The sequence below is a fragment of the Quercus robur genome, chromosome 9, assembly GCF_932294415.1.
Source record: "Quercus robur chromosome 9, dhQueRobu3.1, whole genome shotgun sequence".
Classification (NCBI taxonomy): Eukaryota; Viridiplantae; Streptophyta; class Magnoliopsida; order Fagales; family Fagaceae; genus Quercus; species Quercus robur.
The window spans coordinates 28,568,109-28,710,093 of NC_065542.1; the positions used below are offsets into that span (position 1 = coordinate 28,568,109).

Here is a 141,985-nt window from a genome sequence, read left to right on the forward strand (position 1 = left end):
GAAGTTGTATAGGTTGGCCACTAAGAAGCTCAGTGGTGTGGAGCTTGAACGAGAAGAAATCTTTACAAAGTTTGATGAAGTCAATCAAACCATTGGAGTACTGAGATTTAAGAATAATTTCTTGGCTGAGAGGACCAAGAAGCTTGAAGCAGAGCTATTTCAAGTTAGAGCTCAGTTGGAGAGGACTTCAAGTGCAAAGCTTGATGAGATACTCAATATTCAGAAATTTGCTTTTGATCAAACCAGTTTAGGGTACGATTTCTCTTCTCCTAATATTGCTTCTTCTAGCACTATTGTTTTTGTTTCTCTTGCTAATAATGTTGAATCTGAGAACATTGATGTCAAAACTATTTTAGCTAGTGAGAACATAAATAAGGGTAAATCTATCTTAGGAGCATCCCCTAAGCTGGATAAGAAAGAGACTAAAAACCCTAGGGATAAGAAAGAGACTAAAAACCCTAGGGCTAAGAAGGAAAATACTCAAAAGCCTAAACAAAAGAAGCAGCATCTCTGTCATCACTGTGGAGCAGCTGGACATACTCGACCTAATTGCTATAAGTGGTTAGCCACTTAACAGAGTAACAGTATGATCTCATCGAGGAACCAAAATCAATTCCCATCCTCTTTTGCTCCTTTTGGAGATCTTCTTAAAGTCCTCATGTTCCTTTCGAACTTGAATGGTTTCAACTCTTCCCCTTCACCGTCGGTTCAAGGGTTTGCACAAAGAAAAGGTTTCTCTAAGGTGTGGAAGGAAAAATCCTCCAAGTGATTTAGTCACATTTTCTCTCTCTTCCCCTTCTTGTTTTTAATTTTGCATTACTTGTGTGATTTGCTTTCTTCTTTCTGAGTCAGTCTAGTTGTATGCATTGCCTTGTTCAACATGTTTTTGTTTATTCATTTTCAATTTTACTTTATTTTGTTTTTCATATAAAAAAAATTGAAAAAAAATAGAAAAATACAAAAATAGTGTGTGTTTTGTGTATATTGGTACTTGTGTACCTTGGATGGCCATTGAAACAAAGTTTTCTAAACTTTGTATCTTTTGTAGCTGAGATGAACATCTCTATGCACAACTAAGCAAGTGAGTTTTGTGACTCGTGTTTGTGATAAGTAAGATTAAGTAATCTCTTGTACTTAACACTTGTATCACTTTTTTTGACCGGTAGGACTAAAAAATCTTAAGAGAAAGGCATAAATAACCATCTCACCACTGTTGCCCGCCAATCATGAGATGACATCTATATGTTTCGGCATAGCAAAAGTGCAATGTCAAAAAGTTTAACATAATTGGGTATTTCTTTTCTATCTCTTATATGCCCATGCATGATATGCTTAAAAATAAAATATACAAAGAAAAATAAAAAGCAAAAAGAATCAAAATGCTTTATATATGATTGCAAGCATGTCTTCTAGGAGATGTTGGAGTTATAGGATGTACCTCGAAGGTGATAGTTCCCATCAAGTAGTTATGATTATGTGTGAGTTAAAAAAATTTTCTCATATCTCAAGTCGTCATAACATGTAGACACTAATGCAATCTTGCGATGTTTTTCACACACAACATGCAATATTCTTTTCTCATTTCTAAATGCACAAAAGAGATTTAATTTCTTTTCTTTTCTTTCTCATTTCCTTTCTATTATTCTTTTTTTTTCCTCTTCTCTTCCCTCATTTGTAGCCAAACAAAGCATTAGGTGAAAACATTTGACGCTTTGTTTTGTTGTTTCCTATGTAAGTTCTATATAATAGTAGCTACGGAAGAGAATTTATTAGGTAGTTCGAGAGGGAGTATACTCCCAAATTAACCAATACTAAACCACTGCGGAATGTAAAAGGCATCCTATATCCAATGAAAGTATTGTATCTAATATAGCAAGAAGTGTGTGATAATTCAATAAGTGTTGTTTCTATGAAAAGTAATATTTAACAAGTGTAAGGGAAATAGCAAGAGAGAAACAATGAGTGGTGTGTGTAACAAAATGTGTGTAATATATTAAGCATCAATAAAAGCTTCTATTTTATTGATAACTCATTTGTGTATTTTATTTGAGTGTGGTGAGATTTATCACAAAGTACTTAACAAAATATTTCTCTTTTGAGTGTCAAATTTATTTTGACAAAGCTTCCGCTACGGCAAATCCCATCCCATAGAGTATGTTTGGTTGGAGGCGAAATAAGAAGGATGTAAAAAAAAAAAAAAAAAAAAAAGGGAAGAAAAGTGGAGAGATAATGCTTTTAGTGGGTTGAAAGTTCAAAAATGTGTACAAAACACCTTTGAACGTTTAGACCCCCAAATTACAACTTAACCAATTTAAGCAATATGTCAAACAACTAGTGTGCGGAAACTTAACACATGCTATAATACGAAATTGGTTAAAAACTATCTAAGCCATAACAAAATAAAACCACAGCAGATAATAAAAAGGTAAAGATAGAGAGGAAGGAAGATGCAAACACAAAGACAACACGCGATGTGTTATCGAAGAGGAAACCGAAGTCCTCGGCGAAAAACCTCTCCGCCGCCCTCCAAGCGGTAAGCAATCCACTAGAAAATACAGTTGGGATACAAGGACAGCAATAGACCCTCCAAGCCTAATTTACCCAGTGCACCTAAGCCCTCCAAGCTTCTTGCTCCAACGAGGTTGCGCCGAACCTTTTTCTTTTCTAGCTTCCCGGATTCCGCTACTAGACCGTAGCATCAACCAATGAAGATTGGTTCCTTCCTAACTGCTTCCCAAAAATCCAAACAGCTGACTCACAGTGATGATGATGGTGAGAACCAGGTTTGGTATAATGCCTCTCAAGGATTTGACAATGGAGAGGAAGAGAGTTGAGGAATTTGAAGAGACTCTAAGGTAGAGATTGTGGGTGATACAATCTGGTTTTTCTTTAGGGTTTCTCTCTTAAAATTCTCTCTGGAAGCTCTCTTTCAATCGTGGGTAAAAGGGGTATTTATACTGGAGTTGGAGAGGAATGTGAAACGTCAGGTTTTACAAAACAGGGGTGGCTCGCGGCTTGACTAAGTCGCGAGATCCAGTCGCGAGTTAACCGTATGGCCAGTTGTCCTGTTTTGTCCTGTAGTGCTCCAGCTAGCATGACTGTTCATCTTCCAGCATGCTTGGCACGTGTGCTGCTTCTGGCGGCTTGTAGCCGCGAGTCACCCGCGAGTCCCAGCCGCGAGTCTCTGTTTTCTTGCACACTCTTGAGCAAACTTCACTCTATCTCACTCACTACCCTTACAACAAACCCACCTAAATACAGGGTTACTAAATGCTGAATTACAAGCAAATTTGGCACGGAATAAAGCCAATTAGATGGTTGAATAAATTCAACCTTACAATCTCCCCCTTTGGCTATTCCGTGACAAAACCCTAAAACAGACTCTAGACTTAACATGTGAGTTGGGAACAGTTGAACAAAACTCACTCACACCTAACTCTAGAAACTGTGAAGCACTTGAATCATATGAACATAATACTCCTGAAACACAACAATACACCATGATCATTGTAAGCAGAAAATTATAAATGCATATGAAACAGGCAATATGTGATCAAGCAAAGATGGAGTTTAAGAAGCAAACCATGGCTTGATCAACCAAGTGAACACCACAAGGTAGTGATCACAGTGCTCATTCACACTTGGAATGAACACAAGGACATACAAGTTAACAAGCACAAGGCAAGACACTTGTATGCTCAACACTCAACCAATGCATAACACACAAGGCATATGCATCTAGGAACATTCCTACAAGGGCACAAGAGTGACAGTACATAAACCAAAATGCAGAACATTTAGATTAAAGTACTGATTTTAACATAGCATAAAGGCTGCATTAAGCAAGGTACATACCATAAAGCCTACAAACTATGCATAAAACATTAACCCTAAAAGCTTAAAAAAGCACATGGGTACAAACTCAAAAACATCCTGAATAACATCATCAAAATATATTAAAGATTAAACCAAGAGTATAAGTAAAGAGTTAGTAACAACTATACACCAAAAACACAGTGTATCAAAACCATAAGTTTAGAGGTTAAGACTAAAAACAAAAGTATGACAAAAGTATGTGTGTACTCCCCCTATCACTATGCACACTTCCCTTTGAACTTTTCTCCCCCTTACTGAATGCTCTTCCCCTTTTTGTCACGAATAGTTAAAGGCTCTCGTCCAACTTTCGTTGAATATCATCTAGCTGATTCTCCATAGTCTCGAGACGCATTTGGACATGATTGTTTGTGGAGTAGAGAAGTGCCACAAGCTCATCAACGCGTGATATGACACACAATCAGTATTTTGAGACTAATAGAAGCTCCCAACAAATTAACACAATAGAACAAGCACATTCAGCACAGTAAAAACACACAATATCCAACGGAACATTTTGAAACAACACAACAGCTCAAAGTTCAGATAAAATGAAATAATCACTTAGCTAATGGGTGTTTGGTTAGAAGGGAGGGAAGAAAATAAATTGGTGGGGCCCGGGTGTTTTTTCCCTGAGCCCACCAAAATGGGAGAGAAAATGTTTGGGCAAAAACACCTTTGTGTTGTGCTAATGTGCTAGGTAAACTAGGTCTCTACTAACTTCTATTCACAATTTCTGCAATTTTTTTTTCCTGCAATTTTTGTAATTTTTTTGATACACATTTTGTCATTTTTTGTACTATGTCAACTGTTTCTCTTTCTTTTTCTTTTTTTAATAAAGAGAAGTACTACGTCCATAACATTTTTACAACAAATCATAGGTGGTTAGTTGTTATTAGTTCTAATTTGAACTTATCACTAAAATTACTTTTCTACCCTACTAATAATAACCCATAACAACCTGCCACATATGATTTGTTGTGAAAATGTTGTGGACATATCTTTTTTTTTTCTTTCTTTCTTTAGCTTTTTCAGTCCTTTTTTGCACTATTCATTTTGTCGGTGTTTTATTTTTTGTTCATCCATTTTTTTTCCTTTATTTGTTTATTTTTTTATCTATTACAGACTTTTTTTTAAAAAAAATTTATTAAGGACTTTTAAAAAAAAAAAAATTTTATTAAGGGCATGAAAGTAAATTTAAACAAAATATATTTTTCATCCTTTCACTTTTCTACTCTTAAACCAAACACCACGAGAGAAAACTAAAAACTTTTATATCCTCCCACTTTTTTATTCCTGCTGTAGCGCCATTTGATCCATGTCTATTGGGCCTCTTTTGGGCCTACTGTATAATCTTCTCTCAATTGGTTACAATATCCTAGTTTGGTCATTGGGTTTATACTTATGCTACTTTGGGCTCCTTTGGCCCATTTATTTTTCCTTTGGCATCCTCAGCCCATTTTCTAATTTTGCATTCTCATGGACTTTTACTAACTCTTTTGGGCTTCCCTGACCTAATTACCATATCCTTCATCCTTGGGGTTCATTGGCTTTCCATCAACCCCTTACTTTCTTAATTCATTACTTCAGGCCTGCTGTGATCCATTTTTACTCTTCTATATCACATAATGCGCATGGGTTTATTACTTCTTTCTCTGGGCTCCTTTGGGTCCATTTGCTTTTCTCAAGGCCCATTTGTTTTCTTTATGGGCCTATGACCCATTATTCCTGCCACTCAAGATTAATGGGCCTTCTCTCAATCCTGCTAACTCTTTCCTGCCCATAATGCTGGGCTTCTTCCTATTGTTGGGCATTTCCAAAATGAGCATCAACAATCATTACTTGAACAAAATAATTATAATAGATATGTGTGTGCAATTTTTATAATTGTTACTTTTTATGATGAACTCATTACTAACAAAGTTTTATAATAAATGTGCTATAATATATGTATAACAATTTTCAAAAAAAAAATTTACATAAAATATTACAATATTATCTGTGCATCACACGGGCAACTTACTAGTATATCTAATAGATGGTCTAATAATCCATTCAATCCACTTCAGTTTAATTCGGTCCACTTCAGTCCATTCGGTCAATTTCAGTCCACTTTTGTCCATTCGGTCTAATTTGGACTAATTGGGCCTTAATGTTGATTTTCTTTGTTGGTTGCCATTTTAGTTTTGGTACCAAAATTTCATTTTTCTCTCTTAATTTTTGGGTTGAAAAGTATTGAATTTTATTCTATTAGGGTCAAACTATTTAGTTTTGGGCCAAAAGATACAAATAAAATAGGTGTTAGAAATTAGAGACATGGGTCCTAAAAAAGTAATAAAAAAAAAATGATAAATATTCAAAAGATCACCTTAAAATTCAAGTTTCAATAATATAAGCATTATACTTATATTTGGAAAGAAAAAAAAACCTACAAGTCTAAACTTATATAATAATTGAAACTTAATATAACATGTTACATGTGTTTCATGGAATGAGGGTGTACATTTTTTTTATAAAGATTTTTGACTATATTCAAATTAATCAACCAATTATGGTATATTAAAAAAAAATTGTTTTGATAACATCTTCTCCATTTATATAAAATAATATTATAATTATGCAATTTAAATATTTTTATTAAAGTTACGTTTTTATTATATAATACTATGTATTGTTGTTAAATGCAAAATACATTTTATTTCTTATTACATAAAATTTATAAAAATAGAAAATACTTTTAAATAACACATTCACTATTTAACCAACAAATTTTACATTATATTCTTATAAAATAAATATATGCATGAGTTTGCCGTATACTTTAGAAAAGGAGCATATCACCTATAATTATTAGGAAAATGTTAAAGATATTATCATTTGACAATAAAAGACGAAAGCTCGGATTTGTGTGAAAACACAATAGCTTGTTTAGATTCCCAATTAAAAATTACGGCTAGATTACTTTTATTCTAACTTATCTAAGTGCGGAATAAGAGTAAATGAAATGCAATAAACCGATAACTACTCTAGTGCATAAACATGAATAACAAACAATAAAAGTAAAGCACAAGAGTAAGCGAAGAGAGATGCAGCCACAAGATAACACCAAGACGTGTTATCAAAGAGGGAATCGAAGAACTCAATGAAAAACCTCTCCGCCACCTTCCAAGCAGTAAATCGATTCACTAGAGAATAAAGTTGGAGTACACGAATAACAAAAGACCCTCCAAGCCTAGTGTACCCAATGTACTTAAGCCCTCCAAGCTCCTGCTACAAACGGACTTCTCAGAGTCATGTCTTTTCTAGCTTTCCGGATCCCGCAATACACTCGATTGTATTCACCAAGCCTCACCGGCTTCTTTTGGCAAATCTCCAAAACTTCCCAAGCTCCAAAACACTCTCTACACTCTGAATAGGTGTGGGTTGTATTTGGGTACAAATCTTCTTTCAATGGTATGATAATGGGAGAGGGAAGGAGAAGAGGCTAGAATTATTTCTCACTAGGGATGCGTAGCTCTCTCTCTAAAGGATGAGTGTGTGTGTTGTAGAAAACCTATCTAGGATTTTTTCTCTTTGAATGACCTCTCATACTTTTGTGGGTAATGAGGGTATCTATAGTATGGGTGAAGGGTAAAAAAGTCACACTTAAAATCCTCTTGGCAGAATGTTTCATGGGTATCTCGCGGGAAGGCCTTACTCATGAAATACTTGTGAAACTAACAGTCTGGCATGACTCTTCAGCTTCCAGTCAAGTGCTCCTCATGTGACTTTTAGTTGTCTTGATCAAATCTCTACCACTTAATACTAAACCCGTTACAAATAAATCCCACAAAAATAGAAGGAAATAAAATTAAAATAATTACAACACTTTTTGTCATGGAATAAAGCCAACATAAAACATAGTTGTAAATTACAACTTTACAATCTCCCCATTTGGCTATTCCCTGACAAAACACCCTATAACAAACTCTAGACTTAAATGTGAGTTTTAGAATAATGGAAAAACTCACTCACACCTAAATCTAAAACCTGTGATGAACTTGGAACATATATACCTGTAACCTGAAAGACTTGCACAAAACACATTAGACCCTTAAGGTAGATCAAGTGATAAAAGGACAAGTATAATATAACAAGTAAAATGTGATCAAGTAAACATGATATGAAACATATGAGCAACTTGATCAAACACATGACAATCATATGGAAATGACTACAATGATCATATAGCAAAGCAAATGATCATCCGAATATGCAACCAATAAAGCACAATGACAAAAGCATGTATGCATGTCCAAACTTAAGCATGATGCGATGAGAACAACAAAACATAGATACTAAACATAACTCAAAGCACCATAAAGCAACGCGAAAACAAGCATAAAGAAAAACAAAGCAAAACAAGGTTTTTCTAAAAAAAATGTCTTCTCCCCCTTGATATATGCATCTCTCCTATGGCTTTCTCCCCCTACGAATGTGCACGAGGTAGAATTTCTCCCCCTAAGAATGTGCACGAGTCATATAGAAATGACGAAACACACTGGTATATTCTCCCCATTTTTGTCACGTATAGGCAAATGAAGTAAGAGGAAGGAGGGAAAGAAAATAAGATATGAACAAGGGTAAAAGATGATGCATGAGGGGTGCAAGATGAATGAGAAAATGAAGCTCAAAGAAAGACAAAAACATTAAAAAAAAAATGCTACAAAGTATAAAGTAAACATGACACGCTAAGGATGATGGAACATGATATAGACCTAGGCATGACATAGACACAAGAACATGTTATATGTGCTAAACGGGTCTAAAAAGACTTAACTAGCATGAGTGAGTGCAAAACATGTCAAGTGTTAGAGTGTGTGCAGCAAAGGTACATCTAGTGTGCATGTGAGATGCATGACCAATGCATGAGCAAGCACTCACGGGGCAAAGTGTGTAAAACACACAACCAATGATCAAAATATGATAAACATGCATAATCATGAAAATTCCCAAAAATTGGTACTCATTGGAGTCCAAAACAATGAGAAAATGCTATTTGAGCATTTTATCAAACACTTAAGAGTGCACACACTATATATGTATGTTAAACAATGCATGAACATATGAAAATCTTGCCTAAATACATGTTATTTTTGCCATAAGGGGCCAACATTCAATGCAAATTATCATTTAAAACAAAACCCAATAAAAAAGATTGACAAAAATTAAGTTTTCCAACTCCCATTTGAGAAAATCCCAACTATGAACATAAAACCCCCAAAAACATAATCTAAGAATCAAAATTAATGAAAAGAGTTAAAGATTACCTTAGAGATGTTTATGGAATGTAAAACACTTGAAATTTGTTGGGTTTTGATGTTGAAGTATTAAAATAGGGATTTGGAAGAAGATAGGAGAAGTTTAAAATAAATGTCCCACGAAATGCCTTTTAAAGAGCTAATTTGGAAATTTTCGCTGGTAACTCGCGGGAAGACCTTACCTGCGAAACAGTCATGAAACTCTCTGTCCAAAATTGAAAAGCTTGAGATTTGGACCATTTGACTCGTGACTGAGCTTATACATGAAATAAGTCACGAAAACACCCAGCAAACATGTTTTTCACACAAAAACAACTTGAAAAACATTGAAAAACATGGGTGATACAAATCCCTTCCAAAAGCAAACAAAAAAAACAAAAATATTTTTGATTTGATCCATATAAGATTGAGTACACACACATCACATTTGAACATGAACAAACACACAAATGAAATAGGCATTCATTGAATATTAAACTTGTGTGTTGTGTGTATGTATCAAATGTGGAAAAGTCCTTAGTCTAGAGTGAAGTTTCAATGATCAATTCAATCAAGTCATACACAATTAGTATTAAGTCAAGCGGTCTATCTCAATTATAGAAATGAATATATATGACCTCCCAAAAGAAAATGATTACATATCTTGGAAGCTTTACTTTTGTCTTCTTTCAACTCACAACTTTTGATAATTTATGAACAAAATATCTCATTTTGGGATTGATACCTGAAATTTTTGATATTTCAATTTTGTGAGTAAGCCTTTGGCTTTTTTGGGCACCATACATTTCAATACAAGTCAATTTCCCTTTTTCCTAATTAAATACTAGTATGTGCGATGACTTTTACAGCTCATTATCTCTTTTCGAGATGTGACATTTGTTGAGCTATAGAGCAAAATAAATATAAAGGTGTGGGAAGATATATAGGCACAAGTCTATGCATGTATCAAAACCATTAAGACTATTGACTAATCATTCATGACAGGCTTCAAGATCGATTTACAACAGTCACACATAGATGTCTAGATTTTTCCCACAAAGATAGATGTGCATACATAACAAGCTAAGCTCATAAATGTACTATGCCATTAGTATGAAGGTACTAGGCCAAACTCACTTGTGATATGTGCTCAAACAAATACGATCAAACTTTTTGAATTTTTCACTTTTTATGTGTTTTTGGATTTTTACTCACTCAAAAACAAAAGTATAAAAGTAAGATCAAATGCAAACACAACAAAAATAAGGCGGAAATCACATTTTCGTCCCAACATTTTCAGGCGATTCCTACTTTGGACCCTAGATTTTATTTTTACAGCTTTTAGTCCCTTATTAGAAAAACACCATCCATTTTAGTCCTTTCCGTCAGTGCTCCAACGGCAAAATCCTAGGTGACAAATGGAAGTATTAAAATAATAATAAAATTTTTTTATTTTGGCATAAAAAAATGCCACGTCAGCAACTAAATTAAAAAAAAAAATTATTAATTTTAACTAAATAAAAAAATTAAAAACATAATTAATAACAAAAACAAGAACACAAACAACAAAATTTAAATTTAAGAACACAAAATTAAAAACCAAAATCACAAACCCAGAAAATAAGAATACAAAATTAAACTTCAGATCCACATTAGATTAAACATGAAAACAAAATTTAAAACCAAAAAAATTTGAACAAGAAATTGAAACCCAGCCATCAAGAAGAAGAAATCATGGAAGGTTTAATTCCATTTCTTCTCCAAGCCATCAAGAAGCCGAAGCCTCACAACAAATATTATAGAAGCGACTCATAAAACTCAAACTGTAGCTACCATTTGTTAAATGCAATAGAATCATTCAATGGGTCATCTTATAGGCTAACCCGGTCTGAATTTCAGCCACAAATACACCATAAACCCAAAGTCCCACAAACCCAAATCGAAATACAACATCAGAATACAATAGACACCATAAACCCACAAACCTAGATCAACATAGACCACAAACCCAAAAACCCAGATACACCATAAACCCATAAATCAACATACACCACAAACCCATAAATCAACCTACACCACTGAGTTGAGAGATAGAGAGAGGAAAGAGAGAGACTTACTGATCTGAGAGACAGAGACAACGATTTGTGAGAGAGAGAATCGAGAGATAGAGGGAGTTTGAGCCATTTGGGTCTGAGTTTAAGCGAATCGTAAGATAGAGAGAGTGGGCCAATCAGAGAAAGAAACGAAAGAACTACTGCTAGTTGTGGCGGCGGCGGCAGTGGCTATAAGCGGAGGAGGCAGCCATGGACTTAGAATAAGTTTCGAGAGTTTTGGAAAAGAGAAAGGAAGGTTTAAGAGTATTTTAGAAGGCAGGGAACCGGTTTAATTTTAACTCCGTTCATCTCTCCAATCCCAACTTTGATTTGAACTTCCGGGTTGGCCCTTTTGACTATAATAGACCTTCGATTGTAGTTTGAATCTTGTTTGAATTAATTAGTTGTGACTATAATAGACCTTCGTTGTTTGTTGGTTTCTTTTATATTTTATTTTAAATTTTTGGGTTTGGGTTTGTGTTCTTGTTATTCTTGTTCAAGACACACTTAGATTGCAATTCATGTGATTTTTGGGTTTTTAATTCTGTTTTTAATTTTTTTTATTTAGTTAAAATTAATAAATTAATTTTTTTTAATTTAAATGCTAATGTGGCATTTTTTAATGCCAAAATAAAAATTATTATTATTATTTTAATACTTCTGTTTGCCACCTAGGATTTTGTCGCTAAGACACTGATGGAAAGGACTAAAATGGATGACATTTTTCTAAATAGGGATTAAAAGTAGTAAAAATAAAATCTAGGGACCAAAGTGGGAATTGCCTGAAAATGGAGGAATGAAAATGTGATTTCTACCTAAAAACAATGCATATAAAGAGATGCATGATGCACAAATGCATGACAATGAAGCATGTAATGCATGAAGGATCCTACAAAGATCGAAAGAATTAGATCAAGGACCAAAAGAGCAAAAGCTCAACCATAGGAATCCTTCCTCATCCAACGTAATGATTTTTTAGAATGAGTGTCTCATAAGAAGTGAGATGAGGGTTGGAAGAATGAGAACCGGAGATGCATATAGACAAGGAGGTAAGAACATCAAAAACTTTCTTCAACAACTTACTATTTTCCCCAAAATCCGGTTTAGTTTACAAAGCACAACTTCTAAGAAGCTCAAGTTTCTCTTTTCTTTTGATTCTTTTAAGAGCTTAAAACTTAGAGCAATGAGGTCTTAGATGACCAAAGGCACCACAATGGTGACAAACAATGTATTTAGGTCCACTAGGTTTTTTGGGAAGGGATCTAGCAACAAGGTTTTGTTCTCTCTTCAACTTTGGACATTGAGGTCTTATATGACCAATCATACCACAATGGTGGCAAGTTGGAACAAACTCAGATCCATTAAAAATCTTAGATTGAGACCTAAACTGAGGCTTTGGCTTAAGAGCCTTTCTCTTCACCTTTTGATTTCTTTTGTGCGAAGGAATGTACACCGATTTGTCCTTTGAGGTAGAACACACAATAGGCATAAAATCGGGTACCACAACATGATTGCAACAAATATTTTCATCATTTTTAGCAATAAGTTCAGCAATCAAACACTTGGCATGCATCTTAAGAGATTCATTTTCACATTTAAGATCATCAACAAGTTTGTTAGACAAAACAAGTTTAGCATCCAAGTCCATATACAAACATTCAAACTCTTTCAACTTTTCACAAGAATTTTCAGCAAGTTTCTTATACTTTTCAACCAATTTATTGGATTAATTGAGCTTAGCAATCAAATCATCATTTTCACAATGAAACTTGCTCAAATTCCTATGAAACTTTTTAACCTCTTTCTTCAAGAATTTGATGTTAGGAATATCAACAACACCCAAAGATTCATGTAACATGGCATCACAATCATGAGGATAAACACTCGTAGAGGTATTTTCACAGACACGTGACGTGCTACAATCATCAACAACCAAAGAAGCATACAAATTTCTATCCATGGCAATAAAAACAAGGGGTCAAGGATTACACTTAGGTAATGAAAGCATGAATTTGTGTGAAAACATAAGAGTTTGTTTAGACCCTCAATTAAAAATTACGGCTAGATTGCTTTTACTCTAACTTATCTAAGTGCGGAATAAGAGTAAATGAAGCGCAATAAACCGATAACTACCCTAGTGCATAAACATGAATAACAAAAAATAAAAGTAAAGTACAAGAGTAAGGGAAGAGAGATGCAATCACAAGATAACATCAAGATGTGTTATCGAAGAGGAAACCGAAGAACTCGGCGAAAAACCTCTTCGTCATCCTCCAAGTGGTAAATCAATTCACTAGAGAATAGAGTTGAAGTACACGAATAACAAAAGACCCTTCAAGCCTAGTCTATCCAATGTACTTAAGCCCTCCAAGCTTCTGCTACCAATGGACTTCTCGGAGTCATGTCTTCTCTAGCTTTTCGGATCCCGTAATACGCCCGATTGCATTTGCCAAGCCTGACCGGCTTCTTTTGGCAAATCCCCAAAGCTTCCCAAGTTCCAAAATATTCTCTACACTCTGAATAGGTGTGGGTTGTATTTAGGTACAAATCTCCTTTCAATGGTATGATAATGGGACAGGAAAGGAGAAGAGGCTAGAATGATATTTCACTAAGAATGAGTAGCTCTCTCTCTAAAGGATGGGTGTGTGTGTTGTAGAAAACCTATCTGAGGTTTTTTTCTCTCTGAATGGCCTCTCATACTTTTGTGGGTAATGTGGGTATATATATAGTATAGGTGAACGGTAAGAAAGTCACACTTAAAATCCTCTAAGCAGAATGTTTCGCGGGTATCTCGCAGGAAGACCTTACTTGTGAAATACTTGCGAAACTGACAGTCTGACATGACTCTTCAGCCTCTAGTTATGTGCTCCTCATGTGACATTTAGTTGTCTTGATCAAATCTCTACCACTTAATACTAAATCCATTACAAATAAATCCCACAAAAATACAAGGAAATAAAATTAAAACAATTACAACACTTTTTGTCATGGAATAAAGCCAACATAAAATATAGTTGTAAATCACAACTTTATAGAAGACTTACAAACTATCATGACAAATGATGAGATTTACACATTATGAGAGGAAGGATGTATATATTTGATTTGTGATATAGTTATTTGCTAAAACAATGGTAACTTGGCCACACCTATCAATTTTACTATAGAAGACTTAAAAACTATCATGACAAATGGTGAGATCTACAAATTATATGAGAGAAAAAAATGTACATATTTAATATATGAAGTAATTATTGCTAAAACACTGATGAGTCGGCCCCATCATTGAACATAGCGCGGGCGCCGAGGGCTAAGGCTCTATTTGGTTGTGAGGATGAAAAAGTAGGAGGATAGAAAATTGGGAGGGGATGGAAAAGTGGGAGGGTAAAAAAGATTTTAGTTTCTCTAATTAGTGTTTTGTTGGGAGGGTGGAAAAGTGGAGGGATGAAATTTTTTTTTGTTTGGTTGTGAAGAAAAATGGGAGGATAGAAAATAGAATTTGCATAAATTTGCTCATTTACCCTTATTAAAAAATAATGCCCATTTTTATTAATAAAAAGGAAAACCACCAAAAAAAAAAAAAAAAAAGGCAATCACCCAAGTTTGTTATAGTATAAAAAACATGCCCAATTCAAAAGAAAGGGAAGTGGTATGCGTATCATCCCCAAGAAGAAGAAAAAAAGGTAAGAAACAACCAAAACATAAAAGGAGCAGTTCAGTAATTTGACTGCAATTACTCTTTTTCTCTTTATTTTCTCCCTAAATTGGGGAGATAGCATTTTGGTGGGCTTGGAGATAAAACACCTAGGCTCCACATTTTTTTTTTCCTTTCCTCCTTTCAACTGAATATCCACAAAATTTGTTCTCTCCCATTTTCTCTTTTTATTATTATTATTTTTTTATCCTTCCTAAAACCCACCCAACCAAAAGGGTAGGCCTCTTCTTTGTACTAGTAGGCTACTCTGCAAGTCAATTCAATAGATAAGACACAGTTATTAACTTATGCAGCATAACTAATTGCTAGCTTGGTCTGCAGACTCTGCACCAATGGTATCCGCTAGATTCAAAGAGTGCTTTGTTACAAAATCACGTTATTGGATAAAGATCAACTCTATTTATGACTTTAGAGAGATATTACGTCCACAACATTTTTACAACAAATTATAGGTTTTTAATTGTTATTAGTTCAAATTTGAAACTAACACTAAGATTACTTTTTTGCCCCAACAATAACAACCAGTAACAACGTGCCACTTAGGATTTGTTGTAAAAATATTGTGAAAATGTTATAGACATATCGTTTCTCATAAAAATTAGCAGGCTATGTGAATAAAATATTTATATTAACATGTTAAAGTCATGAGAAATGATATGTCCACAACATTTTCATAACATTTTTACAACAAATTCTAAATGATAATTTGTTACTAATTGTTATTATTGAGGCAAAAGAGTAATCATAGTGTTAATTTCAAATTTGAACCAATAACAACTAACCACATGTAATTTATTGTAAAAATATTGTAAAAATGTTATGGACGTAGTATCTCTCAATTTTTATTTTTAACTCGGCACATTTCATGTGGTGAATCTCAATCTAGATTCGAGCATTTTTAAAGTGGATATATATCTAAAATCGTGTATCATCATGAAATCTCTAACTACAATAGATTTCGAACATTTTTAAAGTGGATATTTAATAAAGTAGTATCACGTTTAAGCACACGTGGAGCCTAGTACAATTGAGGCCCAACTTGTTCCTTTTAATTGGTCAAACATAGGGCGCGCCCTACACATTTTGTCACCCTACATTCACATGTTACATGCTTATATAAAATATAGTGAACATGGTGATGTAGTGCATCTGCAGCAGTGTGTCGGTTAACTAGTGAGTATTAAATTATGCTAAAATATAAACCCCCAACCGAACCAAACTCACATATCAGTGCAGCCACAAAAATCCCAGCAATGGAGTTTTCTTCTTGGTTGGTTGTTTTAGCAATGGCATTGCTAGCTTCTCTACTCTTATTATTCTCTAAAAAATCCGATTTTCAATATCACAAGCGAAAATCTCCACCAGGTCCTACACCTTGGCCTATCATAGGAAATCTAGACCTTATTGGTCCACTTCCTCACCAATCCCTTCACAAATTGTCTCAAAAATATGGACCTATTATGCAACTCAAGTTTGGATCCTTTCCTGTTGTGGTTGCCTCATCAGCAGAAGTGGCAAAACAATTCCTAAAGACACATGACCATGTCTTTGCCTCTAGACCCCAAACTGCTGCTGGCAAGCATACTACTTACAACTATCTCAATATCACATGGGCACCTTATGGAGCATATTGGCGTCAAGGGCGTAAGATATACCTCTCCGAGCTCTTTAGCTCAAAACGACTCGTGTCCTATGAGTGTATTCGTGTTGAAGAAAGACGTGTTTTTATGTCACGCCTTTGCAGCATGTCAGGGAAGCCAATTTTGCTAAAAGTCCATCTTTCGCGTCTTACTTTAAGTATTATAAGCAGAATTGTATTAGGCAAGAAGTATTTTAGTGAGTCCAAAGATGAGACTTCAATAGTTACACTAGAAGAGTTCCAAGAAATATTAGATGAGCTGTTCTTGCTGAATGGGGTGTTAAATATAGGAGATTGGATACCATGGATCGATTTCTTGGACTTGCAAGGGTACATTAAGCGAATGAAGGCTTTAAAGAAAAAGCTCGATCGATTCCATGACCATGTGTTTGATGAACACAAGGCAAGGAGGGAAGGAGAGAAGGATTTTGTGCCCAAGGACATGGTGGATTTACTATTGCAGATGGCTGATGATCCTAATCTTGATGTTAAGCTCACCTATGAGAGCGTAAAAGGGTTTACTCAGGTAATACAATCACCTTTCTAGTTTAATATTCTTATTTTTGTCTTCATTTTTTTTTTTTTTTGGGGGGGGGGGGGGGGGGGGGGGGGTCTTCTTATTTTTGTCTTGATTGAACTTTTCTTTTTACCTTTTTGGAAAGGCATGCGAAAAAGCTTTCTAAATATGTCTTCTATCTATGTTTTGACCATGCAAGCACACATATATTATATAATTGGCGCAATCCAGGCAATCCACAACAAGGTTCCAGTGAAACAGATCTTACCTAAGATACTTGGTTTTAATTAAGTCATAAGATGTGTACATCTTATTTTCTACAACCTCTCTCTCTCATGTTTGTGTGTATAGGTTACACTTAAAAAGAGATTCAAAACAGTTTGGCCTTAGCTTTCAAGTTTTAGTTGCCCCTAGTCATTACCATCAATTCACAATCTTTTAATTTTGTGCATCAAATTCAGGACCTAATAGCTGGAGGCACAGATACCTCTGCAACAACTGTGGAATGGGCAATGTCTGAACTCTTAAAGCAACCACACCTCATCAAAAAGGCCACTGAGGAGCTTGATAGAGTAATTGGGAGAGACAGATGGGTGGAAGAGAGAGACATTCCACAACTTCCTTATATTAATGCAATTATGAAAGAGACAATGAGAAAGCACCCTGTGGCTGTATTGCTTGCACCACATTTAGCTCTTGAAGATTGCAATATAGCTGGTTATGAAATCCGCAAAGGTACTAGAATTTTCATAAACACATGGAGTATAGGGAGAAATCCTTCAATATGGGATGCACCTGAAGAGTTTTGCCCAGAGAGATTCTTAGGAAAGGATATTGATGTGAAGGGACAAAATTTTGAGCTATTGCCATTTGGTTCTGGGAGAAGAATGTGCCCTGGATACAGCCTTGGACTAAAGATGATTAGCTCTAGTTTGGCTAATTTGTTACATGGATTTAATTGGAAATTACCAGACAATATGAAAGTTGAAGATTTAGGCATGGATGAAGTTTATGGATTAGCAACACCTCGGAAATTTCCACTGATAGCAGTAGTGGAGCCTCGACTCCCACTTAATCTTTATTAGTAGTGAATTAATGTGTAATATTTTTTCTGTTGCCAGCTCTTTTGGTACGAAGGATTTCTAATCTATGTTGTTCGCCCATGGCTCTGCACAATGGTGTCATAGTCATCGTGTACCAATGCTTTATGTTAGTTGAAATAAAATCTAAAACAATAAGTTAGCTTTGAAGGGGCTTAGTGTCCATTTGGAATAACTTATTTAGTTGAAACTGAAAATTTTTCGTAAAAAATATAGAAAAAATGTTAAAAAATAAGTTGAATAGTATAGTGGGACCCATAAATAATATCATAAAGTGCAGTGTGATTCATGAATAATATCAAAAAGTACAATGAAACCTATAAATAGTAGTAAAAATAAGCTGAAAGTGAAGATAAGCTGAAAATTTTAACTCATCCTTAATGCACACTTTATTTTAAAATATGGTAAACAAAATAAGTTTTTTAACAAACAAAATTTTTTAGTGAATCAACACTACAAGGTTCATAATGTTTTGATTGCAAACCGTGAACAAATAAATGTATGTCTCGTGTTTCTTTCAGGTTCAATACTTAGTTTCATAACAACTCAAGAAAATAAATTTATGTATTCTCGACAGCTAGTTGATCGATCAAGATCCTCTGAGCAATTTGTATGGTTTAATTTGAGAATTGTGAGAAAAACATTTTTCAAAGCTTGGCCTCCTTAGAAAAAATTCTTGACCCTCACTAGATTTCTCAAAGCACACGCTCAAGATAATAGTCAAATACTTGAAGAATTCTCTCATTTCTTTAAAAAAATATAATAATAATAACAATAATAATGAAGTTATCAGGAATGCACAATCCTCACAAGGTAAAAAAAAAAAAAAAAAATCGTTGTAATTGACAAATAATATGAAAGAGTTTGATTGCACAAACTCAAGTAATTTTGACCTCAATTTTAAACGGCAAATGTTGATATAAGCTAATTGAGCAATTTAACGCCCAATTGTTTAAGTGATTAGCCAATTAACATTAGCATGCATGGATTAACATAAAATAGAGCAAATATTCAAAACACCCATAACACACCGAAGTGTTTACGAAGAGGAAAATCCGAGTGCTGGGTGGAAAAATCTCTCTTTGGTGTATCACTACCAAATGACCCACTAGAGAAAATAGTTGCAATACATTTTTCACACAAAGCCCTTGTACATGATTATTTTCCTAAACTATTCTTAAAATAATGTAATTGTTTTATAATAAAGTATAGTTTATACAATATACTAGATTTTCTAAATTATGCTATCTATATTTGTTATTTTAAAATGTTTTAAATTTTGTAAGTTTATTTTATTTTGTAAATAATGTAAATGTTCATCCTCTATACGTCTTGAATGGTCTAAAGAGAAAGCAAATATATGTAAAACCATCATATATATATATATATATTAGAAAAAATATACAAAATCTTTAATAAAACAAGGTAATGTAATTTTTTTTTTTTTTGAGTAGATATAAGGTAATGTAATTTCGTTAAGAACCTACCAACATTATGCTAAAAATGTGATATAATTGTCAATGAAGCAGTTTCTCTTTCTACGCAAATCTCTCCTCCCAATGCATCACCAAAGTTGATCGAATCAAGAACTTACCAACATTATGTTGAGAATATGACATAATTGTCAATGAAGCAATTTCTCTTTCTACACAAACTTATGCTCACAATGCATCATCGAAGTGGACTGAATAGATTGAAATGGACCGAGTGGACCAAAGTGGACAACATGGATCGAATGGACCAAGTTGGACTGAAATAGAATGAATGGCCCAAACTATACTAAACTAGATCGAATGAACTAAATTAGACCAAAATGATAAAAAAAACAAAAAAACAAATTGAATTGGACTGAATTGGACCAGAATAGACAGTTGTAAACTGAAATGCTACTTTGATGTGGTTCAACAGGAGAATAATAATAATAAATGCTATGTTTCAGCATTTAGATATTATATTTGATAATTTATGAGTATAAGGGTATTATAGTAAATTAGTAATTGTTCTAATTTTTATAACATAAGATGCATTTGTGGACCCCAGAAGAGACTCACTCCATTCATCTCCCTCTTTCTTTCCTTCCTCAACTGAACAAGAGAAACCTAATTTTTTTTTTCTCCTTATCTTTCCTTTCTCTCTCCCTTCCACTGATCCAAACACAGTGTTAAGTTTGCAACAGTTGTTAATTTCATCTTTCAATTTTGAAAATTTTTTTTTTTTGATAGGTTGAAATGGTTATTAGTATTAGGAATATCCCCTAAAGAAGCACAAGAAGCACCTAGGCTTGCTCCTTTTTCTCCTAATTTTTAATATTAAAAATGCTATTACTGGTTTTTTTAGTAAAATATAAAATATAAAATACTTTAATTCTTTTTCTTTTCTCTCCTTCACCGTTGGCCACACTAATCCCTTTGTCGCAACCAAAGCTCTTCTTATCTACTTGATCTCTATCGTACTCTCCCCTTTCTCCACCCAACCTGACTCTCATTCCTCATTTTCACCTATGAAACGGCTCATCAAAACTTGCTTTTTCATCCCCACTTTCACTCTAATCGGACAATACCTTGTAACATTAAAATAGAAACACTTATAAAGATTAGATTAGCTTCTCATTTATAATTTAGATGATTTGGTGAGTTGTTAATTTATGGTTAATAATTAAATATTTTGGTGTCATGTAGGATTGCAACCTCTTACCCCAATCTGTGATCCATATCAATTAACACCGTTTGATATTTCCAACTACGATATCAATGGTTCTAGTAGCCCCCTCTCCCAAGTTCCAACTATGGAATTATTAATAAATAAATAAATAAATAAAAACTCACAAAAGATTAATTGCAAGATCATATTGATCATTGAGATGAAAAATAAATATATCATGCCGAAGGGTCTGGAACAGAGAAGTTTTATCGAACAAACAGTGCTTGAGGAAAAGCACAATGCACTAAAGTTACTTTAAAAGAGTACATTTTAAGGCCCACTTGCATTGCAGAAATCTCCCAACTGGGCTCAACTTTATTATACACTATTCTGTTTCACCATGTTCAAGCCACACTGCCACACTATTAATTAATTACCATAAGCTGTTTTTTTTATAGCTGATTACCATAAGCCAAAGACTATATACATTGAAAGCATAACGCAACATCAGCTGCCAAACATCGGAATCAGACAAGCGCCATTTTTTTACATTCGCATCTTCTCCCCACCAGCTTAACATGAAAGAAAGAGGGGAACTAAAACATGGGCCATTCTGTTCAAAAGCAATTGCAGATAATACTGGCATTGCTCACAAAATGCAGTCCGTTCTTGCGGGCAATCTCCTGAAAAATTCATTAGTATTGAAGGAAACTTTTTACGAAACCTAGGATGCCTCAACAAATAGAATCCCGTGAGAAGGGCCACAACTTTGAATGGTGTAACATAAACAACAATGGCAGCTACCAGATGGATTATCATACATAGCACTTTCGCTCTTGGGTCTCGCCACATCAACAAAGATTGCAGCCTCTCCCCTTGACTAGCCACGTTGTCAACCACCGCTTGAATCTTCGCACCAATAGATCTCAAACGATCATATCTCATCCTTACGAGGTCGGAAGACCGGGAAGTTGGGAATGTATCAAATTCCTCATCAAGTTCATCAGGAAGGACAGAAACAGCATGAGAAAGGCTAACGTCTATGTGAGGAGGATGCCTTGGCCTGTGTCTATAATACCAAGCCCCAATCAAGAAAGGGCAGAGGAAAATGGCGAGTAAGATGAACTCTGGATAGATGACCAGTATTACATACAATATGTGAATCAATATGGTTGTGCTGTGGTTTTTCCAGTAGCAAACCTCATTATACCATTTCCGTAAGAAGAATAGCCCACCCAAAACGCCCATAACCCTGGAAAAGTTTAGTTCGCTCTTCCTCATACTCCACATATGGGAGTCCACATGCAATATATACTCCACCACCTCTTTCATCGGTGGTGGCTCAGTCAGGCTCAACCTCATTGATATCATTTGAGTTGCCAGGTGCCTCAAGTTATCAAGCTGATAAACGTTTAACGGATGAATATAGTGCATTTTTGGAAGAAGTGGCTGTGAGTACGTGTGCATCATATTAAGCAATGAGGAGCAAGTGAACCTCACAGCCAAATGAATTTCAGACATGAAAGCACTCTGATGTTCTGAAGTAAGCTGTGGCATTATCTTTTTCATTCTATTAGCCAAAACTTTAGCGAGAATTCTATATAAAACATTGCTTAAACTAATTAGCCTATATTTAGAAATGTATTTTGGGGACTTAACTTTAGGAATTAAAGTTACGAAAGAATGACCAAGGGAGGGAGGCAATGAACCTGAATTCAAGTACTCCAAAATGGCTTGAACAATGTCTTCCCCAAGCAAGGACCAATAGCTTTGGTAAAACAATGGTGGCATGCCATCAAGGCTCGCTGATTTGAGCGGTGCCATCTGTTTTAAAGCTTTCTCAATCTCCTCTGAAGTAAATTCAGCAATAAGCAATTCATTCATCTTAGTCGTTACTCGTTGCAAAATAGAGTCCAAAACTGCCTCAAAGCCACTCGGATTGCTTGAAGTAAACAACTGCTGGTAGAAATTCAAAACTATGGCAGAAATCCATGTGGGATGAGTGGTCCAACTACCCGAATCATCAAACAAACCATTGATATAGTTTTTCCTCCTCCGCTACGATGCCTTACTATGGAAGAATCATGTATTTTTGTCTCAATCTTTCAGCCACAAAACCTGAGATCTCTAAGCCCACATCTTTGCCTCCATATCCATTAATAAATTGATCTCCTTCTCAAGTTGCCTCATACGTTTAGAATCACCCCCTTTGATTGCTTACATCTCGGCTTGCACAAGGAGTCTTCGCTTTTTTTCTAACTCATGCCTAACATTGCCAAATTTTTTTCTAATCTAGCTTTCTAGTTCCTTCCAACACTTAACTACTTTTTTAATGATTCTAGTGCCCCATGGTTCAGCACTGTCTTCCCTCTAAACCGCTTCAATTGTTCTGCTACAACCTGCATCAGACATCCACATATGCTCAAAGCGAAATGGTTTTTTCATTTGACAATCCATACCTGCCTGTGCAATCAAAAGAGGTTTATGGTCTGAAGTGGTGACATCAAGGTTTTGTTGCAACTGCCCTATCAAGTCGTTCCCAAACTATATAACCAACAAAGTGTTTGTGCCAAGTATATTGAGTTCCAACAAAACCCAAGTCCATGAATCGGCATTCATCCAAAACATCTTGGAACGGCTGCATTTGGCTGTGAGGTTGAATCCTCCCTCCCCTTTTCTAATTTTTCTTCGTAATTTCATTAAAGTCACCTGCACATAAGCATGGTGCTGGACCCCTAGTTTTCAGGCTACGTAGTTTAGCCCAAGCTTCGTGTCTCTTCTACATATCCGACTCCCCATAAAAACCTGTAAACCTCTATTCATCCTCCTTGTTCTTGTTTATGGTAGTGTCAATGTGATACTTGGAAAAGGTTTCGACCTTAAGATCAAAGTCTGCTTTCCAAAAAATACTAATTCTAGCCTTACTTTGTCTGTCCATGTTTTGGCTAAAAACATAACAGAGGAAGCTTGTGCCTTCACCAATTCTGCAAGCTAATCTTCTATCTACTGGTTCCCAAGCCTGCGGCAATTCCAACATAAAAGACTCATTGCTTCTGGTAGGGCTAGGAACCAGCCTCCGCCAATATCTTATTGTTTTCATTGCCTATCTGAGAAACAAATATATATATATATATATATATATATATATATTTTGTAACTCAAAGTGACTAGTTGTGTGTTGGGTGGTTCTTTTTGTTCCCACGGCTTCCTCCATAACAACATCAGTTCCAACACATGATCTGGATATTCTTTTCTATGTGCCTTCATTGCTTCTAGGTACATTTAGTGCATCAGGTAACACTGATAGGGGCAGGCATGGTTGACAGGGAAGTGCATGTGCATGTGTTTGAATTCTGCCTTTTTCCACATCATTAATTGAGAGGGATTCCAAAATATTTTCCTTACCCGTGGCTTGGACATTTTTGGAGGATAATTCTGGTATGGGATCAAATATGCCAATATCTCGGTCTATCTCCTGTAATTTTTCCTCAAATAGCTCAGCATATAAATCATTTTGCTGCAATTTTGGGTTTTTGAAAATATCCTCAGCTGTCATCACCTGATTTATGGGAATTGAATTTAATTCCCTCGGATTCTGCTCTTGAAAATCTAGAATAATAACAACCTCTTCCATGGACTCTATATTTCCTTTCCTAGCCTTATGATCTCCGGTGAAGGTCCTGCTTTCCGAACCACCATTGGAGGTGGTTTGCTTGTCTTTGATTTAGAGGTAGTAGTTGTACTCTGACAACCACTTGGTCTGTTACTATAGAACCTAGGGACTATAATCATAGTTCGTCATGACGACATAAAAGGTGGTGCATGAATCCAAGGTCCAAATTGTTGTGCTTCAGTTGGTAGTGTACCTTCACTCTTTAACCATAGTTCATAGTCTCTGTCATCATGTGTCAAACTCCCACACCAATAACATAGATTAGAAAGTCTTTCATATTTAAAAGACACCTATAACTCCTTACCATTCTCCAAGGATATCACTCTACCTCTGCTCAAAGGCTGTGAGATATCAACCGTGACTTGAACTCTGAAAAACCATCACCCTCGACATCCATATCCTCAATTAGCTTGTTCACCATGCCAATAGCTCCATAAATCTTTTCTGCCATTGCTCTTGTTCTAAAACGCATGAGAATGTCGTGTACCTAGACCTAGAAGGTAACCATATTAAATTTCATATCCACAACATCAATATCTTTGTCATATCGTTGTAAAACCATGAGGTGCTTGTCAAAACTCCATGGTTCCACTGCAAGAACTTTCTCCATCTCAGTCTTGTTGTTAAAAGTGAATAACACCACATGGTCTCCCTCTTTTTGAACCTTGAAACCATTCCTCGCTCTCCAAATGGGTGAGAAAGTTTTGGCAATAGCATCAATGTTGAGTGCCCGTTTGGTCAAGAATTTGGCTACAAGAACATATTCAGTCTAAATGTTCAAAATGTGTGTAAAACACCCTTGAACGTTTAGACCCCCAAATTACAAATTACCAATTCAAGCTTATCAACAAACAATGTACGTGCGGAAAATGTAAATAAGCTAAAACAGAATTGATAACATAATTTAAACCAAATAAAATCACATTCACAGTAGAAATTAAATGGGAAAGATTAAGGAAAACGAGATGCAAATACAAGGACAACACAGCGATGTGTTATCGAAGAGGAAACAGAAATCTTTGGCGTAGAACCTCTTCGCCGCTCTCCAAGCGGTAAATAATCCACTAGAGAATCAAGTTGGGATACATGAATAATAGAAAACCCTCTAAGCCTAATCTGCCCAGTATACCTAAGCCCTCCAAGTTTCTACTCTAATGAGGTTACGCCGAACCTTTGTCTTCTCTAGCTTACTGGATTTCGCTATAGCCCATAGTATCAACTAATATCAATTGGTCCCTTCTAATTGCTTCCCAAGCACCAAAAAGCCTTCTCACAGATATGGATATGGTGAGAATAGGATTTGGCTAATGAACCTCTCAAAGATTGTAACAATGAAGAGGGTGAGAGTTGAGAAATTTGAAGAGTCACTATATAAAAATTGTGGACGAGTCAATTTTGTTTTTCTCTAGGGTTTCTCTCTCAAAATTCTTTCTGGAAACTCTCAATATTTCGAGGGTATAAGGGGTATTTATACTAGAGTGAGAAAGGAATGCGAAGAGTCAGTTTTTCCAAAATAGAGTGGACTGGCGACTTGGCCTCGTGACTTGACTGAGTCGCGAGTCCAAGCCACGAGCTAACTAAATGGCCAGTCTGGACTTTTTGTCCTATAGTGCTATAGTTAGTATGATGGTTCAGCTTCTCTGCATGCTTCACTTGTGTGTATCATCTGGTGGTTTGCTAGTCGCGAGCCACCTGCAAGATCCAGTCGAGAGTCCCTGCTTCAGTGCACATTCTTGAGTATTTCTTCACACACTCTCACACACTACCCTTATATGATTCCCACCTAAATACAGGGTTTCTAAGTGCTGAATTACAAGAAAATTGGCACGGAATAAAGCCAACACAATGGTTGATTAAATTCAACCTTACACAGTCATTGCCTCTTCTTCTGTGAGTAGGAGGTTTGACCCTTCAACATCAGATAGGGTTAACCAGCTCCATGATTTTGTAAGATCCTCCATACAAGGGAAATTAAAAAGAAGAAAATTGTTTCCGAATCCCCTAAAAACAGAAAAACCCATAAAACCTCGAAGGTAAACCTGTTACCTCGAGGTACGAAGACACCTTCGAAGAAAGGACAACTATTCTACGACCTAGGAGAAGGTTGGAGAACTAAGCCTTTCACTAGCGAGAAGAACAGGCACATATTGTAGTGTTTCTTCGCTGAGAAAACGCTGGAAGTATTGACAAAGCACAATTGGATTTTTTTTTTTTTTTTAATAAAAAAAAACTAGTGTTTGTTTTGATTGAAAATTTGAAAGTGGCTGCAAGGTTCATGAAAAGTAAGACTGCATTTTGCACATGTCTGTCTTTTTCTTTCTCTCATAAAAAAAACTTGATTAGTCACATTGGAGATAGGCCTACACGTGGGATCTACCATCAGTCTAGTAGAGTCTTCACCGACTCTAGACCATTAGGCCTGCAGTATAGTCTTTGTATTTTCTTCTCCCTGATTTCAATAATTGCAACATTGTGGAATATCTTTTACAGTGTGTTTGATAACACTAGAGGAGAGAGATAGAGAAGAGAAATCGTCTGAAAAGTGGTCATTTCTTCTATTTGGTTAGCATGGAAGAGAGCTACAAATTTGCAATCCACCCAATTTGGATGAATTTGAAAGGAGACAATAGTTTTTAAAAACTTGCGCCCACATAAATAATATAATATGCCTTGAAGTTATATATTTGCTCATAATTTTTATGCATGTTTCACATTTATATGGGCATAAAAGTGAAGAAATACATATTTTCTTTTCATGTACTTTCTTATTACAAGCCAAACAAATGAAAGAAAAATTCATTCCTCTCTTTTCTTTTCCCCTTCTCTCCTCATTTCCAAATGTATACAAGAGATTTAATTTCTTTTCTTTTCTTTTCTTTCTCATTTCCTTTCTATTATTCATTTTTTTTTCTCTTCTCTTCCCTCATTTGTAACCAAACAAAGTATTAGGTGGAAACATTTGATGTTTTGTTTTGTTGTCTCTTTTGTTCTATATAATACTAGCTTCGGAAGGAAATTTATTAGGTAGTTCGGAAGTATATTCTCTCCCTCTCAATAATAAATCACTGCGGAATGTATAAGGCATCCTATATCCAATAGAAGTATTGTATCTAATATAGCAAGAAGTGTGTGATAGTTCAATAAGTGTTGTTTCTACAAAAAGTAATATTCAACAAGTGTAAGGAAAATGGCAAGAGAGAAACAATGAGTGGTGTGTGTAACAAAATGAATGTAATATATTAAGCATCAATAAAAGCTTCTATTTTATTGATAATTTATTTGTGTATTTTATTTGAGTGTGGTGAGATTTATCACAAAGCACTTGACAAAATATTTATCTTTTGTGTGTCAAATTTAATTTGACAAAGCTTCCGCTGTAGCAAATTCCATCCTTTAGAGTATGTTTGGTTGGAGGTGAAATAGGAAGGATGAAAAAAAAGAGGGAGAGAAAAGTAGAGAGATAGTGTTTTTAGTGGGTGTTTGATTAGAAGGGAGAGAGGAAAATAAATTAGTGGGGCCCAGGTGTTTTCTCCCCAAATTGGGGAGAAAACAAGAGAGAAAATGTTTAGACAACATTACCTTTGTGTTGTGCTAACGTGCTGGGTAACCTGGGTCTCTACTGACTACTGTTCACAATTTTTGCAATTTTTTTTTTTCTTTCCTGCAATTTTTGCAATTTTTTTAATACACATTTTGTCATTTTTTGTACTGTGTCAACTATTTCTCTCTCTTTTTTTTTTTTAATAATAAATTTCCTTCTTTAGTTTTTTATCCTCTTCCTTATTTATTTATTTATTTTTATTAATCTCCTTTAGTTTTTTTGTCATTTTTTTAAATGTGCTACGTTCACAACATTTTTACAGCAAATCATAGGTGATTAGTTGTTATTAGTTTTAATTTGAATCTATCACTAAAATTACTTTTCTACCCTACTAATAATAACCAATAACAACCTGTCACATAAGATTTGTTGTGGAAATGTTATAAAAATGTTGTGAACATATCATATTTTTCTTTTCTTTTTTTCTTTCTTTAGCTTTTTTTGTTTTTTCCTGCACTTTTAATTTTTAGGTGTTTTTATTTTTTGTTCATTCATTTTCTTTTCCTTTATTTGTTACTTTTATTTTTATCTATTACGAACACTTTTTTTTTTTATCTATTAAGGGCATGAAAGTAAATTTATACAAACTATATTTTCTATCTCTCCACTTTTATACTCTCAAACCAGAGACTATGAGAAAAAACTAAAAATTTTTCTATCCTCCTACTTTTCTATTCTCTCCCAATTTTCTACCATCTTATTTTTTCACTCATCCAACCAAACGGCCCTTAAATGAGAGCAATCTTGGTCCTATTCTTTTCGATAAGACTCCATCTTGCTTTCACCCTCTTCTTCTTCTCCAATAATCTAGATTACTAACTCAAGATCTAAAGTAAAACACAAGCTTAGAGGAAGATATGGAGGTTGATCATTTCAGTCATGAGCATCCGTTGACCTTCATTGAAAATGAGAAACAAATTTCACGAAAGCACAGGAAGAAGAATATTTTATGCAAAGGGTGCCAGAAATTCTGCACTTTTCCACTCTACGCTTGCACCCAGACCCAGTGCTCGTTTTATCTGCACAAATCATGCGCCGAGCTCCCAACGGAGTTCCAAAATCCCTTTCACCCACATGGACCTCTCACGCTACGCTTCGATCCCAGTAAATCATTTCCCTGCAGGGCTTGTTTTAAAAGTTGCATTGGCTTCTACTTTCACTGCGAGGTACGCAAATTTGACCTGCATCTTGATTGTGCTTTTCTAATGACCACTGCAGAAGAAGAAGAACAACAGCAAGGCTGTAAGCAACTACAACACTGTATCCACTTGCATCCACTGGTACTTGTTGACAAGAAGGATGAGGTAGTTAATCAAATTAAATGCTTTATATGTGGGGAACATTGCTTCGCTGCTTGCTATGGCTGTGACCCTTGTGGTATCTCTCTTCACAAACCATGTGCTGAATTCCAGTACCCACAAGAAATCCAAAACTTCACTCACTCATGCCCTCTCACCCTCCAAACTCGAGTCCATCCCTTTCGCTGCCAAGCCTGTGACACTTGTATGATGGGCATTTCTTACCGCTGTGAGCAGTGCAGGTTTAATATTGATGTTGAATGCGCCTTATTAAGGAGCATAAAATCTGATGACGGAAAGCAAATTAAACATTTCAACCACAAGCATCCCTTGACTCTCATTGAGAAATTAGGGGATGGTGACCAAGTTCATTGCTTCGTGTGTGGACAAGGCTGCTTAGGAACAACCTACTACGTATGCAACAAATATGAAGGGGAATTTTCACTCCATGAATCCTGTGCTGGTTCTGCTCCGAGGATCTATGACTTTCCTCCACCCAGACCACCCTCTATCCCTGCTTCTTAGGCCAACCAATACAACCCCAGTCAAATTTCGATGCAATGCGTGCTGTGGCGATTGCTGTGACTTGACCTACCGATGTGAGCTCTGTGATTTTAACTTGCATAGGGAACGCACTGGACAAGTTCCCACCATAAAATATGAAAATCATAGACACCTTCTCTTACTGGGGCCGAAGATGGGGGCTGAAGTTAAGTGCAATGCCTGTGAAAGCACCTGTGATTCTTTAATATTCCGTTGCCCTCAGTGCGATTTCAATCTTGATGTTCAATGTGGTCCATTACCATTTACCATCAAACATAAATGTCATGTAGATTCTCTCACCCTTACAGATTCCCCTGTTGAAGACGATTCAGATGATGAACTCTACTGTGATGTTTGCGAGGAAAAAAGAAATCCACGATTTCCATTTTACTATTGTGCAGATTGTTAATTTGTAGCTGCGGTCTCATGTGTGATCTCTGAGGTATGCTCATCTTTTGCCCTTTACTCAGATTTTCTTTTGGGTTACAATCAGTGGGTTTGAAATATAAGAAAACATAAAAAAAATAAAGCAAATAACGGACAGCTACTTCGGAAGAATTAAATAGTGAATTTCATTTTTTTTTTTTTTTTTTACAAGTAACAAAGTGAATTTCATGTAAGCCTTGGATACCAATAGAGCAAAAGAAGCCGATTCTGCCATATTCCTCTGTCCACACTTTCAAAGGAAAACTTTACTCTCCCATCTGTAGCACTTGGTATCTTCTAAAATGGTCTGCACCTGCCTAGGAGATGACTTTTTCTCTTTCAAAGTGCCACTACTTCTTTGCTGCAGATAAAGACTAATTTCCTACTAAACATTTTGCTGGCAACTGCTAACGCAGCCTCCCTAATTGTTACACAGTTAGTAATTAATTGTTGGAATTGAAATTTAGAAATAGCAATAACAAAGAAGATACAGTTCGAAAATTTTGGAGTTGGTGTGGATCCTTAACAGACTAATCAAGATCAGCCAATTAAAACTTACACATACTACAAAAGTAAAAATAAAAAACTCCTCTCGATTCTTATCCCCTTTTTTTCCCTCAAAAGAAAGTTCTGCTACCTTTCCTTTCCCCAGCAGTGCCGTTCCTGATCAAACACCCAAGTAGCTGGCTAAGTTACTTAATGCAGGAGCACAAATTATTTTAGAGCTTATATTTTCATATTTTTTATATTTATCTCATTGGAGATTGGTATATTGTAGACTTTTATTTTTGAATTCAAATAGGAATTAGATTTAAGTTTTTAGATTAGCTTCAATTTTAGATAGGATTTTCTGTTATTTCTTAATCTCTATATAAGGATTCTAGATGGTTGTATTTTGGGAAGACAACTGGTTAATGAAATTTCAGATTGGAAATTTTCCAAATTGTTGGATGTTGATTCCTACCACCTTAGGTGTTGATGAATAAGATTAAGTTTTGTTGCTTGGTACTGATTCCAATTAACCCGTAGGTGCCAATTCTTAGGGTTATCTTTTATTATTATTTTTTTCCTCTTGATTGTCCTGCATCACTAAAGCTTTCTCTGAACAATTAATTTTCGCTTCAAAAGCTACATTGTACTGTACTTGTTTTTTTAGATTCATATTTAGATGCAAGACTGAGCATTATTCTTTATCCCCTTGATGCCAGTTTTATTACTGCATAGCCAAATAGCCCATTAGGACCTAAAGTCACAGAGAAATCCCTCAACTCTTGTTGCTCAAACTGATCATGAAGAAGCCATAAGGATTCCATCCTCTTGACCGACTTTGGAACTAAATCTTCTGTTCTGAGTCCCAATTCAGATTCAAACCAAATGGCCCTGTAGTAAATTACGGAAATAGAAAAGATGGTACTGAGTGCAAAAGATGGCACTGAATCTCCTCAGCTTCTTGAGATTAAGGACACTGAGTCAGTGCAACACATTATGTTGATTTCAGCCAACTCTGTTCTTAAAGGAACCGTATTATTATGAAGTGTCCATATGAATACAACTAATTTATAAGTTTTAGCTTTCATAGATTCCTCCAACCCTTTTCATTCAAAACATATCTCTAATTACCCTCATCCTAACGCCACTCAAGATTTAATAGTCAAAATAACCTGAACTTGAGTAGGACCACAGTAATTTAACAGAGTTTGCAAACTTGGAGATTGGAATAGGAAGACTAGAGTTGCCTTAGCAGGTCAGCACTCAGCTATCACTATAGAAGTAGATGGTATTGAAGCAAGTCTCTCTTAGGCCTTAGCAGAGCAACGTAAGAACTAGCATTTTTAAGCGATTTCATGGTGAATCAAAGAAAAAAAAAATTAAAATAAGCATTTTTAGTTTATAACATCCAACAAAATCACGATTCAAAGCTGCAAAAGAAAAATCATCACACATTCTAATTTTTTTTTCTCCCTAATATCCAAAACATCGAAAATGTATCTTAAAGATGCATAAATCAAAGAAACAAAGAGAAACAAATACCTTCTAGAATCAAAACCCAAAAAGAAATACATATAAAATAGTCTTATAAATCGTAACATAATGGATTTGAGGAAATTACCTTAAACTAATTTGGAGGTAAACTAGTGTCAATTTAGTTCTAATGTTTCAAATGAGTCAGTTTAGTCTCTAACCTTTTGGTGTTGAATCAAAATACACTAAACTATTTATTTTTTTCAAAGGTCAAGAGTATCTTCTCCGTCTCAAACAGGTGAATGCAAATATAATTAAATTCCAAAGCGTATAAAAATTTAAAGAAATAGCTCGAAATGCTCTTTAGATTCCAAATATAATTAAATTCAAACAAGTGAATGCAAGTATGCAACATTTTGCATTCACGTGTTTGAATTAAATTGGGTAATCTAAAGTAAAGTATTTAAATAATTATACTTAAGTTTTGCCTCTTATTTTATAATTAGTTACTAACTCTTGCAATATACCCAAAAAAAAAAAAAAAAGATTTTGTCCCTATTCTATTTTTGTCTAAGTATAAACTTCAATAATTATGTTAACTAGTCGTTAACCCGTGCGATACACGGAAAAGCTATTAAATATAATTTTTAAAATATTTTTGTTATTTTTTTTTTTTGCCATTGACAATTTTTTTTTTTTTTTTTAATTGTGGTAGTTTGAAAACTTATTTCAAATATTCATTTCATTATAGTTAGCTAAGATATTTTTCATAAATGCATGAAATGTTTATAAATAGGAGATGACATTAATGATATATTATACGTAGCAATTATGCAAGATACCATTCAAATATGAATATTTAAAAAATAAAAATTGTGATCAATTGAAACACAAAATATGGTTAAAGAAGTTTCGGTCACCACAATTGAATTTGATGAAAATTGAATCAAATTATCAATCACTCAAACTCCTCATTTGTACTCACCTGCTATACTTATTCTCCAAATTTGACATAAAAAAAGGGCAATAACCAAAGCCTATAACTAATGTCATGGCCTCTCTATATGCAAGTCTAGTATAATTGAGACAGTTTTTTCAAGACTCACCAATTGAAGAACTTACAAACTATTTTCAAGAACATGCATTAAATATGCAACAATTAGAGAGTTTCCTAAACCCTGAAACACTCACACCTATTGTGTTTTAAATAAAGCTCTTGTAATTCTAAAAGCAAAGCCAAAAAACAAAATGTAATTCATAACCTCCAACTCAAATATTCATTTTCCTTCAATTTCTAACTAATGTTATTTCTAAAAAAGTTGTAGCTGTTTGAATGAAGATCATATTAATTTTATAATTGTGAGCATTACACAAATTATGAGTAGCCAAAGAAAAAATCAATAATTCTACAAATTCCTTCAGTAAAATTCTACCAAACACAACACAAAAAATTCTACCAATTTTAATACAAATCAAACCTATATTCACATAGTCCATAGATTAAAGACTATCTAGCAAATATAAAACAAAAGAATCCATCTTAGTAAATCATGTCATAAATTCTACGGTTAATCTCACATGTCTTAATTTTCTTTGACAACTTAAACTGGAGTATATGTATTTATAGGGCATAGATATACTACCTAGTTCTGATTTAGTTCCAAAGGAAAAGAAGCAGATTGGAAAATAAAATTTAGTCCTAGCCCCTTTTCAATTTGTCTTAGACATTTTCTTAAACACTTTGAAGGTGATCCAAGGATAAGCTAAAATCTAAAACATACCAGCTATATCACAAGATCAAAGTGAATCCCCTATAGAGAAGAATTTTATGCCTCTAGCAAAATCAACTTTCATCAAACAACTATTGCTATACAAAAGTTCTACCAAATACTCTTTGCCCTCCCAATCACTTAAATCTTCCGTTACCTGTGATCACTAAAACCCTTTGCCCCTTTCACAAAACCTTTCACAGGTCTTTTCTTTTAATATGAGCTAAAAATAAGAATAATAGTGCAATTGTAACTAATATAATATATATAAAACAAAAAAGTTCAATGTAACAACAATGCTTAGCAGAAGCAACGGCTTAAGGAAAACGGTAGAAAATGGTTTATTGATAATAAAATGTCTTACAAAGTATTTCCCACATCTTTTCTGATTCAATGCAGTACGCATATGTTGCCACACCTCTCATCTGTTTTGCTAAAAGTTCTCATGAATGTGTTCAAAGCAAATTGGTTTTCTCTTTTCTGCGTGTTTTTCATAGATGTAATCAGGTTTTCAAAACTTGTGCGTACCGGCAAGAAGGATTCTGCAACATTAACGGTTGCTCTGATTAGAAGAATCTTAGGCAAGCAAGGAGACTAATCCAGTGAAAGAGAATCTTTAGTTTTGGATGGCTATGCGTATGTAGGTTTTCAGTTTATGAATTCATATATGAAAGTTCATAGTCGGGTTTGGGTTCTCAAAACTTTGCGTGTGTTTAGTTTAAAAAATAAATAAATTAAAATGAGGTTTAAAATTGTGGAAGCAGTAAATCCTATGTGGCAAGTTCTAAAGAAGTCAACAAAAAATCAAAGATTCGGTTTTAGTGTATATATATATATATATAGATTATTAATAGATATTTATCATATTTGTGTTTATCTATAGATCTATATTTATACCATTTAAAGAAAATAAATATGAGAAGATTCTAATATAATGTTTAAATATATAATAGAATTTAAAATTAATTGAAAGAGATAAATTAGAATTATTATGTGCAAAATTTTGGAGTTTCAAAAGCTTATATATAAGTTCAACGAAAACCGCATTGTCAGGGCTGTGTTTCCATAATTCCATTTCGACATAGTACGAGTCTAATTTTTACCATTGCTGAGACATTCGTTTGGCCATGTCAGGTTATGCTATGGCTCAAAGGAGAAAATGGGGATGTGGAGTTGAGGTCACCTGAAGGAAAATTTGGTGGAAAGGTGATCATCGAAATAACAGAGGCAATGAAGATGTGCAAAAAAGAAGCAGAAGAAGCAACCAAAATACTTAATGATCCAGAAGCAGAGGAAATGCAGGCTCTGCATGATCTACTAACTTTGGATCGATTATTAAAATATGAAAATGTGTCGCGTCATCTGGAAGTAGGATATGGAATCAGAAGACAAATTAAGCCACAAATAGGGGGAACGGGTGTTTTAACCTGGAATGATATATTATCTTCTTTCAGTGAAGATGAGAAAAAGGAATTGAAGGAAGTTCTAATGACAGAAGATGTACAGGAAGAAAGTATCGATGAAGAGAACTCATCGGATAGCCTAGATAATTCCTTGTTTTTGGACAAAGCATTCACAGATTTAAAGCAAAAGCTTGGATCCGGGCCTAAGCAATTAATGGACTTATGGAACAGAGAGAAGAAGGTTGTTAATGTAAGGGATTACTTAGTGCCTCAGAGCTTGGCCCCTATCCTAGAAAGCTTGTTTGAGAAATATGGGGATGTGGGTGCTGAGACCAATTTATCTTCTAGGGTAAAGATGTATCTAATTGTCATATTATGTGGGACCATAGATAGTGTGTGCTGCACCAGAATTTTGGATATCACAGAAGATAAACTATTGAATTGGATGCAGTACTTGAGGGCTCTGGAATATGCTGGGTTCAAAATTCAGTTTGTTCATGATCAGTGGATGAGAGTTACAAAAGCTTACTTTGGACTTCAGCTTAGAAAACTAGAAGATGACACCCTTCAGGAACTTGAAACAGATATCACAAAGTATGATGCAAAAGTCAAGGAACTGACTACAAAATTGGAGCTTATGAAAGACAAACATAAGCGTATAACATCTGAAAAATCTGGGAAAAGGTCGAGCTTAATCGAGGATTGCTTGAGAGCGGCTGCCAAGTTGAAGTGGAAGAAAGCTGGCGCGGGTCTAATTAAGCTGGGCTAGAAAATCTGTATAAGAATGTTTTTAGTGTTTTTATTGAAAGGATGTTAAATTTTAAGAACATGTAATCAACGCATTTATGAAGGTCATTATGTTAGTGTTAATCAGTGAGGCAGAACACTGAATATTTCAAAGATTATTTGTTCATGACAGTGAAAACCTGTATCTTGTGAGGAAAAAAGCGAAACAATCTATGTACTAGCGTGTGTTATGTGCATTGTTCATGATCACTTTCCAGTATGTTGTAGGGTATGTTCTTTCTTTCTTCTCTCTGTTTTAATTTTTGTGTTCAATGAATATTAGAAACTATGTTCTGACGTAAATGCATAGTCTTTAGTTTATGTGATGGTGAATTTACTAGCTTTCTTGTTCAAATACGGAAGCTCAAGATAATTTATGGAAGTGTATTTGTTCTTTTTAACGCGTGTATAAAAAGGACTATTGCCAACAAAAAACTGCTATGTTTGAACGATTCTGATACTTTTGTCATACTCCTCCTTCAAGTTTTGTCCCTTGTGGGGTGTTTTTTTGCATCATCTGGCAATATTTACTTTTAAGATTTTGTAGGTTTAGGTTGAATGTATTGTAGTGAATGATTCAGCGGAACTAACTCGCCATCTAAAATTCAACCCCCAATCAAACTCAAAATATGAAGATGGGTGTTACCAAGTTTAAAGTAAACCATGTTTAAAATACATTATGACATATTGACATTGAGGGGTTTCATGTTCTAAAATGTTTCCTAATCCATATGTGCCAATGCTAAAACACTTTTCATCATTATTATGGAGGGAAAAAGAGAAAAGCTCAAGGGCATCTTTACATAAATTTTCAAGTCTCTTTAATTGCTTATGGCACTAGCATGGGATGCGTGCGTGCATGCATACACACACCCACACACACACACACACAAACACAAAAAAAAAAAAAAAAAAAAAAAAAAAATTGCATCCTTAAACACCTCTTTATCTATTTTACCAGTCCATTTTATAACTCACACTACATTCCAGTTTTTATTTTTACATACAACCCAATAAAATAATAAAAGTACTCTCCTCCCACTCTCTTTTTCTCTTCACGCACAACAACAAGATTATTATTATTATTTTTTTGTTTGTTTTAACAACCTATGAACAGTAAGGTTGCATATAAGCACTAGCATTAGGGGGTGTAAACACCCCCCCCCCCCCCCCCCCCCCCCTAAATTGCTATTTTAGCAACTAACAAGCCAAAACCCACCCACATCCGAGGGTGGGCTTTTACTTTTTTTACCAACTGTTCACAAGGATGTAAAATATATATATTAATGAGGAAAGAGAGACAAAAAGGTAGAGAGGAAAGAGAGAAGAGAGAGAAATCGAATTTTTTATATTATTTATTGGTATAGTTTATATTGTTTTAATGAGTTGTATGTAAAAATAGAAACCGTGATGTTGGGTGAATTGTAAAATAAAATGGTAAAATAAATAAAGTAGGTTTTGAGAATGTAAAATTGACATTTTTTTGCATCCTTGGATGCTAGTGCAGAGCACTAGCATTGGAGGCTGTAAACACCCCCCCCCCCCCCCCAATTGCTACTTTAGCCACCAAACCTATAAAAACATGCTCTAGCCAGGTTGCTATACCTAAAAAAATTTGCAACCCAACTACAATAAGTTGGTACATTTACAACCACATTGTAGCTGGGTTGCTAATTTTTTTAATATATAATATTCCTTCTGAACCCACATCTCACTTTCCTTAGACCCTCTTCTCTCATATCTCAGCCTTCCTCTCTCTCTCTTCTCTTATCTCTTCCTCTCTCCCCACTCTCTATTTTGTTCGGTGTGGAGGGTGTGGGTTTGTTGGGATCATCGTTTGTGGTGGACATCGGCGTCTGTGGTGGAGTTGTGGAGGCAGGGGGCGGTGGTCGAGGTTTGTGTTCATGGTGGTTGCTGGGTATGTGGTGTGGGTTGGTTTCAAGTTCAATTGTTCATGGTGTGGGTCATAGTGGGTCACCATGTGGTTCATGGTTGTGGTCAAGGTGTGGCTCATGGCGTGGTTCATGGTTGTGGTTGAGGAGTGGGTCATAGTGGTTGTGGGTTGAATCGTTTTGGTGGTGCTAGGTGGCGGAGTGGGTTGGTTTCAAGTTCGATAATTCATGGTTGATTATAGTACTGGTGCTAGGGGTTGGGTTTGAATCAATGGTGCTGGGGTTGGGTTCGACGATGCTTTTAAGTTTCAGTTGCTATGGTTGGATTTGAATTGGTGATGTTGCTGGTTAGTTTCGGTTTGGCAAGTTTTGGTTGATTTTGTGGGTTTGGTGGTTTGTTGTGATGTTTGGTGGTGCTGTGGTGGTGGTTCAGTGGGTTTGGTACGGGCTTTTTGGGTAGTTCTCGGTGGTTTGCTGTGTGAATGGTGGTGGGTCTTGGTGTTTTGTTGGGTTTGTAGTGGTGGTTCGGATGTATGGGTTGTGGGTGATGTTGGCGGGTAGTAGTGGAGAAGATTTGTTGGATAGAACAAAGAAATGGGAGAGAAAAGAGAGAAATAGAATTTTTTTTAAAATTTTTTTTTTTATATTTGTGTAGTTTATATTATTTTAATGAGTTGTATCTAAAAATAGAAACCGGGAGATGTAAGATGAGTTGTAAAATAAGATGGTAAAATAGATAAAGTAAAATAGAAACCGGGAGATGTAAGATGAGTTGTAAAATAAGATGGTAAAATAGATAAAGTAAATTTTGAGAATATAAAATAGATACTATTTTACATTCTCGAATGCTAATGCTCTTACTATAGCAAGGTTGCAAATTTTTTCAAGTTTACAAACCTGGATGGAGTGGATGTTGGGTGTCTTGTTTGCATATATTGAAAGAGAGAATATTTGTATTCATGTGTATCCTTAACTTATGTGTGTCTTAATTTTTCCCCGCTTCCTAAATTTTCCCCAAAACTGTTTTTCCCAAAACTTGTTATGATTTTCCTATTTTTATAGGGGGAAAAAAGCTATGTTGTTCATAAAAGGAGTTGTTGCTCTTCATAAGGGAAGTTGCCTCTATTTTCTATAAAGTTAGATTCTTTTGTGGTTCATTGGTTCTTTATTTTCTCTTATCCTCTGTTGTGTATGTTTATTATCTACCTTTTGTTTGAGTTGTCTTTGTCAATACATGACAAAAAGGGGGAGAAATATATGAAACTTGGGAATCATGCTGTTTTTATTTAGGGGGAGATGAAATTGTTTTCGAAAGGGGGAGAAAGTAAAAGTTTTTTTATTTTTTATTTTTTTATTTTTATGTATCTAACTTAGGGGGAAAGTTAGTTTGCATATTTGTTATTTAATGTTATTGCATATTTGTTACTTGTTGTTTATCTGTCTTTATTTCCACCCATGCGGTGATGTGCTTTTTGGAGTGTTTGACCAATCGAGACATGGATTCTGCAGATTTTAATTTCGACCCAACAGTCCATAAGCCCATTAAGTGATTAGGGTTTCAGATTTATTTCACATAGTATTTTAAGGAAACCTAAGACACGTTTTGTAAAGACTTTGGAGGTGCTCTTGTGAGATCTAAACGGTGATGTGCCTTCTCTTTTAAAAGTTACTATTGGAAATCATTCTCATACTATTAGAACCAATAGATCTAAAGTTGCTGCAACAAGATCATACATAGCTAATAATTTAAATCTTCAAGGGTGGTCTTGGAGTCACAAACTGGAGAGTTTGTGTTGCTAAACCTTTGAGTGGGATCTCAGAGTCACAAACAGAGAATTTGTGTTCAACAAATCTAAGATAGAAGAGTTCATGGAGTCGAAGCTGCACGTGGTCGTGTTAGTAAGTTCTATTTGAGGTAGCTAGTTTTAGATTTAGGGTTTGATGTCACCTAAATGAAAATTTGCTGGAAAGGTGATCAGCGAAAGAACAGAGGTAATGGAGATGTGCAAAAAGGAAGCAGCACAAGCAACCAAAATATTTAATGATCCAGGAGTAAAGGAAATGCATGCTCTGCATGATCAACTAACTTTGGATTGATTATTAAAATATGAAAATGTGTTGCGTCAAATGGAAGTAGCAGAAGGAATTAGAAGACAAATTAAGCCACAAATAGGGGGAACGGGTGTTTTAACCTGGAATCATATATTATCTTCTTTCTATGAAGATGAGCATAAGGAATTGAAGGAAGTTCTAATGATAGAAGATGTATAAGAAGAAAGTATCGATGAAGACAACTCATCGGAGGATGAGCCGAATAATTCCTTGTTTTTGGACAAATCATTTATAGATTTAAAGCAAAAGCTTGGATCCAGGCCAAAGGAATTAATGGACTTATGGAACAGAGAGGAGCAGGTTGTTACTGTGAGGGATTACTTAGTGACTCAAGCTTGGCCCCTATCCTAGAAAGCTTGTTAGAGAAATATGGGCGTTAACGTGTAATGTGTTGTGGGCTTTAGGCCCATCTTGTTTACTTGTATAGCACACATATTTGCACTACACTTTTACTTGCACTACACACATCTGTCTCTTATATAAAGACACTTATATATATTCTTTTACTGTGAAATACAATACTATTGAATTCAGTATTTCTAACATGGTATCAGAGTTATTGCTCTAAACTTTTCTTAGTAGTCTTGTCTCTATTGGTGTTACTCCATTCTCAACATCGCTTCCTCCGTTACAGCAGCCGCCGCAGCCTCTCGCCTATGAACCTCCGACGTCTCCCAGCCATCGTCCTTGGGTTCCGGACCTATAGCCGTTGCCATTGAGGAGTCCTACATTGCAAAGACCACTGCTCTTTTCATCACCACCATGAATATTGCTTCGATTAATTTTCTACAGGTACCACTGAGATCGTCTTGCACTGATCTACACACTCGTGGAAGCCTCGCAGCCATTAGAGATCGCACGCGCCTCCATGCACTGCACAAAGATTTTGCGCCAAAGCTCACGCGCCATCAACAACTCCAGGCTAATGTCACTCGTGACGTCAGCAATGCCACGTCAGCCTTAGCTTACGTCAGCATCCAGTCATCTGCTAACGTCAGCACCACGTCATCTTCGCTGACCCTTGACTGAGTTGGCTTTCACCGTTGACCGCATTGACTTGACCATTGACGTTGACCGTTGACTTTTCTCCCGGAGTTGACTTTTGCAGTCCAGGTTCTTCTTACCCAGTTTTTCGCGTATATTTCATTTTTGTGGTCTGTTTTTGCATATTGTGTCTCTAAATGGATAAAAATGATATTTTTCTTTCTCACCCCATCAATGCTATATTGGAGGGGAATAAGAATTACTTATCTTGGTCTCAAGTTATGTGCAATTTTCTTAATGGTCACATACTCTAGCAATATTGTGCTGATACAATCACTATTCCTGTCAAGGGGGCAAGTGAAGAAGATGTTGCCTTCATCAGTCGCATGATTGAATGGGTCACAACCACATGAGCCTCACTTGGTTTTGGAACACTTCCATTTCTTCCATCTCCAATCTATTGGGCAGCTTTGATAATGCAAAATCGGCATGGGATATGTTGGCTAAAAGATAATCCACTACTCATGGATCCATGAAATATCAGTTATTGGTTGAATTGCATTAACTTAGGCAAGAACCAGGGCAATCTATCAATGACTACTATGATCAGCTTTGCTTCATTAGGGACCAAATTGACCTTTCTGATCCAACTTAGGCATGCTCAAAGGATGCTCAGCAGTATGCTACTGTTAGAGATGAATTTCGCCTTTATGAATTCCTGATGTCACTTCACAAGGACTATAAGTCCATCTGAGGTCAGCTTTTTAATCGCAGTCCTATTCCGTCTCTTGATATTGCTATAAATGAGTTGGTTGGAGAAGAAACTTGTCTTGCAACCATTCAAGACCAAAATAAGCTTAATGTTCTGTCTATTTCTCCTTCTGCTCCACCCATAGAACAACCTCCATAATTAGGATTTGATTCCTCTAGCTCTGGCAATCGTCGCAAGTAAACCAACAAAAAGTTTTGCAACTATTGCAAGCATCCTGGCCACACTATTGAGACTTGTTGCGGTTGCAACAAATTTACTGCTGCTGTTGCTAATACTGAGTCTACTTCACCAATGCCTTCCATTTCAGCTGAGTCCTAGTCTTGTAGATCCACTATCAACCTCTCTTCCACTGAACTATAGGACATCATAGCTAAAGTTGTTCGTATGGCTGGTAATGCATCTCTTTCCACTGCTTACTCAGTTTTACCAAGTAAGTCTCACTCTTGGCTTTTTTATTCTGCCTGTTGCAATCACATGACACCCCACTCATCCTTATTCTCCAAACTTGACCCTACACCACATCCTCTTAAAATTCATATAGCCAATGGTTCCACCATGCATGGAAATAGTCTAGGTTTTGTTTCTACCTCCAACCTCTCAGTTCCTAGGGTCTTCCATGTATTTGACCTATTCTATAATTTATACTCTATGGGACAATTAGCTGAACTAGGATATTGCCTTATTTTTTACTATTCTAGGTGTATTGTGTAGGATCAAAGAATGGGGCAGGAGTTTGGGACCGATCCTAGAGTTGGGCGTATGTTTCTCATGGACAATCTTCATCATTCACCAGTTGCTCCTGTTTCTGTTGCTACTGCAGTTGCTGTAATTTCTTCCTTACCTTCTCTTGCATTTTGGCATTCTCGTCTTGGTCATGCACCCTCTTCTCGGGTATAATAGTTAGCTTTTAAGGGTCTGTTAGGTTCTGTGTCCAAAGACAATTTTGATTATACTTTATGCTAGTTAGGAAAACAGCTAGCTTTGCCTTTCAATAATAGTGAATCTATCTCTAATAGTATTTTTGAGTTCATTCATTCTGATGTTTGGGGACCTTCTCCTATTGCTAGTATTGATGGATCTCGATATTTTGTTGTTTTTATTGATGATTATCCTCGTTATAGTTGGATTTTTCCTATGAAATCTTGTTCTGAAATATTACCAATCTATAGTAACTTTGCAAAATGGTTAAAACACAATTCTCTAAACGTATCAAATTTTTTTGATCTGATAATGCTCTTGAACATACTCAATATGCTATTCAAGTTTTGTTGCATTCCTATGGCACTATACATCATCTAACTAGTCCAGGTACCTTTCAGTAAAATGGCCGAGTCGAACGAAAATTTCGTCATTTTCTTGAAATTGTTCGTGCTCTTCTTCTTTCTGCCGAAGTTCTTGCCCCATTTTAGGGTGAAGTTGCTCTTCATGCTGTTTATGCTATTAATCGCATTCCAAGCACTGTCATCCATAATCAAACTCCATATGAGCGCCTTTTTGGGTCACCCCTTGAATATCATCACCTTTGCTCCTTTGGTTCTGCTTGTTTTGTTCTTCTTCAGCCTCATGAGCACAACAAACTTGAGCCTCGATCTAGACTTTGTTGTTTCCTTGGCTATAGCGAAACTCAAAAGGGATATCGGTGTTATGATCCTGTCTTTCATCGTCTTCGTATTTCCCGTAATGTTATCTTCTGGGGACATCGCTCATTTGTTGAACTCTCTCACTTTCATTCTTCCTTGACTACCTCATCTGTTTTAGAAATCTTTCCAGAAGAGTCACATGTTCCTTCTACAAATACTCTTGATCCTTCTTTGGACTTCTCTATCCAATCTCTAGATATTTTTTATGCTTCTCTTGGACAGGTAAAAGATGAACTAGTCGATGACGAGCTACCCTTAGGGGTGTGCAGAAAACCCGCCAACCAACCAAACCAGACCCGACCCAACCCAACCCGCCTGGTTAGGTCGGTTTTTAGGGCTTAGTGGGTTGGGTTGGGTTACAAAATTTTTTTTATAACGGGTCAGGTTGGGTTTGGGTCATAAAATTACAAACCCACCAAACCCGACCCAACCCACCCATATTTTAATATATGTTTAAAATATATTATATATTTAATAATTTTTTTTAAAAAAAACCAGCTATAGAGCACTTTCTCAGTTCCTACTATCATATATAATATAAAATCCTATTAGTTCTTTTAATATATATTTAAATATATTATATAATTAATAAAAAATTAAAAAATTTTAGATATATATATATATATATATTTTTTTTTATAACTGAGTTAAGAACTCATGTATATTTTGTTTATACATGAATTAGGATACTAGTTAATTTATATTTTGTTTATCAACTCAGTTGGATATTTAAACATATTTTGTTTACAACTAAGTTAGAATATTAGTTTATATATAAATGTATATTTTGTTTATTAACTCAGGTGGCAAGTGTGATATATATATATATATATATATATTTTTTTTTTTTTTCTGTTCAATTTAATAATAATAGTAATAAAAAAAATTGTCAAACTCATGGGTTGGACTTATGTGATGGGTTGGGTTGGGTTGAATTTTTTTTGACCCACCATGGTGGGTTGGATAAAAAAATCCCCTTAATCTAACCCAACCTGACATATGCACACCCCTAGCTACCCTACTTTGAGCCTAGGTCTCCTGCTCTTGCTCCGCTTAAAGATCTTCCACAAGATATTCCACCTCGTCACTCAACTCGGGTAAAACCTATTCATTCACATTTACTTAACTATCATTGTTACATTACTCTTGCTACACTACATGAGCCTCACACCTATCGTGAGGCCTCTACTGACCCTTTATGGCAGATTGCGATGAAAGAGGAACTTGATGCATTATCCAAAAACCATACTTGGGATTTGGTTACGCTCCTTCCTAGATAGTCTGTGGTTGGTTGTAAGTGGATCTACAATATCAAGACTTACTCTGATGGGTCCATTGAACGCTATGACAGATTGCGATGAAAGAGGAACTTGGTGCATTATCCAAAAACCATACTTGGGATTTGGTTACTCTCCCTCCTAGACAGTCTGTGGTTAGTTGTAAGTGGATCTACAATATCAAGACTTACTCTAATAGGTCCATTGAACGCTATAAGACTTGTCTTATTGCAAAGGGTTTTACATAAAAGTATGAGATTGATTATGAAGATACCTTTACTCCAGTTGCTCGTATCTCATCTATTCGTGCCTTCTTAGCTATTACTGCTGCCAGTAAATGGGACATTTTTCAGATGAATGTTAAAAATGCCTTCATTAATGGGGATTTAAGTGAAGAAGTTTATATGCAACCTCCTCCTGGTCTCTCTATTGAATCAAATAAGGTTTGTCACCTTCGACGTGCATTTTATGGCCTTAAAAAAGCTCCACGAGCTTGGTTTGCCAAGTTCAGCTCCACCATCTTTCGCATGGGTTACCAGTCCTTATGATTTTGCTTTATTTCTTCACCGCACTGACAAATGCACCATTTTGCTTCTTCTATATGTGGATAATATGATCATAACTAGTGATGACCTCAGTGGCATTCAAGGATTTTCTCAGTCAGTAGTTTGAGATGAAAGATTTTGGACATCTCAACTATTTCTTGGGTCTTGCAATCACTCATTCCATAGACGGTCTTTATATTACTCAAGTCAAGTATGCTTTTGAACTTTTGTCTCAAGTTGGACTCATTGATAGTAAGACTGTGGACACTCCAGTTGAACTTAATGCACATCTAACTCCCTCCGGGGGGGGGGGGGAACCATTGTCTAATCCCTATCTTTACAGATGATTGGTTGACAGCCTAGTTTATCTCATTATTACTCGTCCAAACATTTCCTATGCTATTCATCAAGTGAGGTAGTATTTGTTTGCTCCACGATCAGCTCACTATGCTGCTGTTCTGTGCATTCTTTGATACTTGTAGGACGCTTTCTTCCATGACCTTTTCTACTCAGTTTAGTCTCTTCATTGTCTAATCCCTATCTTTACAGATGATTGGTTGACAGCCTAGTTTATCTCATTATTACTCGTCCAAACATTTCCTATGCTATTCATCAAGTGAGGTAGTATTTGTTTGCTCCACGATCAGCTCACTATGCTGCTGTTCTGTGCATTCTTTGATACTTGTAGGACGCTTTCTTCCATGACCTTTTCTACTCAGTTTAGTCTCTTCTTGTTCTCCGTACATTCTCTAATGCTGATTGGGCAGGAGATCCCATTAATCGCAAGTCCACCACTAATTATTGCTTTCTCCTTGGTTCTTCTTTGATTTCTTGGCGAAGCAAGAAACAAACCCTTATGACTCGTTCCAGTACTGAAACAGAATATCATGTCCTTGCTGATACCACATCTGAGCTCCTTTAGCTACAATGGCTTCTTAAGGATTTAGGTGTGTCCACATCTCCTGCTACTTCTCTTTATTGTGATAACCAAAGTGTCATTCATATTGCTCACAATGATGTCTTCCATGAATGGACTAAACACATCGAGATTGATTGTCATTTTATCCGTTATCATCTTGTCCATGGTGCTCTCAACTTTTTCTCAGTCTCCTCCAAAGATCAACTTGCAAATATCTTCACTAAGTCACATCCTAAGGGACGCCTTCGTGCTTTGGTTGACAACCTCAAGTTAGTCTCACACCCACCTTAAGTTTGAGGGGGGCTGTTAACGTGTAATGTGTTGTGGGCTTTAGACCCACCTTGTTTACTTGTATAACACACATACTTGTACTACACTCTTATTTGTACTACACACATCTGCCTCTTATATAAATGCATTCATGTATATTCTTTTACTATGAAATACAATACTATTGAATTCAGTATTTCTAACAATGGTGATGTGGGTGCTGAGACCTATTTATCTTCTAGGGTAAAGATGTATCTAATTGTCATATTATGTGGGACTATAGATAGCGTGTGCTGCACCAGAATTTTGGATATCACAGAAGATAAACTATTGAATTGGAGGCTGTATTTGAGAGCCCTGGAATATGCTGGGTTCAAAATTCAGTTTGTTCATGATCAGTGGAGGGGAGTTACAAAAGCTTATTTTGGACTCCGGCTTAGAAAACTAGAAGATGACACCCTTCAGGAACTTGAAACAGATATCACAAAGTATGATGCAGAAGTCAAGGAAATGACTACAAAATTGGAGCGTATAAAAGACAAGCATAAGGGTATAACATCTGAAAAATCTGGGAAAAGGTCTAGCTTAATCAAGGATTGCTTGAGAATGGCCGCCGAGTTGAAGTGGAAGAAAGCTGGCGCTGGTCTAAATCTGTAAAAAAAGAAAAAGGGTTTTTCTTGTTTATGTTGGCGTTCAGTGTGGCAGAACTCTGAATATGTTAAAGATTATTGGTCCATTAGTGAAAACCAGTGTCTTGTGAGGAAACAAGCGAACCTATCTATTTACTAGCGTGTTATGTGCAATGATCATGATCAATTTCCAGTATATTGTAGGGTATGTTCTTTCTTGCTTCCCTGTTTGAATTTTTATGTTCAATGAATATTAGAAACTCTGTTCTGACGTAAATGCATAGTCTTTAGTTTATGTAATGGTGAATTTACTAGCTTTCTTGTTCAAATACGGCTGTTAAAGATAATTTATAGAAGTGTATTTGTTCCTTTTGTTGCGTGCGTATACAAGGACTATTGCCAACAAAAACTGCTATGTTTGAACAATTCGGATACATTTGTGACTTTGTCATACGACTCCTTCTTGCCATCCAACCTAATCAAACTCAAAATTGGTGTTACCAAGTAAAAAGTAAACCACGTTTAAAATACATTATGACATCGAGGGATTTCGTGTTCTAAAATGTCTGCTAATCCATATGCGCCAGTGCTAAAACATTTTTCATTATTATTATGGTTTATGGAGGAAAAAAAAAAGGGAGAGAAAGAAAGATGTGATTGGCATTTTCAAGTCCTTTTAGTTGCATATGAAGTATGCCACAAAAAAGTACTTAATATTTTGTGATGCGGTTGGCATTTTATTTTCCATCCTATAAAAGCTTGCTTAACCAAGATTTAAAATTAAAAAAAAAAAAGGGGGGGGGGGGGGGAATAAAAGTTTATTCCTTCAAATTCCATTTTTACAATGGGAAAGAAAAAAGATGATTTATTGTCCATCCTATAATAGCTTTGCTTAATCAAGTTTTTTTTTTTTTTTTTTTTTTTTTTTTTTTTTTTTTTTTTTTTTTAAGTAAAAAGAATAGAAGTTTTATTCTTTCAAACTCCATTTTTACAATGGGAAAGAGTAAAGATGAGGTCTTTTCCATCCTATAGTAACTTGCTTAAACAATATATTTTTTTTTTTAATGTAAAAGGGATAGAAGTTTATTCCTTCAAAATCCATTTCCACAATGGGAAAGAGAAAGCAAGAGTTATTTTTCCATTCTATAATAGCTTGCTTAACCAAGTTTTTTTTTTTTTTTTAGTAAAAAGGATAGAAGTTTATTCCTTCAAACTCTATTTGTACAATAGAAAAGAGAAAAAATGGGCATTCCTCAATTGAACTGGATGCCTTCTCTATCTTTTTTGCAGCTCTAACTAGAGCTAGAGTAACACAAGTATGTATTTTAAAGAATAAAATTGAATGAAAGGCATCTAAAATGAGTAACAATCTTTTGGATGTCATCCAAAACCAACCCTACCTCCAAATGGCAAGGAACTAGCATAGTCTAATTGATTAAGCATTTACAACCACAAATTATTTTACAATATTTTTACAAACTGTTAATGTGGTAAATTCTTACTGGTTCTTAACTGAATCCACCGCAAATATCATTTTTTACTTAGGTGTTTGTAAAATAGTTTATGGTGTTAACATTTTCTAGAATTTATTAGAGCAAAATTTAGCATACATATTAGGTTTCATACAAGTTGTGATTAATGATGTAGCATCTAACATTAATTGCGCATTTGCACATGATACAATAATAAGGGAAATAATAAGATTCATCAATTCATAACAAAATTTTAAGTCAAAATATTAATTAAAACCCTTAATTAATACTTTTTTTTTAAAAAAAAATTGTCTAATATTAGTGGATTGAAATTCATTTAAAATTATTGAATATAAAACACATAAGAGTAATTGTCGTGTAAGATAAATTATTAAAAAAAAAACAGAAATTGGATTTACTCAAGAAAGAAATTGGAATTTACTAATTTGCTAAAAAAAATTTATTTATAATGCCTTGTTAGTTTTTTTTTTTTTTAATTTCTCTAAAAAATGGAATTTTCTTTTTTGGAAAAGGTAATGAATGTTATTAGTTTATGAAATATTTTTAGAAACTCTTTATAAAAAAAATTAATTCTTTTATTAATTTTTATATTAATAGTATCAAAACTTTTTTAAAATAATTTATTAATAATAACTCCAAGACTACAGTTAACTAAAACTTTCTATTTTAAAGAAAAAACTAATCTCAAATCCATAATTACCGATATACCCCTCAACTCCATGGCCAAAAACCTTTTAAAACACCTTATTTTCGTCGCTCGCACGCAACCGAGTACAGTAATCCTCTTCTCTTTCCCAACCCAGGAAAGAGAAGAGAAGGGAAGAGGTTTATTCATTCATTGTTCCAATCCAAACAATTAAGATTGCCAAACAAGGAAACGCATTTCCTTTTTCTACAATCATTTTAAATTCCTTCCTAAATCCCATCGGATTTCTCACTTTCCCTGAATTTGTTTTCTCATTTCACATTGAATTCCATCGATTTCTCTGATACCCAGAACTTCAATTCCCTCAAACGTTAGTTTTTCATCCCCACAGCATGGCTTTCCTGAGAATTCTCCTTCTATTCACTTTACTTTCCTTTGCTTTTTCTCACGAGAATTCCAATCCCCACATATTCCCGAGGCCTTTGATCATCGAATACCCGGAAAACATTGAGACCCACTTCAAGGAATTCGATGAGGAGGTCAGATTACACTGTACGAGTTGGAGATTCGCGGTTGAGAGCAACAATCTCAGCCCCTGGAAAACTATTCCAGTGGAATGTGCGAACTATGTGAAGGATTACATGATGGGTCGAGCTTATAAGATCGACGTGGAGAGAGTATCTAAGGAGGCTGGGATTTATGCGAAAAGTGTGGAATTGGGTGGGGATGGAAAAGACGTTTGGGTCTTCGACGTGGACGAGACCTTGCTTTCGAATCTTCCATATTACGTGGAGCATGGTTATGGGTATGATTCTGATTCTTAAAGCTTGGTTTTTTTGTTTACTTTTTCAAAGTACTGTTTGGTTGTTTTGAAAATATAGGAAAGAAAATTCGAAAATTTAGGGATCTGGATTTCTTTTTTTCTTTTTTCTTTTTTACTTTATTTGGGACCTGAATGAAATGGGTTTTTAGTTTTTCCCTGCCTTTTGGTTATTATATAATGAAATTTGTTTGATGTTGTACTTGTTTGATTGGTGAGAATGTATTCGTCTATTCAAAAAGAATAAGCAAAGTGAATATTTTAGTACTTAAAAAAGAGATTGTTTTGAGGACTTTGTGAAGACTATAACCTATAAAGGTGGAGCTTTTACTGTATAATTAGAAATCAAGCTGGATTTCCTCCCAAAAAAAAAAAAAAAAAATATCAATCTGGATTCTTATCTTTTTTTTTGTGGCGGGGGTATAGATTTGTGTAAAAATGAATTTCATTCTTAATTGTTGTTGATGGCGGTTTTGTGAGAAGTACTTTATATCTGATTTGGGTTGATGGGGAAATTTACAGCTTGGAGATTTTTGATTCTGTGGAGTATAATAAGTGGATCGAGAAGGCAACGGCACCTGCCCTAGAGGCCAGTTTGAAACTCTATAAAGAGGTTTTGGATTTGGGATTCAAGGTTTTCTTGATGACCGGGCGTTATGAGAAGCACGAAGGGGTTACTGTCAAGAATTTGAATGATGCAGGATTTAAGAATTGGGACAAGCTCATAATGAGGTGAGTATTGAGAACTGCTCTGACTGCAACAGCTACTGCTATCTATGTATTATTCTTGCCTGTTAAGATTATGAAACTGTGCCATTTAATATTTTAATTTGTTTAAAACCTTTCCATATTTTCTAGCTATAGATTTGATCAGAGATCCAAGCTCAAAAGGATGTACATGTTGTTAAACTGGAATCTAGGCTAACAATTGATCGGAAGCAAATGCTTGACATCTTCTGTAGCATTTTCTGGGTTTATTATACATAGAATATCTCAGAACCTTCTCCCTGATGAGGTCCATAATTCATTGAATATATGAGAATCTTCTCTCCCCTATGCCCTTGTGTTTAGGAATTAAACTTGTCACCCGAAAACCAAGGCTAACGCTGAGGTTATTATTTTCTAACTCTTTTGATATAATTGATACAAACTAGTAAGCCCTCCTCTTGTCTCCATCTTTCTTGTAGTGTAGTGGCCTCTTTCTGCTCTCAGTTGTCTGTAGATTATAGTCGCTTTGCTGCTCTCTTTAAGGTTTCAAGCTGGATGTTTATAAAAGAGATATGAATTGATAGCAGAGAGTGGTAGTCTGTTTCTGGAGTTGGTAAAAATTTATTATTTTCTCCCTCTTTTGATATAAGCTCCGTTTGGATCACGTTTTGGTGTTTGCGTTTCTGCGTTTTGCCTTTTTTTTTTTTTACCAGCGCCTCTTGCATTGTTCATGTCCCATGAACAGTGCATTAAGGCAAAGCTACAGTGCTGAACAGTGTTTTCGGCAGTGAACAGTAATCCAGAATGAAAGTAATGTAACGCTTATTACTATTCATTTGTTTGGTGACAACACAATAATAGAACCTTGAAGATAATAGAATGAAAGTATTTTAAATCAAACTTAAGATATATTTTAGGAAATATCTTACTCATATAATTATATTTCAAAAAAAAAAAAATTTTTAATTTGAAAGAGAGATTAGTTATTTTTTATGATTTTTTATTTTCATAATTGTTATGTGCATGTAGAAAGTTTGTTTATTTAGAAATATATTAATTGTAGAAATTAATACACCTACTAAAGAATAGCAATTACATCCCTTTTAGAGATAAATAGTTATTCCTTATCATAAAGAATAGCTATTCATAAGGAATGACTATTTTCTGTAATAAAAACATAACCAAACTACTTAATAACTAAACAATAGGAATAACTATTACATTACAGTGCCTATTACAATCTACCAAATATACCCTTAGTTTGTGTGTGAGTCTCCATTCACTTGTGCAGAATCCTACTGGGCAGTGCTTCAGCCATTAGACTGTATTTTGAACAGCAGGGGTGGGACCTATTTCCTCTTCTGTCCCTTCTGTGCATCTGTGCAAGTCTACTTATTAGTTCCTAAATGTATTTTATGCAAGATCTTGAAGTAAATCTTATGTTCAAGGATCCTAGTTGCCAAACCTAGAATTCAAAAGTTTAGTGCAACACTTTCAACTTAACATATATGCTTTCTTCTTCTTATGCCTTCTGCAAGATGATGCTCTTATGGAAATAAAGTTACCATCCTATAAAATGTTTTATAGCAAGGTTATTGTTTTCTTATTGCCTTTTCCTTTTCTTTTCTTTTATCAATATTATGTTTGTGAAATTTAGGGGCATAAGTGACTATAAGTGTCAAATGGCATCACAGTTCATAACATCATTATGTGATTCATTGCTTTCATCTGCATGTTTTAAGCCTACTAGTTCCCGGATGGGGTAATAGTTGAACTCAGAGTATTTGAACCAATACAAATATGTTTTCCAAGGCCTATTGTGACAAAATACAAATACTATATCACCCCCCCCCCCCCCCCCCCCCCCCAAAAAAAAAAAAAAAAAAAACTTTTCCTCTCATTCATCTTGCATGTAAACTAATAATATGAACCTCAATTTTGGGTTTATGCTAAATATTTTTACTGTAAAACATGGATAATTTAGAAGTCTTGATACATCATCATCATCTAGACCCATTCTGCCAATAATATCAATATTTTGACAATGGTTACTACCTTTACCCCCTTTTTTTTTTGCATTTGGTTTTATCTACATTGTATGTTTATATATATATATATATATATTCTGAAATATCTAGTTACTAATGATTAAAATTGCATAGAATCTTAAATGAATCTAGGTTTAAATATTACTTTTGGAGGAGTTCCTGTACATTTAATTTTGTTAATTAGTCCCTTGTTTCTGATTGTTTCAAATGTTATCCTTACTGTTAAAAATCGTACAGAAATTGCTGACATCACTAACGGAAAGATCCCAATTCAATTTTGTTGCCTACTTGGATTAAGACTTAGTACACCAATTAGTACATGTGGCACTCAAATAGAAATTCCCCTTTCCCTAATGAGTGGCTGTGGGTGGTGATTTTGTGAAGAGGTGTTGTGGTTGGAATCCAAGAATGTAAAGATTTTCTGACCTTAAAATGGAATTCAGTTTAACATGCATCTGAATAATAATCGAATAATTTTTTTCCAAAATTTGATTGAAGGGCTTTCTTCCCCTTCCATTTCTGTTCAAATTTCTCCCTAAGAGACCTTAGAGAATGAGAGAGAAGATGAGAAAAGAATGGAGAAAAAAATTCAGCAAAATTAGCCACTTCAGCAAAAGTTAAATGATGAAAGCCCTTTTCAGCAAAATATATGAGTTGGGAACTTTCCATTTGTCATTTCAGCAATTTTTTCCCATTTTTAGTAGTACGGTAGCATTGAAACCAATTAGAGTCAAGAGTGACTAAATTGATACAATTAAATATCAGGGACGATACTGATACTGCCCCCATTGTTGCAGAAACAAAGTAATATTTAAACCATTAATCTGATATGTAGTCATTTATGTATGTGATGCATGTGTATCCCTGCTGATACACAGATATGCATACCTAGTCTAGGGGCCCACCTCCCCCTTGGTCTTCAAACAGGCCCCCAATATATGAGAATCTGAATCCAAACGTGTAAGTCAGTTGTTGTTATTGGTCTTAGATTTGAAGGCCAGATGTTTGCCAAATCCATCATATCTCCTATTTGATCAAATTGCGTTCAATTGTTCATAGTTTGGTCTATAAAATATATCCTAGCTTTTTTTTTTTTTTTTTTTTTTTTTTTTTTTTTTTTCATTTTGAAGATGGAATGTGTTATAGAGCATATTGTAGATAAATATCATTTAGCTCCTGAGTGCTGGGATAGAAGGACCCAGAACCCTTTCATAAGAATGTCATTGTATTCTCTTAATAATTTTGGCCTTCTCTCTCGTAGACTTCTTATTTGTCTCTTTATAAGTTATGTTTTCCATGTAAGATCCTAATTAGTGCATTCTGCTAGGGACCCAAACTAATGATGGTGTCTGCATATAGCATTCATGGTTGAGTGATAAATAGCAAATGGGAAAAAACTATATAACATTTTCTTATTATTAATTTCACTTTACCTTTATCCTGTGACCAAGCCATATAATTAAACACATTGAAACTTCTATTTCATGACAGTGTTTTTCTTTGGCTTCATAATGTTTTACTGAATCCCATGGTCATCTATATAACATTTTCTTATTATTAATTTCACTTTACCTTTATCCTGTGACCAAGCCATATAATTAAACACATTGAAACTTCTATTTCATGACAGTGTTTTTCTTTGGCTTCATAATGTTTTACTGAATCCCATGCTTCTCATATTGTCCAGGACCTCTGATGACCATGGGAAATTAGCCACTATATACAAGTCAGAGAAAAGGAACGAAATGGTAAATGAGGGATATAGGATTCTCGGTAACTCGGGGGACCAGTGGAGTGATTTATTGGGTTCCTCACAATCCATACGCTCTTTCAAGGTTCCAAATCCCATGTATTATCTTCCCTAATGGGGAATGATATACCTTCCTGTATTTTTTTTTTTTTTTTCTTTCTCAGAAAAAGAAAGAAAAAAGAAAGTGTATATTTGTATTAAGGGGATCTTATTCTTGTCACTGTTACATGCATTCAAGTGTACTGATAACATATGATGCCCCAGTCAATCTTACAATATACAGAGATTTTTCATTATGCACCCCCATTTAAGTTCATAGCATATCATTGCTTCTAACTTGTTTCTATGCACACACATACTGAATATGCAGTTAGCCATGTACATTGCTGGAATTGCAACTGATTTAGTTTGAACTATTGGCTCCTGAAATATATGGATTAGAAATAAGATACTGAAAAACCATCTTTTTTACTTTTCAATACACGTTGGTCGGGTCATTTCTTTTCCGTAATCAAATAAGATTATTGTTAAGATTTTCCAGCAATTTTTTTTCTGGAGCAGACGACAGTGTTGGACTATGAAACATTCTTTATGAGTGTATGTGGGTAAAAGTAGAGCTACGTCGAAATTGCTGTCTCTTAGTCAAAACACATTCACTCTTTGGCACGCAATCAGAGCAAAATTGTATGGTTTCAGGAAGGAATAACAGGACCACATAGTACGTGATTGTAAACTTTTTTCCACTGTTTTCTTTGTGCAAAAGATCAAATGATAGATTCCTCATTGCTAGGAAGAAAAGGAATGATGTGCAATTATTTTGTCTTAACAATTATTTCTACAGCAAAGTACTGATGCACATGGAAAAATCATACAATTATTTTATCCACGCCAACTTAACTTTTTTCATAAAGAAACTAAGTGACAAACAAATAAATAAAAAATTTATTTTTCTTTTTGATAAAGAGAAAAATATTGTCATTCTCAATAATAATCGTTTAAAACCATACTCCTTGGAAATATTTTCTGTATTCACTCCTGGCCACAAACATAGAAAAAAATTTTCATGGTAACAGTTTGTTCACTTTGTGAACCAGTTGACAGAATAGAAGTTTTTTCTATCTCCTACTCTATCTTTTCTTTTGCACCCCTTCTCTCGTTGCTATTTTAAGTAGTTTTAATAAACCATTTAGAATCAAGCCCTTTGGGAATTCTTCTAGGGGACCAAAGTGCCACACTATGTTAGTGCTACCATGGTCATTCTGCACTAGAAGCCTTGCCACTTGTGTTTTCTATCTCATATAAAGACTACCACAGTACCACACTATGTTAGTGCTACCATGGTTATTTTGCACTAGAAGTCTTAGTACTTGTCTTATGGGTTGTATTACCATTATCTACACAACCTAACTTGTGCGTGAACCGGAACAAAATAGAGTGACTTATTGCTTTCATTCTTGAAGAGTCATTTTCAACTACTAAAGGTTTCCTAGTGATACAAATGCTGTATAAACTTGACTGGATATAAATAAGTTGAGAATTTTCTTCTTCTTTTTTTTTCCTTTTCATAATTAGTTAAGAATAACTTTTTCTTTTGCTTCTTATCTACTTTGATATGGTTGAGAATAGCTTTTCTTTAGCTTCTTACCTTGGGACCATAGAAAAAGTTAGGATTCTAAACAACATTTTCTTTAAAGGGTGTTAAAAATTAGAGTGACAGTAACGGTGTTAAGGTGGTATAATAAGCTATAGGATTCGCATTCTTCTGGCTTTTGTTCCTTTGTATGATATTTTAAGGTATTAAACATTTTTTTCTTTTTCTTTTTTGGTAATAAACAAAGGGAAAAAAAAAAAAATTACCGAGGTGTTGGAGATCTATGACCACAACTAGGACGAAAAGTACTTCAAATATTATAACAAAAGTATAACTAAGCCTTCACTCAAAAACATAAAACAAAAAAACAAAAAAAAAAAGTATAACTAAGTCTTTCTTTGTCCCTGTTTTTTTCCTCTTTTGTGGGCTAGCTCATGTGATACGATTCTTTGATATATGCTTCTTGTACATGATTACATAATCTTAGACAAAGCAATTAGCCAACAAAAGGTGTTTGGATTATTCCTAATTGTCTACATAAAATATTTGGAGACAGAATGTAATTAGATTGTATGATCCATTGGTCCATGTGCTTCCTATATTATTATATTTCCCATTGATATATCTTGGCAAAGTCTCACCGAAAATATATCTAAATGTAAGAACCCATTATATGTTATTTAATTTATTCCAAATACAATTACTTTTTTATTGCTTTAAATTATCGGATTTGCTTAATCCTTTTTTTTCTTCCGACCATATATCGTCAGCTACTTGTGCCATACGAAAGCGTTTATTCTGCCTCTTTAATTGCTTCCTTATCATGACTAAACAAGATTTGTGTCACAAATTTACTGCATGCTGAAAAACAATTCCCTTATTTTCTGTATGCTTTCACAAAAATTGATTTTACTAAAAACTTTTAACAAAATTAACGTAGGTTTTATAAAATCACTTATCTATGAGTGACTAAAGATTTCTTTGACCATATATTTTTCTAAAACTCCATTAATAGATTGCCGCCCAACACATAAAAGAAAAAAAGTATAAATGGAGAACTTTTCCATGTAAACACACACTCAAGAGCCAATATTAAAATTAAATCCACACGTTATATGATTGTTTTTTTTTTATTTTTTTTTATTTTAGGTAGTTACAATATGCTGCTAACTCTGTAGTTTAAACTATTTTTGTTTTAAACTTTCAAGCACTTCTTGTATGGAAAGATGTCAATTAACTTACAAAAGTCTCGACAGATAATAATCATATGATACCACACCTTAAGTAAGATTGTGCATGCGTCAAGTTGGGTGGATTGAGGCCAATATTCTTAACCAAACCACCATTAGCAAGTTTAGAAATTTTTGATCTACCACCGACCCACCAACCTTTAAAAATCAGCAAATTGATTGAACATTTATGTTATTTCAATTCAGCAATTGTGTAAGTTGTTAAATTTATATATTAGGTATTTTCTAATTAGGCCATATAATAGAACTTTTTTTCCTTTTAATAGGTATTATTTCAAAAAAAAATTTATTCTCTCATATTTTTTTTTTTTTAAAAAGAACAAATTTTTTTATCCCTAAATAAATAAATTTATGGTCAAGCAAATTGGCTCTTGGCAGATTAAAAATATCTCGACTTGCAAGTCAAACTGACCCACAAATGTGATGGTCATAAGTACCCAATCCGCAACTCCTCACATGATAAAATAGCGTGAGCCAGCTGGGTCAAGTGGATATTTTGCACCTATATGTATATAGGATGTATTAGATATCCAACCTTAATTTTTTTTAGGGTTAAAAAAGGAAGAAGGAATACATTAAATTAAAAAAACCATAAATTAAAATGTATATATTAAAACATAGACCGTAGAAACAAAATGGTACAGTAAGGTAAATATTTTCTATAAAAAAATAGCTTAAAGAAAAAATTTATACAAGAAAAAAAGAAGCAAAAGACAGAAGATAGAAAAAGGTTATTCAAACTTCCAAAAGGGTGTACATCTCTCCTTCTTCATCTCCATCTTTTCAACACAAAATTTCAAGTATTTAAATGGAATTTTCTTCGCTGATTAGAAACATTTGTAGAAAGTACCAAACTAATTCAATCGATACAATTTCTTATATCATATACTGTCTTCTCTTAGATTAAGGGTTACAAGAGAGGATTATTGTCATGATGGAGTAATCCAACCTTTAAACTAACAAAAAAAATGATATATTGTATAACAAAAGTTGTGTCTTACACCTAAGTGGATGCCTTGTCATTTTTTTTTTTAATCTTCTTTTCTTCTTTTTCATTATATTTATCAACGTTGTGTAGTTCTAAAAAAGACTATTGTCAAAGTTTGAAGAAGTCCAAAATACCAAATGTAAGGACCTGGTTTGAACTCTTTGCCCAAAAAGTATATGAACCTAAGCCCAAAAAGTCCAAAACAATAAATTTGTAAAGAATGGGTTGGAAAACAGGGCTTCAATGAATTAAGCGGCAAGTAAACAGATCTTGATGACAAAGAAAGGAAGATAACAAATTTACACTAAGGAAAAATATCATCGGCAACGACTGAGGAGACTGGTTCCTATAAATTGCTCTTGAAGTTCTATTACAAGTTTGATTCCTAATTGCTATAGTGTTTCCCTCCTTTTTTTTGATCCCCTCTTCATGGAGGGTTTCTCACATTATATAGTCTTCTTGAATGATCTTGGTCCTACACTTGTTGGTCATTTAAGCTATTACTTGAGTGTTTGTCTCATTGGACACTCTCTGTGGCTCTCTATGAGTTGGGAAGGCCAAGGCAACACTGTTTAGGGGTCTTCTCCACACAAATGCAGCCAAAAAGTTAGCTGCAGAGCATTCAATGCGGTAACAGCAGCTTTTCCTTAGATATTTCTGAGCTCCTAGCCTTCTGGTACACTTGAGATACACGCCTCTATCACTGGAACTTCTTAGAAGGTTACCTTGAACCTTAGGATACACATTTGAGCCGTGCTTAGCCTATCCGAGGAGATATTCCTCCTCGAACCACCCTCCCATTCGTATCTTGCTCGTTAGATTCTAAGCTTGACCCATCCAACCCCATTCATTTGTTCTCGAATTACTATGCTTTCGGTCAAGGCCCAAGGCCCAATATACCATTTGGGCTCTTAACCCTACAATAGCCCCTCAAAACACCGATTTTTTCCCTCTTATCTAAGGAGAAAAGTGGGGTTTTGATTTTTCATGTGCTAATATTATTTTGCCCTTTGATTTGCACACGTGGGTAGGGATGGCAATTATAGCCCGACCCGCAGATACCCGGCCCGGCCTGACCCTAATGGGTTGGATTTTACTCGATCCAATAAAGAATAGGGTCGAGTTTGGGTTTTTTTTTTTAAAAAAAACCCGAAGCAGGTTCGGGTCAGGTCTAGGTTTTTGGTAAAACTCGGCTCGGACCCGGACCCGACCCGACCTGACCCAGTTACAAGATAATACAATTACAAAAAAAAACCCTCCTATATATATGCTTATAAACCCTAATCTAATCCTCTCTCATTTCACAACAACTCACCAGCCGCCTCTCTCCTCTCCCACTCTCACTCACTCTCACTCTCAATCTCACCACCGGCCCAAGATCTCACTGCCGGTCCAAGCTCTGTCACCGCTCTCCCTCAAGCGACCTCGCCGACAAGCACCTCAAGCGATCAAGAACCTCTCCTCACCTTGTCGGACCCTCATCTTTCTCACCTCGTTGTGAACTCAAGCTGCTGCATTGAAAATCGTTTTTTTTTTTTTTTTTTTGTTCAAAGAATCAAATTTGTATTTTCTAGTTTAAGTGCTATTTTTGTTGAATAGGATCGGCTTGTTTGATTTGATTTTGTAGGGTCTTCTTGTTAGGACCTAGGGATTATATGTTAATTCTTGTTTTTACTTTTGATGTGGGAAAAATTTGTAATGAAAATCAGTTTCCCCTATTGTTTGGTTGCTAAGAAAATCAATATCAGGTAAACAATATATATATATATATATATTTTTTTTTTTTGATTGGGCAACGGATCTGTTCAGATTTGGATTTTTTTTATTTTCTTGATTGGACAAAGGGTTTCGGATCTGTACAGATCTAGATTTTCTTGAGTTTCCCCTACTGTTTGGTTGCTGAGAAAATCAGTATCAAGCAAACAAATTTTTTTTTTTTTTGATTGGGCAATGGAATAGGCCCTAAAGTGGCATGGCCCAATGGGGCCCGACGGGGCGGGTCTAGGTCTTGGAAAAAAATTCGATTAATAATCGGGCCGGGTCTAGGTCGCAGGTCCTGACCCACGGGTTGGGCCCGGGTATAAAGAAACTTGGCCCGAACCTGACCCGTTGCCATTCCTACACGTGGGAGTGCCGTTTTGCGTGCCCCATAATTGCCACTAAAGCCCACGAGGCATCATTAATTGCTCCAAGCAGCATTATGTTATCTACATCCAACAATGAGGTGCTAATCCAATGGCTGATATTTCTCCTTGGGTTTTGAGCGTGATAACTCCCACTCAATCTTGCCCTCTATATAAAGCATTCAGAGAAATCATTTCCCTTATTTCACAAATCTTCAAGCTCTCCAGAGATCCCAAGCACTCAAACTCTCAAAGCTCTTTAAGTTACTAAACTTCCCACACCTTTTCTTTAAGAGATCCTTGAAAATCTTTCTAAAGGTTTCAGGGACTAATACACATCTTAGTTCTTGAAAGTTTCTATTTCTTTAAACTTTTCTTTTTCTCCTCGGCCAATCTCCTCGGCCTTCCAGTTCTTATTTCTTCATTTACCAATTTCAGTTGTTTCCCTTTAGTTTGTCTAGATAGGTAGACTTAAGCACCTAGTAGACTCCCCTGCCAAAATAGAGACCTTTAAGGATAAATACCACATACCACAAGGAGTCATCCTGCGATACTATTCCCTAGAACAAATAGTGACACACAGAGAAGAGGGGGAAGTCATCATCCCTATGATAGCTTTCATAGAAGGGGGAATGACTTTCCCATGGGTAGGATAACATGGGATTACCTCATCAACCATAGGATATGCCCCCACCAATGTGCATCCAACCTATTTAGGGTCTTAGGTAGTGTTGATGCTCTCAACAAGCATCTGCGCTTGGGGCTCACTTGGCATGACATGGTCCACATGTACGAGTGCCACTCCCTTAAAAGCGCAGGATATTATCTCAAGTCTCGATCTGACGTTCTCATACTAGTATCATGTCTACCTAAATCTAACAAGGGTATGAAAGATGACTATTTGATAGCTTCGAGAGCATGGCATGATGGCCTTCACTACCCCATCCGAGAGGGGGAGCGAGGTGGGATACCTTAGAGTTAGGTTCTTTAGCAAGAGATTTAGATTCTTTAACCCTGGCCATGTCATTATTTTCCTTTCATCTTGCTTTCTTTTGATGATGGATTTTAACTTTCTAACCATGTTTTGCTTCTCGACTACTTTTGCAGATAAGAGGCACATAGTGTAGAGGCTCAGTCTGACCAACGTTGAAGCTCTTAACTACTTGCTGAGGTTCGAGATCTTTGTAAGTGAAGATAGGCAGTTGAGAGCAATCCACTTAATTTTGGACTTCGAGCCTATCTAAAAAATATACCAAGAAATAGGCAACGCCATAAGAGCGGGTGACCAGCGGCTAGCTCGGATTGACATGTCACGCCCAAATTTCCTAGCCCAAGACAATCTTCCATCAGTCATGCTGCCACTTCAACAAGTTCCGCCTGAAACAGCAGCAACGCCCGAGGAGGAGATTGCCTCTTCACACTTATCACTAGAGAAGGCGATAGACAAATTCCACTTCGAAGAAGAAGAAAATCCAGGGGCTCTTGTAATCAACATCTCGGACGAGACTGATAGGCATTCAGGTATTCACACCCCCACTCTGGTGATTGCCCGTCCAAACAGCACGTCCGAAGAAGAGGAAGATGGGATGGCATTGAACTAGGGAAACAAGAGCTTAAGAGGTGTCAACTTCAAAAGAATCCACCAAGTCCCAAGTTCCACCCACACTTCCTCCTCCTTTTCCTCTACCTCCCACCGACCTCGGACTGAAAGCCATTCCTGATCTAAAGAAGAAAAGGCCGATTCAGGAGCTTGAAGAAGGGGAGTTAGACCCTCAGAAGGGGACTGAGCAGCAGAAGGTGGCCAAAGACCTTCGGGACAAGAGGTCCACTTTTGTGGATAGCTGGGAGGAGCAAACTAAGGCCGATGTGCGCCTTCCACAAAGCACCTGGTCTCCTCAACTGGAGGTGGATGGGGCTGCCATCCCTTGGAATGCCTCAGTCAGTGACTTCCAAAGGGGGAGTGCAAGCTACATTGCTGAAGCCTTGGAGCAGCCTCTTCTCCTCCTTAGAGACATGGAGGCTTACAGGCACTTCAAGCAAAACGACTTCTTCCTGTCCCTAAAGAGGGACCTCGCTATGGTAAGCAATCTATCATATCCTTGAATTTAAATGCTAAGCTGTACTTTCATTCTTCCCCTACTTTTTTATTCATGTGATTCTTCCGTTGTTTTTAGGCAGGTTGCTCAGCAAGTTTTTGTGGCCGGAGAGTGGGTTTGCAACGCCTGTAATGAGGCCAACGCTGAGGCCCTCTCCTGTGCTGATGTTGAGAGGTCCTTGGAGGCCCTAAAATAAGAACAGGCGGAGCTGTCCGAGAAGCTGAAAGAAGTGAACAAGGCTCGCCTGAGTGCTGAGGCGGGTCTAAAGGCTATGGAAAGGCTGGTCGAGGATCAGTGTCAAATACTACACCTGACTGAGATAGACCTAGCCACCCAAAGGCAGCTAGTCATAAATCTTAAGGTTGAGCTGTAGAAGGCCAAGAAGGTGGCTCAACTGGCCAAGGAAGCAACCGAGGCTGAGAAGCAAGCATCCTATCTGCTTGACGTGGAAGAAACGTAAGTTAGGCTTACTGAGGAGCTTTCCGAGGTATGTAGGGATTACTGCAATGCGACCTAGGATAGGGCCCTTAGTGTTGCAGGAGTCCTAACAGACTTTGTTTGGAGGCAACCTGGGAGCATATATTATCACCTAAATATCTGTGAAGTCCCAGGTGCCATCTCTGCCCTTGCTCTAGAGACCTTTGAGCAGCCCCTGACTATCCAAGCTACTCTCCCTCTCTCTAAGGCTTTGAAGAGATCCAGCCAAGTTGGTGATCAAGGACAGGGGGCTAAGGGGGCCAAAGACAAGGGTAAAGGCAAGGAGAAAAAGCCCTCCTCAAAAGCCAAAAACGTTGCCAAGGATAAGGAAGCTGCAGCTAAGGTAAAGGAAGTAGAGGCCAAGACTAAAGAAGCTGATTCTAAGGGCAAGGACGCTCTTACCTCTCAGCCGAGCCAAAAAGAAGACTCTCCTGCTCCCAAGGCCAAGGCTTAGCACTTAGGATTTTTTGTAGTTTTTTTTTTTTTGGTAGTGGCACTTTGTCACTGAATATAATGTACTTTTCTTATTTAATGAAAATGCTTTTCTTCTTATCTCTTGCACCTTTACTTTATATGTTTTGAAGCTTATTACTATTGCAAATGGCATTAAACCGCTGCTACTCTGTCTTCACTAAAAACTAACAATAACACATTGCAATCAATCTAAGTAATTTGGCCAAATACCGGCAATAAAGAGGTCTACCACGTATTTGTATTGAGAATTGAACCTCCTACAATGAAGGTTGAATCTAATGTAGATAGATACATACTTTGTCAAAAATAAAAAGGGGGGAGATATTCTTCATTTTGCCCAACACTTGGATAAATAATTAAGGACCTTAATTTATTCCAAGCCACCAATCCGAGAAGTTGGGCATAAACCTGGATCTGTTTTGACACTTAGTAGAAGACCAATAGACATCGCAGTCTTAATTCTTCCCCAGTATGCGATCTAAGGGACCAGTCTCTTAAAAAAATGTCATAGAGTGTTAACTTCCCCAAAGCATCTGGTCCGAGGACTCAGGCATGACTAAGGTTCTGTTTAAACACTTAGAAAGATGTCCTAGAGTGTTAATTTCCCCAAAGTATCTGGTCTGAAGACTCAGACATGACTAAGATTCTGTTTAAACACTTAGAAAGATGTCATAGAGTGTTAATTTCCCCAAAGCATCCGGTCTGAGGACTCAGGCATGACTAAGGTTCTGTTTAAACACTTATAAAGATGCCAACAAGTATTAATTTGGCCAAAGCATGTGGTCTGAGGAGCCAGGCATGACTAAGGTTCTGTTTAATACTTGGAAAAAATGAATAGATGTCACTAAGTATTAATTTTACCAAAGTATGTGGTCCAAGGAGCCTGACATAACTTAGGTTCTATTTAACACATATAAAGAACAAATAATGGGAAATACAATGCCTTTGTACAACAAATGAACATATTGACAAAGAAAACTTTCATTAATAATAATACATTTTTAGGTTGTTTACATTCCAAGGGTTCGGTATTACATGCTCATCTAAGTCTTCTAAAAAATATGCTTTTATGCCAGCTATCGAGGTGATGCAATATGGTCTTTCCCAATTGGATCCTAGCTTTCCCCACGCTAGGTTCTTTGCAGTACCTAGAAATTTTCTCAATATCAAGTCACCTGGCACTAATGGCCTCAGCTTTATATTGGCATCATAACCTTGCTTGAGTTTGTGTTGGTAGTATGCCAACTGAACCATTGCACTTTCTCTTCTTTCTTCAATAAAGTCAAAATTCTTTTCTAGCAACTCATTGTTACTACTCAGATTGAATGAGCTGGTCCTTTGCGTTGGGAAGCCAGTTTCTAAAGGAATAACAGTCTCGACTCCATAAGTCATTGAAAAGGAAGTCTCCCCCGTTGACCTGCGAGGTGTGGTTCGGTACGTCCACAGGACATATGACAATTCTTCCACCCATTTTCCCTTTGCATCATCCAACCTCTTCTTGAGTCCATTCACTATGACATTGTTAACAACCTCAGCTTGTTCATTCCCTTGGGGATAAACTGGTATAGAATATCTATTCGTAATTCACAAATCATAGTAGTATCTTTTGAAAGATTTGCTATCAAACTGAAGGCCATTATCCGAGATGAGGGTATGAGGGACCCCGAACTAGGTGACAATATTTTTCCAAACAAACTTCTTGGCGTCCTCATCTCTGATATTCGCCATGGGCTCAGCTTTAACCCACTTAGTAAAGTAGTTCGTGCCGACCAGCAAATACCTCTTGTTCCTTATTGCCTTGGGGAAAAGGGCCAATGATATCCAAGCCCCATTGAGCAAATGGCCAGGGTCTGGATAGGGAGTTAAGGACTCCTCCTGGCTGATTTATATTTGGTGTAAATTTTTGGCATTGATCACACTTCTTCACATATTCTTGCGCTTCTTTTTGCATATTTGGCCACCAATAACCCTAAGTGATAGCTCTGTGAGACAAAGATCTTCCTCCTGTATGGCTTCCACAAATCCCTTTATGTAACTCCTCAAGGAGTAGCTCTGAAGTCTCGGGGTGAATGTAGAGTAGATCTGGCCTAGAAAAAAAGCGCTTGTACAATTTTTGGTCATCGGATAGCCAGAAATGAGGCGGCTTTCTCCGTACTTTGTTAACTTCCGATTTATCCTCCGACAAGATGTTCTCTCTCAAGAATAGTATTATGGGGTTCATCCAGCTAGGCCCTACTCTGACTTGGTGAATATGGATCAATTTTCCCTTTACCTCCGTGTGTTTGCACAAGTCTTCTATAAGGATAACCCGAGGTAAGCTCTGTGCCGAGGAGGTTGCAAGCATGGCTAGGGAATCAACATGTGTGTTTCTACTTCTAGGGATGTGTAGTAGGCTGAATGATTCAAATCTTGATTGCAAATGCCTAACTTGACTTAAGTACCCTTGTATTCTCTCATCTCTCGCTTCTAGCTCACCCTTCATCTGGCCAATAACCAGTCTTGAATCCGAGAACAACTTTACTGCCTTTCCCTCCATTCTTTGAACCATGGACATTCCTTCCAGTAAAGTTTCATATTCAGCCTCATTATTTGTAGCCGAGAAGCCCAATCTTAGTGACTTTTCAATGATGATTTGTTCAGGAGAAACTAGAACTAGCCCCACTCTGGAGCCCCTTTGATTTGTTGTACCATTAATATATACCTTCCAGAATAAAGGTTCTTACAGGGAGATTATGCCAACTGATTTTCCATCCATGCTCTGTGTTGCTGACACTTCCTTTAATGGAGGTTCAGCGAACTCGGCCACCAGATCCGCAACGAGGCATGTACTTGATGTCAAAAGTCCCTAGAAATGTGTCCCATTTAGCAATCCTCCCCGTGTAATCAGTACTTCAAAGTATAGACTTGAGCGGAAGCTGAGTCAAGACAACAACTGTGTGTGCTTGGAAGTAATGGGGAAGCTTTCGTGTAGCATGAATCACTGCCAAAATGGCTTTCTCTAGTGGTAGATAACGAACCTCGGTCTCATGTAGTGACTTACTCACATAGTAAACTGGTTGTTGTATGCCATCGTCAACTCGTATCAACACCAAACTTACAGCATGGGAGGCCAAAGTGATATAAGCAAACATGACCTCATCCACCTCAGGACTGGACATGATAGGTGGTCGAGATAGATATTCTTTAAGTTACTGGAAGGCCAAAACACACTCCTCAGTCCACTCAAATCTCTTCCACTTATTCATCAAGAGGAAGAAGGGTCTGCACCTATCCGCTAATCGAGAAATAAACCGGTTCAAGGCAGCGGTCATCCCGGTCAGTTTCTAGGCTTCCTTAGGATTCCGAGGTAGTTGTAAACTGTTGATTTCCTTAATCTGATCGAGGTTAACTTCAATTCCATGATGGGTAACCATGTAGCCTAGAAATTTGCCTAATCCTACACCAAAAGAGCATTTGGAAGTGTTAAGGCGCAATTTGTGCTTCCTCAGAATTTCAAAAATGTTCTTGAGATCTCCCACAGCGATAGTAAACACTCCTACACTGGCTTTCCAGAGCTAGTGGTATCTAGTGGTACCCTTGAAAGGCATCTAAGAAACTCATTCGAGGATGGCCTACAGTTGCATCCACCAACTGGTCGATCCTAGGCATAGGGAAGGGATCTTTTGGGCAAGCCCTATTTAGATCTGTGAAGTCTACACACACTCGCCATTTCTCATTCTTCTTCTTTACCACCACGGTATTGGCGATCCACTCAGGGTAGAAAACCTCTTTGATAGCCCTTGCCTGTTTGAGCTTCTTCACCTCATCCCTGATGGCATCAGAGTGATCCTTGGACGAGCGCCGAGGTGGTTGCTTCTTAGGGTGATGGATGGATTAACATTTAAATGATGACAGATGAAGCTCGGGTCCACCCCCGGGGCTTCGTAAGCGCTCCACACGAACACATCAACATTTTTTCTAAGAAACTCTATCAGCTCTTCCTTTACTGGGGGAGGCAGTTGAGCCCCGATCTGAAAGAACTTTTCCGGATCATCGCCAACAGCGACCATTTCCAAATCTTCACATTTCGCCTCTCGGTTGATTCATTGACAGGCAACATTAGAGCTCTTAATTGCTATAAGCCCCTTTTAGCAAAGGCCGAGGATTCAGCTTCGGGCTGATGCGAGATTGTGGCCACCAGGCACTACCTAGCCGTGGATTGACTCCTAACAATCTCTTCAATTTGACCGTCCGACGGATATTTCACCTTTTGGTGCAAGGCAGAAGAGTCAGCTCCCAGCGCATGAAGCTAAGGCCTGGCCATAATGGCCGTGTAAGGGGAATAAGCATCCACCACGATGAAGTTTACCTCTACCACTTTTGAACCGGCCTGCACAGGTAGTCTAATCTGGCCCCTCGGAATGACAACCTTCCCATCAAAACTCACCAAAGGGGGTCTTGAAGAAGCATCTCTCCGGGGTTCCGAACCAATCTTGCCCCCTTAGCCACTAGAATAATGCAAGAGGTGCTTCAACTTTCCTTCTCAGACCAGCTGGTCCAAATGGTCCCACAAATTTCTACAATCTTCTGTAGTATGTCCCTGGTCCTAGTGATATTGGCAATAGAGGTTCTGATTACGCCTCATGGGGTTTCTTGCCATCTTATTTGGTCATTTGAAGAATGACTCATCCTTAATCTTCTCTAGAACTTGATGCACCGGTTCTCGAAATACCGCGTTAGCCGCTTGAGCATTGGCAGGCCCTGACTGCTTAGCAAAGTCTCTCCGAGGCCAGTTGTTGTTGTATTGGTTTGACCTGAAATCCCTCTTCTCTTGAGGGATAACCTTATCCTTTCCTTTCCCCTGCTGCTAGTCTTCTTTAACCCTATTATACTTGTCAATCCAGCCTATGAGTTGGTGCATACTGGTGACAGGCTTTCCCGTTAAAGACTTCCTCAAACCATGCTTGGTTAGGAGGTCGACCTTGAAGGTATTTATGACCACGTCATCAAAGTCACCATCTATCTCATTATACATCTCCCAGTATCTGTCCGAGTACGTTTTCAGGGTCTCCCCTTCTCGCATGGACAAAGAGAGTAGGGAATCTAAGGGCTGAGGAACCCTACTACAAGTAATAAAACGAGAGCCAAATGACTGGGTGACCTCCTTGAAGGAACCTATGGAACCTGCCCTCAAACCATCGAACCATCTCATTGCCACAGGTCCTAGACTGGAGGGGAACACCTTGCACATCAAGGCTTCGTCCTTAGAATGGACAGCCATTCTTTGGTTGAAATGGCTCACATGCTCCACAGGATTTATTCGACCATTGTAGATGGTGAACGTTGGCTAGTTAAACCGCCGAGGAAGTCTTGCCTCTTCAATCCTGCGCATGAAAGGTGATCTGGAAACTTGGTTCAACGTCTTGCTCATAGTGTCATTTCTTCGGCCTTTGCGAGGCTGGCTCTTATACCTACGTTTATGATGGTGCTCCTCATCGTAGGAGAAAAACTCGCTAGGTGGGGTCCTTGACCTTCGTCTATAACTGGCATCTTCTCCATCATCAGAGGAAAGGTCGGAGTCGGAGGGGGTTCGCTTTTGCTGTGCATTGCGCAGCTTTCTCTTTAGATGGTCAACCTCCAGTTGCAGGGCTCTGGTATCCTCCTGACAAAAGAGATGGCTCTTATCCCGAGACTGACTCCTACCGAATTGGACGGTATGCACACTCCCCTCTTGATCCCTTCTTTGCTCGAGGTTGACAAAAGGATTTTCACATTAGGATCCTCACATTAGGATCCTATGGATTCTGTCTGGTATGGACCTAAACCTACCATGGTTGAACGTTACACTCACTATCACCCAAGTAATCTTCCCACAGACGGCGCCAATTGTAAGGACCTGGTTTGAACTCCTAGCCCAAAAAGTATATGGACCTAGGCCCAAAAAGCCCAAAACAATAAATTTGTAGAGAATGGATTGAAAAACAGGGCTTTAATGAATTAAGCGGCAAGTAAACATATCTTGATGACAAAGAAAGGAAGATAACAAATTTACACTAAGGAAAAATATCCTCGACAACGTTTGAGGAGACTGGTTCCTATAAATTGTTCTTGAAGTTCTATTACAAGTTTGATTCCTAATTGCCACAGTGTTTCCCTCCTTTTTTCCGATCCCCTCTTCATGGAGGGTTTCTCACGTTATATAATCTCCTTTGAACTATCTTAGTCCTACACTTGTTGGTCATCTAACCTATTACTTGAGTGCTTATCCCATCGAACACCCTCTCTGGCCCTCTGTGAGTTAGGAAGGCCAAGACAGAATTGTTCAGAGGTCTTCTCCACATAAATGCAGTTAGAAAGTTAGTTGTAGAGCATTCAATGCTGTGGCAGCAGCTTTTCCTTAGATATTTTTGAGCTCCCAGCCTTCTGGTACACTTAAGATACACACCCTTATCATTGGAACTTCCTGGAAGGTTACCTTGAACCTTAGGATACACATTTGAGCCATGCTTAGCCTATCCGAGGAGATATTCCTCATCGGACCACTCTCCCATTCGTATCTTGCTTGTTAGATTCTAAGCTTGACCTATCCAACCCCATTCATTTGTTCTCGGATTACTATGCTCTCGGCTAAGGCCCAAGGCCCAATATACCATTTGGGCTCTTGACCCTACAATAACCCTTCAAAACTCCGGTTTTTTCCCTTTCATCCGAGGAGAAAAGTGGGGTTTTGATTTTTCGTGCGCTAATATTATTTTGCCCTTTGATTTGCACACATGGGAGTGCTGTTTTGCGCGCCCCATAATTGCCACTGACGTTTCGGAGCCCGCAATGCGTCATTAATTGCTCTAGGCGGCATTATGTTCCCTATATCCAATGGTGAGGCGCTAATCCAATGGCTGATATTTCTCTTTACCTGCAGAAGATAAGAATTTTTCCTTCCAACCCGAAAGCTTATTACCCAATTTTTCCTTGAGTTGGATAAAGGTATTATGCTTGTTTCGCCCTATAAGGGATGGGAGACCCAAATATTTCTCATGTTAGCTGATAACCTGAGCACTGAAACGGCGTTTGATTTCCTCTTGTATAGCTTGAGAAGTATTTTTACTAAAGAAAATTGTCATTTTAATCATGTTCAACTGTTGGCCAGAGACCCCTTCATATAAGGAAAAAATATGCTCTAGCTCTGAACATTCCTCCAAAGTAGCACGACAGAAAATTAGACCATCATCAACAAAGAATAAATGGGTAATACGCGGAGCATGATAACTGACTGAAATACCTCTAATTAAACCCCTTTCTGAGGCACGCCGCAACAAGGCTGAAAGCCCTTTTGCACAAAGCAAAAACAAGTATGGAGAAAGAGGGTCTCCTTGGCGAAGACCCCTAGAAGGGATAATACAACCACGAGGTTTCCCGTTAATACATACAGAATAAACCACAAATGATACACATGACATGACCGTATCCACCAGCTCCCTATGAAAACCCAACCGAAGCATAATATTCTCCAAACACACCCATTCCACCCTATCATAAGCTTTACTCATGTCAAGCTTTAAGGCCATGTCGCTCACCTTTCCATTACACTTCTGACTAATATGATGCATAGTTTCAAAAGCTACCAAAACATTATCCATGATAAAATGGCCCTTGGTATAGGCACTTTGATTCTCACTAACAATGCTAGATAACACAGATTTCATACGATTGGCTAAAGTTTTAGAGGCCAATTTATACATCACATTACAAAGACTAATAGGTCTAAAGTCAGTCATAAGGCTCGGATTTTTAATTTTCGGTATGAGAATAATATTTGTCTCATTAAAATTAGGCGGAGCAACACCCAAATTGAGAAAATCCAGCACTGATTTAGTCACACAATCACTCACCAAAGGCCAAAAAAATTGATTAAACAGCGGAGGCATACTATCCCGTCCTGGGGCCGAAGTTGGGTGCATTTACTTCTGAGAATAGACCACTTCAAAAGGTTGAAAGTCCCTGGTCAGCAAGTAATCCAGATGTTTGATAGCGAGCTCGACAACATATAAGATGTCACTGTTTTATACATGTGAAAAAGAACATGGAATGCGTTACTCAATACTTTTGCCAGCCTTGCTAAAGATTACATAGGAGCTCAAATCTGGATAGGATAGGTTGTTTGATTCAGACTGTAGTGTCATCAGATTTTTCATAGATCAATAATAATAATATATTAATATCCAATGCTTTATTATTAACAAAAGGTAATTACTTTTATATATATATATAAAATCTCGGCTGATTACAAATTTATAACTTTTAAACCCTCCCCTTTTTTTAAAAAAAAAATTATCTTTATTCAACTTATTGTTTTGGAAAAAATAAAAGCTAAAGTACATATTACACCCATAAAATTTAGACATTTTTAAATTTTACATCCTGCAATTATAGAATTTAAATTTACCCACTAATATTTTGTTTATATCGATAGTTCTCTTCTTTCTAGTAATACATATACTTGACACATGTAATAAATTTGTTCAATAAAATAATACCATGTCATTTCTATTACATGAGATTTAACAAAAAAAAATATAGATAATTGAGCTGTTAATACAAATGAAATATCAAATTCTAAAAATTATCTTTATTCAACTTTTTTTTTTTTTTTTTTTTTTTTTTTTTGTCATGGCTGTGTTTTACACTTTAACAAAAATTAAAAATTAAAAAGCAAACCCGGACCACAAAAGTCAGTGCCCAAAACATGTGCACAAGGTAAAATGGGAAGTATAAACAGCCCTACACAAATGGCATGGGACGACAGTAGTACAGGAAGTGATGATAAGAGGAAGACCGTGTGTTATAGGTTCCTACTTCGAACGAACATGGCTGAGGCTGACCCCAATAAGAAAATAAAACCAGGCGGGGCCCATCTTTGTCTCACTGTCACAGATCATCATGCCGCACGTTGTGGCAAGGGTCCCACTTCCCCCAACCCATTCTTATTTAATTTGCTTCATTGTGGTTGTGGGCTCCCTCAATTCTCAATCACTTCCTAGCGCATCCATCTGCGCCGTTAACTTACAATTTGTTGACTCTACATATTTTTATTTTATTTTTCTAAAAAAAACAATTGTTTACCAAAAATTGTATAAAAAATTGGTTACGACAAATTGACTCAATCGATTACTGTTGGGATGTCTTATCAAATGTCAAAGGGTCATTTTTGTGTCTTCAATTGTAAAATTGGAATCTAATCATTTCTACACAAATAAATAAATAACTATTTAGTATTTAAAAAGAGATAATTTCATGCCCCCAGCTGCATGAATTCTGCCTCTCACATGTAAGTGGGTTTATACGTGTACTAATTTATTTATAAATATCCATAATGTAAATAAAATAAAATGTTATTATAAGATAAAATTTGAGATTATTTAATAAAATGTAAAGATTGATATCCATTCTCATAATAATTCGTAATTATTCATGGTAAACAAAATCTTACAGCTTTACTATCTTTCTTTATGGGATTTATGTTTTGGCAAATCATAAATCTTACCATTTCATGCATATAATTGTGAACGAATTATTTGAAGATTAATAATATCTTGTGTATTTTTTTTTTAAATAGTTATAATATGTTGTTAACTTTGTAATTCGAACTTTTTTCTCCCTAGACTCTTAAACATTTTATGTATAAGGAAGTGCTAATTATGTATTGAAAATTCAAAATTAATCGTCTATATTAAAAAATGAAAATGTCTTGATTTACATAAGTTGGATGAAGTCTTTTGAATGAAATAGGAAAGCAAATACACCTTTTTATTTTTTGTTTTAACAGAATGTCCAATGGCATATGTCATATGAGAATGAGATACAATGAGCATAAATAGAAAACGAAGTTTGTTGCAACTAGTTTGATTAATGTTGAAATTATTAAACTAGATCATCATATCATCATCTTCTTTGTAGAAACTTGGCAAAATATTTGGTGCCTCACCAACCTTGGAGGTTTCTTTTTTCTTTTTCTTTTGTTTTTCAACCTTGGATTTAATGTTAATAAAAAGACAAGAGGTGCCGGGAGGGATAGGGAAGAGGTATGGTATCTCATACCTGAGAGACGAGGCAAGGCAAGGCAGGTGCATTAGATAAATTGTTTGTGAAGGGATGTTTAAAGTGGTAATGAAAGCTTCTGATAGCTGATAGCGACAAGTCACCCTCTACACCTTAAAAAGCAGCCCCATGTGGGTCTCTAGCCAATCAAGTTTATACCTGTTTTATGGTTCATTGCTATTATTGTCACCATCTTCTATTTCTAAATTTCCAATACTTTCGAGTTTGAAAATCTTTATATCATACGGATCATCAATTATTTGGTAGTTATAAGAGTCAGCACCCTAGCTCTCCTAGAGGGGCCAATATTTAGTGTCTATAAATAGCAAGGCTCAGCTCTGTATTCTGGCGTAAAATATTTTCTATTGAAAATATTTTTGAGGAAGGGGCTGGCAGCTTCGAGGGGGCTGGTTGGTTTTGTGAGTGATGAAAATGTTTTATTCCTAATCCTAAGTATGGGTGTAAAACATTTTAGTATGTAACGATCTAAGAAAAAGGTCTAGCCAAATTCGCAATACATCTTAACAAGACTAGTCTAGTAACAAGAAGATTCCTTATAGTTGTTTATAAAGACAGGATCAATTTAGTATATGCACAACGTGGGACTTAGCACATAACACAACCACGCAATGCAAGCCTTAACCTACTTGAGTAAGACCACAATGCAAGCAATAGTAATCAGCATACTGAGAGAGTATGTATCAACACTTATAAGTGTTGATCAACAAATTGGGAGGATAGATCGACATTTAACTAATGTTAGGAATGCTATAAGCATATGGATACTAATTGTTGTATTGAGATTTAGTTAGTTAGTTACGATTCCAAGCATGTTAATCACATTTAGCACATGTTGGAATTATTAATGCACATGGGGAATAATAAAACCAATATGATGAGACCATGTGAGTCAATGAGATTAGAGTTAGTCACCTATAAATACATAATTATAATTCAACATTAAATATCAATGGAAGAATAAACCAATTTCTTAGTACATTAGTGCATCTCTCTCTCTCTCTCTTAATCTCTCTCTTTCTCTATGGAGGGTGACTATCTTGAATTAAGTCAATTTCCCTACAATTCTCATCAATTTCCATATAATTCTTATCCATCCCCATTAGGAACCACCAGATTCCTAACATTTGGTATTAGAGCCGTCGATCTTGATACGGACGAATGTGACTGAAGAGAACTTTGGAAAGAATTATGGCAAATGGTGAACAAAGTTTCAAAGGATATCAATACTTTGTATGAATCTCACAATGCTGTTTTAGAGAAGGCCAAGGCCTTGGCTGAATCTAACAAAGCCATGAATGAAGAACTCTCAAAATTGCAAGAGGGTCTCAAGCACATGATGAAAGAGGAGTTACAATCTCTTGATTCAATGAAACTGGAAAAACAAATCAAGTTCCAAGAATCTACTACTATTGTTGCAAGCTGAGATTTTGATTTTTGTGTCAAAGTGGATGATAATATACATGTATGCGTTGCCCTTGAAGTTCAGTCCAAAGAACCAACAAAGAAGGTGATGATGATCTTCCAAGAACCAATTCTTGACGCACCAATGGAGGCTTCCATTCAAGCGTCTATGATTCAAGAATTGGCTATCCAAGTGTTGGTGATCCAAGAATCCAAGATGCAAGCACCAACAATTTTAATGGTTCTAGAATCAAATGAGGTCTTGAGGATATAAGAACATTCCAAGGTTCAAAGAACCAATGAGACCTTGAAGATTGAAGAACCATTGAAGGCTCAAGAATTCAAGAAAAATTTGAAGATCTACGAAGAAAAAACCTTCACGTGCACAGGACCGCTTGTCAAAGAGAAATGCATGAATATGGTGATCAAAATGTCACTAACGCTCTGTTTGTTTCAATGGAAAATATTGTGTAAAGATAGTTTTTCGTATTTTCCAGTGTTTGGTAGTATTAGAAAAAAATGAATCAAAAGAAAACTATCTTTGGTTAACATAAAAAGTGTAGCTTATTTTTAGAGATTGTTTTCCACTATATTTTTTTTTGGAAAACAACTCTTTCTCACAGTAAGCTAAATAAGGGAAGCTAAAAGAATGTTTCTCAACTCATTTAAAGTTACTACCAAACATAGGAAAATGAGATAATTTTATAGAAAACATTTTTTGGAAAATGACTCATTTTCTAGAAAACATTATTGCCGAAACAAACAGAGCGTAAGGTATTGGTCCATTGGAAGATGGGATGAAGATGCTCTTTCACAACAACACCTTGTGGGCAAGGTGTTTTCAAGGGGAGGGAAATGTTAAGAATGCTATAAGCATATGGGTAATAATTGTTGTATTGAGATTTAGTTAGTTATTTAGTTACAATTCCAAACATATTAATCACATTTAGCACATGTTAAAATTATTAATACATACAAGAAATAATAAAACTAATAGGATGAGGCCATGTGGACCAATGAGATTAGAGCTAGTCTCCTATAAATACATTATTGTAATTCAACATTAGATATCAATGGAAGAATAAATCAATTTCTTAGTGCATTAGTGCATCTCTCTCTCTCTCTCTCTCTTTGTGGAGGGTGACTACCTCAAATCAAGTCAATTTCCCTACAATTTCCATTAATCTCCCTATAATTCCTATCCATCCCCATTAGGAACCACCGGATTCCTAACAACCAAGCTTGTTGAAATGAGAATTGAGCAGAGGTTGAGCGAAATGCAAGCAAGGGCGAGCAAGTATGAGAGAGGTAAGGCAAACACTTGCTTGAGGCTAGCTTGACATCAGCTCGAGCTCGAGGCTTGCTTGAGCAAGATAGTTGCAGAAAATGTTTTTTTTTTTTTTTTTTTCCTCCATGATTTTGCAGAGAAATGGAGTAAATGAGCCATTTGGGTTTCCAACAACTTGTAATAGCCAATACAATGTTTTAGAGGGCTTGTATTGAAAAAATAATTATAAAATAAAAAATAAAAAAGTGGCCTTTTTAAGTATAATGATAGAAACAGCATGTAAATATTTTGTAATTGTGACACACCATTAAAAAGAAATTCGTGGGAGTCTAGTCATAGTTGTATCTTAGAGGTGATATGAATGGAACCTTATACAAAACTTAATTGAGTTTGGGTACGTAAATATCATCTTAAAGGGTGCTATAATCCTATAGTCTATTGAATATATATAAATATATATTTATATATATATATATATATATATATATATATGTATATATTCACAAAAATCCATGGAGATCTCCTTCTATCCTTCATATTTAGAAAATATTAAGATGATCCAAGATTAATAACTTTCTCAATTATAAATATATAAATTTTAATTCTTTTATATTTCAAAATCATATACAAAATATGGATTTATTAATCAAATATTAAATAATAATAAATTAGCACATGAATTAACTCAGAGTGTTGTAGTGGTACACCATGCCTTACTCCAAGGGCTTATAAGGCATGCGTGGGACGCTTTTCTTGCCGATGTGGGACTAGGGTGTCACAGGGTCAAAGCACCCTAAAAATCCCAAACCTCGTACTTGGTACTGAGAGCAAAACCGTGCAGGCTTGGCTCCCTAAAGCGGACAATCAACATGCGCGGGAAAATCCCCACACACATACATTTTGTTGTCAAATTATAATAATTTCAATTGTTATGTGCAAATGATTTTTTTAACAGGCATATGGAAAGAGAGATAATTTTTTTTTTTTATGATTTTTTTTATTTTTATAAATTTTATGTGCATATAGAAAATTTTGTATTTTTATAAATATATTAATTTAAAAGCTAGTACACCTAATAAGGAATAACTTTTCTTAACAATAAAGTTGTAAGTTATTGAGATCCCAATCCAAGTCTTGGGATCTTAAGATCCTGCATCCATAAAACTTCATGGATCTCTCTATGATTTGTACTGAAGAGGGATTTGTGTGGGATCCCAATCTGGATCGTAGAATCTTATAGGATTGTGATCCTATAACAATACCAAAGATCTTTTTTTTTTTTTTTTTTTAATTCAATTTTTGTGCTTATTTCGGGCCTTCAAATGGAGCCTAAAGGCCCCAAACTAATAATAATAATAATAATAATAATAATAATAACAACAACAAATTAGCCCAGCGGCCACAGTCCAAATTGATAAAAAAAAAAAAAAAAAAACCCTAAGTCTCACCTTACTCTAATCTAATCAACAAAATCACAGAAAACAGAAAATAAGAGAAAATACTATAGAGTAGAGGGCAAGTGTGAGAATGATAAAGAAGATCATGCTATTAGTGATGAATTTGAGTTTGGTGATGCCAATGAAAATGAAGTGAATGAACCTTCAAATGCAACATTAAGAGATTTTGATGATTATCCAATAAATGATACAGGCCATGTGGTTGCTAACAATGATAAGAATGTTGTTTATAACGATCAATCCTACTTTGAGGAACCCAATCAAGATAACCAAAATTGTGGTCTTAATGATTGAGTGTATTTGTGGTGATGTTTGAAACATTATTATTTGATTTATGTTGTTTATGTGAAACATTATGCATTGCTATTTGTTTTGTTTTGTTTTGTTCATGTGAGACATTATGCATATTTGTGCTATTAGAACTTGGTATTTGTAAGTTGTAACTTTGAATTTTGTTAATGTATATGTAATTTGGTACTTTGCCTTTTATTAGTAATTTGTGTCAAAAAATACTTTTGTAATGTTTCTTTAACATATACTAAGAATTACTTACAAGTATTTTTTAATATATTTTTTAACCCTCTCACTGATCATGTGTACGATCTTGATCCTAATAACATATTAGCTATTTCACATGAATAACCATTTCATTACATGATCTACTAGTTAATAACATAAGCAATGCACAAAAAAATTCAATAAAATATGATTTTACCTTTTTAAAAAAAATTGATCCTCTCTCTCTCTCATTTTGCATATAAATATGAAATTTGATAATTATTAATAGACATTTATTTTGAGTGTATTTGTATATGAAATTTGATAATTATGATGGTTATTAATAAGTATTTATTATAATATGTTTTTATATGGAACTATTAATTATATAATTACCTTATTATTAATAAATACTATTTATTAATGACTGTATTTAGATACAGAACCATCTATTCTTCTTCTTTATTGAGAAACCAGAACCATCTATACTATCAAAGAAAATGATATGTAAAATTCAAATTGAGGAAAAAAAACTTTACATAGAGAATATAATTTAAACTCAACCAAACAATATTTTTGCGTTTGAATATCGCTTATTTTGTTGAAAACTAAAAATTAAAAACAATAAAAAAAATAAATTTCGGTTATTGTTCACACTCATAAAATACTATTCATTTGCCTTAATGTACTGTTCATGTTACATGAACAGTGCAAGAGGCACTAGTCAAAAAAAAAAAAAAAAAAAAGCCAAACGCAAATGCTTGAATCCAAAATGCAAACCAAATGGACGCTATATATTATAATACTGAAATCAGTAAAAGTGTGAAGTCTCAAAAACTTATATATCAAAATATTATGAGATTAATAAAAAATAAAACTTTTAAAATTGTATATATATTTGATGGAATCAGCTTGGCTAAGTGGTAACCTTTTAAGTTGTCAAACACTTGTCACATATCAGCGTTAGCAGCAAGTCTTGTCTATTAATAGAGTACGGCATAGCAAACATGTCCTCGAGTCATTGACAAACGCGGGGTTGTAATGTAATTTGAGGCCAGTGGCGGCTTTAGGATTTTTTTCTTGGGAGGACAATAAAAAGATGTAATTTAGGTAAGAGATGAATCTTGTATTTTATGAAGATTTTTTATTACAAATTTGTTATGTACTAGCAAAAGAATAAAAGATAAAGTATAAGTTCATTTGAAATAATTTTTTCTTAATACAATGAACATATTAATTATTTTCATTAAGTGAACTCTAATTATCACTACTTAGAATACTTTTATTTTATGTGGATTTTTTAGTTAACTCAACTGGTAAAGTCTCTGATGGTTGAATAAGAGATCTGGGGTTCAATTCCCAGTTATACCAAAAACCGATTGGTATCTTAGTTTGATGATAAAGAACTACCATTAAGAACGAACACTATAAGTTGAATTTATCTATTAAAAAAAAAAAATTATCTATTAGTTTAGGACAATTATATGTTTACATTGTACTATCAATGTATGATTTACATTGTAAATTAAACAAATGTGTACTTAAGATCTAAATAGGCTTTTTTTGAGGATTAAGATGAACAAATTTTTACTTTTGTCATTGGGCTTTTTTTTTGTGTGTTTAAAAAGATCAAGATATTGCTAAAAAGATCATATTTAACCTTATTTCAACTGAACTAAAAAAAAATTCAGGGTGTTCAAATTTTCATTTTAGGAAGACAAATCAAAAATAAAATATAAAAAATATTATATATTATAAAAATACATTCCAGCTCAGGGGGTTCATTTGAACCCCCTGAACTCTACCTAACGCCGCCATGTTTAAGGCTCTGTATGGTAAGTTAAGTGTTGGACCAAGTTCCTGTAATTAGACTCTCAATAAAAAAGTTCCTGTAATTAAGGCGCTACTCCTTTTTTTGGTAAACCAAGGTGGTACTCACCTCTCCGAAGTAAAAGTTAAACAAATCCAATCGTAGAATCTTAATAAATTACTACCCCCAAAAACAAATGAAAAACAAAAAAGGAAAACGAAAAAAAAGTAACACAAACTCTGTAGATAATTATTGTGTTATCTTAGAATATTATAAATGCGTATTTTTTTTTCATATAAATATTAATCTTGTTAATTAAATTTATAATGGACCCACAGTTCATGTCAAAAATGAAAGGTACACATTTAATATTTAATAGTTTTCGAAACTCTACCGTCAAAAATTAGAGAGAAACATCACATGGCTATAGATCTGTCTTACTTGATTCAGCCAGCGTACATTTGCTCTCTTTTTTTTGTTTTCACCTTCTCACTACAAAATACAAATGTAAAAAGCCTCTCATGGTCCTTGGATCCCAATTGCCAATACTTACTTTCAATTGACAACTAGTACTTTATTTTTTTCCTTTTTCCCCTCTAACATAGTTTCACAAAAATCTTGGGTTTCACACCCAAACATAGTTCAATTCTTTGATCTTCCTCATGTCCTATACTTTCAACTGTCATTAATAATGAACCAGATTTCCATGCTATCAATCACTTTCCTATCCAACACCTTCCACTCAGATCTTAATTCCTTGTTTTTTACTCATTCACACAATCCAAGAATGTATTAATCTATACTGTCATTCATAGTTCTCCCACTAAGCTCTAAGAAAATAATCAAACTTTTGGTAGAATGAAAAACACCCACATGCTGAAACTAGTAGTTGGACTAACTTCAACAATCTTGTTGATAATTCTCATACTTTACTTCTTCTTCTACCGCAAAAGAGTGTTGAGAAATGGTGGTGAAGATATAGAAATCATGGAAAAGGGTCGTGGAGATGAGGAACTGATAGAGGACCTGGTGACTTTCCAAGATGGTGAAGACCTCAAAATCAGTGACATATTGGATGCTCCTGGAGAAGTTATAGGAAAATCCAACTATGGCACACTGTACAAGGCCTTGTTGCAGCGAAGCAACAAGTTGAGGCTGCTGAGGTTTTTAAGGCCAGTGTGCACTATAAGAGGTGAAGAATTTGATGATGTGATTCAGCTTCTGGGGTGTTTAAGGCATCCCAACTTGGTTTCTCTTCTTGGATTCTATGCAGGGCCAAGAGGTGAAAAGCTTCTTGTTCATCCATTTTATAGGCTGGGCAATCTGGCAGAATTCATTAGAGGTAAGCTACATTTCTAATATTCTGTTTCTTTTCTTTTCTTTTGTATAGCTGGAAATGAAAATAGAAACCAGTCCAACAAGTGTGTTTAGTTGAAAAAAGCTTCCAGTTTTTCTACGAGTAAAACAGCATATTAAAAACTAAAAAAATCAAAATCAAAATCAAAATCTTTATCCTCCTATTCAGTTTCTCTGTTTTCTCAGGAAAGAGACTGACTAATTTTGTTTTTGGTTTTTGATAAGTTGAATTAATTGCTTTCCTAATATTGGTAGTAGTTGCTTGATCTTGAATAGATTTTTGAATGATTTCTTTTTTTCTTTTTCCTTTTTTTTGGAGCAATTCCTGATTTAATTAGGGAAAGGAAAAGGAAGTAGAATGCTTGATATATGTACAGCTTTCTAATTTTTCATATTTCTTTAATTTTCAGTCTTTGTGTTCTTCTGTTTCTCAAAAAAAACAAAAAGTCTGTGTTCTTTTTTTTTCAACCTTCTTTGTCATAATATCTTGGGTTTTCTTTTCTTTTTTGAGATAAGGATTTGCTTTTCTTGGGATCTTGTTCAATTAAGAATCCAACAATAAAAAGCAAGTTGAGGATCTATCAGCTGCACAATTAGGAGGGGATAATTTAAGTTGATCATATGTTTCAAAAAGAATTCTCTTTTACTAAACTTTTTGACCATTTCTCTTCAATTATTGCTCCCAATATTGATATAAAAATAGTGAAAGAGAAAGGGATAGTAACATGGTTTTTACTTTTTAATGTTTTATTTATTTATTTTTTTTTAGAGGGGGATGGATTAAGACCTGCTTGCATGAATTGAAACGGAACTTGTTTTTTATGCATAAATTATGCACGTTTTACAAGCAACTAGATTGGAATCTTTTCCTCACCTACCATTGTCAGTTTCTCTTCCATTTCTCCTTTGGAAATGATATGAAGATATGGTTAGTTCACCTTGTTATCATTTCATTTTTTTTAGACATTTGCTTCTTTGTTGGACATATTTAGCCTGCATATACAATCTCTGAAGCTGTTTTTGAGTTAATTTCTCTTTGTACCATCTATGTCAACTAAAATTCAATCATTTTGAAAAGAAAATCTTGTTTAAAATTGGCAGATGGAAGCGATGAATCTCACAAATGGGCCATCATTTACAGCATCTCCATTGGTATAGCCAAGGGATTGGAACATCTCCATACAGGATTTCTGAAGCCTATAATCCATGGAAATCTCAAGTCAAAAAACATACTTTTGGATCGAAAGTACCAACCATACGTCTCGGATTCTGGACTATATCTTCTGTTGAATGCTACTGCTAGCCAAGAAATGCTTGAAGCTTCAGCAGCTGAGGGCTACAAAGCCCCAGAGCTGATCAAAATGAAGGATGCAAGTGAAGAAACTGATATATACAGCCTTGGGGTAATCTTACTTGAACTGCTTTCAGGGAAGGAGGCAGTCAATGAGAACCCAACCTCTGATGAGGATTTTTACCTTCCTAACTTTATGAGAAATGCAGTTCTGGGGCATAGGATTGGAGACTTATTCCATCCCAACATACTTCTAAGAGACAGCAATGATGATCAAAGCTGGGTTACTGAAGAATGCATTCTCAAATTCTTTCAGCTTGCTATGGCTTGTTGTTCTCCTTCACCTTCTCTCAGGCCCAATATTAAGCAGGTCCTTTGGAAGCTTGAAGATATTAGAAAATAAGAAGCTTTAGGATTTTGCAGAGGTACTGATGGTAGGTCATTGTGACAATTGATTTTGGGATATTTATTGTATATCAATTCTCCAAAATCAACATGGTTGATGACAATGACAAAGATGGTGTCATCAAGGTATATATGAAAAGCGTAAATGAGTATACTCTCAAAGCCAAGTAGTTGAAAATTTTGGTTGTCCATCCAAACAAGGTTGTAGGGTTGCTAATATTTATGTTTATGGAGAAATATTAATTACTCGAAGCAAAAGTTGCACTTTCTGGCCACCCAATGAGGATCATGGAATTGGTGATTATATGCTTGTCATCTTTCAGAATTCTTAATTGCCAAACATCAGCAGCTCAAGATTGTGTAATCTATCTGGTCCCAACTTTGACATTGTGGAGGGACAATTATTTTTAAAGAGATCCACCATTAACAGATGCAATCTTATTATACTTGTATTTACCTCAGCAACTGGACCTGTAAAGGTTTTTGAGTGACTATCTTTACCATGAAACTGGATGATTAGGCTATTTTGGATTTTCATTTACTTTGCAGTAAGAATGCCGGGAGCATTTGAATGAAGCTATCTAAATTTTTTTTGGGGGGGAACATGAAGCTAGCTAATTTACCACACTCAAAACAGTCAAAAAGCTTTAGTCAATTTTGCACTGTTTTAGGCTACAATCTTATTCAATATCTTTTTATTTGAGATGAATTTTGACATATCCACCATTGGATTACATTTTCTTCTTATATCTTTTATGCTTGTAAAATTTCTAGAAAATTAAAGATCAATAGTTATGTCATTAATAAATTGTTAAAATTACAAGTTTTTATAGCTAAAAATTATACATAAAATATAAGTTTATAGATCATATAATAAATAATATCAAATTAATACAAAATTTAACATATGTATTAAGAACACAAAAAACACGCAATTCAACTGTTAGCCCGAGACAAAGGTAATATTGCTTTGTCATGATTTATTTAAAACATTAGTTTACAGTAGATCTGTAAAAATTGTACACAATCCAAATTCTTTATTTACCTCTACCAAAAAAAAAAATTCTTTATTTACCCGCTTATATGTATCCTGTCTTTTTCAAAACTCTCCCAAAAAACCTTTTCAAAACGCATATATTTGTTAGAATATTCATGACTCATGAGTAATGTGGTTAGCTAGTATTGAAGTGTCGCATTGAAAATTGTTGTCGTAGTGAAGTGTCACGTTGAAAATAGTTGAGTTGTAGAATATAAAGATTTAGGATTAAGTGAGAAGAATGTGGAAGAGAAGATTTTTTTTTTAATTTTTTTATTTTTTGGAAATAGTTTCAACCTATGGTTTTTAATAAGGGTTCTTTATTATCAGAGTAAGACAACAATCGATTTTTGGTATAGGCAGAGACTAAACCACAGATTTCTTATTCTACCATCAGAAACTTTATCAGTTGAGTTAACTGAAACCCATGAAGAGAAGAATAGAAAGAGAGAGAGAGAGAAAAGAAACAAAGAAAAATTTGAAGTCATTATCAGTTAGTCTCATGCCTTAACATATATTTATAGGACAAAGTTTAGCTACAAAATTTGTTGTAACTTTTAGCTACAAAATTTGTTGTAGTTTTAGGCTACAACCTTACTCAATATCTTTTAGTGGAGGTGAATTTTGATAAATCCACCATTAGATTACATCTTCTTCTTATATCCTCTATGCTTGTAAAATTTCAAGAATATTAAATATCAATAGCTATATCATCAATAAATTTTTTAAATTGCAAGTTTTTATAATTTAAAATTATGCATAAAATATAAGCTTATAGATCATAAAATAAATAATATTCGATTGACACAAAATTTGATATGTGTATTAAGAGTGTAAATAACATGCAATTCAACGATTAGAATTTTAAAATATGTAATAATATTTATTTTATTGAGTGAGTTTGTAGCCTTAAGTTACAACCAATTTTATAGCTAAATTTTATCCATATATTAGTGCTTATAGCATGATTACAAAAATACCCTTATTAACATGATAAAAAAAACAAAAAAAACCTCTAATAGATACTAATTAGTGACAAGAATATGTAATTAATATAACATAATTGGACCTAAACCCATTGACTTAAAATTTTGGGTCAAATAATTTCATTATATGTTATATTAACCTTGCAAAACCTTGCAATTTAAGTGTTCCCAAATTGCTACCTCCCCAACAATTTAAGTACAAGAATGTGTGGCTAATTTAATGTAACACAATTGGGCTTAAACCAAGTTTTTTAGTCAAATGATGTGCAACTAAACAAAACAAAACAAAATAAAAAATAAAAAAAATTAATGTGCCTATATGTTATATTGAGAAATTGAAGCTACCCTAACAATATTCCTTTTTACGCTCCACATGTCGTAATTGAATTTAATATGACTTTTATCCAAATTATTTTGCAAAATTTTAAAGATGCAAACAGAACCATCAGTCACAAGCATGTTTAGCATCACATTTCCGTTAGTTGAGTCAATTACAACTTCTAAAATATGTGCACAATTATTCAATTTCATAAGATCTCTCTCTCTCTCTCTCTCTCTCTCTCTTAAAGCCTATAATCTTAGTTTGATTCAACTGAAAATTGGATCTTAGATGAAGCTGCACTAACCATAGTAGCTAATATCGGATGACACAAAATATGCCATTTGATATTTTGAGACTTGCACTGCAACCACGTGGAGTTTATACATAATAATGATATTCTAGTAACATTGTTCTAGTAACATCATTTAAGTGTTGTGGAAATACATGTAGGTAGAAAAGTGGTGGAAATACGTGTGAGTAAAAAAATGTTGTGAAAATAAGCGTTGTGTTGATTAAATAACAAAAACCGTTGTTTAAACAACATAACCAAACAAACCTGTACACTTTCAAAAGAAAGATGTTCTTTGTATGTACAATCCATCTTTCAAATTTGAAACCACGTGCACTCTAATATGCAAAACCACATGGAGAAGTAGCACCTAAAACATTAACAGCTGACTTTTGTTTCTTGCTGCTTCTTTCCTTTTTTCCCCACAAAAAATATAATTACATGATGAGTTTTCAATTAAGGAATCCGCAAGGAAACAACTGTGTCAGCATTGTCCTAAATAATTATGAATGAGAAATGTCATTGGCCTCTAAACTAATCCACTATAATTACAAAAAGAAGGCTCATGATTCACTAACAATTGTCGATGTAATTCTGCAAAATCAATAGAGGATGGTTATTGGATTCCAGATTTCCACTCCACAACTGCAGAAAGAAGCGTGTAATTTGGTATCAGATTCTTATGAGGCAATGGCATATTTGTCATTGGAGATGTATCATTCTCTTCAAGCCATTGCTTTATTGCTCTGCGGTCATAAGTGTAACCATCCGCAGCAACGCAAGGATCGTCCATCACATCCTGTAACAAAATTAAATAACATTTCATTGACAAATTATTGCAAGAGGGTATTCATGAAGACAATGAAAGCTACAATCACTGTAGATTGTCAACAAACTAGTCAAGATCGGTCACATGTATTCTTTTTATCATTTACTTATACTAAATATAGGGGGTGTATAATTGAAGTTAAAAGAGGTTTATAGCTAATATAAATTAGCAAAAGCAAAAGGTCTATCAATCCCAATTTGAAATTGGAGAACTGAAAAACAGGAGTTAAATCTCAAATGTAATATAAAATATGGCCTTTTTAAACAAGCATTAGCCCAGACAGATCTATGTTTACACTACATCTGCTTCTTCCAGAATTACAAGACCTTTCCTCCCTATATGAGGTTGTACACTTTTACTTTCAGATTTCTAGGACCAACAGGTCACCATTTCCTGTACAAATAGTAAATACAAAAAAAAAAAAAAAAAGAAGAAACATATCTAGGCATTAGAATATTTTAAATTGGTACTCACTAGATTTAAACTGAATCATATTGCTATGTCCAGACTCATAAAATTCAACCCACTTGATGAATAAAATTTAACAAACATCCAATTAAATGTAACATGCAGCAAATCATTATCACAATATAAGTTTACAAGAACATTAGCATTTTTTTTTCCCCAAACAAAGAGCTATAAGATGTTGGCAGTAGAAGATTGTGCAGCATACCTTAAGAATTGGGCAGATGAAGTGGTTAGGAGGTGCAGATGGCACTCTGCAAGCTGAATCTCGAGCCCTATCAGCAACTTCTTTCAATCTCTCCAGTGCAGGAAGTACTTTCTCTTTCAAATCAGGTCTATCTTGACGCCGAAGCTCAGCACAGCTCAGTCCCATTTCAGCCAATTCCTTTGCCACCTCAATTGGCCAATTCCCGCCTTCTTGATCCAAAATCTCCAATAACTTACCATCACTTAAAGCAGTTTCCACCACATGGGCTAGTGCTATTGCTGGTTTTGCAGTCAGCAACTGCAAAATCACCATTCCAAAAGCATAAACATCGGACTGTGGAGATAGTATCCCAGTCCTTTGATACTCAGGATCTATGTAGCAGAGTGTCCCAACAGGCCCTGCGTAAGAGCATACAGTATACATAGAAGAAACATCTGATTTAAGCATTGTAGAAAGGCCAACATCACCAATCTTGCTCACAAGGTTATGATCAAGCAAAATGTTTGCTGGTTTCAAATCACGATGGATTATTGCTCTTGGCTTTGAGTTGTGAAGAAAGACAAGAGCTGAGGCTACTTCCCAAGCTATTCGGCACCTCTCAAACCAAGGAATGGGAGGTGAACCATTTTTCTTGAGCAACCTGTCCTCCAGGCTACCATTCTCCATGTGCTCGTAGACTAGGCAACCACGATCTTGACAGGCTCCAAGAAGGAGAAGTAAATGGGGATGCCGAATTTTGCTCAAGATATCAAGCTGAAATCAAATGGAAAACATAGGTAAGTATTCAGTCAATATTTCAGTTGGGGTAACCCTATGTTCCCCCCTTTTAAAGTTTTTCCTAACAGAATAACAGGACATCACAAGGTATAAAGATTACCACTCATTATTTACAGGAACACAGCAAAGCATATACTAAATTGCCTTCTAATTAGTTTCTTTCTTTGGTGAATAAGTGACAATGCACCTTGTAAACCGGAAACCAACTGAATTGCAGAAAGTGGGAAGGCTTAAGTGCTAAAGTGTATGCTTAAATATGTGTACATAATGATCAAAGAACTATTTTTGTTTCTTCATTCAATTGACACTTTTTCTTTTGTTCTGGGGGGGAGTCTTTACAGTTTACCTCCTGCAGGAACTGCTTATTTTTGTGACTATCTTCGGAGTGAAGAACTTTCACTGCTGCAGTTGTATGATGCAGATTGCACTTATAAACTGATCCATATGCCCCCATCCCTATTTTAAGATCTTCAGAGAAAGATGAAGTGGCAGACACAATCTCTTCCCATGTGAACTTATGGTATTGCTGCACTGGACCAACAAGAGCATTCTCAAACTTTTTTTTCTCTTTAGAATCATGAATAGCCTTCATCTCTGCTTCTCTCCGTTGGGAGGCTTCTCTTTCAGCACATTCTCTCACATATTCAGCTTCTCTTTTTGCAGCTTCATGCCTCTCTTTCTCTTGTCTTGCTAATTCTTTGGCTCTCTCCTCTTTGATATTTATCTCCTTGAGCTTCATTGCTTCCTCCATCCGGCGTTCACTGAGATTGTGTAGCTGATCAAGGAAATAACAAGAGCATGTTACTTGAAGAAATGAAACAATTAAGAGATAATATAAAAATAAGTACCTAGTGGACAGACTAGTCCAACTGTAATGTAACACAAGATAGAACATTTCTGTTACCCAATTAGCCATCAGGAGAAATAGCCACAACAGATATAATAATCACTAAGACTGATGAAGTACAATTAATTCAAACAAATAATTGGAAAACATTGATAATGCATTCCATCCTCCAAATATATCAATTAGAGAACTATATACCATTTCATCCCTCCAAAAGATTGCAATAAATTGTGTCCTAGAAGGATTTCCATGAATTTGTCAATTGTATATGACGTATTAGTTATTACATGTTCTACTACTTTGTTCAGTGCTCCTTTTTTTTTTTTTTTTTTTTTTTTTTTTTTGGGTGAACTTCAGAAAAAGGCCTGCTGGATGATGCTCCTTTGTATACAAAATAGATAAGCAAATTTATGAATTCACATTGCATATATTTTTGTAAATAGTAATGATATTGACTCCATATATGATTCCCAAAGGAAAACATTTAGCTTGCAATATAGGTAGACAATTTATAAATTCTAGAATTACAAAAAATATAAAATAAAAGGGTTATGAATGCTTACTATGATGGAAGTCATGGCAAGAGTTTGGTTACATAGTTCACGTTATATTAAATTTCAGATGGCCTGAATGACTTAGCTCAACTTATTTAATCATTAATCCTTAGCAATTGAGATCGGCTATGTGTATCTTGCTTCACTATTCATAGGTATGAATAAAGGCAGTGGTGCAGTGTGGGGAGTTTGTGGCTAAAAAATTTAAAGGTGAAGCTGAAAAATCATGAATCTCACTCTATTTTCTGTCTTTGTAGATACATTGTTAGAAGTATTCAAATAAGATATCAAAGATGAAGCAATGAAGAAGAAAGACAAGATGACTAAGGGACAAAAATAATTAATAAAATAGCCAGAATTCACCAGTCTGATCAAAATCCAAAATCTTGGAAAATCACTTATCTAACATGTAGCCAGCTTAGATGTAAAGAGAAACAGCAGCTAAAAGGATCTTTTGTAAACAAAAGAAAACCATAATTTACCTTCCGGGAAGCACCTATTGTCTCACTTTGAGCTATTGCATACATTCCTCGGACATGTCTGAGTTCTATTCTTAGCTTTTCCAGCTCAAAATCAATTTCCTGCCCATATAAGTGAAAACCAATGTGAAACTTCAGAAATACAAACACGTGTTGTATTGACTTTCAAATGTATATTGAAATCAACATATATATTATGGAAATTATTCTCTTCTCAGTCTTGAAAAAAAAAACTTCTCTCTCAATTATTTAGATAAATGCTTTTTTGCAATATTACATAGTTGTCAAAAGAGGGTGTTTTACACCTCTCAATCACCATAAACTATTCTCACATATAAAGAAAAGTAAAGCAATGACTCTTTAGCAATGTACAATTTCATGATTTCCAGAATGCATGTATTTTAAAACGAAAGGGGAAAAAAATCTTAAAAGGAAAAGGTTAGCACTACCTTTTATATTCATTAATGAAACTTATATGTCCTAATATTTTCAATGATGCCAAAGCTATATCACATACAACTTAAATTCAAATATATATATATATATATATATATATATATATATATTATTTCCATCCAAAGCACATGCAGAATCCAACACAATTTTCCAGCAGGTAAGCATTTTTGGACAGGAAGCTCATTAGCACCGATATACAAAATCAAAAGAAATTAGATAAGACTACCTGAGTATCTGATGAAGGATAATCGGTGAGAGCATCTAAGTTGGAAGCTTGATCAGAAATCCATGATTGATCATCTGTTGGCAAGGTTTTGCAACTATAGGCCCAATTCAATGCAGGTTCAGAATCTGCTTTATTGGGATAAGAACTCATATCGTCCTTCCTTTCCTCAACATCCAAGGACTGGCATCTAGAATGGTTTGTTTCAACTGAATTTGTTCCTGTCTTAAGAAGGTTGTGGTTAATAGTAGAAAGAGCTTGAAATCGCTGCATTGGTAGTGAAGGAGAACAGAAATGAGAGTGCGAAGCAACCGAAGCATAATCTGTGCGTGCCAGGAAAAAGAAGAAGAGATGTGTTACAACTTTCATCTGGTAAAACCACCTCTCATAAATTTGTCATCCTTTAAATTATGAGCCAATAATCCAATTTACTAAACTAAAATCCATAAAAGATTGGCAGATGTTTTCAAGTTTAGTTCCAATAGAGAGAGAAGAGAGAGAGAGAGAGAGAGAGAGAGAGAGAGGATAACTTAAATCCTAGTTAGAACTGTTGGCATGCTTTATTTAGTATTGAAACAAACTTAGGTCAGTGTAGGAATGTAACAAACCCTTTGAGACATTGTAATTAAAAGAGTAAAAAAGAAACCCCCCCCCCCCCCCCCCCCCCCAAAAAAAAATTTTGGAAAATTTGAAGCACTGCAAAGATGCATTGGCAGAATTTTGTGTTTGCATTTCTAGAAGCATATAGTATGCACAGCAATTAATTATTTGTATTTTTAATATGAAAAGGAAGTGCGTTTTCTGAAGAGTCTCTAAAGCATGTATTGCAGCTTTAAGCTGTATTCTGGCTTGCCAGCACCAGTTGCTGAATCCTCCATCATTTTGCTGATAGAATTGGTACTTTGAAGGTCATCCAATATAAATAATATCTTTCAACATCATGTTTATGTGCAACATCAGGCAAAAACATGTCAAAATTTATTAATAACACATTTATGCATTATGTAAGACAGAGTAATAAAGCAAGCAGCAGGAATCCTTAAAAAAGAAAAAATAAGTACATTCCTCCACAGGTTAGTTTGAAAATGCATTTTATACCATACTCTTATTCATTGAGCAGATGTAGCTCAGAACTTAAGCGAAGTGCATATACCTGTCAGTGAGCTGGAAGTGTGGCTTGACAAACTCTGGCTAGAACAACTTGTTTCACTACTGTCATCTTTAAAGCTTCCATTCATTTCTGTATTGGATGGGCGTACGGAAGACAACTTTCCTCTCGAAACAACATAGACTGTACAAAATCTTGGAGTGCTCGCTGAGATTTTTGAGGATAGACCCTTAAGTTTCCTTCAAACATTGATAGTATCTTGTTAACAAGAGCATTCATGATGCAGATGGAGAATTGAGCTTGAAAGCTACGTATGAAAGAATGCGATGATATTTCCAATCTGTTCTTTTAAAATAGAAGATGATAGCACAAATGATAGTACAGATGACATAAACATGCTAAGTAAATACCTTGTGAACAAGCCACGTGATGAAGCTCCTATGACAAGCTTGTGGATATCATGTTTAGCAACCTCCTCTGCTATTGCTTTTTCCACATCATCTGATTCAATAACTATATCATCTACTTCCACCTATATCCAGAACCAAGTGAGTTAGGATCCCATCCTTAAATTTATCCAAGATTAAATTTCAAAACACAAGATATATTGACCTTTTTCTGAGCGCACAATTTCTTGTAAGGAAGAAGCATTTGACTTGTCTGAAAATTAATTTCCTTTATATAAGCAGCTGCTACATCCTCCCGTACTTGTGAAAGCGGAATGGAATTTCCCACTGGAATAACATAGAGAAGATTATTTGGTGAAAACCACAGATTATTTTCTGTTGCTTAAAATTATATAATCAAAAGTGGTCTTTCTAAAGTTTGAAATTTAAACACTAGGTCAGTTTTTAAATTTTGAGAAAGTAAAGTGGAAGGATAGGAACATCATCAAATTACTTGAGAATTCAGCTTCCAGTCATAGGTACTTCTTCCAATTCCCCTTTCTTTTTCCTCAACTCTCCCATAAGGCCATAATGGAAAGAATTAATCCTTACACAAAACCCAATAGTAAAATTTACTAGGGATGTATTCAAACCCCAGACGAGAATGTCCACGTAAATTGTATGCAACATGGATATCCAAATCAATGATTTTCTGAACCATATTCATGCTAATGACCTTCAAGGTGGCAGAAATGGTATGAAATTTTCTGAAGTCAGCACTATTAGAATCCTGATCTATTTTTTGGGCAAGTGTAATGTTTCACATTTTGAATATAAACTTTATGGAAAATGGCATTACCAGATAGAACATTACTTCAATGACTACAAAAACTGAATAGACCTGTCCTTACTGTTTTTTAAAAGGGTAAAATTAGCCCTTTCTTATGTTCCTATGAAGTTTCTACATGAGTTAGGAAAATTTAACAAAAAACTGTTGAAGTCTACATATCATTTCCCATTTGAACGCATAAATTTGAAGGAACATAGCTTACTTTGTGTAGGAACTCCAGTAATCCTTTCACGGACATGTATCAGTTTGAAGATAACCTTTCCCTCAGGAACACACTTCTCCAGTGCCCACTTTACTACATATTTGCTTTTTTTCTTTCCATTGACAGCTACTGCAACCACTGAAGATAAGGAAGGCAAAGATGCAAGATTGTCAGCTTCTTCCTTTACACTTTTCTCCATTACTGTGGCCATTGTTGCTAACAGAAATTAACCTGTAAAATCACAAAGAAAACCATGAGAGAACAGTTAGTTGCAGCCATGGAGCAATAGGCAAACAAATATTCAGGATATATATCCTGAAAAATGAGGGGTCCCCTTGATTTCCAATTCATTCAAGAACTGTACAACAGAGATATTTGCAATAGCATAAAATTTTGTCCTTTTTTTTCTTCTTCAAAATCACCCACTATACATATGCCAAAGTCAAATTTTACAAAAGAAACATACAAAACCAACATGCCAAGGGCGAACAGAAGCATTAACGTAAAATCAGAACTGACAAATAAAGAATTTCCCTCTTTGTTGAAAAGATCATTAGAATATTCTTTTCTCTAAGCAAACAACGACAGACAACATAGAATCCAGAAGCAATACATCTCTAATTGCTCCAAAACATAATTTAAAAATAGAATTTCTGACCAAACCCACAGAGAGTGAGAAATGGATTAATATCATATTATAAATATAAATCAAATTCAAAGAACAAAACTTTCCAGGACACAGATAACGTTTTCCCAATGACAGAGAGACTTGACATCCAAATCCGAGGTATAAATTTCATAAAAAATACTACTATTATTACTACTACTCAAACTTCATGCTGTAACAAAAGAAATTCAAAACCCAAGAGCTTACGTAGAGATTTGAAAAGTCATGAAGTGGCACACAAATAATCAAAGAACTAGCTCAATGTCCATTCTTGAATTTTGAAACCCAGATGAAAACTTCCATGAAAATATGACTCAAACTACAGAAAACAAGAAACAATTTTGAAACCCCACAAGAATTCAGACCGACATACGGATAAAAGTTGATGAAATGACCAAAAAAAAGTTCAATGAAAACAACAAAATGCTTCAAATTCCCAGAAAACTGTGCAAAAGGAAATTCCAAAATAAACTTCCAAGGACAAAATAGAAATAAAACCATACATACCAACCAGCTTTTCAGAACTTCAAACTATAAGCCCACTTAAACCAGTCTTGAGAAAGAAGGAAAACCCATCATTCTCTCTCTCTCTTTCTCTCTGCAAAAACCATTTCAAATACTCAAACTCCATTTTGAAATAAAAGAAAGAAAGTTCATATTTTGACACCATTAAGAGAAGAAAAAAAAAAGTTTATTTTTGCATATTACATAAGGTTTCATATATGACTTTAAGATAGTACCCCCACAAGCTACCGTGCCGTAGTCTATCAAATCTTCGGGAAATTGTAAGGAACAAGAGGTTATTTATATATATCTATGTCCGGTTAAATTTTCAACTGACATTTGTTTTCAAAGAGAGGCATCTATCTTCCTAGCTAGACGCTAAGCTAATCATTACTTTAATCTAAGCTTACCTTATCTATAAGTACCACCTTTCCGTTTGAAGAAAATCAATGTCAAAAAATTATAATTAATAATAATAATAATTCATGTATTCAACTAGTTTTTTTAATTAAAAAAAAAGAAAAAGTGTTCAACTAGTTTATTTAAAAATTATAAATAATGATAATTAAGGGCCCAGATGATATTTTTTTTTATAATGCTAACAAATGTGGGGTTGTTGGTTTGTTAACGTGTTTTGGTGTTTCATGCAGTTTTTGACCTTGTAACTGCCCTACTGACCGAGGCAAGTTACAGTGTTACACACGGTGGCTTAAATTTTAGTTCCAAAACACGGTATTAGTTATAATTGTGAGATGGTAAAATTGTGTTTTTCTAACCACATCCAAAAAAAAAAAAAAAAAAAATTAAGGGTGTTTAGTAGAAAAATTTGAGTAACTTTGTTTAAGTATTTTTAATATAAGTGTAGGTGAAAAAATGTGTAAAAATATGTGTAAATACATTTAAAATGCTCAAAAAGTTACTTGAAATGCCCTACCAAACTGCCCTAAAAATCTTGAAATATGTTAGGAAATGTTTGGATGCACTAAAAACCGTGGAACGCATACTTGGAATTGGAAATTTGGGACTAACCACCATTGCAATAATGTGTCTCCTGCGCGGTCGGTTACTGAACTTCACGTGTTTTAGAATCAGAAGCTACCTGGAATTTTACGTTAAAATTTTAAGGTTACGCGTTTTCTACAGATTTTTTATATACCCCTTAAGAAAGTAACAAAGTTAATACATAGCCAGATTAGAAAAATGTTCTGTTGAGCTTGTAGCTAGCTAGTATATTACAATCTTCCAGCATAATTTAGCAAAGATCTGGGAAAAATGTTTACCAAAAAAAAAAAAAAAAAAAGATCTGGGAAAAGGTTTCAAAAACTTTGGCCAAAAAAAGAAAGAACAAGCTGTGCTAAATTGGGTTACTAAAACTTTTTATTAGGAATTGCTATATTAGCTTACAACTTTTTTTGGATGATGGAATCTCTATAAGAATACGAGTAAGAGGTAAGGAATATACGAAATTACCTAGTAATTCAATCATTCATGCTTTATACATGTATTTTCCTCTCTTCTTCTTCTTTTTTTTTTTTTTTTTTTTTTTTTTTTTTTTTTTTAACTTTCCCACAATTTTTTCTTAAATTAAATAATGATTTATCCTCTCTTTTTTCTAGTAATAATCCCTAAGCTTGAATTTCTTTAATAGTTTAGTGATGCAAGTATTCATATAAATGATAGCTTTTCAATTAAATCTCTGAAAAAGAGGAGAAAAGAGCTAACAAATTGGTCCTTATCAATTAAGTCTTGGATACCTATCTTTAAATTTCCTATAACATTGTAACATGTCCATAGATAAGCCTAAAGTCTTTCTAAGTCAACTAAATATCGATTTCGTACTTAATTTTTATGTTTTGGGAAAACAAATTCCCACCTCATGTTTCACAAATAGTAGTATTTGATTAGATGGTAAGTTGGACTAAAATTTAGCTTCCCTTTCATGTCAATTTCGCTCATTTAATGTGACTAAACAAGAGACAACTGGATTTAGTCCATCCAAAAAAAGAGACAACTGGATTTAGATTCAATGGGCACACACATAGGCCCCTCAAATTGTTGTCATGAAAAGGATTCCTAATCACATTTCCCCCATTGAGTGTTTTTTTTAAAAAAAAAAACTAGAAATCCTTTTCCCCTTGAGTTTAATTGAAATGTAAGTATATATTAAATTGTTGACCTTGGAAAGCTGCATATTTTGTTGGCGGCTTATGCGACTTTCAAAGAAGGATAGGGAGACTTGGTCTGTAAGTCTTTTTCTATTGAGTTACAGGGCTGAGTAATCACTTTCATAGTACCGAATGTTATAGAATATTCAACACATAACAGTGACAGTGAGATGCATGTGTTTATTAGTTGAATAGTTTAATCTCGTTTACTACTTAATCAAGAAAAGATTGGACAAAAATGCTCTATCGTCGCTGCTTCCATAGCCCTATTATACATTTGGACTAGTCTTGCATAGTAAGTGATGTACATACCTAACCTAACAATTAATGGAGACAATGAACCTATCTTGAATGTGGTCTCTAATTTACTTGACTGAGTTTCGTAACAATGCGTCGATTTTGATGGGTACGTACATGTAGTTATAGCTCCTGATGACTTTTGAGCTAATCTATTAATGAACCAAGAATATTCTAGGTAATTTATTTTTGAAGCAATATCCTAAAATGCAAAATCACTCAAAGGTCTAAGTTCCCGTGACTAAAATTGATGTTATCTAGCTAAGCATCGTGTGGCACATGTCAATTAATATACTTTTAAGCCTTATCAGCAAAAATGAAAAATAAAAAAGGAAATAAAAGGAAAACCAAAAAAATTCTCAACCTCATTAAATGAATATTTAGTATTGACATATCATAATTTGAGTTAGACAAAAGTTTGACTACAAATTTAGTTGTAGTCTAAGGCTACAAACTTAGTTGTCACTTAAGGTTACAACTTTAAAAAAATTAACATTTTTATATATTTTACAAATTTAACCATTAGATTACATATTCTTTACGCTCTTAAAACAACATAAAATTTTGTGACAATCGAATGTTATTTAGTACATGATATATGAACCTATTTTTTATACGTAATTTTAAACTATAAAACTTGCAATTTAAACAATAAATTGATGACATAGTTATTGATTTTTAATTTTTTAGAAATTTTACAACTATGGAAGATATAAAAAGAAAATGTAATTCAATGATGGATTTATTAAAATTCACATCTAATAAAAAAATATTAAGTGAAGTTGTAACCATAGATTATAACCAAGTTTATAGCCAAATTTTATCAATTCAAATTAACTAAATAACTGGACAGTATATTTGGGGCAAAATTTGTAAAATTATATTATTTCAATAATTTTTTATCTAAATAAATACATTATTTTAAAGCTATTTAGGAATCTAACCTTTTTTTTTTTTTAATTCAAATTCAGTTTCAACGATTTTATGCGTTGAAATCGTGTTTCACTTAAAATTCAATTTGAAAACATGATTTAGTTTATTACCATGATTATATGTATACTCTGTATTTGTTTTTGGGCTTCGAGGCTAAAAAGTCTTTGAAAGTTCAAAGTTCAAAGTGAGATGGTTCTTAATTTCGTTTGACCATTCAATCTTCACCTAATACAAATACAATTTTTTTTTTTTTTTTTTTTTTTGAGAAGATAATACAAATACAATTGGTAATACATAATACTGTGATTGACCAAATTTTAAGCTTACGCCGTAGATTTTTGAATAAGAAATTACAAGTGTAAATCTGACCATTGTCCATAGCCTACAGGACACAGGCAAAAAAACAAAGGACACTAGAAGCAAGAAGAAGAACTTTTAGTCAATAATAAATAATGTATTGAGATTCATCGATTCTTTGACTGCGTTGGAATTTGCCCATACTATAGTACTAGTACTGTTAATTTGACAGCTGTTTCACTCGTTCGTGACTTCGTGGTCCTTCAGATTGGCACTATCCTAGAAATATACATCACATAAGATTATATAATTTTAAGGGTTGTTTTACTTGTTTGTGGTCCTTAGAACTTTCATAGAACGGCGGTTTCTCAAAAAAAAAAAGAACTTTCATAGAACGTTGCATTGAGACTTAGGGTAGTTTCTTTGGTTTAGTCACTGTTTATGTGTGTTTTATCCTATGTCTTTTTATTATTTTGAAATTGTATTTTTGTTATTAACTTGGGTAAATAGATAAGGGTGAGATGAATAAATCTTATCTACCGATATTATGTTTTTATTTGAATCTAAATGTTAGGTCCGTATAATTTGTAAAGTCATGTATTTATATATAAGTTGCTTGATGCTGAATAATAAAAAGTAGGCAAAAATATATATTATTATTGAGTAGAGTAGTTAATTTATTAATTTGAAGGTTTTGGTTCCCTCAAAATAATCAACAAAAATATTGGGTCCATATTCCATAACCATCACCAAAATGTGTAGTTCAAAATATTTTATAATACTTATTACGTATTTGAGATGTTGAAACAAGAGAGGGAGACAAGGTAAAGGAAAATTAATAGAGGAAAAATGTTTATATGAGCAAAATATGTATTGCTAGATGACAAGTATGAACTCTAAGGGTGAGTCTAGTAATTCCTAAGTTCTCATGAAATTTGTGAGGTCCTGAATTCAAAACTCCAAACCTACATTTTGAAACTACCATTAAAAGATTTTTCCCTATAATTGTCTGATATGTACGTTGGCAAAGAAAAAAAAATTACATAATTAAATACAAGTTTTAAATACTTAAAGTCCTACCGGGAAAAACATGTTTAACTTTGACTTTTTCAACCCATTATCTATATCTATATCATAGGTTCATAACTACATCAAAAAAGTTGGGTCATAAGAGTTGCGGTTGCATTAAATGATTGTTTTCTCTCTATGAAAAGTCAAAAAAGTTGGGTCATAAGAGTTGTGGTTGCATTAAATGATTATTTTCTCTCTATGAAAAGTGGCAACATTCTCGTTAGTTATTATGAAAGTGTTGGTGTAATTATTTAAATAAAAGAAACTAGTGTTGTTGCATTTTACTAATAAAAATGAATGAATATTTATATTCATAATTTTGTAATTACAAAATTTATTTTGAAATATTATACCCCATTAACTCAAATAGTTGGATTCAAGTGATAGCTCAATATTGGTAATGGTATCAATTGTAATGTCATATACCTGTGGTTTAAACCCTACCACCCCCTTCCCCATCATAAAAAAAAAGGTTCAATATTAATTAATATCTCATTAACCATATTATCTTTGTAATTTATATTGTTATTATATTGAGATTAAATTATTATAATAAGTTACATGCATTCTATCTCTATATAAAAGAGTCTTACCACTCCTGAGAAGTGTATCTAAGATGCCTTTTGGATGTATGCACACTCAAATGTGGGGAAAAAAAATTGATAGATGAGAATACAAATATATGGTGAGCAATTTTGTATAGATTATTATGTGGGTAAATAAAGGTATTGATTTGGGGGCGTTTTGTTCAGTTTGTGGTGTAATGTAGACTCATGAAGCTTATAGTGTATATGCCTGTGCTATTGTATGATGGGAGCAATGTGCTACTTATCGATCCCGCTACATCAATTAAAACATGTAGCATATTCTCTCATGATGGTGAGAAATGCCTTAAAGAGAACGAGATTTCCTTACTCGTATAAATCATAATTTGATATATATATATATATACACACACACTACTAATATTACTATAGTAAAATTTCTCAAAAAAAAAATATATATATATATATATATATTACTATAGTAAAATATTTACACACTAGTATTATCCTGGTGCGATACATGGTTTGATGAAGATTCATAAGTAAGATAAAAAATTTAAAATAATTAAAATTAAATTATTAAATAAATAGTAATAATAAATTATAAAATAAGTAAATAATTTTAATGAAAATAATTAGACTTTTTTTGGACTTTGGAATTTAGACTTTTTTAGTGTTTATATATTTTTATATTTTAAATTTTTTTTTGTACTTTTTGTTAATTTCTTAATATGAGATATGGAATGAGTTTGATCATTCCTATTTGCCAAATAGGAATGATCAAACTCATTCCATATCTATAACCCAAATAGTATTTGGGTTATATTTCATCTATGCCCTAGCGAGCACAAACAATAAGGGCATGTTTAGTAAACTATAATAGTCACTTTAATATAATAGATATTCTTATGGTATAACTATTTGGTTATTTGATTATGTTTTTATTACTATGAATAGTTATTCCTTATGAATAGCTATTTTTTAAAATGAGAAATAACTATTCATTATCAAAAGCATTGAATGTCTAATCCTTAACCTTATGTAATAACCTTTTTACAAAATTTCCTAAAAAGCCATTAATTGCCACATCTTCAAAGAGAAAGAAAATAAGCTAGATCCTTGTATAACTTTTATTTTCTCTTATATAACTTTTATGGAGTTATTAATTTTTAAACAAAGAACATATATATTAATTATTAAATTTATACATAATAAGCTAGATTCTTCTCCCACTTTTTGTTTTTTTAAAAAATGTTATGCTTTTTTTTTTTTTTTTTTTTTGAAAAAAGTTAAGCTAGATCCTCAAAAAGTGCAAATATAATTTTATAAAATAAGAGTATTTTAGAAAATTTGACTTAAAAATGATTTCATTCCACCTTCTTTTCATACTCTACCAAATTGTGGATACATATTTAGGATTCTATTCCTAAATGGTCACCAAACTAATAAATAATAATACTTATTACAAATTAATGAATAGTAATACTTACTACATTCCAACTTAATGTATTCTTTGTAATGTTTATTCATATATATTTCCATGTAATAATCATTACAGTATACCAGAGGTACCCTAATAAACAAAATAGTTCCTCAATACCGATTTTTTTCCTAATGATAGTCTAATTGAAAAAATCAACACACTCACAAATCAAATATAATAACCAAAACTGAAAATCAAAACATACACAAAAGAGTTCAAAAATTGAGAATAAAATAAAAAACTTACATAAGAGAACCAAGAACTTAAATCAGTGTCCATTGTTTTCCTTCTTTATAGTAAACTTCCTTTAAGATAATATCCTGCACACAAATTCAGAAGTAAAGAATAATAAGTAAGATGAATTTATTAGATTAAAACATAAACATAAGTTGCATTTTGAAAAAAATAAAAAATACAACAACATGGGATGTATTGTATGGGATTTAATTATAGGGACAACCTATTGGTTAAGAGAGATTGTATCGAAATGCCATGATTGAATATATACAAGTTCTGAAAATTTTGATAACAGACTTTTAGTAGGAGTAGAATTTAAATTTATAGAACTTAGATGATAAAACTTTGTCTAAATTAAATTATTGTTAAATCTCATCCCTTAGTTAAGAGTTTTGTAGCTTAATATCCTAATAAAATATTAATTTAATAAGATGCAACTTGAGGAAAAATAAATAAATAAATGTCGGTTGTGTCATGTGTGGGATTTAAGTTTAGAAAATTTTTAAAATAGTATTTAAATTTGTTTTAAATTATTATTAAATCATGCAACTTGAGGAAAAAAACAAAAACAAAAATGTGGTTTGTGTTGGATTTAAGTTTACAAAATTTTGATAATTGATTTTTAGTTTGCATTGAATTTAAATTTGTTTTAATTTTGGGAAATTTTGGGAATCATTTTTAGGATTTAAGTTTAAATTTTCTTTAGAATAGACTTTTAGTTTGAATAGGATTTAAATTTGTTGAAATTTAAATGATAAAATTTTACCTAAACTAAAAGTTCTTAAATATTATCCCTTAATTGAGGAAATATATCCTATCAAAAAATAAATAATTAATTTACTAATTAATGAGATATAGTATAAAAGATATGGACCAAATATGTAGTCTACTCATTTAAAATTCTATTACCAACATTTTCAAGTAATTGTTTTGATTATATTTATGTGTAATATGTTGCAAAATTAATGTGATTTTGATAAGTGGCTCATTAATTATTAAGACATTTAATTTACTTTAGGGGAAATTCTATTAAAGTTTCAAAAAAATCTCTAATTAACTAGATAGTTTTAATGACATTAGTAAAAAAAAAAAAAAAAAGAATCAAAATCTCACATTTCTTTACGTCATTATTCTAATATATTTTTTTAATTGAGTTTTTAATTCTTAAAGATTCCCTATAAAACCTCATAAATTTACAACATCCATTAAAATATTGTCACCTCATATTTTCTTTTACTGGTAGAATAAATAATTCTGGATATAAACATAACCATAATATATCTCTATCAACAAAAATTATAATTATCAAATTATAAATTTAGAAAAAAATCAAAACAAAGAGAAAATATAGTATTTTGTTGAATTTTCTTGTGCAAATACTGGATTACTTACTAGTATAATACAAAAATGAAAGTTTTTGAATTTTTATTTACTTCCTTTAAGGTTGTCACATAAATTTTTGAAAGCTCAAAATTTTCCATCTCAACATTTTAATATATATATATATATATATATATTTAATTTAGTTTAATTTTTAGAATTATAAATAGTATTATGTTTGGTTTAAACTAATTAAAACTTGTCCTTTCTTTTTGATAAAGTAATCCAAGACCAAATAAATCTTGACTAAATTGTCTTCTCTAAAGAAACTAAAATTAAATTAGGTATTTATTTTTGGGTCAGGTTCAAGTTACACTTAGTGTAAGTCTAAGCAATATTACACTAACCAATTATTTATTATTAAACTCATATTTTGAAAATCCAGTGGATGAATTAAATGTTCTATACGTTTTTAACAAGTATGCCAATTTTCATGCCAATCGGATGTAATTTACCATTCGATTCATAGACTCATTTTTTATGCATTATTTTAAACAACAAAAACTTGAATCTAAACAATTGATTGATGACAATAATATTAATATTTGATCATTTTTAAATTATGTAAGTATGGAGAATATACGAAGATAATGTAATTCTACAGTGTATTTATTAAAATTCATATCTAATTAAAAAAATATCAAGTGATGTAACATTACTTAAAGTTACACCAGGTGTAACTTTAACCCAATCCTTTATTATTATTTTTATTATAAATTCTCTAGTTTTACTTTTTTTTTATATATATTAATTTAATATATACTATCAAATATATATATATATATATATATATATATATAAGTTTTTAGTCTATTGTATGGTTAACCACTTGATATATATATATATATATATATAAAAGTCAATACTTCAAAATATTTGCTGCTTCTTTACTTTATTACTCTTTGAATAATTTAAAAATCTAGAATAAGCCTACTAAGTAATAAAGTAAAGAAGAAGTAGATATTTTAAAGTATTGACTTTTACACAAGATGTAAACATGATATTGAATTTATATTTTTAAAATATCTTTATTGAATTACATGTTCTATGGGTCTGTTTGGATAAAACTTATTTTGTTGAAATTGAAAACTGAAAACTAAAAACACTGTAGCAAAATAATTTTTAAATGTGTGAATAGTACCGTGGGACCCATTTTTAATGAAAAAGTTGTTGAAAAGTGTAATTTGTGAGAACAGTGCACGTATACACTGTTCACTGTGAAAAGTCAACATTTGCGGTTACTGTTCAATGAACAGTGCATGAACAGTAACCGCATTACTCCAAAACGCGTGAAAACAAAAAAAAAAGAAAAAAATAACGAAAACGTAGCTTCACAAACGCAGACGCAGCTTCAGTGGAATCCAAACGGACACTATATGTGCTTAACATGCATACCAATTTTCATGCTAATCAAATGTTATTTACCATGCGATCTATAAACTCATCTTTTATTAATTATTCTATACTACAAAAACTTAAATTAAAAAATTAATTGATAATATGACTATTGATCTTTGAACACCTTGAAGATTTTCAAGTATGGAGAGTATATGAATATAATGTAATCCAACAATATATTTGTCAAAATGCACATCCAATAATAAGTTATTAAATGGTGTAACAATAGTTAAAAGTTACATCTAGTATAACTCTAAGTAATGTTACACCATCCAATAACTTGTTATTCAATTCATATTTTGAAATCGATGTGTAACTTTAACACAACTCTTTATTATTATATTTTTTATTATAAATTCTCTAGTTTTACTTCTTTTTTTTTAATATATACTATCAAATATATATTTAAGTTTTTAGTGTATTGTATGGTTAACCACTTGATATTTGCTGCTTCTTTACTTTATTACTTTTTGAATAATTTAAAATTCTAGAATAAGCCTAGTAAGTAATAAAGTAAAGAAGAAGCAGATATTTTAAAGTATTGACTTTTACATAAGATGTAAATATGATATTGAATTTATATTTTAAAAATATCATTATTGAATTACATGTTCTATATGTGCTTAACATGCATGCCAATTTTCTTACCAATCAAATGTTATTTATAATGCGATCCATAAACTCATCTTTTATTAATTATTCTTGTGAGGATAGGTAAACCGAGCACGTTCATTGGGTTATGGGCCATGCTCGAGGACGAGAGAATATCTGAGGATGATTGAAAGGTTTGTATAGGCCTAGGAGAATGGGCCAAGGAGAAAGGAAGAGGGTGATGGAGTGACCGGGGCCCCTAAGGAGCCAAGCTACCTCGAGAGATCTTGAGGGGGTTAATTACTTTGGGGATATAAACTTTAGGGAAAGTAGTAGATTTGGGCCTACAACAAAAGAAGAAATATCTGAGAAGAAGGTTTCTACCACCACATTAAATGCACTACACCAAATGAACTAGCCGTATTTATAGAGATATGACACTTGAATAGTATCATCCCAGCTAATATCTCCTCACAAAGCTTCCAGGAGGTCCAAATGGGACAAGCATCCAAGAAATTTCTTAAGAAACCAACAAGTGGAAGGCTGAGATGTAAGTGTAAGGGACTATATAAGTGAATGACCACCACAAAAATGGGGCATGTAATCTAAGAAGGAAGAAAAAAAGAAGAATACCCTATATTTAGATAAACTTGATTAAATACAAGAACATCACATCCTTGGACTCGACTAAGTAGCGTTATTTCTATCATTTTTACGCATTTAGTCTTATTATTATAACTCCTGTCAACTTTGGCCCATATTGGATTTGCTAGGACTTTATCTTGTAAAACCCATCCTCTTACAAATACATTGTTTAGGGCCTGTTGGGCTATCATCCACTGTTCCTAGTGGGCTGAAGCTCCAATTTGGGTCCTTACAATTCTAAACTACAAAAACATGAATTTAAACAATTAATTGATAACATGATTGTTGATCTTTGATCACCTTGAAGATTTTCAAGCATGGAGAGTATATGAATATAATGTAATCCAACGGTATATTTGTCAAAATGCACAATCCAATAATAATTTATTAAATGGTGTAACAATGGTTAAAGTTATAACTGGTATAACTCTAAGTAATGTTACATCATCCAATAATTTGTTATTGAATTCATATTTTGAAATGCCATTGAATTACACGTTCTATATGTTCTAAACGTGTATGCCAATTTTCATGTTAATTAAATATAATTCACCATTTGATCCATAAACTCATATTTTATACATTATTTTAAACAACAAAAACTTAAATTAAATAATTGATTGATAATATCGCTATTGATCTTTGGTTATATTTAATTTTGTAAAGATGAAGGATATACAAAGATAATCTAATTCAGCCGTGGATTTATCAAAATTCACATTTAATTAAAAAATATTAGGCAGTGTAATATTACTTAGAGTTACATTGGGTGTAACTTAAACTCAACCCTCTCTCTAGAGAGAGAGAGAGAGAGAGAGAGAGAGAGAGAGAGAGACAAGTGTAACTCTTTATTAATGTTACACCAATCAGTTACTTCTATTAGACTAATATTTTAAAATTTTCACTATTGGACTATACACATTATTAATATTCTTTTTAACACACACACACACACAAAATTTGTGATAATTGGACGTTATTTATTATTCGATCAATAAACTCATATTTTAACTTAATTTAAAATACAAAATCTAAAACTTAAAATTTAAGTATTTTATAGATGAAATAATTATTAATCTTTGATTATCTTGAAATTTTGCAAACATGTGTGTATAAGAAGATATGTAATCCAACCATGGTTTTGTTCAAATACACATCTAATAAAAAGTTATTGAGTGATGTAATATTATTAAAAGTTTTAACAAGTGTCACTTGAGTTTATGGATTAGATAAGAAATACTATTTGATTAATATAAAAATCAATGTGCATGTTAAGACCAAATTGAACATGTAATTAAAGGTAAGATTTTTAAAATTTTAATCCAATAAAAATTTATTAAATGATGTAGTATGAACAAAGACTTATATCAAGTATAACCATAGTTATTATCTTGGGCTGGCCTCGCCGGTTAGACTAATGATTTGATACCTATATCGGTTTGATATTTTAATTAGATTATTTTAAGCACATTATCTAGTTAAATCCAATTAAATGTGGTGCCCTAGTGAATTCTTTGTAACCTGTTCAACTTGGACAAGTTTTTTTAATATTGTTCAAGTTTTTCATGTATTCCAAATTAGTTGTCTACTTAAATTTGAAAATAAAAATTATAAATATTACAATTTTTGTTATTTTAGAAAAAGAAAAATGCTATATTAAGGACAGAAATTTGCGATGATTTCAATAATTTTGTCTCTTAATTTTTATAATGTTATTATGAGAAATTATAAAATTTCAAAATGGTTTAAATTGATACTGCTCTCGTCCTAACTTATTGGTTCTCTATTTAATCCCAAAATGTAGTACTTTTTGAATGTCAATAAACAAATTTTCAAAGTTACCCTGACTTCATTTAACAAGTCAACCGTTATATCACTAGAATTTAAATTAATGAGAATACTTTTGAAATCTTGCACGTTTTTAACTGAAAGACAACACATTAAATTACATTCTTATTAAAAAGAAGAAGAAGAAGGATTTCCTAAATAAGACCAACAATAACAACTAGCCTTTAAGCATGCGCTCATGCGCGTGCTCATAGACTTTTCTATTATTTGGGTAAAGATTAATAATTTGCATTTATTATAATTTGGGATTTCTACTTTTTCTAATCACAAAAAAAAAAAAAAAAGTGGGGTGAGTTTTGTAGATTGGAGGAGTTTTAAAACTAACAAAAAAGTGATCCTATTTTGTAGGGAGTTAGTGAGTAGAAGTAGGAATTTAAATGAACATAAAAGTAGAAGTTTATTAGAAGTATAAAGACATTTCAACGTAGAGGTAGAAATTTAATATTTTTGTCAATTTACTATTTTAACCCTATTTTTAAGTTTTAGGTAGGGGTATTTTTGACAGTAAAAAAAAAACTAACTTTCTTTTGCCTATTTACTATTTTAACCACATTTTTAAGTTGTTGGGTAATTAATTTAGGAGTATTTTTAACAGGAAAAAAAAAATTAATTTTCTGAATCCTCTTAATATATACAAATATATAACATAGGGAATATTACGTTAAATATGTCATCATATGCTTAGATATATATATATATATATATATATATATATATATTATTTGGCTTAATATCAAGTTTCACATTCCCATACACAAAGCACTTAAGAATTTATGTGTATAGGGTTCAAATTACAAGATTAGTAATATATTATAACTATCCCAAAAAAAAGAAAGTATTAAATTCTTTAATTTGAAATTAATTTTTTGATACATCAATAGTTAAGGGTGGGGTTAGCATCACATAAAATTATCGAAAGTAACCTGCACCTAAGGAAAGAAAATATACACAAATCCGTTGTAAAAGGTTACCTTACAGATTTAGGATCTCTCTCTCTCTTTCTCATGAAAGATTTTAGGATCACATCGCAGAAAACGTGGAATCAACAAGGGTGGTACTGTCGGAGAATTCTATATAAAATAATCAATAAATATATACAAATTATTACAAAGAAATCAAACAGAAACAACAGCAAGTACTTCAAATAATATGAAGAATATCATAGGAATATCCGTTGGACTAATTCATACACTAATTCAACGATCTCCTGTATATATTAACGAATATTGTCTCCTCGAGTTTTCCAAATTCCAATTGTATTTGATGTCTTCGAATTAACATTCATGCATTTTAGATAGAGGATGATCTGATGATATCATGGATGACGCAAAGTGGAAAAAACACAAGATATACATTCAACATTCTGATGATGATGGTGTGATGATGTCAAGATGACACCGAGAGAAACAACATATATAACGACGAAAGTGAAACAGAACAAGAAAACTCCAGGTTGTGCAAGGCTATACGCCAAAAAAGAAAAAGAAAATGAAGTTCGGTCAATTCATAGTATTTACCAAGTATTTAACATTTGAAATTTTGAATGGCGATTGTTTGATGACACGATTTGAAGTTATGATTTCAGTGGTTTCACGCAACTATACATGGTATACATGCCATTCTTCCTCTTTCCCTGTATTATGGTAGGCCCAAGTAAGTTGAATTGTGAGAATGTATATGGAAATTTTCAATGTATTTTTTTGGGTGACTATAACAAGACTAAATAAATAAAATTTGGTGAGAGTAAGCAATAGGAGACTTCTCATCTGTAAAACTGACAGAAATGGAATCTTTCTTTTTTCTTAAATGAGTTGAATTTATGAAAACTGTAAGTTCACTTTGGTTGTCATGGTTGCCTACAAAAAAATTTTTGAGTGGAAAGAAAAACATCATGATGTGGGTGTGCTTTCATAATTATTGATAAGCTATTCCTCATATCCGAATGAAAGCTTTTGCAGTAATCACGTGAATATCATTGATTAAAGGAAAATTTCTGGTGAATATATAACGTTATAAGGTCCATGCATTAAATTTCAGCTCAAAATAATCTCATCCATAAATATTTGAACGTTATATCTTTATTAGATTTCCTTTAAGCCTGAAGTTATTGAACTTGGCTTTAGGGTGAGTTGTCAATTTCTATAATTGTATCAAGACTCAAAAGCCTTACAGGTTCAATTGCCATCTTTTGGTATTTCTAATGAAAATGTCAAGAGTTCAGATCTTCCCTCGTCATTATAATTTATAACTATTGAATCGAATTTAAAAAAATGAAAGCACACCATCAGTCATCATGATGTAACTCTGAGGACAAGTTCGGTTGCTCAGAATTTCAGATCCTCCAAATAACTTCTAGCTAGATCGATGAGGGGTCAGGCTTGGTTGTGCACACCCTCATCATAGATTACTTTTTCTTTCTCACTTTCTCGGGAGGCCCATTTATAAATATGGTGGTGGAAATTTGGAGACAAATGGCCCCTGAGTCGGTGGGAGCATTTATTCATTTTAATCAATGTCCTATCCAGATGTCGTAAGTCTCAATGGCTTGGAAGAGCTTGTGAAGTAATACAAGTTTCTCTTCTCTTTCACTGTGGTTGTTTATTTTCAAGACTTATCAATGGCCTAAGCTCTGAAGGTGTTATTGGGGTTAGAAGACTCAAAAGGCTCAGAGCATTTCCTTGGTGTCTGAAAGACAAAAATGACCAATATAAGTCACAATGTGGCGTAACCTCTTGAATGCACAAGATTGTGCATCCACCAAATTCACTCCGGTGAAAACAAAGCAGCTATTTGTTGCTGCTGATGGCTCCTTGAGCTTCACTAAGAAATATGAAGTTTTCATTCTTAGCAATAGAAGTATGATTAATCGTAAGTGATAACACAATAAGCTGGGAACCAAGTTTCATAAAGCTGAAATCATTAGTTAGAATAATCTCAATCTTTCCTGCATGATTAATCATATCAGATAACACAATAACCTGGAAATCCCTATCATGGAGCAGAAATCATTAGTTAGATTCATCCTTTTTATTAATAAAAAAAGGCGGTATTAAATACAACATGATATTCTCATGTTCATTGAAAAACTAACCACCTAAGATGTAACACAAAAAAGTACTTGTAGATATGACATTTTCGATAGTACGCTGCAAAAGCAAGGCCTCCAGTGTGTTAAGGCAACTCACTCTGGCAGCTGAACACATAATTGCATCTTGTGACACTGACACAACGTCAGATGGGATCTACCACTTGGCGTTGGTGGACCCTAATATTGAATTCAGCAGTCCTGTTGCAAAAATATACGAATTACAAAGTCACATGATCATACCAATAATCATTTAATGTAATTCAGTTAGAATTTGGTTTACATGTTATTCAAATATTCACAATGAATATTACCTCTAACGGCCATTAAGACGATAGCTTCTGCCTCGGAAAGCAACACCATCAGCCTGGTTGGGCTGCTGTGCTTGTGCACGACTATCTGTTTCCGCCTGCCCTGTAGTGCTTGGTCAAGTTCCATTGAGACGGTAGCTTCTTCCTCGGAATGCAACTCCTGCGTATTAATTTGTGTTCCCTTGCCCCAAAATGCAACTAATTTGTGGCTGGAGAGTCATTAAGGATAATACAATTATTTCACAAGAAGTGTCTAACCTTCAATAAAATAGTTGATGCCCAAATATAGTACCAATTGGTATTTTTCTCAATTTTTTTCCTTCCTCATATTACATCAAATCTTTGCCAGAAGAAAAAATCACAGATCAGGATGTTGGCTATGCTTAATTATTTGCATGATATAATATCTGCTATAGTGTAAAAGACTGTTAAACCAGTGTTAGATCTATTAGTGCTCAAGGACCCAAACTTGTTGTAAAGTCCACACTTTTGTAAGTTTGCACTTACAGGATAAGTGACCTGATCCCTTACTAGGACTAGGAATTTTGTTTTTATAAATAAATAAAGGATAGTGTCTATTACACACTTGTGTGGTGTGTGGTAAAAGCATTGAAATTGTGACTCTAAGTCACGTTTTCAAATTTGAATTTGTGACTTAGTCATGATTTCAGTGTATTTATACACTTGTGTGGATGCACACAAGTGTGTAGTAAGTTTTCCCATTAAATAAGTACTCTTTGATGTATTCTCGATTTTCCATGTAGAATTTGAATCAGTAGTCTATTTCTCTAATAGAGTAGTCTGCACGGATCAAAACGACTCCACATACCCAATTTCGTTGATTCTTGATAGCCACAACTACTGTCAATGGGCCTATGCTATGAAAAGATCCATCAAAGGGTGTCTCTTATGGAGATATATCACTAGTGAAGTTGCTAAACAAGTCAAATTAGATGCAGAAATGTAGATTATCTTCAAGAAACGTTAATGACTGAGATAGTAACTCTTAGAAGATTTTCACATGGTTTCTCAATACCTGTGCTCCCTTTATTAGAACATTACTCCGATGGTTAGAGACTGCACATGACATATGGAACTTTCTAGCACAACACCGGCAAAAAAAATTTCTTGTTCATCAATATCAATATATTTTTTTGAATGGAAGATATAGACATCAATATCAATATATGACCACTATCATCGCATGCAACAAGAAAAGGCCAATATATTGTTAAATTTAATTCATAAATGGGATCAAACTCGCTTCTTTTGAGCTAAATGTATCTGACATCGTGATTCTGTTAGGTTTTAAAGTCTTAGGATTTTATATATTTAGAACTCTAATTTGTATTGTTGGCAAACCATGATTAAAACAATGTGTTTAGAAGTGTTTAAGTCTAGCTCAAAGTTGTGCATCTATGTAAAGTTGGAATCGAGTTAAAGCAGGAAAGGATTGTGACTTTCGGCCTGGCTCGATTGATCGAAAGACAGGCTCGATCGATCGAAGCTCGGGCAGAATGATTTTCTGCAGATTCGTCCAACTCAGCCCTAAGTGTTTTAAAACGTTTTTAGGGTTTCTTATTTGTCCTAAGTATAAAAGGCAAACCCTAGCCACGTTTTAGTGTGGCTCATAATTGCGGTTTGTGTAAATCTCTTGTGAGATCTAGAGGAGCTTTTCTTTACACAAACTTAGGGTTTTCAAGGAGAAGATTTATCTACGCCATGATGATCAATTCAGTTGCTGCCATTGAAGTTTAAAGAAAACACAAGCGGGTGTGCTTGTATCTGGTGGTGAATCTAAGAAAGAAGAAGTCCGTGGATTCGGAGTTTGCACGTGGTTGTGTCAGTAAGTTCTACTGGTTGGTAGCAATAAGAAGTCGAGCGTGGGGACTTGTAAGTCTTATTGTATGAACTTCGATTCTTTCAAAGTAGTGGATTCAAGTTTACCTTGAGGATAGCTAGGTCAAATCCTCCCCAGGTTTTTACCGGTTTGGTTTCCTGGGTGATCATATCTTGTGTTATTTATTTTCCGTTGCTTTGCATGATTTGATCCTTATTATTGTGATAACCTAGACTTGTTTAATTGGACTAAGTAACAACTTGACCAATTACCTAAGTTTAATCAATTGTTTAAGGGGTCTAAAAACTATCAAATTCACTTCACACTCTTTTTAGTATAGTCAAGGAATTGATATCTGTAAAAACATGCAAGAAGAAAGCTCAAACACAACGCTATAATTCTATATTAGTTGTTCCACACTTACTACCTCAATTATGTAAAGTTGGACAATGTAGGATCCTCACACAATGAATACCATTGGGATAGAACTAAGGTGGGAATTCTATTTGAGCATTCCTTTCTTCATCTTCCTCCCCACTTGCTCTCTACTGCTGCCACTCTGCCTCTTACCTCTGAGTCCTTACATATATGGCACACTAGTTTAGGTCATGCCTCACTGTCTCATCTTTAGCCTTTACTTTCCAATGGTCATTTAGGGTAGGACAAGTCTCTGTCTTTTCATTGCATTTCATGTCAATTTAGAAAATAATTTGCTTTACCTTTTAAGTGAATGTCTTTCGTATCCTCCATTTGATCTTGACCATATCAAGAACATGTGCATGATGAAACAAGAAGCCTCATTTGCTATGTAGCTAGTGGTAATGTAACAAGGTGATGTGTGCATCAAACATCTTTTTTTATCATGCATTTTTTGGAGTCTCCAACATATAATGGTCTATGGTTCAAAACTTGCTGCATCCTTGACAAACAGGAACACAAGGAACACAGGCACATTGGTCTGTTTTGGGAGTCGTGAAATTCTCCACAAGTTTATGGAGAAATACAATTTCACACTACGAAGGTTCAATTGCCTTGATATCCTACCAGAAAAGCGAAAGAAAATCATAAGAACGAGGTTTAAGAGGTTTCAAATAAAAGTTTAATGTATGCATTGCTAAAAAAAAAAAAAAAAAAAAAAATAGAACAGATACACCCAAAGAGAGGTCTTCAAGATGAATTTTCCTCCAGCAAGAGGATGAAGCACTGTTAGGAAGTAATATAAATGTCCTACAACCATCCCTCGAATGAGCGGCTTCAAAGGATCTCCGAGTAACAAATCAACTGCTAGCATTACATAAGGAAGATAGAATCCCTACAGTAAAAAATAAAAAATAAATAACCAGCCTCTTAGATTCCTTTCAATTTCTGATTATATAATAAACTTCATAAATGTCATGAATATCCTTTCATTGTTTGTTGCATAAAGGAAAGCTAGAGGCGTACAATGGCAGGGAGTACAATTGTACATAAGATTATAAGTTAAACAAAAAAATATTCTTCTTGAAAGTTTGGAAATACCAAAAAAAAAGATCATGAAAATAGGCTGCATTATTTATAATTAAGGGCAGAACTATTGATGGAAATTTTGTTGATATTACACAATAAATTACAGGTCAAATATGGTGGGCACACTAACTGGGATGCAACACCACGATTTTAAGGCTAACCAGGCAAAATGTGGGAGACCATATTTTTTCTTTGGTTAACTTCATCATGGTGGTACCTCTTTATGGGGCATACCTCACTCATGATGCATTTTCAAGGGCCTCTAATAATAAAATCTACAGGAACCAGAAGTACAGCAATTCATGCATAAAGATATGCTTTTCCTTTATTGCAGGTTCACACTCCAACTGCATTGGTACAGAAATAGTAATGAAAGAAGAAAATGACAAGAGATAGTAACAAGTAAGGCAAAAAAGACCAAGATAATTTTTTATGCAGCCAATTGGTTGGGCTGGAAAAAGGCAGAAATGAAGTTACAAATGTTGTATCAAACCTTCTTTGATTGATAATCTAGATGCACAATGAAGCTTATAGTATGGTGGTGCAGGTACTGAAAGTTCTAGATATCAAGCTATTTTATAGGACTCAGTAGACTCATATTGAATGTTACAAAAACAAAGAGGTCTAATTTCAAAGTATATATACAGAAAAACAGTTGCTAGCTTATATTGTTCCAAATGCTATGATAACTAAAACAGAACAGCGGAGAGAAAGATTAAAACAAAACTGGTAGGAGGGTACCTTCAATGACACAAGACCATAAACACCTATTCGTGCATTTGGGAACTCACGGCTCCAAACATAGACAAGCATAAATACTAAGGAACCTCCCATGAATGGAGACCATAGATATGGAACAGCAGCCATCACCTAAGTTCAAGTAACACCTTTGTCATTATTTTCATGATATTTTGATTAGTATTGGGGGATTTTGGTTCACTTGTTTTGATATTGTGATAACATATTATGTGAGGAAATTTCTTCTAAATTTTTAGAAATAATGCTTGTAAAATAAATATAGCAGGAATTATCATCTATAGTCTATACCATTAGATGTCTTGATTTTGCATAATTGTTATCCATACATGTTGCAAAATTCATTTCTAAACTGGGACAGAGTTGTATCATTTGTAATTGTTTATTAGGTACTTATACTTTTGGAATTCTACATCTCCAAACATATTATTTCAGTTTTTACTAGTTCACCAAATATATCTGGCATCTCTTGACAAAACTGCTTGACACCCTATTTCTCTGTTCTTTCCTTGACAGTTACTCAGTTTGTCATTAGAAAAGAATCCAAGTGTTTCCAACCCCAATGCTTCCTTAGTTTTCCACCATAGAGTTAAAAGCTGTCTTTCTCTCCAAAAAAAAAAAAATTAAAAAAAAGAAGAAGCGAAAAGCTGTCTGATAAATTCATGTTATTTGGTAAATCATATGGCGGATCAATATTCCCCAAATTTTACCACTAATTAGGATACATGCTCGTACTTTAGTGAACGTTACTGGAAAAAGAAAAAGAAAACTCTATATATAAGATAACTTGTTCTTACTTACAAGAAGTGATAGTGCTCCAAAGACGAACATCCATACATAATCTGCTGTTCTCCTGTCAAAGGGTCCTCTCTCAAGTGAAACACCATATCTTGCTCTATGCAAATCAGCATGACAAAGTATTTCAAATTTTCAATATCACCTTGAAACATAGTGTACAGACTGTAAACCTAGCATAACTTTTAATCTTGAAAATCAATGATCACAAGTGAATGATAGGGATTAAAAAAGATATGTATTTACAGGCATCAATTAGATGATTAATGGCTTAATGCAAATGTGGATCTTCATTTAAGGTCTGATATTTCATCTATTGGATAATTTTAATTGCGCAGGGTTTTTCCAAAACATTCTTTCCTGCCACCTTAACCCAAAATTTATAGTAAATGTAATATAATATGGTTGCAGAGGGTAGACAGAGTCAGATATCTTACATCATTAATGGTCCGTTTGGATTGAGGGAGAGGGAGGGGGAGTAGAGTAGAGTAGAGTAGATTTAGCACAAAATTTGCTCATTTTTAGCCAACACCACTCTACTCCCCTCCACTCTCTCTCCTTCCCCCCTCCATCTAAACAGGCCATAACAGACAAAATGCAAAGGGAAATGAAAATTTCCCAAGAAGGAAGAAATTCGTAATAAGCCTCCAAACCTGCACCATGTACAAACATTAATAATCGGGGCATAGGCAGAAAGTGAACCCTCAAATTTTAACTTATTACAACATGATCTTTGCAATAAAAAATGAAAAAAAAATGAATTTAATCTCATGTATTACAGATTGGACAAATTGGCAACTTAACTTGTGTAAGGTTGAATTTATTCAACCATCTAATTGGCTTTATTCCGTGCCAAATTTGCTTGTAATTCAGCATTTAGTAACCCTGTATTTAGGTGGGTTTGTTGTAAGGGTAGTGAGTGAGATAGAGTGAAGTTTGCTCAAGAGTGTGCAAGAAAACAGAGACTCGCGGCTGGGACTCGCAGGTGGACTCGCGGCTGCAAGCCGCCAGAAGCAGCACACGTGCCAAGCATGCTGGAAGATGAACAGTCATGCTAGCTGGAGCACTACAGGACAAAACAGGACAACTGGTCATACGGTTAACTCGCGACTGGATCTTGCGACTTGGTCAAGCTGCGAGGTCAAGCCGCGAGCCACCCCTGTTTTGTAAAACCTGACGTTTCACATTCCTCTCCCACTCCAGTATAAATACCCCTTTTACCCACGATTGAAAGAGAGCTTTCAGAGAGAATTTTGAGAGAGAAACCCTAAAGAAAAACCAGATTGCTTCACCCACAATCTCTACCTTAGAGTCTTTTCAAATTCCTCTACTCTCTTCCTATCCATTGTCAAATCCTTGAGAGGCATTATACCAAACCTGGTTCTCACCATTATCAACTCTCTGAGACAGTCGTTTGGATCTCTGGGAAGCAGTTAGGAAGGAACCAATCTTCATTGGTTGATGCTACGGTCTAGTAGCGGAATCCGGGAAGCTAGAAAAGAAAAAGGTTCGGCGCAACCTCGTTGGAGCAAGAAGCTTGGAGGGCTTAGGTGCACTGGGTAGATTAGGCTTGGAGGGTTTATTGCTGTCCTTGTATCCCAACTGTATTTTCTAGTGGATTGATTACCGCTTGGAGGGCGGCGGAGAGGTTTTTCGCCGAGGACTTCGGTTTCCTCTTCGATAACACATCGCGTGTTGTCTTTGTGTTTGCATCTTCCTTCCTCTCTATCTTTGCCTTTTAATTATCTGCTGTGGATTTTATTTTGTTATGGCTTAGATAGTTTATAACCAATTTCATATTATAGCATGTGTTAAGTTTCCGAACACTAGTTGTTTGACATATTGCTTGAATTGGTTAAGTTGTATTTTGGGGGTCTAAACGTTCAAAGGTGTTTTGTACACGTTTTTGAACTTTCAACTAACTAGCATGCAAATCAACAAAAGGTCATATATGCATGCGATCATTGAAATTGAAAGTTCAAATAGTGTAAAAACACCCTTGAACGTTTAGACCCCCAAATTACAAATTACCAATTCAAGCTTTATATCAAACAATTAATGTGCAGAACATGAACAAAAACTTAATACAGAATTGGTAAACAATCTATGCCAATTAAAATCACATCCACAACAGAAAATAAAAGACAAATATAAAGGGAAGAGAGATGCAAACACAAGGACAACACACGATGTGTTATCGAAGAGGAAACCGAAGCTCTCGGCGTAAAACCTCTCCACCGCCCTCCAAGCGGTAAACAATCCACTAGAAAATGTAGTTGGAATATATAAACAGCAATAGACCCTCCAAGCCTAATCTACCCAGTGTACCTAAACCCTCCAAGTTTCTTGCTCCAACGAGGTTGCACCGAACCTATTTCTTTTCTAGCTTTCTGGATTCCGCTACTTGACCATAGCATCAACCAATGTAAATTGGTTCTTTCCTAACTACTTCCCAGAACACCAAACAGCCCTCTCACAGTAATGGATATGGTGAGAAAAGGTTTTGGTAAAATGTCTCTCAAGGATTTAACAATGGAGAGGAAGAGAGTTAAGGAATTTGAAGAGTTTCTTATGTAAAGATTGTTGATGAATCAAACTTGTTTTACTCTAATATTTTTCTCTCAAAATTCTCTCTGGAAGCTCTCTTTCTTTTGTGGGTATAAGGGGTATTTATACTAGGGTGAGAATGAAATGTGAAACGTTAGGTTTTTTCAAAACAGGGCTGGCTCACGGCTTAGCCTTGCGACTTGATTGAGTCGCGAGATAACAGAACGGCCAGTTGTCCTATTTTGTCCTGTAGTGCTCCAGCTAGCATGACGCTTCAACTTTTGGCATGCTTGGCACGTGTGCTGCTTCTAGCGGTTTGCAGCCGCGAGTCACCCGCAAGATCCAGCTGCGAGACTCTGTTTTCTTGCACACTCTTGAGCATTCAACACTTTATCTCACTCACTATCCTTACAACAAACCCACCTAAATACAGGGTTACTAATTGCTGAAATACAAGCAAATCTGGTACAAAATAAAGCCAACAAGATGGTTGAATAAATTCAACCTTACAATCTCCCCCTTTGACTATTCCGTGACAAAACCCTAAAACAGACTCTAGACTTAACATGTGAGTTGGAAACAGTTGAGTAAAACTCACTCACACCTAATTCTAGAAACTGTGAGGCACTTGAATCATATGAACATAAAACTCCTGAAACACAACAATACACCATGATCATTGTATGCAGAAAACATGAAATGCATATGAAACAAGCATAAAGTGATCAAGCAAAGATGAAGTTAAGAAACAAATCATAGCTTGATCAAACAAGTAATCACTACAAGGTAGTGATCACAATGCTCATTCACACTTGAAATGAACACTTGAACATACAAGCTAACAAGAACAATGCAAGTTACTTGTATGCCCAACACTCAACTAATGCATAATATACTAAGTATATGCATCTAGGAATAATCCTACAAAGGCACAAGAGTGACAGTACTTAACCAAAAAATGCATGACATTTAGATAGAAGTACTGATTTAACAAAAACATAGAGGCTGCATAAAGCATGGTACAAACCATAAAGCCTACAAGTAATGAACATAAACCCTAAAAGCTTACAAAAGCAACATGGGTACAAACAAATATAAACTGAAAAACATCAACAATATATATAGTAAACCAAGTTTTAGAAACCATCCCTAAGTTAGAAACAAACATACACCAAAGCCATAGTGTATCAAACCCATAATAATCAACAAATTATCCAAAACATAAACAAAATAAGCAAGTGTTTTTGATTGCTCCCCCTCAACATAGTGCTCCCCCTCAAGGTCTACTTCTCAAAAATTTCTCCCCCTTTTTGACCGGAATGGCCAAAGGGTCACTGCCCATGATGTGTGGTGAAGCTGTCAAATTTTGCGGAGAGAATATCAAGCTAATCCTGCATGGCTACCATCCTCTCAGACTGCATTGTCTGGACCTCTCTGAGTCCATTAAGTCTTTCCAGGATGACCTGAAATGCATCTGGAGGTATAGCTGAAGAAGTTGATGCTTTAATCCTCTTGCCACTCCTTCTGGGTGTTGAAGTTGATGCCTAGCCTGCTGCCTTTGCCTCAGTCTCCATTGGGACACCCTTTCCTTCATCACCTTCATCTTCTTCACCTGGAAGACGAACACTTATCCTTTTGAAGGTTTGTTTGTTAATTGCTGAAGGTGTAGACATGGGACTGATGTCTCGAGGGATTGCAACACCCTTCTTTCTGAAAATCCTCATGAGCAGACTAGGTAAGATCAGTTTAGGCCTAGAAGTGGTTCTAGTCTCATCCACAATAGTATCAAATATGTGGAAACTGATATCAATGAAGGTCTTTTCTTTGAGCTCCATCAGAAAAATTGCTTTCGCATTATTAATTGTAGTCAACTTCCTTATGGGAAACATGTTAAACATCATGATAATAGTGAGACACCTCATGTCCACTGGAAAGGCTATGGTATTCAGGCATTTCCCTTCTCTTTGTCCACCTATCTTCTGTTGTACAGTTTCAATAGACAGCATCCTATCCTTATAGTTGACAAACTCATGATCTTCTAGCCCCTCAAGACCTAGCACATCATCAATGTCATGTGCATCTAAGGTGAATTCTGTACCTCTAGCCCAACAGCTCAGCTCATCTTCCCTGATCACATCATTGGAGTAAAACTCCCTAACCAGAGGTTCACATACAGCTGGGAAATCACTTAGTAGTCTTTCCCATCCTCTCCCCTCAAAACAACTAGGGATAAAGGTGTCTCTCAAATCCTCCAAATCCACAAACCTTTCTTGTATGATTCCTGCCTTTAAGAAGAAATCCTTGTATCTCTCAAAATGGGAAACAGACCTAAACAGATTCGGGTCCATTTTCATTCTCTTATCTGCTTTCTTGGCAGGAGTTTTCTTCTTTGGGGAAGAAGGAGCCATCTGTGAACAATTAGAAAACGCCACAACAATAAAGTACAATACATGTGTAGAACAACTCAGTATTTTGTTAGTGATAAAGACAATACTAAAGGAAAGACCACATAATCTAAACCTGTAAAACAGATGAATGCACCCAAAGGAATATAATCAAGAACAACTAACATTTTGCAGAAGAGTACAAATGTAGCAGAGACTGACATCACCCAAAGGACAAACATATGTCAATGAGACATATATTTTGATGAGTATGAAAAGATCCAGAGAACACAAGACAGATGCACACACTAGATAAACAAACACAAAATTAAATCAATAAAACCCAACTAACAAAACATGAAATCATATCAAAATGAGATCAGACAAGATGGGTATTAGACAGATAACAAACTCTAAGTTAAGAGAGAGACACATGATGAAAAACAAATCTGGCAACCTAAACAAGTTCTTAAAGATTAAGAGCTTCTACTAGCAAAGCACGAACAGAGAACAATAGCCAAAACACAAACCCAACTCAAATCAGAAAAACAAAGCAAATATTCAAGAGGGAAAAGCTCAAAAACAAAAAATACTGAGTGTGAGAAAGAAAACCCATACCTTTTCTTGATGATTTTGAGACGAAAATGAAGCAACAATGGAATTCGAAAATGGAGACACGGAGTGTTTGGGTAAGAACAGTTGAGAGAGAAAGTGAACAGTTACAAAAAGTTCGAGGGAAAACTGAAAAAGATTTTAAAAATTGCCCTCACTGTGTAAAACACGCGTTTTTAGCGACTGAGGTAAGTCGCCAGATAGTCGCCAGATCCACCTGCCAAAACACTTCAAGCCAAAAGTTTTGAAAAAATTTCTAAGTGTTTTTCGCGACTGGAAGTCTTACTCGCGAGGGAGTCGCGAGCTAAGTCGCGAAAATCTCTGTGTACCCCTTGCGACTAGACCTTCCACTTGCAAACAAGTCGCCAAAATTGACTCGCGAGCTCGCGATTGTGGCATGTGACTTGACTTACCTACAACTGAGTCGCCAAAACAGGGCAATATTGTTTTTTGAAATTTTCAGTTTTTGAAGAACAAAATACTTTCCAAAAACACCTAAAACACTCAAAAATCTTTTTGTGCTTGAATCAACAAAGATTGAGCATGTAAAAACACATTTTATTAAATACAATCACACAAATGAATATGGCATTCATTGAATATAAACTTGTGTGTTATGTGTGAGTATCAACAATGAGATAGTCCTTTGTCTAGTGTGAAGTTTCAATGATCAATTCAATCAAGGCATACACAATTAGCACTAGATTATGTGACCCATCTCAATTACAGAAGTATGCATATATGACCTCCCACAAGACTTGATTACATAATTTGGAGCTTTACATTTGACTCCACTTTCAATCATAACATTTGATCTTTTTGGTCCTTTTAAGACAATCACCTCTCATTGTGAGAATGATATTTGATATTTTTCCTTGATGAGATAGCCTTTGGCTTTTTGAATAATCATTCACATAAATTTTTGGTCGCTTTCCCTTTTTCCTAGTCAAATACTAGTATGTGCGACAGGCTTTTGTAGCTCAATATCTCTTTTCATTTGAAGATTTACATTTGGTGAGTTCTTTTTAGCAAAAACAAAAATAAAGAGTGGGAAGATATATAGGCACAAGTCTATGCATGTCTCAAGATCAACATAACCATTTACTAATCATTCATGACAAGTTTGAAGATCTATTTACAACAGTCACATAGATTTCAAGATTTCTTCCAAAGTGATAAGAGTGCAAAGAAACAAGTTACGCTCGTAAATGCACAAAGCCATTAGCACAAAGGTACAATGCAAAATAAGTTTTGAGACAAAACTTCAATAATGTCGATCAAACTTTTTGATTTTCTACTTTTTATGTGGTTTTTGGATTTTTGACACATAAGAAGGAAAAGATTGATCAAAAACAATAAAAATGAATAAACGATAGAATGCAAAAATAAATAAACACAATTCAACCAACACAATTAAAAAACAAGCAACCAAACTAAGTCACAAAGCATAAGAAGTATTGATGCATGGACATGTTATAATACTTATGCATGAGTATCCTTTTTCACCCACACGTCACTTGCGTTTGGGGTGATTTTCTTATAGGATTGGGTACGAGAGTTAGGGCTTTCAAACTTTCGTGTGAAGCTCTCCAAGCAATTGGTGAAAGTACCAATCATCTTCATCACATTCATCATTCCCGTATCACCACTTTGATCTCTTAATGGTTTAACAACCCAATTTCTTCTGTCATTTCTAGGTCCTCGTGACCTTGGAGTAGTTGCATTATTCATTGCTCTCAGCTTTTGGCAATTTGACCAAGTATGCCCTTGAAGTCCGCAATGATGACACACATAGTTCGATCTAGGACCTCTTTGTGGTCGTGGACGAGACTTGGCTCGGGATTCAGACCTGCCCATGGATTGATTATGGGGATTCAACAACCGTTCGTTCCCCACATTCCTCTTCTCCTCTATCTTGGGCTTCTCAGCAGTAGGGCCAACTTCAACTGGCTCTTTAGCCTTTATAAACTTCACTTCTTTTGTGACATTGCCAGATGAGCTACTCCTTCCGGTATATCCCAATCCATATTTTTTTGAAAAATGCTTTTGAGATGAAATAACATCATCTAGCTTCTTGGTGGAGACCCTCTCTATCTTGGTATTTGCTTGCACAACCTCTTGCTCAAGAAATCTCACTTTTGTGTAGGTTTCTGATAGCTCACCATTCAATGTTTCTATCTCACACTTGGCCTCCTTATAGCGAATTAGGAGACTTTTATAGTCCTCTTCTGCCTTCTTCATCTTTCTCACAGCTGCCTTTGCCACCCTTGTGTACTCACTTGACCTCTCTAGGAGTGTGTTATAATTGTCTTGAAGATTGGCTATGTTTCCATCTTCTTCTGCATCTGATTCCTCAACAGTTCCAAAAGATTCTTCATCACTATGTACTCCAAGCTCTTGTACAAGCAGATTCAACTTGTCTGAAGAATCAACATGAGTAATAGTCATAAAAGCGGAGTAATTCCCTTCTCCGTCACAGCTTTCCTCAGAATCAGAGTTGGATGAATCCGAGTCACTCAGTGTCGTGGCATACACCTTGCCTTTTGATTTCAAATAATTTGGACATTCTTTCTTAAAGTGTCCATGCCCGTTGCATTCAAAACAAGTGACACCTTGTGTAAATTGGGATTCTTTTCCATCTTTCTTTTTAAATTCCATTTTCTACCTTCCTGAACTTTGAAATTTTCCTTTGTCCCCAAATTTATTATTATTCTTAAATTTCAAGAATTTTCGGAAATTTTTCACAAGGTATGCAACATCCTTGTCAACCACATCTTCATCTAATGAGTCATGGACTTCTACCTTCTCATTAATGGTCTTAAGAGCAAGAGATTTGCTCCTCCGTTGATTTGGTAGCTACATTTCATAAGTCTGAAGAGAACCAACCAGCTCTTGGATGTTGATGTGATCAAGGTCCTTACTCTCTTCAATTGCTGTTACTTTGGCACGAAAGCTTTCCGACAATGATCGAAGGATCTTCTTTACTATTTTAGAATCCTTCGTTTTCTTCCCCAAATTGAACTTGCTGACAACCACCTCATTCAGCTTGCTATAGAAAGAGTCAAAGGACTCATCTTCACCCATTTTGAGCTCCTCAAACCAAGTGGTTAGCATTTACAGCTTGATGTCTTTTACTTTCTTCGTGCCTTCGTAAGTGGTCTCCAATATCTCCCATGCTTCTTTGGCAACGGTAATGTGAGAGATCCTGTGAAATTCATCTGGAGACACACCAAAGAAAATAGCATTGAGTGCTTTACTGTTAGCATTAGATGCGGCGAGTGCTGCCTTATCCCATGTGGATTTGGCTGCCTCAGGTCTGATCCAACCTATCTCAACCGCATCCCAAACAGATTCTTCAATGGAACATAAAAATGCTCTCATATGAACTTTCCAAAAAGCATAATTACTACCATCAAAATATGGAGGTACATTTAGGGATTGAGAGTGGTCCATATTAAAAAGGGTCAAGGATCACACTATGGTAATGAAACCAACAAAAGTGTACCTGCTCTGATACCAATTGAAAGTTCAAATAGTGTAAAAACACCCTTGAACGTTTAGACCCCTGATAACACCTTAAAATGTATACTTGTTATATATTTATATGGGCATTATCTCCTTATTATTATGCTTAATTTTTATAATTAAGCCATGATTTGCATTAGTCCCTATTATTTATCTTTACATAATTTCTTGAATAAAGTGCTATTCATTGTGTGTAATTTTCTACTTTCAGGAAATTATGTGAGAAAGATGAGTTTACAGGAATTTGTGAGAGAATGGAGGCCAAACTAGAATTAAAGTGGAGCTGAAGGACCATGCTTAAATGTCTAAGAAGGTGTAGCTGGAGTGCTTGGATCGTCTACCATGATTGGAAGCTTCAAATAAGGAAAGAAATCAAAGAAGCAGAATCTGAAAAGGAAAAATTTGATTTGAGCACTGATCAGTATTTTGGGCGTATCTCTCTCCTCAAAAATCCAATTGACACAAGACTAGATGGGTTGGAACTGTGACTTAAATATCTACAACTTTCCAGTTTTGATTTTTTTGAAATTCTCAATTTTTGAAGGCCGAAATTAACTCACAAGTTACCGCTGTAAACCTGGACGGAAATTAAAATAGTAAATGTTTTATTTTCTTTGGACACTTAGACATTAGGGTTTTGAAGGGAGGTTGTGGAGAACGAATTTTGGAGAGAAAAAATTGTATTTTCCTTTCTCTAATGGCAGCCTAAACTCTTTGCTAGGGCTAGGGATTATGTTTCTTCTATACGGTATGAATATTCAATGTGATTCTTTCTAGGATTTTATCAATAACATATTTGATTGTTCAATTAGATTTCTTTTGATGTATTAGTTCTTCCATGTTTTCAATAAGTTCAATCATGTTTTTCTTATTGTTTAGATGAATTTCTAATAGTTTCAAATAGAAATCAGGTTTTAAAGTGAATGAGTTTTTCTGAAAACTTTTCTAACCGCATTATTAATCGAGGTTATCATGCATTCTTAAATTGTCTCAGTTCAACCGAATTATAAGTTTTTAATTGTATAAGAACAATCAATTATGAAATAGATATTTTCCTAGATCACAAAGAATTTCATATCGATATAGGGAAACGCCCTGATACCCTAGTATTTACATTATTGATTTAAATTGGTTTTTATCATTATTCTTGTTAACACTTACCAAAAAAAAGTATTTTTCTTTTTCACCCAAATTGTGTTATTTAATTATATTGTCTTTGAATTTACCCTGCTCCTTGTGGTTCAACCTCGGTACTCTGAGAATTATATTGCTACGATCTCCTGCACTTGGGAGTGAGTAAGCAACCCCCAAATTACAAATTACCAATTCAAGCTTTATATCAAACAATTAATGTGCGGAACATGAACAAAATCTTAATATAGAATTGGTAAACAATCTATGCCAATTAAAATCACATCCACAGCAGAAAATAAAAGGCAAAGATAAAGGGAAGAGAGATGCAAACACAAGGACAACACACGATGTGTTATTGAAGAGGAAACCGAAGCCTTCGGCGTAAAACCTCTCCGCCGCCCTCCAAGCGGTAAACAATCCACTAGAAAATGTAGTTGGGATACATGAACAGTAATAGACCCTCCAAGCCTAATCTACCCAGTGTACCTAAGCCCTCCAAGTTTCTTGCTCCAACGAGGTTGCGTTGAACCTATTTCTTTTCTAACTTCTCGGATTCCGCTACTTGACCATAACATCAACCAATGTAAATTGGTTCCTTTCTAATTGCTTCCCAGAACACCAAACAACCCTCTCACAGTAATGGATATGGTAAGAAAAAGTTTTGGTAAAATGTCTCTCAAGGATTTAACAATGGAGAGGAAGAGAGTTGAGGAATTTGAAGAGTCTCTTATGTAAAAATTGTTGATGAATCAATCTTGTTTTACTCTAGGGTTTCTCTCTTAAAATTCTCTCTATAAGCTCTCTTTCTTTTGTGGGTATAAGGGGTATTTATACTGGGGTGAGAATGGAATGTGAAACATCAGGTTTTTTCAAAACAGGGCTAGCTCGCGGCTTGGCCTCGCGACTTGATTGAGTCGTGAGATCTAGCCGCGAGATAATAGAACGGCCAGTTGTCCTATTTTGTCCTGTAGTGCTCCAACTAGCATGATGCTTCAACTTCTGGCATGCTTGGCACGTGTGCTGCTTCTAGCGGCTTGCAGCCGCGAGTCACCCGCGAGATCCAGCCACGAGACTTTGTTTTCTTGCACACTCTTGAGCATTCAATACTCTATCTCACTCACTACCCTTACAACAAACCCACCTAAATACAGGTTTACTAATTGCTTAAATATAAGCAAATTTGGCATGGAATAAAGCCAACAAGATGGTTGAATAAATTCAACCTTACAAAAATGTTTGTGTGTTTGTGCATAGAAGTAAAGAGAAAGATTACTCTGCTGGGGTAGACATTGCACAGAATGGTTTTCTTCTGTCAAGGTAGTGTGACGGTGGTGGAAAGGGTGGTCATAGATTGAAAGACTATAATAACAAGAATATTGGATATGCATTGCACTAGTCTTCAAAAATAGTATAATACTAGTATAAGGTATAAACCAATGAACTGGCACTTCAAAGAGAAGACTTTGGAACCTGAATATTGTAATAACAAGAATATTGTCTTCTTTAAAAAAAATTCAAATTAAATTAGCCATATTATTTTTATAAGTTTTCTAGTTTGACTTAAAAAAAAAAAAAAAATATATATATATATATATATATATATATATATATATATATATATATAGAGTTGGGTTAAAGTTACACCACTCAATATTTTTTAATTGGATGCGAATATTGACAAATCCACCATTAGATTACATTATCTTCATATATTCTCCATGCTTACAAAATTTTAAGGTGATCAAAGATTAATAGTCATGTCATCAATTAATTGTTAAAATCCAAGTTTTTGTAGTTTAAAATAATGCATAAAAGATGAATTATTGATCAAATGATAAATAACATCTGATTGATATAAAAATTGGCATGCATGTTAAGAACACATAGAACATGTAATTTAATGGTTAAATTTTCAAAAGATTAATTCAATAACAAGTTATTGGATGGTGTACATAACATTACTAAGAGTTACACCAGATGTAACTTGAATCTAACTCATATATATATATACATATATCTCAAGTGGTTAACCTAGACAATACATTAAAAAGTTCAAATATATATTTGAATACACCTTTTAAAAAAAATGCTAAAGTAATTATGAATTTCTGATTGATATTTTGCAAGTATGAAGGTAGTGACGGAGCCAGGATTTTAGTTTAAGGCGGGCAAGATTCAAAGTCAATATTAAAAATAAAATTAATCTAAAAAATATTAATTGATAATAATAACAAAATTGATGTGGTAAGAATGTGATTAGTGTTATTAGACAAAATAATAAAAAATTATATGAACTAATTTTTTTGTGATGGTGATACATTATCTTATAAGACTAATGTAGTAAAATTTGTAATATTCGTAGTATTACTCCACAAGAAAAGTGATATAAATAGTTAAAAAAAAAAAAAAAGCAAAACAAAACACTGTTATGGTGAAATGGGTTAAAACATGGGACAAGATGTAAGGTACTTTAAAAGAATAAAATAATAGGTGAAATAGTCAAGCTTTGACATGAGGCAATTTTTTTTTTCTTTTTATATGTTGGTATCAAGGTTTGTTTCTCTGGAGTGGGAGTCTTTTATTTTGTTTTTTCACCATGTTAGGAAGGCAACTACTAAGAACAAAAGTAACTGAAGGATATTTTGGGACGAGTCAAAGGGGGCAGTTGTCTCCCTCGGTTCCGCAAGAATAAAGTAATTCAACAGTCATTTATTTGTAAAAAAAAAAAAAAAAAAAAAAACCTTGAAAGAGTAGTGTTAGTATCACATAAAATTACATAGAATGGAATCTGATAGTAAGGGATGAAAATCTAAACAAATCTACTGTAAAAGGTTACCTTATGTATTCAAGATCTCTCTCTTTCTCATGAAAGATTTAGTACCCGTTTGGTTTGAACGTTTTACTACGTTTCAGCGTTTGTGTTTTGGGCATGGGACCCACACTACAGTTGCACGCAGTAAACGCGTCCTTTTTCTTTTATTTTTTATTATTTATTTATTTTTCTTTTTTTCACGCGTTTCAGGAGTAATGCAGCTACTGTTCATGCATTGTTTATGAACAACAGCCGCAAATGTTGACTTTTTCACGGTGAACAGTGCACCGTGCACTGTTCATGGACCCACAAATTCCACTTTTCAACAACTTTTTCATTAAAAATGGGTCCCACGGCACTATTCACACATTTAAAAAAATATTTTGTTACAGTATTTTCAGTTTCAGCAAAAATAAGTTCAATCCAAACATACCTTTAGTAGCATGTCACAGCAAACGTGGAATCAACAAAGGTAGGCGGAGAATTCTGTATAAATTAATCAATAAATATATATAAAGTTACAAACAAATCAAACAGCAGCAAGTACTTAAAAATAAATGAAGAAGTTCATGGAATATTCGCTCATATGATAAAAAAATTGATTGAACTAATTCATCCACTAATTCAACGATCTCCTCCATTAGCTATTGGATTTAGAGGAGATCATAAACTTGATACTTGATAGAGGTGATTAATAAAATTTAAACATTTCCACATATTTATCGAATGTCACCTCTAGTTTTCCAAATTCCAATTGTATTTGATGTCTTCAAAATAATCATCTACACCTATGTAAGTATGTATACATACATTCATACATCTTATATGAGGATGGTCTGACCCTGATGATATCATGGTACGCAAAGTGGAAAAAACATAGCCTCCGAAAGTGAAAAACACAACTAAATACATTCAACATTCCAATTTAAGTAGTGGTTGTTTGATATCCTAACTTGAAATTAGGATTTCAGTTGTTTCATGCAATGTGTGTACGCATGATATCGTACACACTGCACTTAATAGGAATTAAATCCTTTACTTAGGCATAAAAATTGGAAAACACTGAGGCACATAAAATTTTATACGAAACATAAGTTACATAACATTCTCCCTCTTTCGTTGTATTATGGCATACATAAAAATCGGAAAACTCTTGAGGCATAGAAAATTTTATAGATCGATGGGTTGGCCCATGAATTTTCCTTGGCTCTGCCATAATTCAGAGAAAAAGGGAGAATATATATGAAATTTTCAATTTATTTTTTGGGTGCCTATGACAAGACTAATAAATAAAATTTAGTGAAATTAAGCAATAAGAGACTTCATCTATTTAACTAACGTAAATGGAATCTTTCTTTTTCTTAAATTTATGAAAACTGCAAGCCCACTATTGCGATGCTGTGGTTGCCTACAAAAATATTTTCTGAGTAAAAAGAAAAACATCACAACAAGGGTGTACTTTCATAATTTATTGCTTCTATTGTGCAACATCAGCAGCTATATCATCCAGTTATTTTTAACATTTTTATCTCCCCAGTATTTTATACCGTAGCATTATAATTCCTCCATCATTTTATCTTCTTTTTATTTTGACTCTTCATATTCTCATTTTATTTACTTTAAAATTTACTATTTTTTTTTTCATTCAATTCATATTTTGCCCACACCAAAAAGGTAAATACCCTCTCTCTCTCATTTTTTTATTTTATTTATTTCTTTTGGCAAATTTTTAATTCTTTATTGCATCTTTGATTTAGGTTGATGAATTTTGGTGTTGAACTCTACTTTGGCTTGATGCGATTTGGTTGTGTTTTAATTTGTTATCTTTTTTTATTTCCTTCTATTTAGTTGATAAATGTTATCTTATGACATTATATAGTGTATCTATACTATCTATAACATGATTCATTTATTTAGACTAGACTTTTATATAGTTCAAAAATACCCCTAGACCCTATTTTTAATAGCGACAAAACTTGGAAACAAACAGGTAAAAATATCTATATCCAACTCTACCTAAAACATTGCCTACAAAACAAGACACTTTTCTACTAATCTATGTCTTCAAAACAAACTTATCCAAAAATAAAATAAGATAAAATTCCCAACCCACTTTGTATAATTCCTTCAAGACCCATTGCACCTCTTTTTTCTTTTTTCTTTTTTTCTTCTTTTTCTACTTTATCAAGACTTGCTAGTTTCTTTTATTTAATTTTTCAATTTTTTTGAATTTCTGATTTCCTTAATTCCTAATCTCACGTTTTTGAAATTTTTTTTTTCTAATTTCCAATTTTCTTAATCCCTAATCTTACTCCTTTTTTTTTTTTTTTTTTTTTTTCACTTCTAAAATCTCCTTTTCTTTATTTTGAATTTGAAAAAAGAAAAAAAAAAAAAAAAAGACACTCCTACTATAAAACCATTACTATAACTTCTTATCCATATTCCTTAAATTTAGGCACTACCACATATCCTCATTTAAACATCCCACGTTTCAACAATTTAGAACTACACCCATATATAATTATATCTCTCTCTACTTCATCTCTTTTAATACTATTCAATTTTGAAAAGATTTCTGCCTCCATGCAGCAAATTGGAGCTCTCCCGCAAAGAAGATAAGGGTTTCATGGTTGGTTCATAATGATTTTTGGTAAGTCCATTTTTTATTACTTTCTCTATTTTTTTTTAAAAAAAAATTCACATATGAGTTTTTGTTGAACAGATATTTTGTTAAAACACAATTATAGGCCAAGAATAAAAAAAGAGCTTCATTGTACATGCAAAGTGCATGTGATGAGGCTAGTAATGATGTAATGTTATTCCATTATGTAGTATGACATGGATTATTTGGTGTTTACAACTATACATTTTTTAGTTAATTTTTAGATATTTTGGAAGTGAGAATTTGATTTATATCAAAATACAATCTACATGTCTATGTATTTAAATGTGCCTTTCAATTATTTGAGTAATATCAATTCTAAAATTGTGATGAGATTTGATTATCATGACAATCTCCTTAAGAGAATAAGATTTTTTTTTGATAAATAAGAGAATGGGGAATTTGAATCATTAATTTAAAACTTAAAAAAGTTTAGTTGTACCCTAAAAAAAGAAAACACAACACACTATTCCAGAAGTTTGAAAAATATAGACCACTTCCAAAAAGAATAATATTGATCAAATACACCCAAGTTTCTAAAAATTAAAAATAAAAACTCTCAAAATAATAGAATGATATATTTGTAAAGCTAGAGAGATGAAAAAAATCTTTTAGAAATAGTTAAATTTTTAAGGAAAAATATTTAATAAATTTTAGAAAATAAATTAAACATTATACCACATTATAAAATAATTATATTTCTCATGCATTGCATGGGTCAGCAACTGGTTATTTTTTTGAGAGAGTTTCAACTTATAGCATCTACTCTTAATGATACATTTTTATCATCAAACCAAGACACTAATAATTTTTTAGTGTAGGCGGAGATTGAACCTCAAATCTCTTATTCAACTATCAAAGATTTTACTAATTGAGCAAATTGGAAGCCACAACTAGTTACTAGTTATTGATAATTGTTGGTTGTCATATCTGAATGATAGCTTTTGCATTAATCACAAGGCATCAGCTGAATATACCATTGATTAAAGGAAAATTTCAGGTGAATATATCACTGATTATATAACATTATAAGTTATAAGGTCCATGCATGAAATTTCAGCTCAAACTAATCTCATTTAAGGCTGTGCATCTATAAATATTCAGCATTACATCTTTATTGAAAGCTTTAGGCTCAATTGTAAATTTAATTAATTTCAATCTATAATTGCATCAAGAGCCTTATATCTCAACTAGCAAACACCAAGAGATGTTTAGATTTTAAATCTTCCCTCAATTATTGTAACTATGAAATGGTTTTTTTAAATAATTAAAATTCATTAGGCAAAATAATAATAATAATAATAATAATAATAATAATAATAATAATAATAATAATAATAATAATAATAATAACTAGTTGCTAACCCGTGTTATGCACGGAAGAGTTGAACAAAAGTTGTAAATTTTCACTTATAAAAGTTACAAATTAAGAGGAAAAATAAAAATACTAAGACCAAAAGTAAAACTCTAACACCAATAATGTTGTATAGTCTCAAACTTCAGATGAATAAATGACATTGTTAGGGAGCGAAGACAAATAAATGTACCAAATATTGAGTAAAGATTGCTTATTTAGTCATCTGAGAACTATTTAAAAAAAAAAAATTCCTTTGGACACTTTTAAGCCAATAAACAAAACAAATCCTTGTCACACACACAAATGGCAGAAATTTGGAAAGAATAGATGTTGAAATATATAAATGTATAATAGAAGAAGAGGTACCAATTGAAAGGCAAAAAAGAGCATTAATCGAGTAAAAATGCAAATTGACCATATATATGAACAAAAAAAAGGGGTGAGGCATTAAATTCAAGCTAAAGATGAGCTACTAATTACATATTTCATAGTTTAAATTCAAATTCAAATCTATAAAAATGTATTTCATGCCTTTTAGCCGACCTTTTCTTTACATACCAACAATAAATAAAATAAAACAAAGTTATAAATCAAAGTTTACAATTGTCTTATGTGTTAGTTTTTTTTATTATAAATTATTATAGTTTCTTGATTACACCTAGCATCATTGTATATGAACACTAAAATACATATATATATTCGTAACAGATTAATGGGGGAAATATGTCTGGTATTCCATAGCAAAAGTGATTCTCATCAGGATTTGAAATCATGCAAAACAAATAAACTAACAAAAAAAATATTCAAAAGATTTTCTTTCCTTTTCAAATTAGTGGTTTAGGGAAAAATAAAACTACATCTCCCCAATCTTTAATCTCTCTCTCTCTCTCTCTCTCTCTCTCTCTCTCTCTCTCTCTCTCTCTCTCTCTCTCTCTATATATATATATATATATATTAGTATTAAATATATATACCTACCAGTCCTTCATTGAGGCATTCCCTTAAAAAAAAAAAGTCATCAACATTGCTAATCAATGCAATAAACTCCAATATGCAAGAGAGCAAGGAAAATGGATTAAAAAAAATGCCTTTCATAATTCATACCCAACAAATGCTAACACGTATTAAAAAAAAAAAAATAAAAAGGGTGGAAAAATTTTATTACCTTTAGCCTTGCAGTAAGGTTGCTCCCTAATAAGCTTGGCTCACTCCATAATGGTTTGCAACCACCTACAAATCAAAAAATCTCAAATTAAATTGCTGAAATTTTTTTAGCTTTTCCGGTTTAGGGTTTTGTTTTTCTCTTTCTAAACATAGGATTATAAGTCAAATAAAAAGAGGCTGTGTTAGGTTTAGGGTTAGTGTCGTGGAGGAATAATTCAAATTTATTATTTTAGAGAGTCTAAAATGAAGTAGGAAATACATTAAAGTAAAAAATTAATAAATAATAATAATGATGTGAAAATTGTGGAGGTTGCAAAGCTTACATAGCACAACCTAATGAAGTCAACTATTGGTCAAACGTGGTTTTATATTGTGAATATGTATGCAACAGAGTCTCGTATTGGGAGATAGGAGAGGATGCCGGTAAGGAGATAGTCTGATAGACTGCTTATTCTTTGTCATCATCTCTTTCAATTCTCTGTTTCTTCTGAACGCTTGCTACCATGGCTTCAATTTGCTATGTGTGTTTTCTTTGTGAAAATTTGAGTGAGTATGAAGGGTTTCAAAATCCATCACATGCACCCTCAACCAAACCACAAATTTACTCTATCTCAATAAATAGAAAAAGAGGGTATGGCAGGAAAAAAGAAGAATGATTCATGTGTGATTGAATGATGTTAATTAATGTGGTCGTTTGCCTTTGGCTTATTTGTATAGACCTCAATGTACAGCTTTACGTGTTTGTTTGAATGGTTGTACGTGCTATATAATGTCTCAGTTGTAACCTTAATAGAGTAAGCAAACTTCCCAAAGAAGCCCCATGCATTACCTTTCCTTCTCACTGTCTTCCTCTTCCTTACGTGGCTTTCTCTCTTAACTCCAAGATAATTCCCACTCTAGTCAGATTCCCTTCTAGATTTCTTGATATATTCTAAAATTTCAAAGATGAAAGACATATTAGATCAAGTTAAACTCAAGCCTTAACAAACCACAATTTAGATGCAAACACAAAGCCAAGTCTCAGATGGTACTAACTATGGAAGCAAAGTGTAAAGATAGAGATCAGAGTAGAGAAGGAAGAAACTGAACCAAAAATGGGTCTAGGGTTTTTAGTTTTTGGGTTTCTTGCGTATGGTCTTGTAGTCAAGTTTTATAGAGAGTAGTTTTGTTTAAAAAAAAATAATAATGAACCTAAAATAAAAAGAAAAAAAATAGTGGTGATGTGGAAAATTGTAGGAGCTTCAAAGACTTCGGCTTTATGATAATAATAATAATAATAATAATAATCAATATCAATATATATATATATATATATATATATATATATAAGCAGAAATCTTATACGGGAGTGCACGAGGTTCTGCCAAGTGACATTCTAATTTTGTATTTAACATTTTTTTTTAACCTCTTTCATTAAGCTTTTTTTACTATTGCCCAAAAGTTCACATTAACTTATTTTACTGTTAGCTTATTAATGTCTCATTAATTTACTAAGCTTACACCTTACCTTTCTCTATTTTTCATGTCTTTTAGCATATCCATAGTTTTAGTATTTAAAAAAAAAACAAAAATAATAAATAATTAAGGGACAAAGTTTAGCTACAAAATTAGTTATAGCTTAAGGCGAAAAACTCACTCTATAAAATAAATACTACAACATATTTTGAAAATCTAACCGTTGTATTGCATGTTCTTTACACCCTTAATACACATGTTAAATTTTGTGTCAATCGGATATCATTTACTACATGATCTATAAGCTTATATTTTGTACATAATTTTAAATTACAAAAACTTACAATTTAAAAAATTTATTGATGACATAGCTTTTGATTTTTAATTTTCTTGAAATTTTGCAAACATGGAGGATATAAGAAGAAGATGTAATCCAATGGTGGATTTGTTAAAATTCACATTCAATAAAAATATATTAAGTAAGTTTGTAGCTTAAGGCTACAACTAATTTCGTAGCTAAACTTTGTCCATAATTAAGGACTAATAGTAATAATTAACCAAATAAGGCCCTGAAGAGAGATAGAGAGACACAAAAATGTTGTGGATTGTTAAATAAAATGCACTGTTTCACTATACATTACCAAAATAAAAAAAACTTGAGATTGACAAAACATTTGAAAGAGAGAAAAAGAGGAATCTAATGAGTTATCACCTTTGTTATATAGGCCACCCACTACCATCAAGACGCTGCAATCATCTATAAGACCATCAAGATGCTGAAATCATCTATAAGACACATGGATACACACTTACCCACACCACGTCTTAATGTCGCACTATCAATGAGTGGAAGACGTTCAGCGAGTTTGGCATACTTTTATTTCATGGTATGAAATATGTGAATACAACACAAGTTAGTTGATTTTCCTGTTATTCTTTTGTATTTATTTTTGGTTTCATGATTTTTAAAAAATTAATCTTATTTTAAGAAGGGTACAAATATGTAGTGAAGCTATTAAACTAATTTTTAATATCTCAAAATGTATATGTTTCTTTACTTTAATTTAGTTTACTTTTTCTTTATAATATATGTACAATATTATCCAAAACTATTTTACATAAAATATTACAAAATTATCCGTGCATCGCACGGACAACTTGCTAGTAATAATAATAATAATAAAATAACCCCAAAATATAAGATAGCTTTAAGTTGATAAATGAGAGTACCCTCGTCATTACCTAACTCTAAAGACATTCTCGGTTGTTGAGAATTTCAAATCCTTTAAAATTTAAGAGAGCTTCTAGTTAGATAGATGTGATAGCTTCTAGTTAGATTGATGTGAGCTCCCCATCAGAACCCAACTTTAAGTCTAAAGGCATGATGGGTTGCTATGAATTTCAGATTCTCCAAATAACTTTAGCTAGATTGATGAGGGCTCAAGCATAGGTCCATTGTTCAAGAGCATCGAACCCAAGCCAGAGAGAATCCTTATCATAGATTACTTTTCTTTTATCACTTTCTTGGGAGGCCCATTTATAGATGATAGTGGAAATTTGGGGACAGATGGCCTATAAGTTGGTGAGAACCTAGGAAGTACGAAAACTTCATTTGGGGTACCATATCCATATTGTATCTGTGTCATAATGGTATCTTATCTAGCATATCATATTATCATTTTTCAAAAATTGCTAGCATCACCGTATCGTACCTGTACTAGTGTCCGTGTTGTGTCCATGCATCCTAGGTGAGAGCATTTAATCATTTTTCACAAAGTAGTATCTATCCAAACGTCTTTAGTCTTAATGGCTGGGAAGGGCTTGTGAAGTAATACAAGCTTCACTTTTCTTTTATGGCAAAAATGGCCAAATACCACTGTTTATTATTGACACCCCATTTTGCAACCCGCATTTAATCTCACATAGAGGGTAAAAGAGTAATTTCACCTTGAAAATAGGCATCTTAATTGTGCCCATTAGATCCTTGATTTCATTTCATCAAAATGATATTGATGTGGTAACGATCAAATGAACTGGTCATAAGCCTTAATTGGACCATCAAATTGGAAGTTATCATCAAATCAAGTTTTAATGGCCGTGCACTATCACAAATTAAGTCTGACTATATGTAATTATGAACAATTGATTCCAATTAGTTATAATTATAATCAACTTGAGATTAATGACATGTCATAATTTGATTGGCTAGGATTACATCTTATGATAAGGTTGCTCACACGTAATTAATTATATAGTCAAATATTAATTATTCAATGAGTAAATTGTGCAATTATATTTTTAATTAGGGCAAATTTGAAACTAATTAAATCTGAAATGGAAGTGACTGGAGCTTATTAATGTTAATTGGAAACTAATTTTGGGACATATTAATGTTAATTATGCTGAAATTATTTTCTAACAAATGACCTCTGCTCACCATTTCGTTGATATCTCTTAGAATATTTTGAATTTGTGAGTGAGGTTAATATTTCTAGAAACTAGACATATGGGGTTTCAATTTGAGCACAAAAACGAGACAATTCCAATCAGAATTGAGTAAGATATGATTTTTTAAATTTGGCTCTACAGGTTGTTACAATAACTACGAAAAAAACCAAATTTTGCTTGTTCATCACTCACACCAATCTCTACATTTGATGCACCGGCTTTCCTCAAAGTATGAAATAGCATCTAGGTTCATGATTCCTTTTAATCATTTGTCAACCCTCATTATATGACCTTCCATCCATATTTTTTCCACTACAACTATATAAACCCCCCCTTTCTCCATTCCAAGACAGAAACTTCCTCTCTTCTCCTCTCTCGAGTTCTAGTGAAATAAAGTAATCTTGTCATATCTTGGTCTTCCTGAGACTCAAGGTATTGAGTGAGACTCACTCTCCCTCTCCTAGTTCTTCTTTTCTACTCCACCCTTTGGACCTCCACCATGAATCTCTTCCTCCACTGTGTGGATCTTGTATGAAGTTCATGTTAGAAATTGAAAAGAATATGGATGGACACCCAAAGTGAGCATGTCCCTCTATATACCTTACGATAATTGTAACATCCAGGAGTTATAGAGTAATGGTTTGGACCTTTACTCTACCCTACTAAGTCTACTATCCCACTCAATATTAATGAAGTGGTGTGTATATAAACACCAATAGTGGTACCCATTGTATAGTAAACGAATTCTGCATTTCACATAGTGTTTACAGAGTGTAGTGAGGCTCTTAGGTTGTGGGTTATATTTGCATCAATCCAGTAGTGTGTGACACAATCGAGAAATGTTTTTGGATCATGGGTTATACAAACCAAGGAAGTTAATTCTATACTGTATCGACTGGTATATACCATACCGGCCAATTATCCGGTACAGATAACTCCTTTGTTTCATACTAGAAAAAATATTGGCTGTACTGGCCACGCACCGGCCATACCGGCGAAATCCGACTAGTAATTTTTTAGATTTTAGGGTCGTTTTGGTCATATTTTTTTTGGTTTTAAGGATGTCCTAATAATTTTTGAGAGTTTCGAGGTTATTTTGGTAATTTTTAATTGTTAGAATGTGTTTTGGTAATTTTAGTATATTTAAGGGTATTTCAGAATTTTAGAAACTTTAGGAGTATTTTTGTTATATATACTAGCTTGTAACCCATGCATATGCATGGATATACTTAAAAAATACACATTAAGATGCATAGTATAAGAATTTTACATATATAATTTAAATATTATTGATAATCATTCTTACATTTTTTTTAACCCTTTAAAAAGTCTTATAAGAATGTTATTAAGTAGAAAATGTAAATTGTCCTTTTTAAAATATTTTTATGTTCATTAATTCTAGACTCGTTTGTTTTCATACACAATAACTCACTTGAATAGATATTTATGATATGGACCCGCATTTGTTTCCAAAATTAAGAAATAAAACTCTCTCTAAAAATAAATAATTTAGAACACATGGTGCAAAATTGGATTTCAATTGTAGAATCTAATTGGTTTTTCTCTAAACTTTACCTATATATATATAAATATAAATATATATATATATATATATATATATATATATAATTTTTGTGCCAAATGAATTATTTTTGGTTATAAAAAAAAGGCTCATAAATATAAAATCATTCAAACTCTCTCTTCCTCTAATTTTATATCTAGAGTTAGCTATATGATTATGTTTTTATTTTATTTTTTATTATAATTTATTTATATTGGACTTGTCGTTTTCTATTCTAGATTAACTCATATGGCATAAAAATAAAAAAACTTCGATTATATGGGACACATGCTGTAAAATTAAACTCTAATTAAAATCCAAATTTTACATTGAACTAATTAACTTGGTTCAAAAATTTAAAAATTTTGATTAGATGGAACACGTAGTGCAAAATTAGACTCTAATTGAATTTCAATTTAAAATCTAATTGGATTTTCTCTTAACTTTACTTATTAATATATATATATATATATATATATATAGAGAGAGAGAGAGAGAGAGAGAGAGAGAGAGAGAGATAACTTATAAAATTGAATTGTTTTTAGTTCTACAAAGGAAAAAGCTCATAAATGTAAAATCATTCAAAATTTATGTTTTTTTATGGTTTACTTATATTAGACTCCTCGTTTTTTACACTAAATTAACTCATTTGATACAAAAATTTAAAAATTTAGATTAGATGGGACACATGTCGCAAAATTAAACTTTATTTGAAATCCAATTTTTACATTGAATTAACTCACTTGGCACAAAAATTTAAAAACTTAGATTAAATAGGACACATGGTGCAAAATTAGACTCTAATTAAATTCCAATTTGAAATCTAATTGGATTTTCTCTCAGTTTTACCTATTATTATATATATAGATTTGTTGATTATTAGGTAATTCGGTGGGGTTGGGTTGGGTTGGCTATGCCCATTTGTAATGTTCGTACAACTTAATGTGATGATGAAATTGCCAAATGTGAGTTAAAAAAAAAAAAAAAAAACTATTGAATGTGACAAAAGTACGATCATATGTGATATTAGTATTGCCAATGTGACAATGGAACTGTTAAATATGAGAACAAAAAAATTAGGGTACCATCAAATGTGACAAAAGTACAGATAGATGTCATGTTGGTACTGCCTAATATGACAATGGAACCATCAAATGTGAGAAAAAAAAGAAAAGAAAAAGGAAACCATCAAATGTGACAAAAAAACAGTCACATGTGATGTTGGAACTGCACAATGTGAGGATGAAATTGTCAAATGTGAGAAAAAAAAGGAAAAGGAACTACCGAATGCGACAAAAGAATTGTCACATGTGATGTTCGAATTACACATTGTGAGGATGAAACCATCATATGTGGGAAAAAAGTAAGGAAATCACCGAATATGACAAAGAACTGTCACATGTAATATTAGAACTATACAATTTGAGGATGAAACTGTCAAATGTGAGAAAAAAGATAACTTGATATATCAGGTTACTTACTAGTGAGTATCATACCCCCTTTTTTTGAGGGGGATACGACAGAATTACCCATCATGAGTAATGGTTATTACTTATTAGTTTCCTAGCATAAATGGATGAAAATCCAGAGATGCCTCAATCGCCAGTTGTTTGGGCAATATTTCTGTATTAATTAGTGTGATTAGTAGATTAGGCTAGGTTTTACTCGGTCAAATCAACGTAAGTAAAAATCATGATCGCCATTATGGCTAGGCATCGCTGTCATTATTGGCCACCAAGAACTCATTATTGTTGTCATCATCGGTCATCCGCCATTTTCATTCCCCAACCATCACCATTGATGGGAACTTTTGTTGCAAATAAATGCTAGAAAATCATTTTTCTAGTCACAATAATATTACAGAAAACAAATAATTTTTTACTAAAAATATTTTATATAGGAAAACATTTTACGATGAAACAAATTACGGATTCTCAAGTTTTGTCCTTTTACCTTCAATAATCTTCGCAATATACTTAAATTTATTTTTTAATTTTTTTAATTAATTTATTTATTTTTTACAAATAAGGGTGTCTAGACCTCTTCGAGTATGTGACTATTCTCTCAAATGTATGTAGTTTTCCCGTCCCATCCGCACCCAGTTATTATTGAGAGCAATCCTAGTAGTATTTTTTTTAGACTATATGATCCTACTTTTATTGATATTACTTTAGTGTGTAGTGCAAATTAAGTTGTGCGTACCTGAAATAAGACTATCAGGCCCAACCTCTACTCGGGCTCACAATCTATTTGTATTGTGAGCTTTGAATTTCCTATTATGGGTGGTCCTACACTTGGAGACCCAAGCATGCTCCTGTTTCCTCAAACTCTTCTCTTTACCTTACAGAGCCACTACCTCTCTTTCTCAGAATGGTTGTTCTTTACTTTCACTGCTCTCTCTAGAATTGCTAACCCCCTCTTCCTCATTTTCTTCTCCTATTTATAGGCTAGGATAAGTGGAGGTGCGAATGGGGGTCCAATTCCATCATCTCAAAGTGGACACTCCGTCAAGAAAGGTGGAAGTGGCATTG

General features: G+C 34.2%; 6 protein-coding genes and 1 pseudogene across 15 annotated transcripts; 5 read left to right on the top strand and 2 right to left on the bottom strand.

Annotated features, from left to right (window-relative positions):
* The first annotated feature begins 16,205 nt into the window (after positions 1–16,205).
* LOC126700358 (trimethyltridecatetraene synthase-like) lies at positions 16,206–18,295 on the top strand. The gene is made up of 2 exons (XM_050398461.1): positions 16,206–17,125; positions 17,578–18,295. The coding sequence occupies exons 1-2, from the start codon at positions 16,214–16,216 to the stop codon at positions 18,199–18,201; spliced, it is 1,536 nt and encodes a 511-aa protein (XP_050254418.1). The 5' UTR covers positions 16,206–16,213; the 3' UTR covers positions 18,202–18,295.
* Positions 18,296–21,432: 3,137 nt separating this feature from the next.
* Positions 21,433–22,377, bottom strand: LOC126699444 (FT-interacting protein 3-like; annotated as a pseudogene).
* A 6,470-nt stretch (positions 22,378–28,847) lies between these two features.
* On the top strand, positions 28,848–36,399 carry LOC126700359 (uncharacterized). Its single transcript, XM_050398462.1, has 2 exons — positions 28,848–30,413; positions 35,263–36,399. The coding sequence occupies exon 2, from the start codon at positions 35,266–35,268 to the stop codon at positions 36,298–36,300; it is 1,035 nt and encodes a 344-aa protein (XP_050254419.1). The 5' UTR covers positions 28,848–30,413; positions 35,263–35,265; the 3' UTR covers positions 36,301–36,399.
* On the top strand, positions 28,988–29,953 carry LOC126700930 (uncharacterized). Its single transcript, XM_050399093.1, has one exon. It carries the CDS (start codon positions 28,988–28,990, stop codon positions 29,951–29,953), a length of 966 nt encoding a protein of 321 aa, XP_050255050.1.
* A 13,201-nt stretch (positions 36,400–49,600) lies between the features above and the next one.
* On the top strand, positions 49,601–55,118 carry LOC126700360 (acid phosphatase 1). The gene is made up of 3 exons (XM_050398463.1): positions 49,601–50,301; positions 50,839–51,048; positions 54,760–55,118. Exons 1-3 carry the CDS (start codon positions 49,889–49,891, stop codon positions 54,935–54,937), a joined length of 801 nt encoding a protein of 266 aa, XP_050254420.1. The 5' UTR covers positions 49,601–49,888; the 3' UTR covers positions 54,938–55,118.
* A 25,678-nt stretch (positions 55,119–80,796) lies between these two features.
* LOC126700362 (putative kinase-like protein TMKL1) lies at positions 80,797–83,959 on the top strand. The gene is made up of 2 exons (XM_050398465.1): positions 80,797–81,712; positions 82,828–83,959. The coding sequence occupies exons 1-2, from the start codon at positions 81,229–81,231 to the stop codon at positions 83,418–83,420; spliced, it is 1,077 nt and encodes a 358-aa protein (XP_050254422.1). The 5' UTR covers positions 80,797–81,228; the 3' UTR covers positions 83,421–83,959.
* Positions 83,960–86,254: 2,295 nt separating this feature from the next.
* LOC126700363 (U-box domain-containing protein 35-like) lies at positions 86,255–101,926 on the bottom strand. 10 transcript variants are annotated; one of them, XM_050398473.1, is made up of 12 exons: positions 101,862–101,926; positions 101,648–101,721; positions 94,618–94,704; positions 93,440–93,670; positions 92,614–92,735; positions 92,412–92,533; positions 92,047–92,240; positions 90,897–91,216; positions 90,218–90,316; positions 88,681–89,109; positions 87,558–88,310; positions 86,255–86,854 (listed from the first exon to the last, which is right to left on the bottom strand). In XM_050398473.1, exons 4-12 carry the CDS (start codon positions 93,648–93,650, stop codon positions 86,672–86,674), a joined length of 2,433 nt encoding a protein of 810 aa, XP_050254430.1. In that variant the 5' UTR covers positions 93,651–93,670; positions 94,618–94,704; positions 101,648–101,721; positions 101,862–101,926; the 3' UTR covers positions 86,255–86,671. The 10 variants fall into 10 exon arrangements, with proteins under 10 accessions (XP_050254430.1, XP_050254424.1, XP_050254429.1 ...); XM_050398467.1 differs by having other exon boundaries at positions 94,614–94,704; XM_050398472.1 differs by having other exon boundaries at positions 94,610–94,704.
* Between the last annotated feature and the right edge of the window lie 40,059 nt (positions 101,927–141,985).

Excerpts from the sequence above, each read along its gene's own strand:
- LOC126700358 (XM_050398461.1), top strand. The coding sequence starts at position 16,214 with ATGGAGTTTTCTTCTTGGTTGGTTGTTTTAGCAATGGCATTGCTAGCT. Across the intron at positions 17,126-17,577 it reads GCGTAAAAGGGTTTACTCAG|GACCTAATAGCTGGAGGCAC; the intron begins GTAATACAATCA and ends CATCAAATTCAG.
- LOC126700930 (XM_050399093.1), top strand. The coding sequence starts at position 28,988 with ATGGAGGTTGATCATTTCAGTCATGAGCATCCGTTGACCTTCATTGAA.
- LOC126700359 (XM_050398462.1), top strand. The coding sequence starts at position 35,266 with ATGCTATGGCTCAAAGGAGAAAATGGGGATGTGGAGTTGAGGTCACCT.
- LOC126700360 (XM_050398463.1), top strand. The coding sequence starts at position 49,889 with ATGGCTTTCCTGAGAATTCTCCTTCTATTCACTTTACTTTCCTTTGCT. Across the intron at positions 50,302-50,838 it reads TACGTGGAGCATGGTTATGG|CTTGGAGATTTTTGATTCTG; the intron begins GTATGATTCTGA and ends GGAAATTTACAG. Across the intron at positions 51,049-54,759 it reads TGGGACAAGCTCATAATGAG|GACCTCTGATGACCATGGGA; the intron begins GTGAGTATTGAG and ends CATATTGTCCAG.
- LOC126700362 (XM_050398465.1), top strand. The coding sequence starts at position 81,229 with ATGAAAAACACCCACATGCTGAAACTAGTAGTTGGACTAACTTCAACA. Across the intron at positions 81,713-82,827 it reads TCTGGCAGAATTCATTAGAG|ATGGAAGCGATGAATCTCAC; the intron begins GTAAGCTACATT and ends TAAAATTGGCAG.
- LOC126700363 (XM_050398473.1), bottom strand. The coding sequence starts at position 93,650 with ATGGCCACAGTAATGGAGAAAAGTGTAAAGGAAGAAGCTGACAATCTT. Across the intron at positions 92,534-92,613 it reads AATTGTGCGCTCAGAAAAAG|GTGGAAGTAGATGATATAGT; the intron begins GTCAATATATCT and ends TTCTGGATATAG. Across the intron at positions 86,855-87,557 it reads TCATCTGCCCAATTCTTAAG|GATGTGATGGACGATCCTTG; the intron begins GTATGCTGCACA and ends ATTTTGTTACAG.